The following is a 144,179-nucleotide window of genomic DNA, read 5'->3' as shown; positions in this document are numbered from 1 at the left end:
TGTTGGCAGTCTAGGAGAATAGCGGGGACATCTACTAACATGATGTGCTCATCTTTTCTCTGAGAACAGTGTCACAGTAGTATTTATCCCTCACAATTATTAAAAGTTAAATGCAAATTTCTTGATCTGGGTGCTAATTGTAGAGGTATGTTTACTTTGTAGAAATTTACCAAGTGCTTTTCAGAACATATTAATATGTACATTAATATGTAATATTCTAATAAAGAAAGACAATGAGAAAAGGTGATTGGGAGAATAGACTGCCTTTTAAAGATTTGTTTCAAATCCTTCCCTAGTGTTATCCATTTGAGTCACAACACTGGGAACCTATTTTCTTTCCCCTTTATATAGAAATATATAATTATTTAGCATATAAATATATTCATATTACTTTATTAGCATATATTGGAGAAGGAAATGGCAGCCCACTTCAGTATTCTTGCCTGGAGAATCCCAGGGACAGAGGAGCCTGGTGGGCTGCCATCTATGGGGTCGCACAGAGTCAGACACGACTGAAGCGACTTAGCAGCAGCTAACAACAAGCCGCGCAGCAGCATTATCATATATAAACACATAATAAAATTTATATATCTATTTATCAGGATTATTTCTGAGGCCCATGGATCTGCCTATAAAGCCTTGGTATTATACTACATTAACTATTCTGAATCTAGAAAAAATTTATAAAATAAAACCAAATTAACATCTGGAACTTTTCAATGAAATACTTTGTTTCACAATTTTATAACTTGCTTCCTCATCCTGCAGAAAATTCATGCAGAACCACTTCTGTCAATATCTATAACATCCTTGAAATTTTCCATATATCAGCAAGAGCAACCTTTCAAAGCACAAATCTGGCTCCCCAACTTTCCTGCCCAAAGCCAATCAATGGCTTGCCAATGTTTTAGGATAAAATTCCCAAGATTCTGCATGATATGGTCCCTGCTACCCCATAACGTCTTGTCTCCTGCCATGCTTTCTCTAGCTTTCCCAGACACACTGGTTTTCTCTCAGTCTGAATTTCAGGAATGACAAGCGTCTCCTGAATTATGGTTTTCTGAATTCAGTCTTGTATCTCTGGTGCTGATGCAAGGCGAGAGGAGGTAGGAATTAGGGCTGCGTCTCTATAGGTGCTGATCTAAGGAGAAGTCTGATAGTACCAATAACTGTGACTCTTCTTAGAAATTCATAAGAGGATGGGGTTGATTCTTCTCCAGCCTTACCTCTCCAGAGCCCTTACAAGAAATTGGAGAGGGATCATGGGCTGTTTTCAGAGTACCTCCTGCCTTTGTAGTTTTTCTCTTAAGGAGGACACCCCAGTCTACTATGCGTATATATATAAAGGTCTTTACTGAATTGTCCATGGGATCTCAAAGGCCTGGAGAACTCTAGTAGAAACAGTGGTCACAGGAATTTGCATATAAAGCAGAATGTCACAAGTCTGAAAGTGAAGCTGATTCACCTTGGTGGGGGAACCCTAAAAATTTACCTCCTAAATCTTGCTACCTAGATGTCAGTGTTTAGCTTTTCTCTTGATTCTTCAATTTACTCCAAAACACTTCAGCAAGATTCTCTCTCACCCTTTTGGTTGGGTATCTTGCATACAACCAGCTGATACATGAGTTACAGTTTCTGCCCTTTCAGTCCTTTCCCTCTTTTGCAAATACAAATGACCTGGCTTTGCCCTGATGTTGCTTGAAATTCTCCTTTGCTCAATCAAAGTTGATTTTGGAGTGGAGAAAAGTAAGCTCTAGTCTAAAGGATGAGGGAGAAAATGGGTTCATTCCATTCTGATTGAGTCTCTTTGTCAGTGAAATTTTGTAGCTGATTTTCTCACTAGTATTCTTACAAAATAAGTAGATATCAGTCATATTACAAAAATGAGATTTTTTTTTTCTCCCTGGGAGATCTTAGTTCTCTGACCCATTCTCCGTGCAGTAGAAGCTTAGAGTCCCAACCTCTGGACAGCCAGGGAAATCCCAGGAAAATGATTTTTCTCATTATCTGACCCAACTTTTGTGACATTAAAACCCCAGAATTATTGTGCTAAGGAACATCTGATTCTATGAGAACTGATTTGTTTTTCAAGAGCCTCCATCCAAGATGGCTTTCTATTTTCCACCTAGAAATATGGTGGTAGCTTATTTTAGATACCTTCTAATTCAGGCCTTTCCAACAACCAGGTTGACTTTTTTCTTCCAGAGCATCCCTGCTTCATGCTCCTTTCTTCCTTTTTGAAGTCTCCTCCACACAGTGTTCCTTCAGCTATCTAATGTTTACTCATTTTTCAGCCTCTGATACCAAAGGGAAGTTCTCTTGAACCCTCAAAACCAGACCCAACTTCCTGGTCTACATTTGCTCAACTCTTATAAGTTCATCTGTATAGAAGTTGTCATATCTGACTTCTGTTGCATTGTCACAATTGAAATTAAATTATGATTTTTACTTAGTGCTGTCTTCCAGAGTAGAATATAATCTGCCTGAAGATTAGGGATGTGTCTGTCTTTTTATGTGCTATATCAGGAAGGTGTTTGAATCATAGCAGCTGCTAAATAAATACACATAACCACTTTTTAAAATAGTCTGAACTTGATTGGTTGGGAGCTAACATCTAAGACTGAGTACTCTTTACATCAGAACTATGTCAAACTGCCTTCTGTCACTTAAGAATGTTTTAGAAAAATCCCTCAGTTTCATTTTTATCACTTCTAGTAACTTAACACTACAGTTCAATGTAAAACTCCCCTTTAACCTCTTCCTGTCACTCCAGCTCAGGCTTATCTCATGGTCCAAAAATCTGTAATAGGGAGGTGGATATGGTTTGAACTCCTCCACATCCCTGTTAGCTTACCTCATCCATTTCCAGCTTCTGACATGGTTTTAAGTCAAGGAAGAATGGACCAAACTATATTTTAGCTACTTGGCTTCTTCATTATTTCTGTTTCTCTGGTGGGGATGATGCTGAGGGCCTTGGGCAAAGGGACTGCGCTGTATAGTTTACCCAGCTGGAGCGTGGGAGGATGGGCAGAGCAGCTGGTGAGAGACGATAATGTTAATCCGCTATAGATGGCCTTTGTGACACACACCTGAGCACTGGCTCTTCCATGGAGCACGCGTTTGAGTGCCTTGGCAGTGGTGGGGGTGAGGAGCTCTCCACTGAAGAGTGCTGATGTGGGAGATGTCCTCTGGCATGGCTGCTTCCTGCCTTCTCCCAACTCAGCTCCCACTGATGATGTACTATACAACCTCTCGGGGCTGAGATCTGCCCTCCTGGTGGCCAAAATGGCAAGACAACCGAAACCAGGTCCTGTCTGCCAAACCCGTTGTGGAAACTCCTACGTATCAAGCCGTGAGTAACCAGGCTGCCTTTTCACCTAGCTCCAATCAGCCCACGTGCACTAGAGGCCGTGCTCCACAAGAGAAGCCCCTTGTGGGGGGCAGCGAGAAGCCCACACACTGCAGCCAGAGAGTAGTCCCCACTCTCCGCAACTAGAGAAGGCCCACATGCAATAACGAAGAACCAGCATAGCCAAAAATAAATAAAATTTAAAAAGAAGAGGGGTGAAGAGTGCTGGGGTGATTGCTGAGGCAGCAAACTCAGTTCAGTCATCCCTGACTAAGCCTAGACATTGTGCTATCCCTGACTTATTTATAGCTCTCTTCAGAATGCGAGGTCTCTTTCTCTTTCTAAATCTGAGACATTTGGAAAAATTCTGCCAGGAACCCCATTAAAGATATCTGTTGAGAGAATAAGCCAATGTGTTTGTGGTGCTGTCTGTTCCATCCTCTGCCTCAGCTGGTCTCCCAGGCACAGAGGTCACTGTGGTGGGAAGCATTTATGAGGGGATCACATTTCCTATTTCATTAAGGAGGAAAAGAATCCATCCAAGGCACTGCCTATCAGGAGATGTACAGACTCTCATCAGCAGATGGAAGGCAGAAATGTCTGGGTAAAAGGCAGGAGTGATGAAAGAAACAATCAGTAGGGCATGGTGGAACAGACGAATGAAAAATTAAGAGATGGGAAAACAGTGGGAATAGAAAATGAGGGTGACAGAAATTTGGAAAGAGAGAAGATAGTGGAGGAGAGAGGAGGGAAGACTAAGAGGTGGGGGAGATGCTGAGGGGCCCTGGGCAAAGGGACTGTGCTAAATTGCTTACCCAGCTGGAGCATGGGAGGATGGGCAGAGCAGCTGGTGAAAGACGATAAGGGCCTGTGGTTGCCACTTTCCAGCTGGTGCAGGTGATTATGGGCTAACTTAACCCCTCCCCCACCATGCAATCTGCTGAGAAGGTGCAGGGAGTAAGAGAGAATAGCAGGAGGTTGGGGGAGGGGAGAGCACACCTATCCAGATGGAGGGTCTGCCATCTTAACAAATGCACTTAAACATAACCCAGAGGCACTGGAGGAGGTTGATCCTGTTGTTCCTGGACAAGAAGTAAAGATAAAAGATGGAACCTTTCTAAGACTGCTTTGGTCTCAGCAAGAACCATGTAAGTACACATGGTCAAGTAAGTTATTTAAATCCAAAACCCAGTGAAGAATTTAGGAAAGACTTCTTCTCCCAACTCCCAGCACTGCCCCCTAAAGGAGAGTGTTCAAGAGAGGAGTGGCTCAGACAGTAAAGCCTCTACCTACAATGTGGGAGACCTGGGTTTGATCCCTGGGTCGGGAAGATCCCCTGGAGAAGGCAATGGCAACCCACTCTAATACCCTTGCCTGGAAAATCCCATGACAGAGGAGCCTGGTAGGCTACAGTCCACAGGGTCTCAAAGAGTCGGACACGACTGAGTGACTTCACTTTACTTCAGTTTAAGAGAAGAACTCACCACAGAGCTGGGCACATAGATGACCTCCATCAATGTTAGTTCTTATTAAGCAGCTCCCAACATGGAGCGTCAGCAACAAGCATGGCCAGGCACTCACTAAATATGAGCAGGGAATGAACGAACTCATTGATCCAAGAGTCCTGGTTTAGTTTGCCAGGTCTCACCTCCAGGGCCTTGTGCAAAGCCAGATATGAAAACTGTATCCTCTCAGTTCATAGGAGCTCTTGGCCTTGCAAACCTCCCTTGTACTGCCTGTTGGGACTAACTGGTCCCTGGTGGTATCGGTGATGCACCTGAAGACACTAGGAACCTAGGAGGGGCCACTGGAAAATTTAACTTGAGAAGGAAAGGAGTGTGGTGTCCAGGAGCAGAGCAGGGCAGGCAGTGGAAGAGAGAACAAGGTCCCGTGGACAGGCCTAGAACCATGAAGCTAAGCTCAAAACAATGAAGCTTATAGACATCTTCTTGCACCTTGTGGCTCAGAAAGTGGTCCATGAACAGCAACATTAGCATCCCATAGGGGTCTTGTTAGAAATACAGAATCTTGATCTCCGTCCTAGTCCTGCTGATCCAGAGTTTGCATTTTAACAAGATCCCTTGGTGATTTGCTACCGTTAAAGTAAAGGTTTGAGAAGTACTGATCTAATCCAAGGCTTTTTTACATTTAAACTTGCTGCAGTGGACTCACCAGATGGCAATGCTTGAGTTCACTGATAATCATCCCACTAAGTTCTGAAACATATGAGAGTCTGGGGAACACATGAGAATCTGGTTTGATCCCTGTGCTGAAACTATCAGAGAAGCAATCCCTTTGAGACAGGGTATCAGGCATCCTTGAGGCAAACTGAGCTTCATGGGCATGAAACCTAAGCAATCAAACAGGGCCCTGTGCTCAGAAGGGCACTGCACTTCATTTAGTATTCTGATGTCATCATCTTGAAATTATTTTTTCCTCCCTTTTTTAAATTTAATTTTTATTTTATATTAAAATATCCATTCATGCTAAGTCTGACTTAGCATGTCTGACTCTTTTTGACTCTGTGGACTATAGCCTGCCAGGCTCCTCTGTCCATGGGTTTCTCCAGGCAAGAAAACTGGAGTGGGTTGCCATTCCCTTCTTCAAGGGATCTTTCCAACCCAGAGACTGAACCCATAACTCCTAAGCCTCCTGCATTGGCTTTACCACTAGCCACCTGGGAAACCCATATTGGAGTATAGTTGATTTATAGTGTTGTGTTAGTTTCAGATGTACAGCTAAGTGATTCAATTATACCCATACACATATCTATTCTTTTTCAGATTCTTTTCCCACGTAGGTTGTTACAGAATACTGAATGGAGTTCCATGTGCTCTATGGTAGGTCCCTGTTGATTATCTATTTTATATATAGTAGTGTGTATATGTCATTCCCAAACTCCTAATTTATCCCTCCCCCTATACTTCCCTGCTAGCAACCACAAGTCTGCTTTCAAGGTCTGTTTCTGTTTTGCAAATAAGGTCATTTGTATCATTTTTTAAGATTCTACATGTAAGTAATATCCTGTGATATTTGGAGTTGAAATTCCTAATAATTTTATCTTTCAATTTGTATTGTAAGTGAAGTTCATTGGAACAAGGGGGCACACTCATGAGCAGATGTGTACAGTATGTGTCAATAACTGTTCCTTATGGCCTCATTCATGGTACCCCATGAGTATAGGAGTTAAGTGAGACTCAAATGAGTACAAAGGATACTCAAACTGAGTACTGGTGGAATGTGTGTGCATGTATAAGCTATGAAACATGAATTGAGTGGATTTCAATGATTCTACTTACAAATTAAATGTTCTTGTATTTCTTTCTAAGCTGACATTGCACAATATAAACCGTAAAACTCATAGTAATAATTTAAAATATTAATTTTCCTTTACTTAGAACAACATTAAATAGCAAATGAAAAAGTACCATCCCAAGAAGAGAGCCTAAGGAAGGAAAAGACTTTATTTTGTACATTTAATGGCTTAAAGCTCAATATTCAGAAAACTAAGATCTTGGCATCCAGTCCCATCACTTCATGGAAAATAGGTGGGGAAACGGTGGAAACAGTGGCTGACTTTATTATTTTGAGCTCCAAAATCACTGCAGATGGTGATTGTAGCCATGAAATTAAAAGATGCTCACTCCTTGGAAGGAAAGTTATGACCAACCTAGACAGCATATTAAAAAGCAGAGAGACATTGCTTTGTCAACAAAGGGCCATCCAGTCAAAGCTATGGTTTTTCCAATGGTCATGTATGGATGTGAGAGTTGGACCATAAAGAAAGCTGAGCACAGAAGAATTGATGCTTTTGAACTGTGGTGTTGGAGAAGACTTTTGAGAGTCCCTTGGACTGCAAGGAGATCCGATCAGTCCATCCTCAAGGAGATCAGTCCTGGATGTTCATTGGAAGGCAGGAGGAGAAGGGGATGACAGAGGATGAGATGGTTGGATGGCATCACCGACTCGATGGACATGGATTTGGGTGGACTCTGGGAGTTGGTGATGGACAGGGAGGCCTGGCGTGCTGCGATTCATGGGGTTGCAAAGAGCTGGACACGACTGAGTGACTGAGCTGAACTGAATGGCACTCTTCTGCTTTTTGATGGTTGAATGGCATCACCAACCCAATGGACATGAGTTTGAGCAAGCTCCAGGAGACAATGAAGAACAGGGAAGCCTGGCATGCTGCAGTTCATGGGGTTGCAAAGTCAAATACGACTTAGCAGCTGAACAACAATGGCACTCTTTTTCTACTTTTTGAACAAGTATTCCCAACTTTTCATTTTGCACTGAGCCCCACATATGTGTACCTGGCACTGTCTCAGAGATGGGAGAGGCAGAGAAGAGTTGCTGCCGGGTCACCTAAGCTATCTCAGGTGGGATTTGCTCCAAGTTTTAAGTAACTAGAATCAGTAGAAACATGATGCCTGTTCCTTAGCATCCCAGGAACATGCTGATTTACAATATAAAATGGCTTCTCTTTCTTTTTACCATTTCCCCCAGAATTGCTCTTTTATTCCATTCATGTATATGTATGCATGCATGCCCGTGAGTGTGTGTGTGTGTGTGTGTGTGTGTGTGTGTGTGTGTGTCTGTGTCTTTCTCCCAACAAAACTTCCTCCTCTGTCAAAATAATGGAAGGAAAAGGGGAGGACACTGCATACAGAAAGGAGATCTAGACAGTCTGACTGGAGGATGCAAGCTGATCAGAGGTGAGTTTGGGATGGGTGTGCAAGCTGGTCTGAGGGAAAGAGAGGGGTGTCTTAGGGAGCCCAGGCCATCTTCTTATAACAAACAAACCCAAGCTTTCTTACCATGCATGTCCAATGCAGATCAGCCAGCCAGCTTCCAAACAATTGCTTGGACCCAGGTTCATTACATTATGTGGTTCCACTTCTGAGTCCCTCACTTCTTGTTACAACAATTCCACCCACTTTCTATTGGCTAAAACCGGGCACATGGCCCCAGTTAGATGAAAAGGGAGCTTGGGAAAAATTTTCTATTGATTGATGTATTAGTCAGTGTTCTCCAGAAAAATGGAACCAATAACATACCACATACACACACAAATACATACACATGCACACACATATACAGAGATTTATTATGAGGAATTGGCTCATGCAATTATGGAGGTTTACAAGTCTCAAGACCCAAGTCAGCCAGCTGGAGACCCAGGAGAACTGATAGTGTCAGGAAAAACCAAATATCCTAGTTTGAACACAGTCAGGAGGAGTTCTAAACTTGTGGGAGGATAAGCCTTTTTGTTCTTTTTCCATACTGTTTTTTAAAAAAAATTTTGTTTAATTTTTAATTGGAGGATAATTACTTTAAATATTGTGTTGGTTTCTGCCATGCATCAACATGAATCAACCATAGGTATACATATATCCCCTCCGTCTTGAATCTCCCTCCCACCTCTCATCCCATCCAACTCTCTAGGTCACCACAAAGCACTGGATTTGGGTTCCTTGCGTCATACAGCAAATTCCCACTGGCTATCTATTTTACATATGGTAATATATATGTTTCAATGCTCTTGCAAATAATCCTACCCTCTCCTTCCCTCACTGTGTCCAAAAGTATGTTCTTTATGTCTATGACAAGTAGGATCATCAGTATCATCTTTCTAAATTCCATATATATGTGTTAATATGTGATAATTGTTTTTCTTTTTCTGACTTCATCTGTGTAATAGGTTCTAAGTGCATCCACTTCATGACTCAAATGTGTTCCTTTTTATAGCTGAGTAATATTCCATTGTTTATATGTACCACGTTTTCTTTATCTATTCATTTGTTGATGGACATCTAGGTTGTTTCCTTGTACTAGCTATTATAAACAGTGCTGCGATGACACTGGGATACACATTTGTTTGTTTTTTTAATTATGATTTCCATCAGATATATGTCCAGTAGTGGGACTGTTGAGTCACATGACAGTTTTATTTCTAGTTTTCTAAGGAATCTCCATACTGTTCTCCATAGTGGCTGTATCAGTTTGCATTCCCACCAACAATGCAAGAGGGTTCCATTTTCTCCACACCCTCTCCACCATTTATTGTTTGTAGATTTTTGAGAATGGCAATTCTGACTGGTGTGAGGTGATACCTCATTGTAGTTTTGATTTTCTTTTTGTTTTTCAGTTGCTAAGTCATGTCCGAATCTTTGTGACTCCATGGACTGCAGCACACCAGCCTCCTCTGTCCTTCACTATCTCCTGGAGTTTGCCCAAACACATGCCCATTGAGTCGGTGATGATATCTAACCACCCCATCCTCTGCCACCCTCTTCTCCTTTTGCCTTCACTCTTTTCCAGCATCAGAGTCCTTTCCAATGATCTGAAATCAGATCTTTACATCAGGCGACCATAGTATTGGAATTTCAGCAGTCCTTTGAATGATTAGTCAGGGTTGATTTCCTTTAGAATTGACTGGTTTGATCTCCTTGCTGTCAAAGGGGCTCTCGACAGTATTCTCAAGCACCTCATTTCAAAGGCATCAATTCTTCAGCACTCAGTCTTCTTTATGGTCCAAATCTCACATCCATACATGGCTACTGGAAAACCTTAGCTCTGACTATGCAAACTTTTGTTGACAAGGTGATGTCTTTGCTTTTTAATATGCTGTCTAAGTCTATCATAGCTTTCCTTTCAAGGAACAAGCATCTTTTAATTTCATGCATGCAGTCACTGTCCACAGTGATTTTGGAGCCCAAGAAAATAAAATCTGTCACTGTTTCTTTCCCCCCTTTTCCCTTCAATTTTCCATAAAGTGATGGGACAAGATGCCGTGATCTTAGTTTTTTGAATGTCGAATTTATGCCAGCTTTGAATTTCTCTAATAATGTGTGATTTTGAGCATATTTTCAGTCATCTGTATGTTTTCTTTAGAGAAATGTCTGTGTAGGTCTTCGGCCTACTTTTTGATTGAGCTGTTTGTTTTTCTGGTATTGAGCAGAATGAGCTGCTTGTATATTTTAGAAACTAATCCTTTGTCAGTTGTTTCATTTGCTATTATTTTCTCCCATTCTGAGGGTTGTCTTTTTACCTTGTTTATAGTTTTCTTCACTGTGCAAAAGTTTTTTAAGTTTAATTAGGTTACATTTGTTTATTTTTGTTTTTATTTACATTACTCTAGGAGGTGGGTCATAGAGGATCTTGCTGTAATTTGTGTCAAGTAGTGTTCTGCTTATATTTTCCTCTAAGAGTTTTATAGTTTCTGGTCTTTTACATCTTTAATCCATTTTGAGTTCACTTTTGTGTATGGTGTTAGGAATTGTTTTACTTTTATTCTTTTACACGTAGCTGACCAGTTTTCCCAGCACCACTTATTGAAGAGACTGTCTTTTTTCCATTTTGTTAATACATTTTTGCTAATATGTCACATGTAAGGTGCTCATAGGTGCATAGATTTATTTCCAGAGTTTCTATGTTGTTCTATTGGTCTGTGTTTCTGTCTTTGTGCCAGTACCATACTGCCTTGATGACTGTGGCTCTGTGGCATTGTCTGAAGTCAGCAGGGTTGATTCCTCCAGCTCCACTCTTCTTTCTCAAGATTGCTTTGGTGTCTTTTGGGTTCCCATACAAGTTGTGAAATTAATTGCTTTAGTTCTATGAAAAATATACCATTGGTAGTTTGATAGGGGGTGTCTTGAATCTATAGATTGCTTTGGCTAGTATTTTCACTTTCACAATATTGATTCTTCCAATCCAAGAACATGGTATATCTCTCTGTGTCATCTTTGACTTCTTTCATCAGTGTCTTACAATTTTCTGCATATAGGTCTTTTGCCTGTTTAGACAGATTTATTCCTAAGTATTTATTATTTTTGTTGCAGTGGTGAATGGGATTGTTTCTTTAATTTTTCTTTTTGATTTTTCATCATTAGTGTATAGGAATGCAAGAGATTTCTGTGTATTAATTTTATACCTTGAAACTTTACTGTATTCATTGATTAGCTCTAGTAATTTTCTGGTGGCATCTTTAGGGTTTTATATGTATAGTATCATGTCATCTGCAAACAGTGAGAATTTTAATTCTTCTTTTCCAATCTTTATTTCTTTTATTTCTTTTCCTTTTCTGATTGCTGTGGCTAGGATTTCTAAAACTCTGTTGAATAATAGTGGTCATAGTGGGTACCTTGTCTTGTTCCAGATTTTAGATGAGATGCTTTCAGTTTTTCACCATTGAGAATAATGTTTGCTGTAGGTTTGTCACATATGGCCTTTGTTCTGTTGAGGTATGCTCCATCTGTGCCTGTTTCTGGAGAATTTTTATCTTAAATGATTGTTGAAGTTTCTCAAAAGCTTTTCTCTGCATCTATTGAGATTATCATATAGTTTTTATCTTTCAATTTGTTAATATGGTATATCACATTGATTGAGTTCCATATATTGAAGAATCTTTGCATCCCTGGGATAAAGTTGACTTGATTATGATATGTAATTCTTTTTCTCTTGTGTTGGATTCTGATTCCTAAAATTCTGTTGGGGATTTTTGCATCTATGTTCATCAGTGATACTGTCCTGTAATTCTCTATTCTTGTGGCATCTTTGGTTTTGGTATCAGGGTGGTGGTGGCTTCATAGAATGGATTTGGGAGTTTTCCTTCCTCTGCAATTTTCCTGAAGAGTTTGAGCATGAAACCTGTTAGGGCTTCTCTAAACTTTCGGTAGAATTTGCCTGGAGCCATCTGGTCCTGGGCTATGTTTTTTGAAAGACGTTTTATTATAGTTTCAATTTCCATGTTTGTGATTGGTCTGTTCGTATTTTCTATTTCTTCCTGGTTCAGTTTTTGAAGGTTACACTTTCTAAGAATCTGTCCATTTCTGCCAGTTTGTCCATTTTATTAGTATATAGTTGCTCGTAAGAGTCTTATGATCTTTTATCTTTTGAATTTCTGTGTTGTTCATTGTAACTTCTCCTTTTTCATTTCTTGTCTTATTGATTTGAGTCTTACCCTTTTTTCCTTGATGAGTCTGGCTAATGCTTTGTCACTTTTGTTCATCTTTTCAAAGAACCATCTTTTAGTTTTATTTGTCTTTGTTATTGTCTCCTTCACTTCTTTTTCACTTATTTAAGCTCTGATCTTTATGATTTATTTCTTCTACTGACTTTGGGTTTTTTTTAATCGTTTTTACTAGTTGCTTTAGGTGTGAAGTTAGGTTCTTTAGTTGTTGTTTCTCTTGTTTCTTGAGGTAGGCTTGTATTACTGTTAACTTCCCTCTTAGCATTGCTTTTATTCATTCCACAGGTTTTGAGTTGTCATGTTTTCATTGTCATTTGTTTCTAGGCATATTTTCATTTCCTTTTTGATTTCTTCAGTGATCTGTTGGTTATTCAGAATTGGATTGTTTAGGCTCCATGTGTTTGTGTTTTTTACAGTTTTTTTTTTTTTTCCCTGTAGTTGATATCTAATTTTATAAATACCATTGTGGTCAGAAATGATGCTTGAAATGATTTAAATTTTTTAAAATTTACCAAGATGTGATCGATCCTGGAGAATGTTCCATGTGCACTTGAGAAAGAAAGGAAATCTATTATTTTGGGGTTAAATGTTCTGTAGACATCTACCAGGTCTAACTGGTTCAGTGTATCATTTAAAGCTTGTGCTTATTAATTTTCTGTCTGGCTGCTCTGTCCACTGGTATGAGTGGGGTGTTAAAGTCCCCTACTATTACTGTGCTACTATCAATTTCCATTTTAATAGTTGTTAGCATTTGCCTTACCTATTGAGGTGCTCCTATGTTGGGTGCATATATATTTATAATTGTTATATCTTCTTCTTGGATTGATCCCTTGATCATTTTGTAGTGTTCTCTGTTGTCTCCTGTATTGGTCTTTATTTTAAAGTCTATTTTATCTGATGTGAGTAGTCCTCCCATTTTCTTTTATTTTCCGTTTGGATGGAATATCTTTTTCCAACTGCTCACTTTCGGTTTGTATGTGTCCCTAGGTCCGAGGTGGGTCTCTTATTGACAGTATATATAGTTCAGTTCAGTTAAGTGCAGTCACTTATCTGTGTCCAACTCTGAGACCCCATGGACTGCAGCACACCAGGCTTCCCTGTCTTTCACCAACTCCCAGAGTTTGCTCAAACTCATGTCCATTGAGTTAGTGATGCCATCCAATCATCTCATCCTCTGTCATCCCCTTCTCCTCCTGCCTTCAATCTTTCCCAGCATCAGGGTCTTTTCCAGTGACTCAGTTCTTCACATCAGGTGGCCAAAGTATTGGCATTTCAGTTTCAGCATCAGTCCTTTCAATGTATAGTCAGGACTGATTTCCTTTTGGATTGATTGGTTGGTTCTCCTTGCTGTCCAAGGGACTCTCAAGAGTCCTCTCGAACACCACAGTTCAAAAGCATCAATTCTTTAGTACTCAGCCTTCTTTATAGTCCAACTCTCATATCCATACATGATGGAAAACCATACTTATAGTTTGGAAAAACCAAACCATGTTGGAAAAACCACAGTTTATAGTTTTTTCCCTTTCATCACTTTAATTATATCCTGCTACTCTCTTCTGGACTACAGAGTTTCTGTTGAAAAATCAGCTACTGGCCTTATGGGGATCCGCTTGTATGTTATTTGTTGCTTTTCACTTGCTGCTTTTAATATTTGCTGTTTGTGTTTAATTTTTGTTTATTTGATTAAAATGTGTTTAGGCATATTTCTCCTTGGGTTTATCCTGTGTGGCATTGTCTGGTCTTCCTGGACTTGGGTGGCTATTTCCTTCCCATTTTAGGGAAGTTTTTGACTATAATCTTCTCAAATATTTTCTCATACCTTTTCTTTTTGTCCTCTTCTTCTGGGACCCCTATGATTCAAATATTGGGCCACTTAATGTTGTCCCAGAGGTCTTTAAGACTGTCCTCATTTCTTTTTATTCTTTTTTCTTCATGCTGCTCTGCTTCAGTTATTTTTGCTATTCTATCTTCCAGCTCACTTCTCTATTCGGCTGCTTCTCTTATTCTGCCATTGGTTCCCTCTAATGTTTTTCATCTCAGTTATTTTGTTCATTGCTGATTGTCTGTCCTTTAAATCTTCTGGGTCCTTGGTAAACATTTCTTGTATCTTCTCAATCTGTGCCTCCAACCTGTTTATCTGTGCCTCTATTTTATTTCCAAGATTTTAGGTCATCTTTACTATCATTATTCTGGATTTATTTTCATGTAGACTGATTATTTCTTCATTTGTTTGGTCTTGTGAGATTTTACCATGTCCCTTCAGCTGCTGCATGCTTCTATGTCATTTCATTTTGCTTAATTTACTGTGTTTGGGGGTCTCCTGGCTACAGGTTGGAAGTTGTAGTACCTTTTAATTGTGATGTCTTCATCCTGCCCCTTGGTGGTAGCTGTGATTCCTGGGGTTGGTCCAATGCCTAATGAAGTTTTCCTGAGAGGGGTACTTGTGTCTGTGTTCTGGTGGATGGAGCTGGATCTGGTCTCTCTGAAAGGTAGTACTGTCTCTAGTAGTGTGTTTTGGGGTGTCTATGAGCTTGGTATGTTTTGGGGCAGCCTTTCTGCAAATGGGCAGGTTTGTCTTCCTACTTTGCTAAAGATTTGGCACAAGACATCTGGAACTAGAGCTTGCAGGCCTTTGAGTGGGGCTTGGTCTTAGTTTTGATACAAAGGCCTTTGAGAGGGCTCTCACCTATTAATATTCCGTAGTGTCGGAAGTTCTCTGGTGGCCCAAAGTTCAAAACCTGGGTATCCAACCTCTGGGGTTCAGGCCCAACCCCTTACTGTAGCACCAAGATTTCACAGGCCACACAGCACAGAAAACAAAATCCCAAGACTAATGGTGAAACAACAGTCAACAGCCAAGAACACCCAAAGAGACACACACTTACAAAGAGAGAAGAGAAAATAAAGGAAGTCAAAAATGAAGAGAGCAATCAAGCCAATAATCAAGCCCCTAAGTGAAAATGGATACTAAAAATTAGACTCTCAAAAATACAAAATCAAAAACATGGAAAAAAATTGCAGTGTAACTAAGCAGTACTAAGGAGTAGAAATAGGAAAAAATAAAATGAAGTTATTTAAAAATAATGTGTTTTTTAAAAAGGGAAAAGTAAGTTATAAAAAAACAAAAATTAAAGGAGTAATAAAGAACATTGTTAGAACAACATAAAAAAAGGGGGAGGGAGAATATATAGAATGGTAGTGATAAGAATGTCCATGTGATTCCTCTGTTTTCCTGCTCCAGTCAATTTGCCTACTGAGAAAGCCCTCCAGTATTTCTAGGAACATCTGTGGACCTGTTGTGGGCAGTGTGGGGTTAGTTCAGACTCAGATCTTGCCTTGCTCTAGCTTGTATTTGCTCTAAAATTCTGTGTGTGTATGCATGCTAAGTTGCTTCAGTTGTGTCTGACTCTTTGCAACCCTGTGTAACGTAGCCTACCAGGCTCCTCCGCCCATGGGATTCTCCAGGCAAGAATATTGGAGTGGGTTGCCATGCCCTCTATAGAGAACAAGCAAATGAGCCAAGATGGCATGGTCAGGCTTTCTTGCCCCACATTTTGTAAACAATGATTATGTAACAGCTGAGATCAATACAAGCTAGAGCAAGGCCAGATCGGAGTCTCAGCTAACATCTGTGTTGCATTAGTGCCGTCAGAGTATCTTCATGGCAGCCAACCCTGGTTCTCTCCCTGAGGTCCAACCCCCAAAACCTGAGCCTCTGCACCCAGCCCCCACTCTCCACAGCGGGTATGAGCATGTGAGCCTATTCTCAGCTGGGAACTGCTGCTCCGCATGATCTCTGTGGTGAGCTCTCTCCGTTTTGCCTTCTGAGCATGTGCTGTTTTGCTGCCCTCTGAGGTTCCAAAGCTGACCCGGCCTGTGAGGGTGTTTCCTAGTGTACGGGCTTTTCTCCTTCACTACTCACTCCCCGGGGGTGCAGGTCCCCAACCTGATATCCTTTGTCTCCCTTTTCGTCTTTATCTTTTCCCCTACCTCATTCTGAGGGGGCTGGTTTGCCTTTTTGGAAGTCTGGGATCCTCTGCCAGCATCCAGAAGATGTTCTGTAGGAGCTGTTTCACATGCACATGAGTTTTTGATGTATTTGTTGGGGGGAAGGTGGTCTCCCCGTTTTATTACTCCATTAACTTGAAAGTCTCCCCTGCCTTTTTGTGCTTTCAAGACTTCAACTGATAGGGTGACCCCCCCCCGCTCCCCCCAACCCCCAAATGTTAATCTCACCCAGAAACACCCTCAGGGACACCCAGAATAAGGTTTGACCAATGACTGGGTGCCTCTGTGGCCCAGTCAAATTTACATATAAAATTAACCATCAAAGTCTAGGAAGAAAATGAAAGGGTTTGATGAACACACAGTATTGTCTCTCCTGCAGAAGTGATAAGGGGAGGGAGAGGTAAGGTTGGTTTGGTGTAAAGAGGAAGTGATCTGTGGTAGGAGAGTTTGTTGAAAGGGAAAATTATCTTTTAGTGACCCTATCAGCTCCAAGCCCATGAAGAACCACAGAGGAGGCAAACAAAGAGCAAAAATTCCTGTTGTTGTGTTGGTGGTGGGCCTGGGAGCTCTTGCCATCCTGTAATGAAAGACCATGGTGAGAGAGCTTAGTTGATTTGATGGGTTTTTTGGATCCTAGAATTAAACAATCAATTTTGACAGTTATATCATTGTTTATTGAAACAAGAAAACATTGCAGAATACATTCTGTCCATTTTTGGTGGGAAAGCACATATGTATGCTAGAAAAACAATTAGAAAATATAAAAATAAAATATTACTGTGATTATAAAAAATTTATTTGAATGTTCTTTTAGACATCTCAGTCCTTTCCCCTATTCCATATAGATAGAGCTTCTGTCCTGGTTAACAGCTGATTACTAATGAGGGCAAGATCTTGCATTCTTGAAGTTTCACTCTAGTTAGCTCTTCTTAGGTCCATAGGAGATTGAGAAGAGTGGTTACCATGATCACTGGCCAAGTTGTCATCCAAGCTACTCCAGAGGAGGAGGCTGAAAGAGTAAGAAAATGCAAAACATTTAGGTGTCCTGATTAATTTGTTGAGAAGGGGAAGGGGTGCTGGACTTTAGCATGGGAGCTTCTGTAGCAAGGGAATGAGTTTCCTCTCTGAATCCAGACACAGTGTGCCCTGCACATCCTTTTTCCCAGATGAGCAAGAGCTCAATCTCCCAGATGTAAAGTATAAAGAATACAGAAACCCTTTAAATATTACTGGCTTAGCTGAGTCCTGTACATGAAGATTATCTTGGCATGTCTGTGGGTCTAGAAAAGAATCATTCTCCTACACTGGACAGCAGTTAAGTAGGGCAGACCTTCAAGTGCAGTAGTTCATATGATACTGTATGCTAAGTTTAGGGAAGAAAGGATTGCCTGTTTCTCCACACTACCAACCATTAGTACCAACTCGGTGGGGAAGGAAAAAAAGAAAGGGAAATTAAGAGATAGAGAAGTGCAGGGCAGGGGAGAGGAGGAGAGGAGAGTGATAAATTATGGAAGGGGAATTAAGGATGTTCTTCGAGGATAATTTAGGTAGCTGAAAAGTAACAAGATGGGCTTAGACCTTCAAAAAAGAGATGTATTATTGCTTTCATCCTCTCTGTGAATGGGCAGTCACTTTCATTCTATAAAGAACAAGGACTGTGTCTTTTCCTTTTTCTGGATCTCAGGATATGGTGTTGATATAAAGGTGATTTTAGAACCACCCAGCCAACTGGTGGTCTCATGGTCAGACACCAAAGTCTTGTATTGGGTCTTTGGTGGTGGAAAAGCAGGGCGTATCATGAAAGACTAGAAGAGACATGACCAGTTGGTTGGGAAGAACACAGAAGAACTTATAGTTTCTATAGTTCATGTGTGGGCGCAGAGGTAAAGAAATCAGCTTAGGTGAGCAGAGTAGACTGGGTCCAGGAAGACCATGAAAGAGCCATGTCCCCAGGAGCCACGATCCCAGGTGACTGGGCATGAAAAGGATCTCAGGTAAATGTTGGCACCACAGGTATGAGTTATTCTGGAGAGATTTATACACCAGGGCTTGGGGATGTGATTTCAGGGGTGTGGAGAGTACAGGGCCTAGAATGCTGAAGAGAGTGATTCAGATTTATCAAGTGGCCCCCCAAATCCCTAGTGTCTCTAGAATTAAAAGTACTTCGTGGGTCTAATTTAACTACTACTCATTGGAGGCTTTTTAGGTACTGTGCTAGGTAGTTACCTGTATTGTCTAACTTAATTCTCATAACAGTATGAGATAAGAACTATTACTTTGTCTTATTTAAGAAGGACATGACTTGGAGAAGCTAAGTCACTTGTTTAGCTAATGAATAATAGTCACAGGATTAATCCCAAGTGTGATTGATTCCAAAATCTATAATCGTAGCTACTCCACAATGGGACCTGTGTAGGCTTGAGAGAGAGCCAGGAGTGATGCTGTATTGAGTGGGGCCTCCTAAGAGATAGAGAAATATGAAACATGAAACTCAGAGTTTGCCTTTTCAACTTTATCAAGGGGCATACACTTGGGGAAGAGCAGAAAATCTCAGTCTTAGGGCCAGGCTCTCTTGCTCACCACTCATTCCCACTCACGTTCATCCACTTGGCCCTTCTTTCTTTTGCTCCTCACTCCTGCTCATCCACTTAGCCCTTCTTTCCTTTGCTGTCTACCAGCAACACATTTATGTTGCTGCACAACAGTATCTGGACTGGTCCTCTACTTGCCCTTTTCCTCCCTACTCACCTTTAAATCTCAGATTATCCTGCAAGGACCCTGCCCTCAGATTCCAGGACCATGAGCTTATTAAAGCAGGGCGGGAAAAGGGGACATGAGAGCCCTTTGCAGGTGAGGACCCTGAACTCCACAAAGGTGAGGGAAGCTTGCTGAGAGACCGTGTCAGAGACACAAGGAGAATCCAAGTCTACCACACCTCACTAGTGCCTTTGGGATTCTCCATCAAACTCTATGACAGGCGGCTGGAAAAGATCCCCACACTTGTCTTCACTCAAGGGCCCACCTCAGCTCCCTTGGCAGTGTCTCTTACCCCATACACAGAATGAAGTGAAGTTGATCGTGCTGTTTTGGCTGCTTACAGGGTTGCTGACTTGGCAGGTATAAGACTTGGAGTAGTTTTGTGGCGTGTGGACCTCTTCAAGCACACTGTTCTGTAGCTGTTTTGGAAAGGACCCCGATTCCCAATACCAAGTGTAGTTTACAGGTTGGTCCTGGATCACACAGGATAGGAGCAGGTGGCAGCTGTTCTCCTCTGTCTTATTGACTTTTATGACAGGCTTCGGTACAGGGTCTGAAGATGAAGATGTTATAAGATGAGACAATAGGTTTATGCATTTATGAAGCTTTTATGCTGGGAGGGTTTAGCCAACGAAGTGCGGAGGGAGGTCCTGAGGGGCAGCCATGGAGAAGAGGGCCCTGTAGAGGGAGCTAGTGAGCAGCTTTGACCTCTGTAGGCTTCAGAGCGAAAGAGCTACTCCTTGGCGTGAAGCTAAACTGCGTCCAGCAGGGGGAGCCAGTTACCCAGAAACAAAATGGAGTTAGGTCCATCTGTGGGCCAGAAAGAACAGCAGAGTTTTAGCACAGAGATCAGCTAGAGTTGAACTTGATATCCCAACTGTCTGAACTACTCAGGACCCCTTCTCTAGCAATGACCCACATTTGGCACCTTAGCCCATCAGTCAGTCCTTCAAGAGTTCTTGGGCTCAGATACAATGAGAATCCTGGGGTAAGAGATACCACTCTACACCTTTCCTGAGCTCTGGCAGAACTACAGAGAACCTCATGGATCTCCCAGCGCAAGCTGGTAGTGATGAATTGCATCTGTTAACTTTCGTATCTCAGTGCCTGCCACAGAGCAGATATTCTGATTAAAGGGAAAGGTGAATGGATGTAGGGATGGATGGATGTAGGGATGAAGCAGTTATGCAGTAGAAAAGACAAAATGCTCACTTTACAGTGAGACAAGCTTGGGTCCTGGACTTGGCTCTGAGAGGCAAGACAACTAACCCTCTGCACTCCTTCTCATGTGTAAAATGACCCTACCTCACAGCACAATGTTAGGAAGATACAGTGCCATCATCTATGAGTATGTGCTTCTGCTGAGTGTGATGTACGCATGTTGAAGGTCACAGCATCATCACTGCTTTCATCCTCCAGGCAAATGGATTGAGATATAATCCCATCATCTGCTCCTTCCTTGACTAGGACTGCTTTCCCTGAAATCCTCTGAGGTCTTTTCCTTCTGGTCAAGGGTAAAACACCTGCAGAAACAATGCAGCTCAGAAGTCATAGGATTAAACTGTAGCAGAGAATTGACCCAATCAGAGCTGACTTCTGGGTTGTATATCTATGAGGGGCAGTGGAAGCTCTACCAATCTGACCTCCTGAACTCTAGATCCATCTCCTCCATGAAACCTTATCACATTGCTGGACTCCTCTAGCATTCTTTACATGAGCAATCTTCATATGCTTATTCATTTCCTGTCGTCTGGCCTCAAGTCTTATGAACCTTCCACATTTCCCATAGTAAGCAGCTCAGCCCTGAGCACTCCAGAGCCAGATGGAACAGTCTGGTTCCAAGATGTCCCCTTTGAGCTTTAGAAATTCCTGGGCTGGACAGAAGGGTGATTCTTCCACTAATCACATCCTCAGAGCCTTATCCAGAGGCAAGTGCACTAAAGCCAAGTAGGCTTATGGCTTTTAGGATATTCAGAAATTTTGCAAGTTGGTTGTGAAATGAAACTGTTAGCAGTTTACAGTTGGCTGTGATGGGAATATTTGCCACAAAATCTGGTAAATGACAAATATTTCAGATCTTTTTTATTTTTTAAAAATCACTATAGGAATATTTGAATATTTCCTGTTGCTAGTACATCTTGCAATTTTAGGACATATGATATGGAGGAAGTGAGCAAGAAGGCAATTCTAGCCTCTTAGACCAGGGACCATCATGACCCATGTTGGTGGGACATGAATATATACAATATTCTTCATTCTTTGCAGCATTTTAGCATTTTTAAGGCTCCTCATCAGACACAAGATCTTCTGGCACATTTTCTGTTATAATTTTATTATTTTTGACTGCACCATGCAGCATGTGGGGTCTTTGTTCCCCAGCCAGGAATTGAATTCAACACGCCCCCTGCAGTGGAAGCATAGAGTCTAACCACTGGACCACTAGGGAAGTTCCAGCATTTTCAAAGTGTTTTCATTTTCATTATCTACTTTGATTCTCATAAAATCCTAAAAAGATATAATTATCCTCACAATATGATGAGGAACCCAAGGCTCTGAGGGGCACATCTCCCTTGGATGTCTGCCTAGCCCTCCTCCTCTAATAATTGACAGTCTCTCCAAGAATCAAGTTTCTGCCTTATAAGTTGAATCTTTGGACCATAAGTGTTTAAACCACATACCCAAACCAAGACGGGCTAGTCAGTTTCTCTTTTTTGAGAATTTAAACTAAGAGATATGAAAGCCTAGACTTTGAGAGAGATGGTCTGTACTGGCAGGGATCCACTTTCACAGTAAAGATTCCAGTGACTAGAGGCTCTGGACTGGGCCAGGGTCTCATTCTTCCTCCTCTTCAGTCCTTTCAACTCTTCTAAACTTCTTTCATTGCTTTAAGAAGTCATAGCATTAAAAAAAAATTCTCCTTTTTTCTAAAGGTATATCACGTTGGTCTCCATTACTTGCCATCAACAGAATCTTACTTAATGGGACAGAGGTGTCAAGATCTTTCTCCAAGGTCACATAGCCAGTAAGTGTGGTCCAGTGGTTAAGAATCTGCCTGCCAATGCAGGGGACACAGGTTCCATCCCTGGTCTGGAAAGATCCCACATACTGCAGAGCAACTAAGCCCATGCATTACAAATACTGAAGCCCACACATTCTAGAGCCAGCAAGCTGCAGCTACTAAAGCCCACATGCCTAGAACCCATGCTCCACAACAAGAGACACTGCCACAATGAGAAGCCCATGCACTGCAACAAACAGTAGCCCCCACTTGCCACAATTCAAGAAAGTCTGCATGGAGCAATGAAGACTCAGTACAACCAAAAAATCAATTAAAAAAGAAGAAGAACTCAAAACTTATTTGGATTGACCACAAGAGAACATGAAGAGAATAGAGAGAAAACCATCTTTATTGTCTCCTTCCCCTTCAAATCTTAGACTCTCTAATATCAGAAGAGGTTTTAAATGTCCCAAAGTTATCTACTTTGGGGTCTGCTGGCCCAGACTCACTTCCAAGTGGAACTGGCTCCAGGAGAAATGGATTATGCCTGTCCTGAGGTTTTTCTCTCCCCCTCCCATGGAGAGTCCCCAGAATCACCAGGAAGTTTCCCAGGGATCTGTCTGGGACCCCAGAGTAGGGACTAGCCCTTTGGTTCCCCTAACTCACCAAGCACCACCAGTGGAATCTTCCATTCGTCCTCGTCTTCAGTGTCCTTCTGCACCCTCAGGAGGTAAGTACTGCTGTCTTCCTTCTGGACCTTGCGGATGTGCAGTGTACCACTATTAAGATCAAGCGTGGCCCTGTCCTTAAATTTAGTATCGAAGTACTTAGGATCACCAGATTCCCACTCTACAATCTTCTGGTCAGTAGTATAAAACCAGATGAGTGATTTGTGGTTCTTAGGCAGATTGGAGATTTGTAGACTCACGTTGCCGCCGGGGATTGCATATTTTGTAGGGCCTGCCAATGAGAGTCAGAATGAGTGAGACCCATTTTAGAGAAGGCAGAGCTGCCCAGTGGCCCAAAGCCTGGGCTGGTGGAACAAGGAAGAAGGGAGAGATTTTTGCTTGGGAGCAGAGAGTATGATCTTTATCAGAGGGCCTGATCCCTGATCAGGATTTCAATGAAAGTTAGAGCTTGAGAAGTGGGCTTGGGGATAGGCAACGTGCTCATAATCCATCTAATTCTACCCTAGATGATAAAGAAAAGGGACGCTGAGCTGGCCCTGCCTCCCTCCCTTACTCTCATACCAGGACATTTTCAAATAAAATTATAAGTTACATTTCCCCTCTGTGCTTGTGATCTCTGTGGCTCAATTTAGTTCTCTAGCAGTGGCTTCCCAGTTGGCATTAGTGGCAGCTAGAATACACCTGCCAACGCAGCAGACACAAGAGACACAAGTTCGATCCCTGGGTTGGGAAGATCCCCTGGAGTAGGAAATGGCAAATCACTCCAGTATTCTTGTCCGGAAACTTCCATGGACAGAGGAGCCTGGCGGGTCCATGGGGCTGCAAAGAGTCAAACACGGCTGAGCAACTGAGCACACACAGCACTAGGCCAGAAGTAAAGGAGACACAAGGTTTGAAATGAAGGGGGACAAGAGTTACTCAGGGGCAAAGTATTATAGAAGAGTGAGCATTTTATTAATAAAAATATTGTGCTATTTTTCTGGCTTTTGTGATCTTTGTTATTCGCCAGCTTTTTAAAAACTTGTGATACATTGGGACTTCTTTTCTCATTCTAACTACATTTATTTTTGTTCCTATTTGTATTTACAGTTCTATTTTTTTCTCATGAGAGCACCCCTAATTGTATAAGCCTCAGTTCTAAAAGAGCTGGTTTCATGAAGGCAGGAAGAAAAGGATGATAGCCAGAAAATAAAGGTGAAGGGAGGTCTGCTGACTCTTTTGTGAATGAAAGAAATCTCTGTATAAATGTATAGACTGAGAAAGAGCAGTGAGTGCTCAGTCACTTCAGTCATGTCTGACTCTGCAACCCCTATGGACTGTAGCCCACCAGGCCCCTCTGTCCATGGGGATTCTCCAGGCAAGAATATTAGAGTTGACATGCCCTTCTTCAGGAGATCTTCCCAACCCAGGGATCGAACTCATGTCTCTTATGTCTCCTGCATTGAGAAATAGCGGTAAAAAGAAGCTAATAGTAGAGGAAAGAGGAAAATCTCTATCACTCTTACCTCATATACTGTTACACAAAACCTCATACCTTTCAGCATTGTATCTACACCTGTTTTTTGGGTTGGCCAAAAAGTTCATTTGGGTTTTCCCATAGGATGTTACTTTCCACATGTCAAAAACATTCTTTTGAATAAAGATTAAAAATACCTATGTTCCCAGGTCTTTCAAGTTCCTAGTCATTAATCCTTCCAACTATCCATTGAACAGTTAGTTATGGAGCATTTAACCTATGCCTGTTGCATTCACAGACACACGTAGGCATGAATTTCCACAGTGCTTCTGATTGGTCCATTCCATACTTTATAATCTCCGTGACATAATCAATTCAGTCCAAGCAACAATATTTGAGCAATGACTACATGCCAGGTCATGTGCTAGGCTCCAGCACCAGCAATGTAGACAGAGTCTCTCACCTCATAGACCATACAGCCTCTTCAGGAGCATACATTCTCTTTAGGATTTCAAAATTACTGGACACGTATTCTAGACTTGTTCTCATTCCATTGTTTGTTTCCAGGTGAATTAATAACAGTGGTGATAATAGACAGCCTAGGCCAGTGTTTTTCAGCTTTGGCACTATTGACATTTTGGGCCAGAGAATTCCTTGTACAGGGATGTCTTTGTGTATTATAAGATGTGTAGTAGCCTCCCTGGCCTCTGCTCACTAGATGCAGGTAAAATCATTCCAGTTATGATCTTCAAAAAATGTTTCCAGACAATGCCAAATGCTCCCAGGGAGGCAAAAATCTTACCACCTTCATTCTGGTTGAAAACTGTTGGCTTAGGCATCCTTGGTAGACTCTCCATAGAGTCTCAAAAATATGCTGAAGAATATAGCACAACCCACAATTAACCACTTTATTTCTAAGTAGGAAGTCACCGCCATCTACCAGGATGGCTTTTTTTAAATCATTACTCATACGTGGTAAAGGAAGGGGGAAGGAAAGCTGCAACATCCTATTCATGCCTATATCTTAAAACTCATATCATATTAAAGTGCTCCATTTAGTATCTATTACTTGCCTTTATCACCAGACTAGAAGCTTCCTAAGGACAGAAAATGAGTCTTATTAATTAAACTCATTTCCATTGTAGTATGGAGAAGGCAATGGCAACCCACTCCAGTACTCTTGCCTGGAAAATCCCATGGATGGAGGAGCTTGGTAGGCTACAGTCCATGGGTTCGCAAAGAGTCGGACACGACTGAGCGACTTCACTTTCACTTTTCACTTCCATGCATTGGAGAAGGAAGTGGCAACCCACTCCAGTGTTCTTGCCTGGAGAATCCCAGGGACGGGGGAGCCTGGTGGGCTGCCATCTATGGGGTCGCACAGAGTCAGACACAACTGAAGCCACTTAGCAGCAGCAGCCATTGTAGTATGATAGTTAAGAACATGGGCTCTGGAATTAGACTGTTCAAATCCTGACCCTGTCATTTATTAGCTGTGTAACTGTGAGAGTTTTACCTGACCTCTCTGCCTTTATTTTAGTTTATCTTACGGAGTTTGTGATGGTGAAGTTCATGTATCAAGTTTACTGAGTTAAAGGATGCCCAGATAGCTGGTGAAACACTCTTTCTGGATGGTCTGTAAGGTTTTTTTCTAGCAGAGATTAGCATTTGAATCAGTAGACTGGGTAAAGAAGATCACCCTCAACCAATGTGGGTGGGCATCATCCAACCTGCTAAGGCTCAGAATTGGACAAAAAGGAAAGAATAAAAGCAAATTTCTTTCTGCTGTGAGCTGGGGTATTCCATCTTCTCCTACCCTTGAACATCAGTGCCCCTGGTCCTTGGACCTTAGGACTTGGACTACAGCTTAGACCATTGGCTTCCCTGAAGCCTCTTTGTGGAAGGATGAATGAAGTTGAGTCTACTGAGAATGAAGATTACAGAGTGTATGAACTCAAATTGTGAGTCTATATATACTCAGATCTGTGGATTTCTACTGAATCTACACAAGTAATTTCTTGGCTTTCATCTTACAGATGGCAGATCATGGGACTTCTCCAGAGAAGTACAGAATATGGATTATGCTTCCATAACTATGTGTGTGTGCTAAGTCACTTCAGTGGTGTCTGACTCTGTGTGACCCCATGGACTCCTCCAGGCTCCTCTGTCCCTGTCTAGTCTCCAGGGAAGAATACTAGAGTGGATTGCCATTCCCTTCTCCAGGTATCTTCCCGACCCAGGGATCAAACTGACATCTTTTATGTCTAACCTGCTGTGGCAGGTGAGTTCTTTACCACTAGCACCACCTGGGAAGTTGCGTGAGACTCATTCTGTATATTTGTATATATCCCATTGATTCTTTTTTTCTAAAGAACCCTGACCCAGAGTTACACAAATAAAATGCTTTGAATATAATTTGATTAATTCAAATAGTCAGTATGCATAAAATACTTAGTATAATATTTGGAAAATTAGTAGATAATGAATGTCATGTATTGTTTATTATTATTACCTACATTATTTTTTGTATCCATAAATTCTATACTATGCATAAATTATTGAGATGTTTAACACATGCCGTTGAACTTACTTTATTGTGCCAAAACAGTGGTAAAATAAGGACTAGACTAATGATATATTTTTTAGGAACGAATGCCTATATGTGAATCTGAAAGTGTAGAATGTGGCGGAAGGGGGCCAAAAAAAAAAAAAAATTGCAGCACCTCTCATAGAGGTTTTCACCTATAAGCTAGATCTAGTAAAAGACATCAGCATGCACAAAAGGTAAACAAACCAGGTCTTTGGTTAGGACATGGGATGATAAGAAAGAGTCCCCAGCACCAGAGAACTTACCTGAAACTTTCTTGGGCAAAGAAAAATGAAGATGAACTCAATGAGGAATAAAGAATACAGAGCATATAGACTGAAGTTACGATTCAGATTCAGTTATAATATACATTGTTTCTCCATGTGAGAATTAAGTCTGCTTTATTATTATAAACATTTCATACAAAGATGGGGACAATAAAGGACAGAAATGGTATGAACCTAACAGAAGCAGAAGATATTGAGAAGAGGTGGCAAGAATACTCAGAAGAACTATACAAAAAAGATCTTAATGACCCATATAACCAAGATGGTGTGAACACTCATCTAGAGCCAGAATTCTGGAATGCGAAGTCAAGTGGGCTTAGGAAGCATGACTGCGAACAAAGCTAGTGGAGGCAATAGAATTCCAGCTGAGCTAAACCTAAAAGATGATGCTATGAAAGTGTTGCACTCAATACGCCAGCAAATTTGGAAAACTCAGCAGTGGTGACAGGACTGGAAAAGGTCAGTTTTCTTTCCAATCCCAAAGAAAGGCAATGCCAAAGAATGTTTGAACTACTACACCATTGTGCTCATCTCACATGACTTGCAAAGTAATGCTCAAAATTCTCCAAGGGAGGCTTCAACAACATGTGAAACAAGAATTTCCAGATATTCAAGCTGGATTTAGAAAAGGCAGAGGAACCAGACATCAAATTTCTAAGATCTATTGGATGATAGAAAAAACAAGAGAATTCCAGAAAAACATCTACTTCTGCTTTATTGACTACACCAAAGCCTTTGACTGTGGATCACAAACAGTGGAAAACTGTTAAAGAGATGGGAACACCAGACCACCTTACCTGCTTCCTGAGAAGCCTGTATGCAGGTCAAGAAGCAACAGTTAGAACTGGACATGAAGCAATGGACTGGTTCAAAATTGAGAAAGGAGTACATCAAGGCTATATATTGTCACCCTGCTTATTTAACTTATATGCAGAGTACATCATGAAAAATGCCGGGCTGGATGAAGCCCAAGTAGGAATCAAGATTGCCAGGAGAAATATCAATAACCTCAGATATGCAGATGACACCACCCTTATGGCAGAAAGCGAAGAGAAACTGAAGAGCCTCTTGATGAGAGTGAAAGAGGAGAGTGAAAAAGTTGGTTTAAAGCTCAACATTCAGAAAACTAAGATCATGGCATCTGATCCCATCACTTCATGGCAAATAGATGGGGAAAAAATGGAAATAGTGACAGACTTTATTTTCTTGGGCTCCAAAATCATTGCAGATGGTGATTGGAGCCATGAAATTAAAAGACGCTTGCTCCTTGGAAGAAAAGCTATGACAAACCTAGACAGCATATTAAAAAGCAGGGACATTACTTTGCTGACAGAGCTCCATCTAGTCAAGGCTATGGTTTTTCCAGTAGTCAAGTATGAATATGAGAGTTGGACCATAAAGAAGGCTGAGTGCCGAATAATTGATGCTTTTGAATGGTGGTGCTGGAGAAGACTCTTGAGAGTCCCTTGGACCACAAGGAGATCCAACCAGTCAATCCTAAGGGAAATCAAACCTGAATATTCATTGGAAGGACTGATGCTGAAGCTGAAGCTCCAATATTTTGGCCACCTGATGCAAAGAGCTGACTTGTTGGAAAAGACCTTAATGCTGGGAAAGATTGAAGGCAGGAAGAGAAGGGGATGACAGAGGATGAGGTGATTGGATGGCATCATTGTCTCAAAGGATATGAGTTTAAGCAAGCTCCATGTGTTGGTGAAGGACAGGGTGGCCTGGCATGCTGCAGTCCATGGGGTCACAAAGAGTCAGACATGACTGAGTGACTGAACTGAACTTAGAACATTAAGATCTTGTTTGTCCAGGGTATCCCCAACACGTTCCAAAGAACTTCAAACTAAAATGCGAGGAGGAGGGAGAAACTATAACAGATACAGAGTCACTGAGATTGTGAACATTTCAAAGGCAAACACCATGTCTTACTCAATTTTGAATCCCCAGAATACTTGGCTCACATTTATTGTTTAGTATAGGATGGATGGGGCAAAAATCCATACATAAGTGTTCCCATTCATCTCCTCATAACCTCCAAGTAGTCATATTTTTTATCCCACTTAGCTTCTTTTTGCTTGGTATGTGTGTGTGTTAGTTGCTCAGTCATGTCTGACTCTTTGCAGGCCCTTGGACTGTAGCCTGCTAGGCTTTTCTTTCCATGGGATTTTCCAGGCAAGAAAATCCATTTCCTCCTGGGGATCTTCTTGACCCAGACAGAGATCAAACCTGTGTCTCCTGCATTGCAGGTGGATTTTTTATCACTGGGCCATCTAGGAAGCCCTCCTCTTGCTTACTTCTTAAGATTTGTTTGACATTTACGAGGAACCACTCAGGTTGGTTTAGATAATAGAGGTTCTATATAATGTTATGGCTCAAGAGAATGAGAATCTCTGAGCTGCAGAGAAATGGAATAGTTTGAGAAGACTGAAGAGGGCAGATAAGTGCATGATAGGAAGTATTGCTATAGCTTACAAATTGGATTCCTTTTAACATCTTTTGAGAGACTTCAAGTAGAAATTGGAGTTACTTTTTAATTACTTATGACCAATGAGTTGTGTTTCTTAAGTATCGTAATGTGCCCACCTGGGCCAGTGTAACAGCCCTGTCTTATGGTCGTGTGTGTGAGTCACTTAGTTGTGTCCAACTCTCTGAAACTCAGTGGATTTTAGCCTGCCAAGCTCCTCTGTCCATGGTATTCCTAGGCAAGAATATTGGAGTCGGTAGACATTCCCTTCCTCAGGGGATCTTCCTGATCCAGGGATTGAACCTGGGTCTCCTGCATTGCAGGCAGATTCTTTACCATCTGAGCCACCAGGGAAGTCTTATGGTTGGGTCCTGGATAAAGGAATAAAAGATGACTATTATGACACATACAGCAGAGGAGCAGTGAAGAAACTGCCCAGCAAGTTGTTTCTCAAAAGAAACAACATAAACGAGTGCTGAGTATATCATTCATGGTTTCAGATATCTACAAATCAAAGAAAAGCAGCTAAGGGAAACCTTGAAATAAAAACCCAGCAGCCTCAAATGGGTTGAGACTCATGCTTGAGAATAGCAAAGGAAAAGTGAGTTTTGGGAAAAGGATATGAAAAAAGAAAGAATGTATGTATATGTATAGCTTCCCTTGTGGCTCAGCTGGTAAAGAATCCACCTGCAGTGTGGGAGACCTTGGCTTGATCACTGAGTTGGGAAAATTCCCTGGAGAAGGGAAAGGCTACCCACTCCAGTATTCTGGCCTAAAGAATTTCATGGATTATATAGTCCATGGGGTTGCAAAGAGTCAGACATGACTGAGCAACTTTCACTTTCACATGTGTAGTAGAATCACTTCACTGTACCCTGAAGCTAACACAATATTGTAAATCAACTACACTTCAATATAAAATAAAAATTAATTTAAAAAGGAAAAGTGAGTTTTTTTAAAATGAAATATCTAATGAAAGTGTGGCCTTAAAAAGCTACATAAAGATAGAAACAGTAGAAAGACTGCTTGATTAACCATAAAAAAAATGGAAAAAAATTCTACTTTTCTAAAAGGATCCTATAATCCAGTCACAAGTTGAATAAAGATGCATTAATATTACTATTATAATATAGATTGCAAAAATTAATGTACAGACATTGTAGTACAATTTGAGATATCAAAGTGGTGGTTTAGTCTGTTACAGAGGATTTTCTAATAAATTCAGATAAATTCATTGATATTTTCCTTTTATTGTTGTTATTGTCCAGTCACTCAGTCATGTCTGACTCTTTGCAACCCCAAGGACTGCAGCATGCCAGACTTCCCTGTTCTTCACCATCTCCCAGAGCTTCTTCAAACTCATGTCCATTGAGTTGGTGATGCCATCCAACCATATTGTCCTCTGTCATCCCCTTCTCCTCCTGCCTTCCATCTTTCCCAGCATCAGGGTCTTTTCAAATGAGTCAACTCTTCGCATCAGGTGGCCAAAGTATGGAATTTCAGCTTTAGCATCAGTCCTTCCAATGAATATTCAGGGTTGATTTCCTTTAGGAATGACTGGTTTGATCTCTTTGCAGTCCAAAGGACTCTCAAGAGTATTCACAAGCACCACAGTTCAAAAGCATCAATTCTTTGGTGCTCAGCTTTCTTTATGGTCCAACTCTCACATCCATACATGACTACTGGAAAAACCATAGCTTTGACTAGACGGACTTTTGTCGGCAAAGTAATGTCTCTGCTTTTTAATATACGCTGTCTAGGTTTGTCGTAGCTTTTCTTCCAAGGAGCAAGTATCTTTCAATTTCATGACTGCAGCTACTATCTTCAGTGATTTTGGAGCTCAAGAAGATAAAGTCTGTCACTGTTTCCATTTCTTCCCCATCTATTTGCCATGAAGTGATGGGACCAGATGCCATAATCTTAGTTTTTTGAATGCTGAGTTTTAAGTCAGTTTTTTCACTCTCCCCTTTTCCCTTCATCATGTGGCTCTTTAATTCCTCTTTGCTTTCTGCCATAAGGGTGGTGTCATCAGCATATCTGAGGTTATTGATGTTTCTCCCAGCAATCTTGATTCCTGCTTGTGCTTCATCCAGCCAAGATTTTCACGTGATGTACTCTGCATATAAGTTAAATAAGCAGGGTGACAGTATACAGTCTTGACTTATTGTTTTCTCAATTTTGAACCAGTTCATTGTTCCATGTCCAGTTCTAACTGTTGCTTTCTTGACCTGCAAACAGGTTTCTCAGGAAGCAGGTAAGGTAGTCTGGTGTTCCCATCTCTTTAACAGTTTCCCAAAGTTTGTTGTGATCCATATAGTCAAAGTCTGTGTCAATGAACCATAGTAAATGAAGCAGAAGTAGATGTTTTTCTGGAATTCTCCTCCTTTTTCTATGATCCAATTAATGTTGGCAATCTGATGTCTGGTTCCTCTGCCTTTTCTAAATCCAGCCTGAATATCTGGAAGTTCTTGGTTCACATACTGTTGAAGCCTCCCTTGGAGAATTTTGAGCATTACTTTGCAAGTCGTGTGAGATGAGCACAATGACATGGTAGTTCAAATATTCTTTGGCATTGCCTTTCTTTGGGACTGGAAGGAAAACACCTTTTCCAGTCCTGAGGCTACTGTTGAGTTTTCCAAATTTGCTGGCATATTGAGTGCAGCACTTTCACAGCATCATCTTTTAGGATTTGAAATAGCTCAGCTGGAATTCCATCCTTTCACTAGCTTTGTTTGTAGTGATGCTTCCTAACGTCCACTTGACTTCACACTCCAGGATGTTTGGCTCTTCGTGGTCACATCTTCATGGTTTTCTGAGTCATTAAGATCTTTTTTGTATAGTCCTTCTGTGTATTTTTTGCCACCTCTTCTTAATATCTTCTGCTTCTGTTAGGTCCATGCCATTTCTGTACTTTATTTTGGCCATCTTTGCATGAAATGTTCCCTTGGTATCTCTAATTTTCTTGAAAAGATCTCAATTCTCTCCCATTCTATTGTTTTCCTCTATTTCTTTACTTGATCACTTAGGAAGGCTTTCTTATCTCTCCTTGCTATTCTTTGGAACTCTGCATTCAGATGGGTATATCTTTCCTTTTCTCCTTTGCCTTTCACTTCTCTTCTTTTCTCAGCTATTTGTAAGGCCTCCTCAGACAACCATTTTGCATTGTTGCATTTCTTTTTCTTGGAGATGTTTTTGATCACCACCTCCTGTACAATGTTATGAACCTCCATCCATAGTTCTTCAGGCACTCTGTCTATCAGATCTAATCCCTTGAATATATTTGTCACTTCCACTGTACAATTGCAAGGGATTTGATTTAGAACATACTTGCATGGCCTAGTAATTTTCCCTATTTTCTTCAACTTATGTCTGAATTTTGCAATAAGGATTTTATGATCTAATCCACAGTCAGCTCCCGGTCTTGTTTTTGCTCATTGTATAGAGCTTCTTCATCTTCAGCTGAAAATAATAGAATCATTCTGATTTCAGTATTGACCATCTGGTGATGTCCATGTGTAGAGTTGTCTCTTGTGTTGTTGGAAGAGGATATTTGTTATGACCAGAGTGTTCACTTTGCAAAACTCTGTTAGACTTTTCCCTGCTTCATTTTGTACTCCAAAGCCTCTCCAGGTATCTCTTGACTTTCTACTTACTTTCATATATCTATATATATATATATCTATATATATATATATATATTTCTTTTTCTGATATATTTATGTTTTTTAAATTTTAAAGTACATTGAAAAATATTTTGATTTGCCTTTTAACAATTCCATATTTTATTAGATAGAAAACTACTTAAAGTACTACTTTGATTTAATTCTAACAAGAAGTAGTTGTTCATGTGTCTGAATGCTTAGGATAAAGTAACTGTATTTATGTGCAGTTTATAAATGAGGCAGACCTTTCCTATGCTTACCCATGTTTCTTGTCTGTAGAGAAGTAAAACTAAAATGGTGTGGGTGAGGGGAATCAAATCAAAGGAAGCAGTAATTTCATACAAAAGAGTCTACCCAGGAAGAAGAAAGAAGTGCTAAAAGGGAAATTCTGAATACTCTAAAGCAAGTCATGTGCTTTCTCATAAAATTTTAAGAACCAAAAGAGGTGTTTTAAAGATACTGACATGGGGTTACGTGCAGCTCTCTAGTGAGATAAACTGTTTAACAAACCTGTACAAACCTTTCACGGAAGTAATTTGGCAGTAGACATCGAATAGGCATCAATAGACATCAAAAGGCATCAAAAAAGATGCATGTCATGGGGGGCAAGATGAACAGAGTGCAGTGCCGTTTCCTGAGATGGGAAGTCTCATGAATTTAATCAGCCAGATGGCAGTGACTAAAGGCATGGTGAGGAAGCACCAGGTTTGTGGAGGCTTATTACACAGCAATAGATAGCTGGAACAAAGATGAGGAGTTAGATTTTGGAAATGTGTTTGAAGATGTTTAAAAAGCAGAGATTCAGTTCTGTGGCCAGGAGAGAGCACTGGGCTTTGGAATTTCCTTATGATATTCCTGGCTCTTATCTGTCTCAAATTGTATGTGGTCACAATCACAGAGCAATTTCACATTCTTTATTTCATTGATCTTAATAACAACCCCTTGAAAAAATGGGGAGCATATCATTATACCCATAATAGAGTTGAGAAAATTGAGACTCAGAAAGTTTTTGCGATTTATAGGAAACTCCATGGCTTAGAACTCAGAACATAGGTCTTAAAGCAATTATCCTCCAGTTAAAAGTAAAATTAAGAAAAAAGAACATAAGTCTTCTGATTCCCAGAACAAGCTATTTCTAGTGCACTTTGTTGTGCTAGAGGGAGACAGGGAAGATGCCTGCTAGTGAGGAGTGGGCCGAGAGATCAGAGAGCTGAGAAACTCAAGTCTGAGGAGGGCCAAAAGAGGAGATTTACAAAATACATCTCAAATTTCTCCACAAAAACATCCATTACTGGGAAAGAAAGAATAATGATACCCCCAGGAAGATCTGGACAGATAGCCTGAAAGGAAGTTCTTTGATGTCATTGATTCATAGGATTAACAATTATTTATTGAGCCCATGCCACGTGCTAGGCACTGTATTAGGTTCAGCAACGAACAAGGTCCCTGTGCTCCCAGAGCTCAAGGAAACAGACAACCAAGCAGTTCACCAACCGTAACCTGGAACCTGAGGTTTCTAGGAGGAAGTGACACAAAAATGGGAGGGGCTGGAGAAGCGGGAGTGAAGGACATTTTAGACAGAAGGAAAGGTATGTATATAGGCCTAGAGGTAAGACAGAAAGCACCTCTTTCAAGGCAAACAGCAAAGTTAAATTTAGACGAAATGTGGTTATGGGATGTTGTTTTATCACTCAGTCATGTCCGACTCTTTTGTGACCCATGAACTGTTGCCCACCAGGCTCCTCTGCCCTTGAGATTTCCCAGGCAAGAATACTGGAGTAGGTTTCCACTTCCTTCTCCAGGGGATCTTCCTGACCCAAGGATTGAACCCACATCTCCTGCATTGGCAGGTGGATTTTTTTTTTTAAAAACCACTGTGCCACCAGGTTATGGGGTGAAGGAGTCATAAATTGAAGATAAAAGAACTATTTGTAGGCATACTCTGGACATGAAGAGATTTAGACACAATGACCTCATGTCTTGAGAAAGAGCTGAAATAGTCCAGTTCTCTTGGCATTTCTATCTTTCCCAACAATTGGATGAATACTTCATACCAGCTCTACTCCCAAGGTCATATTAGTGACCTATGAGTTGACTAAGCCCCGTGGAGCTCACACAGCCATGAGAGGCCTGAAGACATCATGTCTCTTACTTAGTGTAGGGGAGCAGAATGTGCCACCCTAATATATGTCTCTTTGGCATATTAATTGTTTTAAGAGGGTTCTTATCTAAGGAAATAGCAGACATGGTAAACACTCTGAAAACGATGTACGAGTTACCCTTTTGTAAGAAACATTTATATTTGTAAGGGAAATCTCCATTAATAAAGGTGTCTCTCTCTCCTCTGTACCAGAAGAGGAAGATGACCAAATCTCTAGAAACTCTTATCAATGGCGAAGACACTAACTTAAATCTGCCTAACAACCTTAGCCTTATTTGCTGTGCTTTTCCTGATAACCTCCCAGAACTGTCACCCTCAACATTCTTTTTCATCTTTAGCAGAGGATGGTATTTAAGATGAGGGCTTCAGCCATTTTAGCGAGTTACTTGGTTTTTCTGGGTTTCACCCATGTACACAATATTAAACTCTGATTTTCTCTTGTTAGCTTATCTCATGTCAGTTTAATTCTTACACCAGTCAGAGATCCTAGAAGGGCAGAGAAAAATCTCTTCCTCCCCCAAAGCCAGTCATAAACCAGATCGAATGTCCTGCCACCCTGAGAGGCCTTGCATGGGTAGTCAACAGGATTTCCTCTAAGTATGGCTATCTCATCTGCCTCAGAGTCACATACTATCATAATTTTAAAATGTTATATTTGTTTCCCATTCCCAAACTCACTTTTACTCATTTTTTCCATAGTAGTACACCTTAAAGCACCTTTAATGAAAAAACTTAAGTATTTATTAGGGGGAATAGTGAGAAAGGCAATAGCTTAGCTCTCAGTTCTCAGCTGACCTAGAAAGACAGGTAGTAGAGGGCTGGACAACTGTAACAGGAAAAGGAAAGTTGCCACACAAGGGGATCAGAACACAACCATGGCAGAATGAACCTTAGCTCTTAATCAGATGTTCCAGGGTTTCCCTGCTACTGAGGCCTCTGCTCAGACTGTCACTCAGCGACCCTAGACAGAGCCATCCTTCCCCAGTTTCCTTTCCTGTCGGGAGCCACTATGGGAGATCCCACCCATGACAAGGTCATGAGGAGAAGACCTGAAACGCAAGGCTGTTCAGGCTACAAGGGACTCTCCAGGTTGACCCTGGCCTCTACCCCACCCTGTAGCCTCCCCCTCTTGCTGTTGTCCTTGTTCGTCCTGTTGCAGATCTTTGCATTGTCTGCCGAGAGCTCTCCTGCTCTTCTTTCACTAAATAAAGACCAACATAGAATCCTAATTAATAAATCTCCTGGAATGCTGGTTCCCTATGAAGGGGCCAGGAATGAAGGAAATGTTTCAAGTAAAAACCCATTTGCTGGCATTCTGGCTTGTTTGGCAGATGCGTACTAATGCACATGACTGCTCACAACACCTTAATCACGAACAGCGTAAAGAATCTGATCACAAAAGGCCCTGATAGGCACAGAGCCCTTTGGGGGGTGAGAAAGCCCTACTGGAGAACATAAAAAAATATTATTCTAAAAGTGGTTATTGGATCAACGTTTGATTGCTGTTATTGTGCTGAGGTTGTGCAGTAAAAACTACTGTAATATAGTTAAGGATTTAGAAAAATAAGAGTTTAGCCCTAGTGTGGAAACAATCAGATAATTGTTAATTTTAATCAAGAGTGCTAAAACAGAGGCTGCCTCATCAGAGCCACAGAGTCTTTGTGTGGTAAACTTTTTAGATAAATTTAGCTGGGACCTTTTGCAAAAAGGCTGACGTTTGTGTTAACAGGATTGTATTTCTATTATGTTGCAACCTGCTGTACCATGAGACTGCAACTTTTCTGTTTTCTGCTAAACTCAACGCAAAATAGAACAATAAAGAATAGACTATGGAAAACAGTTTTGCCTTCACCTAGACCATAAAATGTTAATAGGCCCCAAGGCCAGAAGACAATGTACAAAGGTCCACTATGAAAGAAGACTCTCATGAACAAAGAAATATGCAGAAAACACCCTGGTTTCATGAAGGACAAAACTGACATAATGTTAAACTAAACTTTGTATGCTTATCTTTCACCTCCCCTTAGAAATGTACTAACTTAGGGTATATAAGCTACGGTGAAAAATAAAACGCTGCCAGACTTTGCTGTACATCCCAGTCTGATCTCTTTCTTTCTCTCTCTCACACTCGCTGATGCTGTTCATCCTGAGGGTACCCCTGGATCCTGCTGGGGCTGGACCCCCGCACTTTCCCATTTTGATTTCTCTCTGGAGCAATGACAACATTATTTACTTTTGCTCATGACACAACTCCTTGCATAGACAGAGGTCTCAAAACATGCCCCAAGGAGCACAGCACCCCTGAGCCTAAAATGTGGCAGCTACCCATGCAGCGTTCGGGTATTTGTAATGCAAAGAAACTTCACAGATGAGAAACCATCGCAATAAGTGTGAGAGGACTACTTCTCCATCTCACCAAAGTTCTATTTTTGTTGCTTCCCCTTGAGAAAAGAGATTGAGCCTGATTTTCCAAAGCTTAAGGAAGACTCCCAAACTTATCACAACCCTGCTGCCAGGATGAAAATACTTGCTGCCTGGAGCCACTACTCCACTTCAGGTGGAGACACACCCCGTATTCCCTTTTCCATCTGACTGGGCCTCCAGTGCACAGTTACAGGCAGACAATTTGTGGAAAGTACCTTGTATGCTGATCGCCAGGAACAAATGAGGCAGCAGTAGAATTTCCAGAGTCAGAGACCACTCCCACCTTCTGGAGCACATGCTCCTCTTCTCCAGAACTTTACAGGAACTCTGGATACAGACCAGAGCCAAGCCAGAAAGAAACCAAAGGCACCTTTAATTCACAGCTTAAGGTTAGAACTCTCCACCCAGCAAGTCAGGGTGGGGCCTGGGGACCAAAAACAGGAAGCCCCATCTTTTTTTTTTTTTTTAAATTAAACCACTAAGAAGCTAAGAACAGACTTGCAGATATGGGGGCAGAGGGAGAGGGTGGGACGAATTGAGAAAGTAGCCCTGAAACATCCATTACCATATGTAAAACTAGACAGTTAGTGGAATTTTCAGTATGACGCAAGGAGCAAATGACAACCTAAACGGGTGGAATGGGGTGAGATGTGGGAGGGAGGGCCGCGAGGGAGGAAACATACATATACTAATAGCTGGTTCATTTTGATATATGGCAAAAATGAACACAATATTGTAAAGCAAATATCCTTCCATTGAAAATAAATACATTTAAATTAAAAAAAATTTTTTTTGTTTGAATGTGTGTTAGTTCTCTTTTCTGGTGAGAGGATCCATAGATTCTACCGGTTTTCAGAGGGATTGGTACTCAGAAAAGATTAAAGAAGTGAATATCTGCTTTTGGTTTCCCAGCCAGGAAACACGCTGATTAACCAGAGTACCCACCCAAGGGGATTTCTGACCTGAGCCAACTCTAAATCACGTGAGGAGTAGAAAGTAGATCATGTGTGGTGTAGGCTGAGATCACAAAATGTGGGAAATCAGTTTGAGTACTGGTCTCCCCCTCCCACCCTCCAAGCTCTTCCTCACTTATGGATAAGTTCACTATTTAAACCTTCACATTGGCCTACCCACTGAACATTAGTATTATTATTATTAACCTATATTCAAATATTGTATCACTAACCTATTATCAAATTACCAATTATTTGACCCAAATGAATGTATTCTGCACCCTTGTAATCTAAGAGTTTCGGGCCCATCCCTCTTGAATCTAAATGAATTATTCGCCCACCCAGGACACTTTGCAGACCTGTAAGGAAAGTCACAGTCCCTGATATACCATATTTGTATCACTTTCAGACTGGGGATGTTTCTGATTTTCAACATGGAGATGAGCAATAAAAACCCTGCTCTTCTCAATCTGTGAACTTCCATCTTGGAAGTAGTTACCCTCCCCGAAAGATCAGCATGGGGAAATGGAGTCAGCTCACTACCTGAAACTGAATATTACCCCCTATTTACCTGATCATATTGGAGCCCTGTGAGGTAAAGAAAACAGGTATTACTACTTGTATTTTATCACTGAAACTCAGGGTCAGATTTGCCTGAGGTCATTCGCAGCTCCAGTCAACCCCAGTCTTCTTCACTCAGCTCTTCCCCTCATGTGAGCTACAGTAAATCTTTGGACTAGAAGAAAAGATGAGACTGAAGTAGAATGGGCAAGATCAAAATGAGGTTAACTAAGGAAGACTTTAAAGCAAACCATGAAAAAGAAGCTGAGAAGGAGTATTCTTTACCACTAGTGCCTACCTGAGAAGTAGTAGGGCAAATGACAGAACAGGGTAAGGGACAGAAGAGAACTGTACGTGGGCTTTGCTCAGACTTTGACTCCTCTGGGGATTTTGCAAAAGGCTGTTGCCCAGTGTTTTGCTGAAGCATTTGAGATCTTAACCAGCAGAGAATAGCAAAATCTATTCCCAACCACCTAGGATGAATGGTGGAACCTCCCAGTTGGCACTAGTTGTAAAGAACCCACCTACCAATGCAGGAGACACAAGATACGTGGGTTTGATCCCTGGGTTGGGAAGATCCCCTGTAGGAGGGTATGGGAACTCAACTCCAGTATTCTTGCCTGGAGAATCCTATAGACAGAGGAGCCTGGCAGGCTACAGTTTGGGATCGCACAGGGTGGGACACGATTGAAGTGACTTAGCACACGCCCATGCAGGATGAAGGGTACTATTGCTGGCTGACTTCTTGCTGATTCCAGGAGGGGGCAGTACAACACTGCAGGTGTTTCTTCCTCACTATATCTATTGGATATTTCTAGAGCTATAAATGAGGATGTAGAAAAAAAGCTACTCTCTTGTCTACTCTTAAGCAGCTTGCAACTTCATGGAGGAACCAGATAAAGAAGAAAAGCATTAATGTGGTTGTGAAACCATGGGGTCACTTAGAAAGACTGCATAAAGACAAACTGGTACCATCAGGGTACACCAGGGCCATTCTCACCCTCCAGCAGATAGACACCAGCTCCAGGACCCTATGGCATTGGCCTTGACCTTGACCTTGTCCACCGGCAAGCCAAAACCAGCTCCAACATATCTTGGACCCCTCAATCAGCTGCCCTGGGGTCCAGTCCCACTGATCAGAGGGCCAACACCAGTTCTGAGACAACCTGGATGCCACAGCTAGTTGTGTCAGGAACTGGCCCTGCTTGCCAGTAGACTAACATCAAGTTTGGAACCCTTGGTGTCACAGCCAGCCATGCCAGAGCCTGGCTCTGCCTGACCATGGACCAGAACTAGAACTAAGTGGACCAGAACAAGACCGTCTTGGGGTCCTATAGCCAGCGGCCTCATAACTTAGCCCTGCCAACCAGGGGCCAGCAGCCGCTACACAAGGCAGGACCAACCAGCTGCACTGGGGGCCAGCCACATCTACCAGATCACCCACGTACTCAGCCTACCACAACAGAAGGACCAATACCAGCCCAAGTAGGGGCAATCCTCAAGCATAGAGCTCATAGAGGGGACTATACTGCTGGGAGGCATAGGAAAGCTCCTGCAAAAGCCACTTCTCCAAGAACAGGAAACATAACCAACCTGCTAATTAAATAGAAATAAAAAACGGTAAATTGGACAAAATGAGGCTACAGAGGGTTATCTTCCAAATGAAGGAAAAAGATAAAATTCCAGAAGAAGAACTAGTGAAGCAGAGATAGGCAATCTACCCTATAGAGAGTTCAAGTTAATAATCATAAAGATGTTCGAAGAACTCAGAAGAAGATTGGATGAACAGAGTGAGAAGTAGGAATTTTTTAACAGGGTTAGAAAATATAAAGAAGACCCAGAGATGAAGAATACAATAGCTTAAATGAAAAATACACTAGAAGTAATCAACAGTAGATTAGATGATACAGAGGAATAGATCAATAAGTTGGAATACAGAGTAAGGGAAATCAGTATAAAGGAACAGGAGAAAAAGAGAATAAAAAGAAATGAAGGCAGTTTAAGAGACCTCTGGGATAACATCAAGCATATCAACATTTACCTTAGAAGGATCTCGGAAGAAGAGAGAGAAAGGGGTAGAGAACACATTTAAAGTCATAATAGATGAAAACTTCCCTAATCTGAGAAAGGAAATAGACGTCTGTGTCCAGGAAGCCAGAGAGTCCCGAACAGGATCAGCTCAAAGAGGAACACAACAAGATGCACTGTAATTAAAATGTCAAAGATTAAAATAAAAAGAGAATGTTAAAAGCAGCAAGGGAAAAGCAACAAATTTCATACCAGGGAACTCCCATAAGGCTATCAGCTGACTTTTCAGCAGAAACTCTGTAGGCCAATATGGAGTGGCCCGACCTAGGTAGAGTGACAAAAGGGAAAACCCACAACCAAGAACAACCAAGAATACTTTAGTCAGCGAGGCTTTCAGTCAGATTTGATGCAAAATCAAAAGTGTTACAGACAAGTGAAAGCTAAAGAGTTCATACCGTACCAACTTTATAATAAATGTTAAAGGAAATTCTCTAAGTGAAAAAGGCCACAACGAGAAACATGAAAATTATGAAAGGAAAAAAATCTCATTAATAAAGGCAAATGTACAATAAAGGTAGTAAATTAGCTATGTGTAAAGTTAGGAGAGAGGGTAAAAGACAAAGGTAGTAAAATTGTGTATACCTGCAATAAGTAATTAAGGGACACACAAAACAAAAAGATATTAAGTTCTCCAGGCAAGAACAGTGGAGTGGGTAGTCATTCCCTTCTCCAGGAGATCTTCCCAACCCAGGGATCCAACCTGGGTCTGCTGAATTGCAGGCAGATTGTCTACTGTCTGAGCCACCAGGGAAGACCCAAAATATTAAACATGACATCAAAAACACTGCATTAGGGGTATAAAAATGCAGAGTTGTTAAAATGCATTTGAACTTAAGAGTACAGGAACTTAATGTGTGTGTGTATATATATACACACACATATACCAATGTATATGTATATATATATATATAGATAGATAGTTATGTACAATGGAGGGAATATAATAAATACCTAATATATTTGAATGATGACATCATAACCAGACTGATTGTGGTAATCATTTTTAAATGTAGAGAAATGCCAAACTGTTATGTTGTGGAACAGGAACTAACATAGTATTGTAGATCAATTGCACTTCAAAAGCAAACAAACAAGCTCATAGGAAAAGATCAGATTTGTGGCTACCAGAGGCTGGAACTGGGGGGAGGGGAATTGAATGAAGGTGGTCAAAAGCTACAAACTACCAGTTACAAGATAAATAAGTACTAGGAATGTAATGTACAATAAGACAAATATAATTAATGTTGCTGTATGTTAAATATGAAAGTTTCAAAGAGAGTAAATCGTATGAGTTCTCATCACTAGAAAATTTTTTTGTCTATTTCTTTATTTCTGTATCTATATGAGATGATAGGTGTTCCTTAAATTTGTGTAATAATCATTCATGATGTATAAAAGTCAAATTTATGGTGTACCCCTTAAACTTATACAATCAGTTCAGTTCAGTCACTCAGTCATGTCCAACTCTTTGTGATCCCATGAACCGCAGCACACCAGGCCTCCCTGTCCATCACCAACTCCCGGAGTCCACCCAAACTCATGTCCATTGAGTCAGTGATGCCATCCAACCATCTCATCCTCTGTTGTCCCCTTCTCCTCCTGCCTTCAATCTTTCCCAGCGACAGGGTCTTTTAAAATGAGTCAGCTCTTCGCATCACATGGCCAAAGTATTAGAGTTTCAGCTTCAGCATCAGTCCTTCCAATGAACACCCAGGACTGATCTCCTTTAGGATGGACTGGTTGGGTCTCCTTGCAGTCCAAGGGACTCTCAAGAGTCTTCTCCAACACCACAGTTCAAAAGCATCAATTCTTCGGTGCTCAGCTTTCTTTACAGTTCAACTCTCACATCCATACATGACCACTGGAAAAACCATAGCTTTGACTAGATGGACCTGTGTTGACAAAGTACTGTCTCTGCTTTTTAATATGCTGTCTAAATTGGTCATAACTTTCCTTCCAAGGAGTAAGCATCTTTTAATTTCATGGCTGCAGTTACCATCTGCAGCGATTTTGTAGCCCAGAAAAATAAAGTCAGCCACTGTTTCCACTGTCTCCCCATCTATTTGCCATGAAGGTAAAAAAGAGCACTAACCCCACTTTGAGGGCTCCACCCTCATGATCTAAACATCTGCCAAATGCCCCATCATCTAAGAGATTGTTGTTGTCCAGTCGCTCAGCCATGTCTGAGTCTTTGTGACCCCATGAACTGCAATACAAGGCTTCCCTGTCCTTCACTATCTCCCAGAGTGTGCTCAAACTCATGTCCATTGAGACAATGATGCCATCCAATCATCTCATCTTCTGCTGCCCCATTCTTCTCCTGTCCTCAATGTTTCCCAGCATCAGGGTCTATTCCGTGAGTTGGCTCTTCACATCAGGTGGCCAAGGTATTGGACCTTCAGCTTCAGCATCAGCTCTTCCAATGAGATTCAGGGTTGACTTCCTTTAGAATTGTTTAGTTTGATCTCCTTGCTGTCCAAGCGACTCTCAAGGGTCTTCTCTAGCACCACAGTTCAAAAGCATCAGTTCTCTGGTACTCAGCTTTCTTTATGGTCCAACTCTCACATCCATACACGACTACTGGAAAAACCATAGCTTTGACTATATGGACGTTTGTAGGCAAAGTTATGTCTCTGCATTTTATTTTATTTTATTTTTTGACCAGAGGAGTGACAAGTTTTATTTATTTATTTTTTCCCCTACCTTTTATTTTATTTATTTATTTATTTATTTTTTAGTTTTTTTATTTTTTTATTTTTATTTTTTTTATTAGTTGGAGGCTAATTACTTCATAACATTTCAGTGGGTTTTGTCATACATTGATATGAATCAGCCATAGAGTTACATGCATTCCCCATCCCGATCCCCCCTCCCACCTCCCTCTCCACCTGATTCCTTTGGGTCTTCCCAGTACACCAGGCCCGAGCACTTGTCTCATGCATCCCACCTGGGCTGGTGATCTGTTTCACCATAGATAATATACATGCTGTTCTTTCGAAACATCCCACCCTCACCTTCTCCCACAGAGTTCAAAAGTCTGTTCTGTACTTCTGTGTCTCTTTTTCTGCTTTGCATATAGGGTTATCGTTACCATCTTTCTAAATTCCATATATATGTGTTAGTATGCTGTAATGTTCTTTATCTTTCTGGCTAACTTCACTCTGTATAATGGGCTCCAGTTTCATCCATCTCATTAGAACTGATTCAAATGAATTCTTTTTAACGGCTGAGTAATATTGCATGGTGTATATGTACCACAGCTTCCTTATCCATTCATCTGCTGATGGGCATCTAGGTTGCTTCCATGTCCTGGCTATTATAAACAGTGCTGTGATGAACATTGGGGTGCACGTGTCTCTTTCAGATCTGGTTTCCTCAGTGTGTATGCCCAAGAGTGGGATTGCTGGGTCATATGGTAGTTCTATTTCCAATTTTTTAAGAAATCTCCACACTGTTTTCCATAGTGGCTGTACTAGTTTGCATTCCCACCAACAGTGTAAGAGGGTTCCCTTTTCTCCACACCCTCTCCAGCATTTATTGCTTGTAGACTTTTGGATAGCAGCCATCCTGACTGGCGTGTAATGGTACCTCATTGTGGTTTTGATTTGCATTTCTCTGATAATGAGTGATGTTGAGCATCTTTTCATGTGTTTGTTAGCCATCTGTATGTCTTCTTTGGAGAAATGTCTGTTTAGTTCCTTGGCCCATTTTTTGATTGGGTCATTTATTTTTCTGGAATTGAGCTGCAGGAGTTGCTTGTATATTTTTGAGATTAATCCTTTGTCTGTTTCTTCATTTGCTATTATTTTCTCCCAATCTGAGGGCTGTCTTTTCACCTTGCTTATAGTTTCCTTTGTTGTGCAAAAGCTTTTAAGTTTCATTAGGTCCCATTTGTTTAGTTTTGCTTTTATTTCCAATATTCTGGGAGGTGGGTCATAGAGGATCTTGCTGTGATTTATGTCGGAGAGGGTTTTGCCTATGTTCTCCTCTATGAGTTTTATAGTTTCTGGTCTTACATTTAGATCTTTAATCCATTTTGAGTTTATTTTAGTGTATGGTGTTAGAAAGTATTCTAGTTTCATTCTTTGACAAGTGGTTGACCAGTTTTCCCAGCACCACTTGTTAAGAGGTTGTCTTTTTTCCATTGTATATCTTTGCCTCCTTTGTCAAAGATAAGGTGTCCATAGGTTTGTGGCTTTATCTCTGGGCTTTCTATTCTGTTCCATTGATCTATATTTCTGTCTTTGTGCCAGTACCATACTGTCTTGATGACTGTGGCTTTGTAGTAGAGTCTGAAGTCAGGTAGGTTGATTCCTCCCATTCCATTCTTCTTTCTCAAGATTACTTTGGCTATTTGAGGTTTTTTGTATTTCCATACAAATTGTGAAATTATTTGTTCTAGTTCTGTGAAAAATACCGTTGGTAGCTTGATAGGGATTGCATTGAATCTATAGATTGCTTTGGGTAGAATAGCCATTTTTATAATATTGATTCTTCCAATCCATGAACACGGTATATTTCTCCATCTGTTTGTGTCCTCTTTGATTTCTTTCATCAGTGTTTTATAGTTTTCTATGTATAGGTCTTTTGTTTCTTTACGTAGATATACTCCTAAGTATTTTATTCTTTTTGTTGCAATGGTGAATGGTATTGTTTCCTTAATTTCTCTTTCTGTTTTCTCATTGTTAGTATATAGGAATGCAAGGGATTTCTGTGTGTTAATTTTATATCCTGCAACTTTACTATATTCATTGATTAGCTCTAGTAATTTTCTGGTAGAGTCTTTAGGGTTTTCTATGTAGAGGATCATGTCATCTGCAAACAGCGAGAGTTTCACTTCTTCTTTTCCTATCTGGATTCCTTTTACTTCTTTTTCTGCTCTGATTGCTGTGGCCAAAACTTCCAACACTATGTTGAATAGTAGTTGTGAGAGTGGGCACCCTTGTCTTGTTCCTGATTTCAGGGGAAATGCTTTCAATTTTTCACCATTGAGGGTGATGCTTGCTGTGGGTTTGTCATATATAGCTTTTATTATGTTGAGATATGTTCCTTCTATTCCTGCTTTCTGGAGAGTTTTAATCATAAATGAGTGTTGAATTTTGTCAAAGGCTTTCTCTGCATCTATTGAGATAATCATATGGTTTTTATCTTTCAGTTTGTTAATGTGGTGTATTACATTGATTGATTTGTGGATATTAAAGAATCCTTGCATTCCTGGGATAAAGCCCACTTGGTCATGGTGTATGATTTTTTTAATATGTTGTTGGATTCTGTTTGCTAGAATTTTGTTAAGGACTTTTGCATCTATGTTCATCAGTGATATTGGCCTGTAGTTTTCTTTTTTTGTGGCATCTTTCTCTGGTTTTGGAATTAGGGTGATGGTGGCCTCATAGAATGAGTTTGGAAGTTTACCTTCATCTACAATTTTCTGGAAGAGTTTGAGTAAGATAGGTGTTAGCTCTTCTCTAAATTTTTGGTAGAATTCAGCTGTGAAGCCATCTGGTCCTGGGCTTTTGTTTGCTGGAAGATTTTTGATTACAGTTTCGATTTCCTTGCTTGTGATGGGTCTGCTAAGATCTTCTATTTCTTCCTGGTTCAGTTTTGGAAAGTTATACTTTTCTAATAATTTTTCCATTTCTTCCAAGTTGTCCATTTTATTGGCATAGAGCTGCTGGTAGTAGTCTCTTATGATCCTTTGTATTTCAGTGTTGTCTGTTGTGATCTCTCCATTTTCATTTCTAATTTTGTTAATTTGGTTCTTCTCTCTTTGTTTGTTAATGAGTCTTGCTAATGGTTTGTCAATTTTGTTTATTTTTTCAAAAAACCAGCTTTTAGCTTTGTTGATTTTTGCTATGGTCTCTTTAGTTTCTTTTGCATTTATTTCTGCCCTAATTTTTAAGATTTCTTTCCTTCTGCTAACCCTGGGGTTCTTCATTTCTTCCTTCTCTAATTGCTTTAGGTGTAGAGTTAGGTTGTGTCTCTACATTTTAATACACTGTCTAGGTTTATCTAGGAGCAAGCATCTTTTAATTTCATGGCTGCAGTCACAGTCCACAGTGATTTTGGAGCCCAAGAAAATAAAGTCTGTCACTGTTTCAATTTTTCCCCCATCTATTAGTCATGAAGTGATGGGACAGGATGCCATAATCTTATTTTTTTGAATGTTGAGTTTTAAGTCAGCTTTTTCAGTCTCTTGTTTCACCTTCTTCAAGAGGCTCTTTAGTTCATCTTTGCTCTCTGCCATTAGGGTGGTATCATCTGCATATCTCAGGTTATTGATATTTCTCCCGGCAATCTTGATTCCAGCTTGTGCTTTATCTAGCCAGGCATTTCACATGATGTACTCTGCATATAAGTTCAATAAGCAGGGTGACAGTATACAGTCTTCATCTACTCCTTTCCCAATTTTGAACCAGTCCATTGTTCCATGTCTGAGTCTATTGCTTCTTGACCTGCATACAGGTTTCTCAGGAGGCAGGTAAGGTGGTCTGGTATTACCACCCCTTGAAGAACTTTCCACAGTTTGTTGCGATCCACATAGTCAAAGTCTTTAGCAATTAAAAGATTAAGATTAAACAAAAGACCTAAGGTGTAGGGAGGACACACAGACAACCAGTTTATAGCATGCTAGCAATACTAACATTGAAAGACTTGTAAAGGAAGAGACACACACAAAGGAGACTGACAGCAATTCCTTAGAAGAGTAGGAAAAAAATTTTAAGTTTTTAAAGGAGTTCAGAGAAGACAAGATGGCAGAGGAGTAGGTGGATGTGGAGTATATCTCTCTCCAAGGATGCATCATGAATACACCTTCAGACACAGAAGACCTCAGAGAACACCAGCTGAGTACTGGTCAGAAGTCACTGACCACTGGAAAGAAATATAAAGACTCATGCCAAACTTGTTAGGGTGAAGGTAGGAAGGGAAAAAGAGGAGGAGAGTGAGTAGGACTCACCCAGATAGTGGGGGAGCTGAAGCAAGGGTGAGATCCGCATATCCAGGGCAATTGTTTAGGACAGAAAGGAAGCATTAGAGGCTGTCAGAGAGTGAAGCAGCTAATCTGTGAAAGTCTGGTGTGAGAACTACACAGATAATCCGGACCACAGCCCTTTGTACATCACACAGGGATGCAAGTCCATGGGAAGGCATAGTGGCTGGGAGCTGGAGTGTGGGGATTGGAGAGCAATACCAGGGCAAGAACTGCTGTTGACTTTGGGGAGACAGCTGAGGGGCTGGGAGGAAGGAAATCCACATGGAGAATGCCCTTGGAGGAAAGCCGGGAGGCCACAGAGGTAGGGAACTACTACAGGGAATAGAGTCATCACTGTAGCCTCTCTCTCCCCACGTGCCAGTGCCAACAGCTGACTAATAGAGAAAGACCTCAGTGAGGGTGGCACATTGAACAACTGACATGTGGAGCAACAGAGAAGGACCCCAACCAGGATTGCCCTTTGAGCACCTCCTGTGCTGAGTGATAGAGAAGTACCGGTAAGGGAGGCCTTTTGAGCACCAGCTGCCAGAGTTTAGAAAAGAACTCTAATAGTGCCACATCTTCTGCGTCTGTGGCCTCCTGCTTCCCTGCACACCTGGCCCCGTTGGGGTCCATGTGATCCAAGCAGCAGTGCCACCTGCACGGCCAGACCTCCCTGGGGCAGACCCAAGTCAGCCAGGGCGACTTCAGCAGCAAACTTCTATGGATGACCCACATGCAGAGGTGGAGACAAAACCACAGCTGAGCTCCAGGAGTGGAGTGATTAAGAAAGAGGATCAAAAACTTTTCCACCAGCTATACAAGCTGCAGATTAAATCCACATAATCAGCTATGTAGACTCTATGTCTGTGGAATATATAAAAGGACAGTGAGTGTTCCCACAAAAGAAAATGCTCTATCTCTAACAGCTGTGGACATTGAAGGCAAGAACACACCAGAGTAGAGCCAGATCAGAGTCTGAACTGCCCCACAGCAGGTCTAGAGTGCAGCCCTCTCCAGTATTAGAGGGCTTCCCAGGAAGGTGGAGGTGGACTGTGGCTCACAGCAGGGGAAAGGACACTGACAGCTGAGAACCAAGAAAAGCATTCATTATTATTCCTTTATTTTGATTCATTCTGTAGTTGATTCTGGATTATTTTTCTCCTCTTTTTTTTTCTCTGTTGCTGTAGTTGTTGTTTTTATTATTATCACCATTTAAGCTTTTGAAACCTTTTTAAAAATCACACTTTGTATTTCTTTTATATATTTCTACTTCTGCTTTGGCTTTCTGCAATTCTCTGGGGGGTTTTGTTGTTGTTCTAGAGCTAATCAATGAATTTAGTAAACATGCAGGATACAAAATCAATACACAGAAACCTCTTTCATTCTTATACACTAACAACAAAAACTGGAGTGAGTAATTAATAGAGTCATTCCATTCAGCACTGCAACAAAAAGAATCAAATACCTATCAAATCACAGAACTAGAACAAAACATTTCACAATTTTTATGGAAACACAAAAGACTCTGAATATCCAAAGCAATAGCTCTCAACCTTCCTGACTTCAGACAAAACTACAAAGCTACAGTCATCAAGACAATATGGTACTGACACAAAAACAGAAATGTTTTCCAATGGAATAAAATAGAAAACCCAGAGATTAACCCACATACTTATGTGTACCTTATCTTTGACATGGGAAGCAAGAATATACAATGTAGTATAAACAGCCTCTTCAATAAGTGGTAATGGGAAAACTAGACAACTACCTGTAAAATAATGAAATTAGAACACTTTGTAACACCATGTACAAAATAAGCCCAAAATGGATTAAAGACTTAAATGTAAGGCCAGAAACTATAAAGCCCTTAGAAGAAAATATAGGCAGAACACTATGACACAAATCACAGCAAGATCCCCTTTGACTCACCTCCTAGAGTAATGGAATGAAAAAGAAACAAGTGGGACCTAATTAAACTTAAAATCTTTTGCACAACAAAAGAAATCATAAATAAGACAGACAGCCCTCAGAATGTGAGAAAATAATTGCTGACAACTGACAAAGGTTTAGTCTCCAAAATATATAAGCAGTGCATGAAGCTCAATACCAGAAAAACAATCAATCAAAAAATGGATGGGAAACCTAAGAGGACATTTCTCCAAAGACATACAGTTGGCCAACAAGCACATAAAAAGATGCTCAACATTGCTCATTATTGGAGAAATGCAATTCAAAACTACAGTGAAGCATCACATCACACCAGCCAGAATGGGCATCATCAAATATCTAAAAAGCAATAAATGATGCAGAGGGTGTGGAAAAAACGGAATCCCTCTTGCACCGTTGGTAAGAATATAAATTGATACAGTCACTCTGGAAAACAGTATGGAGACTCCTTTTAAAAGTCTGGGAATAAAACTATCGTATGACCCAACAATCCTACTCCTGGGCATACACTCTGAGAAAACCGTAACTGAAAAAGATGCACGTACTTCAGTCTTCAAAGCAGCACCATTTACAATAGCCAGAACATGGAAGCAACCTAGATATCTGTCGACAGTTGAATGGAAAAAGAAGTTGTGGTACATATATACAATGGAATATATACTCAGCTACTTTTATATATACTCAGCCACTTTTAAAAAATGAATTTGAGTCAGTGAGGGGGATGGGGCTTTCCTGGTGGTTCAGCAATAAAGCATCTGCCTGCAGGAGATGTGAGTTCAACCCCTGGGTTGGGAAGATCCCCTGGAGGAGGGCATGACAACCCACTTCAGTATTCTTTCCTAGAGAATCTCATGGACAGAGGAGCCTGTTGGGCTACAGTCCACAGGTTTGCAAAGAGTTGGACATGCTGAGGTAAATTAGCGTACATGCTCACACTGAGGTGGATGAACCCAGAGGCTATTATACAGAGTGAAGTAAGTCAGAAAGAGAAAAAATATTGTATATTAATGTATGTGCATATATAGAATCTAGGAAAATGGTACAGATGAACCTAACTGCAGGGAAAGAACAAAGATGTAGACATAGAGAACTGACTTGTGGACACAGTAGGGGAGGGAGAGGGTGGGATGAATTGAGAGAGTAGCACTGAAACATATACATTACCATATGTAAAATAGATAGCTAATGGGAAGCTGCTATAAAACACAGGGAGCTCATCTCCATACTCACACAACCTAGAGGGATGGAACGGGATGGGTTATGGGAAAGAGCTTCAAGAGGGAGGGGACAGATGTATACTCATGGCTGATTCGCTTTGCCGTATGGCAGAACGAACACAACGTTGTAAAGCAATTATCCTCCAATTAAGAATAAATTTTCAAAAAAGAATCCAAAGAACTTGGATGTTAACAATGTCAACTAATAAAAATAAATGAAAAAAAAAAGGAAAAAAAATGTCAAATGCTGCAGAAATGAAATGCTCTGTTACAGGGATGTGTCCACTGCAAAGTATATAAGCAGGCAGTTTATAGTATAAGAAGAAAATGTTTAATAAACATAAAAAATGCACATTCAAACTAGGAATCAGAGAAAACCAAATTAAAGAAATATTGATATTACCTTCAAGTTGGAAAAAATAATTTAATTGATCGATTCCAGTGATGATAAAATTAGAGGAAACCAGACAAATACACTATTCATGGGAGTATAAATTGATACAATCTTTTTGGAGGAAAATTTGGTGTTATCTATCAAAATTTTTACTGTATAATACCTTGGTATCATCCCCTTCATAGATCACTGCTTTGTTGAAGTGAAAGGGCTTGAGTAACTCAATAAAGCTATGAGCCATGACATGCATGGCCACCCAAGACAGACAGGGTCATAGTGGAGAGTTCTGATGAATGTGACCCACTGAAGAATGGCAAGCCACTCCAATATTGTGGCCACAAGAACTCCATGAACTATATAAAAAGGCAAAATGTATAACACCAAAGGATAAGCCCCCCCACCCCCGGTCCGAAGGCGTCCAACATGCTACTAGGGAAGAGCAGAGGACAATTACTAATAGTTACAGAAAGAATGAAGCAGTTTGGCCAAAGCAGATTTCTGCTCAGTTGTAGAGGTGTACTTTCATTCTGGCAATGAAAGTAAAATCTGATGCTGTAAAGAACAGTATTGCATGGGAATTTGAAATGTTAGGTTCATGAATCAAGGTAAATTTGATATGGTCAAGCAGGAGATGGCAAGAATAAGCATCAACATCTTAGGAATCAGTGAACTGAAATGGACGGGAATGGGTGAATTTAACTCAGATGACCATTATATCTGGGATTCCCTGGTGGCTCAGATAGTAAAGAATCCACCTGCAATGTAGGAGACCTGGGTCTGATCCCTGGCTTGGGACGATCCCCTGGAGGATGGCATGGCAACCCACTCCAGTATTCTTTGCCTGGAGAATCCTCACAGACAGAGGAGCCTGGTGGGCCACAGTCCATGGGGTCACAAAGTATTGGACACGACTGAGTGACTAAGCACAGCACAGCATTATATCTACTACTGTGGGCAGAAATCCCATAGAAGAAATGGAGTAGCCCTCATAATCAACAAAAGAGTCCGAAATGCAGTAGTTGTGTGCCACCTCAAAAATGGCAGAATGATCTCAGTTCGTTTCCAAGGAAAACCATTCAACATCACAGTAATCCAACTATCAGTTCTGAAGAAGCTGAAGTTAATCAGTTCTATGAAGACCTACAAGACCTACTAGAACTAATACCAAAAAAGATGTCCTATTCACCATAGGGGATTGGAATGCAAAAGTAGAAAGTCAAGAGATAACCTGGAGTAACTGGGAAGTTTAGTCTTGAGTACAAAATGAAGCAGGGCAAAGGCTAACAGATTCTGCCAAGGGAATGCACCAGTCATAGCAAAACCCTTTTTCAACAACACAAGAGACGACTTTACACATGGATATCACCAAATGGTCAATACTGAAATTGAATTGATTACATTCTTTGTAGCCAAAGATGGAGAAGCTTATATAGTCAGCAAAAACAAGACCTTGTGACTCAGACCATCAGCTCCTTATGGCAAAATTCACGCTTAAGCTAAAGAAAGTGGGTAAAAGCACTAGGTCAGTCAGGGAAAACCTAAATCAAATCCCCTATGATTATACAGTGGAGGTGAGGAATAGAGTTCAAGGTATTAGATCTAGCAAACAGTGTGCCTGAAGAGCTATGGACAGAAGTTCATCATATTGTATAGGAGGCAGTGAACAAAACCATCCCAAAGAAAAAGAAATGCAAGAAGGCAAAGTGTTACAAATACCTGAGGAAATAAGAGAAGTGAAGAGAAGTGGGGAGAAAGGGAAAGATATACCCAGCTGAATGCAGAGTTCCAGAGAATAGCAAGGAGAGACAAGGCCTTCTTCAATGCAAAGAAATAGAGGAAAACAACAAAAAGGGGAAGACTAGAGTTCTCTTCAAGAAAATTGGAGATATCAAAAGAATATTTCATGCAAAAATGGGCACAATAAGGACAGAAACAGTAAAGACCTAATAGAAGCGGAAGAGATCAAGAAGAGATGGCAAGAATACAGAGAGTAACTACACAAAAAAGATTTTTATGACCCAGATAACCATGATGGTGTGGCCACTCACCCAAGAGCCAGACATTCTGGAGGGTGAAGTCAAGTGAGCCTTAGGAAGCACTGCTGCCAATAAAGCTAGTTGAGATGATTGAATTCCAGCAGAATTATTTAAAATCCTAAAAGATGATGCTATTATAGTGCTGCACCAATACGTCAGCAAATTTGGAAAACCCAGCAGTGGCCACAGGACTGGAAAAGGTCAATCATCATCCCAATTCCTCAACAGGGCAGAACTAAAGAATGTTCAAACTCCCAGACAATTGCATTCACCCCTCACGATAGTAAGAGTATGCCCCAAATCCTTCAAGCTAGGTTTCAGCAGTACGTGAATCAAGAACTCCCAAATGTTCAAGCTGGGTTTAGAAGAGGCAAAGTTCAAATTGCCAACATTTGCTGAATCATAGAGAAAGCAAGGGAATTCTAGAAGAATATCTACTTCTGTTTCATTGACTACTCTAAAGTCTTTGACTGTATGGGTCATAACAAACTGTGGAAAACTCTTAAAGGGATGAGAATAACAGAATATCTCATCTGTCACAACTACCAGTTGAGACAACTGGTCAACCAGTCAGTCGTTTCATGTTAGATTCTAACTCTTCCTTCATACAGGTTTCTGAGGAAGAGTTAGAACCTTACACGAAACAACTGACTGGTTCAGGATTGAGAAAGAAGTTCGACAAGGCTTTTTGTTGTTGTTGTTATCCTGTTTATTTAACTTATATGCAGAGCACATCATGAAACATGCTGAGCTGGATGAGTTACAAGCTCGTATCAAGATTGCCAGGAGAAATATGAACAACCTCAGAAATGCAGATGGTACTACTCTAATGGCAGAAAGTGAAGAGGAACTAAAAAGCCTCTTGATGAGTGTGAAAGAGGAGAGTGAAAAAGCCGGCTTAAATTCAGTATTAAAAAACCAAGGTCATGGCATCTGTTCCCAATAATTCATGACAAATATAAGGGAGAAAGGTGGAAGTAGTGGTAGATTTCTTTTTTTTTTTTTGAACTCTAAATTCACCGTGGATACTTACTGCAGCCATGAAATTAGAAGGTGATTGCTTCTTGGCAGGAAAGCTATGACAAACCTAGACAGTGTATAAAAAGTAAAGACATCACTTTGCCGAAAAGGCCCATATAGTCAAGGCTATGGTCTTTCCAGTGGTCATGTACGGATGTGAGAGTTGGACCATAAAGCAGGCTGAGTGCCGAAGAATTGAGGCTTTAATACTGTGGTGTTGGAGAAGACTCTTGAGAATCGCTTGGACAGCAAGGAGATCAAACCAGACAATCCTAAAAGAAATCAACCCTGAATCTTATTGGAAGAACTGATGCTAAAGCTGAAGCTCCAATACTTTGGCCACCTGATGTGAAGAGCCAATTCATGGAAAAGACCCTGATGCTGGAAACATTGAGGACAGGAGGAGAATGGGGCAGCAGAAGATGAGATGATTGGATGGCATCACTGACTCAAATGGACTTGAGTTTGAGCATACCCCGGGAGATAGTGAAGGGCAGGGAAGCCTGGCGTACTGCAGTTCATGGGGTCACAAAAACTCAGACATGGCTGAGCAACTGAATAACAACAGTAATCTCTTAGATGGGGCCTTTGGCAGATGTTTAGATCATGAGAGTGGAACCCTCATTGTGGATTAGTGCTCTTTTTTACCTTCAAGTTTCATTGAGGTGTAACTGACATGTAGCACTGTATGATTTTAAGGAGTACACCATAAGTTTGACTTTTATACATCATGAATGATTATTACACAAATTTAGGGAACACCTCTCATCTCAGGTAGACACAGAAATAAAGAAATAGAATAAATCATGGTATTAATATGCTGTGGGACAATATGAGGCTATAATACAGAATGAAACAGAAAAGAACATATTGATCTAAAAGAAATTTTTTACATATTGTTGAGAAAAAATTGTAAACAAATACACACAAGAACTTTTTAAAAATTTATTTTATTGAAGTATAGTTAATTTACATGTTGTGTTATTTCTGTTGTAGAAAAAATGATTCAGCTATAAATAGATAGATATTATTTTTAATATTCTTTTTGAATTAAGTTTTATTTGGGGTAAAATGAGGACCTTATTCCAGGATTTATCACAGGATATTGAGTATAGTTGGGTTTCCTTTGTTGATCAGTTGTAAAAAGAAACCATATGCCAATGCAGGAGATGCAGATTCAATCCCTGGGCTGGGAAGATCCCTTGGAGAAGGGAATGGAAATCCACTCCAGTATTCTTTCCTGGGAAACCCCATGATCAGAAGAACCTGGTGGGCTATAGTTCATGGCATCACTAAAGAGTCAGACATGACTCCTCAACTAAACAACAATAATTGAGCATAGTTCTCTATGCTGGATAGTAGGACCTCATTGTTTATCCATTCTATATGTAACAGTTTACAGCTACTAATCCAAAATTCCCACTCCTGTTTTATTTCACCTCTCTGATTCTATTTCTTGTGTTCATTTTCATTATCGGTAGTTCCCAGAATTGTATCCTTCACCCTTTCTCTTCTCACAATGGCCCCTGAATGATTTATTCTTTTTCTGTGGCTTCGTCTACACCCTATTATGTTTATATTCATGATGGAATTTTTCTAATATCAAGATGCTAATGTTGGAATAGCACTGATGCAACAACCCACAAATTTATAGAATAAAATTATTAAAAGTAAAGAAGATACTGTTTATATCAGTATAGACAATTGGCAGACCAGTCTAAACATGCATTGAATCTAGCTCATTCAGTTACAACTTCACAAGAGTGGCATATTTTTCACGCATCCAAGAATGCTTCTCCTTTTCCCTTGTACTAAATGCTGACTTGAAATGGATACAGAGTTCTTCCTCTGTAATGGCACCTTCCTCAACTCTGTAGATGTTATTCAATTCTTTTATGACATTTTTGAGGCAGAAAGTAGACTTTTAGCCTTTGTGGTGCTCCCCTATCCAGCTGACTGTAGAAATCACCACCATTTACCTCCTGGATGTATAGTTCTTTCATAGGTGAGTGAATCTTAAGGCAGGCCTCACTGTACCCTCACTATTGTCTGGCTAACATAATTTTCTCTGTCTAACAAGCAAGCCCAATCAAAGATGGTTTTCCTTCAATTCTGAGAGGTAATCTCTAAACTCTTGGATGTTGTCAAGCATAATAGGAGTGTCTGGGGGCTTGCAGCTGCAGATAATAATAATATGATTTAGGGTTGGGGATTTGAGCCACATCAAAAATATGATTCAAGGTGGGGGCTTTGGATCATACATATCAACTTAATTTCCTGAAAGGCTGAAAATTGAAATCAGCCACATTGGAGCTCAAATGATGGAACCCCAACAGTACTGAGTGTACATTCCAAGACTGGAGTAAGCATCTCTGACTGACAATACCTCATATGTATTGTGATACATCATTGCCAGGAAGAGTTAACACTGTCCATGGCTCCAAGGCAAAGAACTATTGGAAGATCCATGTTTAAAATCCTTCTGGACACTGCCAGAAACATCTCTTCTTTTGGCTTATTTTAATCTGTATCCTTTCCCTATAATAAACTGTAATCATGAGTATAGAAGCTTTCAGGGAATTTTTTTAACAAATGGAGAGAGAGACCCAGAAAGATCAGCAGAGCAAGAAGCTCACACAGTGCCCGAGTGGGCAGAGGCAGAATTCAATACCAAGCCCTGCTGTGTGCACTAATTCCCTGAGTCCAGTTCTGTTCTTTTTAACAGGGGCCTGTGATGCTGAGGTTCATATCTGCTGCCTAGGTTTGAGTACAGAACCACTTGGAGAGTCTGGTATTTCCACCCGGTTACAAATCAAGAACCTTTCACGTGAATTCTAATGAGTTATCAAAATTCTAATGAGTTATCAATGGGAATTCTAATGAGTTCCCCAAATAGTTTTGGGAAACCCCTGAATTTGCAACTATTCAGGGGATAGTTGGAATTTCCCCTATATCAGAAGTAAGGAAGTTCTTAGGGACTGCCCCCTAACTTCACAGTTGGCTAACCTTCACAGAGACTCTCTGGAGGTTGAGAAAGTGTAGACTGAAGTCCCAACACCTTCTCCCCTATTGAATCTTTCAGAATTGCAGACAAGCTTATCATCGGTGTATAAATCATAACCATAGGGTTAAAACAAAGGTTTTCTACTTTTCTGTGAATATTCTGGAAGCTATTATATTCTATTCATTTACCACACCATTCTCTAGTCACTCTTCACTGCTCCCATTATTTGAGTAGAGTAGTTTATAATATTCTTGGGAGGTAAACTTCCTGTATGTTCCAGTAAGCGTGCCATCTTCCTTTAAGATTAGATAGACAAACCTTTATCTAGACTAAGGAAAAAAAGAAAGATGATTCAAATAAATAAAACAAATGAAGTAGTGGACATTACAACTGACACCACAGGAATACAAAACATCATAAGAGACTGCTATGAACTACTATACCAACATCTAGATAACCCAGAGGCAATCAATAAATTCCCAGAAACGTTCAACCTGTCAAGACTCAATAATGAAGAGGTAGAAAGTTTGAACTTCCCCTATATCTCAGGGAGGTTTCCCTGGTGGCTCAGACTAAAGAATCTGCCTGCAATGCAGGCAGAAGATGTAGATTCAATCCCTGGGTTGGGCAGGTTCCCTGGAGGAGGGCACGGCAACCCACTCCAGAATTCTTGCCTGGAGAATCCCCATGGACAGAGGAGCCTAGTGGGTTACAGTCTATGGGGTAGCAAAGAGTTGGATACAACTGAGTGATTAAATACAGAAAATTTGAACTGACCAATAACAAGAAAAGTGATTGAATCAGTAATCAAAAACTTCTCAACAAAGAAAAAGCCAAACAGACAGCTTCACTGGTGATTTCTACCAAACATCTAAAACAGAATTAACAGCAATTCTTCTCACACTCTTCCCCAAAAATTGAAGAGGAAGGAACATCCCTAAACTCATTTTTACTACACTAGCAGTACCCTGATACCAAAACCACATAAGAAACTAAAGGAAAAGAAAGCTATAAGCCCACATTCCTGATGAATATAGATGCAAAGCTTCTCAACAAAATACTATCATACCAAATTCAACAACATCTTAAAAGAATTATACACCATGATCAAGCAGAATTTATCCCTAGGATTTCAACACATGTGAATAAATAAATGTGTAAATTATATTAATAGAATGAAAGATGAAAATAATATAATCATCTTAATAGATGCAGAAAAAACTTTTGAAAAAATCAGCATTTTTTCATAACAACAAATGGGGTATAGAAGGAATACACTTCAACATAGGAAAGGCCATATGTAACAAAATCACAGCTAACATTACACTCAATGTTGAAAGGTTGAAAGCTTTCCTGAGAACACTAGAACAAAACAATGGTGCCCATACCAACCACTCTCATTCACCATAGAGCTGAAAGTCCTAGCCAGATCCATTAGGCAAAAAAAAGAAATAAATGTATCCAACTGGAAAGCAAGAAGTAAATTTGTCTGAATTGTCTTAAAGACTCCACCAAAAAATCTATTAGAACTAATAAAGGAATTTAGCTAAGTTGCAGTATACAAAATCAACATATAAAAACCAATTGCATTTTTTCACTAGCCATAAAACTTCATTGTACATCAATCTTTCTGAAGAATCATTTGAGCTATTCATTTGATGGTTATGAACATGTCAGGAGCTGTTTTATGAATATATTTTTGGTTTGTTTGGCAAGGGAAAATCATGAGTCATTTTTATATAACAATGAACTAACCAAAAAATAAAGAAAACAATCTTATTTGTGATAGAATCAAAAGTAATGAACTATTTAGGAGCAAATTTAACAAGGAGTAGAGTTGTATACTGGAAATTATAAGATTTTGATGAAAGAAATTGAAGACACAAAAAAATTCTGTGTTCATGAATTGGAAGATTTAATATTGTTAAAATATTCACATTATGCAAAACCACCTATAGATTCAGTACAATCCCTAACAAAATTCCAATAGCATTTTTCACAGAAATAGAAAAAATTTACATGAAACCACAAGACCATAGCAATCCTGAGAAAGTAACCATAGCAATCCTGAGAACGCAGAACAAAGTTGGAGACAACACATGTCTGATTTCAAACTTTATTACAAAGCCATAGTAAACAAAACACTGTACTACACTGTACAGGCATAAAAAACAAACATATAGACCAGTGGAACAAAATTGAGAATCCAAGAATAAATCCATGTAAATACATTCAACTAATATTTGACTAAGGAGCCAAGAATACTCAATGGGAGAAGCACAGTCCTCAATAAATGGTGCTGGGAAAACTGGTTATTCACATGCCAAAGTATGAAATGATATCCCTACTTTATAACACATAAACTGTGAAAATGGATTTAAAGATTTAAATACAGAACTGTGATACATATAAGAAAACATAGGGGTAAATCTCCTTGAAATTGCTTTGGTAATGATTTTTTTTTTTTAATATGACAGCAGTAGCACAAATAACAAAAGCAAAAATAAACAAGTGGGGCTGCATCAAACTAGAAAGCTTCTGTATAGCAAAAGAAACCATCAGCTAATTGAAAGGCAACCTACTGAATGGGAGTAAGTATTTGCATACCATCTATCTGATAAGGGATTAACACCTAAATATTTAAGAAATTTATGCAACCCACACACCATTTGTTCATTGCAGCAATATTTACAATAACCATGATATGGAAGCAACCTAAAAATCCATCAACAGAGGATTGGATAAAGAAGATGTAGTACATATATGCAATGGAATATTAGCCATAAAAAGAACAAAATCATGCTATTTGCAGCAACATGGATGGACCCAGAGGTTGTCATAGTGAGTAAAGTAAGTCAGACAGAGAAGATAGATATACTCCTATAAGAATCCATTGGGGATGTAAACAAAGTAGCCTCCAACTAATAAAAATAAATGAAAAAAAAAACAAAGAAAACATAGGGGAAAATCTCCTTAACGTTGGTGTTGATGATTTATTTTTAAACATGACAGCAATAGCATTAAAAACAAAAGCAAAAATAAACAATATCATATGATATCACTTATATGTGGAATCTAAAAAGTGATATGAATGAACTTACTTACAAAATAGAGTCACAGAAGTATAAAACAGTCTTGTGGTTACCGGGGAAGAGAGGAGGGGAAAAATAAATTGGGAAACTGGGATTGATGTAGATATACTACTATATATAAAATAGATAACTGATAAGGACCTGCTATACAGCACAGGGAACTCTACTCAATACTATGTAATGGCCTACAAGGAAAAAGAATTTAATAAAGAGTGGATATATGTATAATGTATTCACTTTGCTGTACAGCAGAAAGTACCACCATGTTGTTAATGCTACTCCTTGTCTCTTCTAAGACAGAACTTTTCTATACATTTGCTAATCCACAATACCTTTGTGTTCTTTTTGTGAGTTTTTACTAACTGTATTCATTTGCTCAGTTTAGCTGTGGAGTCAATGCCAACAACTTATATGAGATCAGAGCTGGTCACAGTTTGTCAGGGGCACGTGGTGGCAAGCTCTTCCAGTGTGCTTTCTAGTCTTGTATCAATTTGATGTGATAGTCATCTTAATGTGCTAACTTAGCCTGTCTTCTTTACTTCAAAATATAGTATTGTCAGGCGAGTGTATGCTTCTTGGTTCTGTCTCATCACAACAAAGATTTGGAATGACGGACATTAAAGCCCTCGGCGTGTCACAGCTCTCAGATCTTGAACAGACCATGTTATAGCTCTCAGGTCTCGAACGGACCGTGTTATAGCTCTTAGACAAATCAGTGTTACAGCTCCGTGTTACAGCTCTATTTTATTTAGATAATAGCAGGAAAATCCATCCTCGAGGTGTGAGGGCGTGTCAATCCAAAGACGCGAAGAAAAGAATGCCCCAACGCACGGGAGAAAGAGAGAGCAAGTGTTTGGCTCCTCCTTTTATATGTTTTTTCCTCCCCCTGGGCCTGCCCTATGCAAATTGGGTTAGCCAGGAGTGCTGTTTGTTCTACCTGAGGTCTTCACTCCTGTCTTGGGACCTTCCTCTGACTTTCCTCTGTTCTATTTTCACGGGCTTTTCCTTTCCTCATCTTTTAGCCACCGCCATTTTGGATTCCGGTTTCCTATTCTAACTACCTAACATTCCCCCCTCAAGAGATAGGAGGCCCAGTTCTTTGGGAATAGGGGCATCGAGGTCTTTCTGGCTACTTCGTGATGAATTGGGACAGCGAGGGGGTATTGGGCCTCCCCTTCTTGCTAGTCTCAGGCCTCAGAGTCCTCATAGCAGTGTCCATCTAAGGGTGAGTGATATTTTCCATGGTCGGCTGTAGTTTTGTATCTTTGTTGAACTGGCACCACATGTTGTAGCTGGTTGACCTAAGCAAAGACAAAACAGGTTAGATAATTGATAATGCATGGAACAATCATAAGCAGCATCAGTATGATATAACAAGGACTAGTAGGTGCATTAGCCAATTCTCAATTCCCATCACCAGGATGGCTCAAGTCCCTACTTGTTCAGGGATCAGAAGATTTATCTCCTGCCTGTTTTGGAGTACAGTCCCTACCAAGCTGTGTTGGCTCTTTAGAACTATCCTGAGAAATCTTATCCCCAGAAACCAGATTTTGGGGGTGTTCATTAAAATAGCACTCATTTGTAGTCCTGAATAGGTATCTGAGAGCTCCCAGGGGCTCACAGGTGTATTGAGTGTCCTCTTCTGTTTTATTCCACAGCTTGACTTGTGAGTAGTGAATCCGGGAGTCATGTCCTGATACATTGATGCTGTGGGGGTAGAAAGTATTACAGGGTAGGGGCCCTTCCATGTGGGCTGGAGTTGAGCCTTTGGGGACCCATCTTTCCAGACTTTAATTAGGACTTGAGTCCCTGGAGCATATAGTGGTGAGTCCTTAGAGTCTTTTGGGTCCTGGTTCATACCCCACAAGTGTATATCCTGTTAGAATTGCCCAATGGCCATGATATAAGACTGAAGGGTCTGAACCTCTGGATCTAGGAAGAGGTCATTGACATAAACAAAAGTTCTCCCATATAACAGCATAGCAGCATAAGGACTAAAAACAACCTGTTCCTTAGGGGCAATATGGGTGCAGAGGAGAGCTATTGGTAAAGCCTCAAGACTAATAGGTACTTATACCCTTGAGAAACTGGCATCTGGGTGAAGTCCATCTGCCAGTCCTCTCCTGGGTAGGTCCCACATCATTGGATGGGCTTGGCCAGCTGGGGTCTTTGAGCTCCTTGGGGGTTGTTTAATTGGCAAGTGGGACAAGAGAAGACCACTTGTCTTATAGTTGTTTGAAGGCCTGTTCCTCTGAAGGCTTTCTAATAATCTTTGGAGGGCCTTCTCCCCTAAATGAGTGGTGGCATGTAAGGAGTTAACCAACTTCCATTGGAGGTTCCCAGGCAGAAAAAGGAGTCCCTCCTTTTGGAACCACCCCATATGATCTTCTTGAAAGCCCTCACTCTTGGCATTAAGAGTCTCACCTTCAGTATATGAAGGACTTTCTGGCAAGTTAGTCTGTGGATCTAAGGTGGCAATCACTATTAGGTCATGGTTCTGTAACGCTGCTCTCTTAGCTGCCTGATCAGCTGCTTGGTTCCCTTGTGCCACTTCAGTGCTCCCTTTTTGGTGTCCTTTACAGTGGGAGACTGAAACCTCAGTGGGCAGATGGGCTGCCTGTAGGAGTCTAAGGATTTGATCACCATATTTGATTGAGGACCCTCGGGTGGTCAAGTGGCCCCTTTCTTTCCAAATAGCTGCATGTGCATGTAGCACCAGAAAGGCATACTTGGAGTCAGTGTAAATGGCTATTCTTTTTCCTTTTCCAGCTCTAAATCTCGAGTCAGGGCTATGAGCTCAGCTAATTGGGCTGAAGTACCTGGTGGAAAAGGCTTAGCTTCTATGGTCTCAAAATTGGAGACTACTGCATATCTGGCTCTTCTTTTTCCATCTAAGACAAAGCTGCTTCCATCAGTGTACCAAATCTCCTCAGGATTGGTCAGAGGATCTTCTGACAATCCCTCTCAGAGTTTTGTCCAGTGACCACTGGACAGGGTTTCTAGACAAGAGTGAAAGGGGAGAGAGCAGGAGGGTGGCTGGGTTAAGAACCTCACAAGGGGATATAGTGAGGCCTGGATTTTCCATCAGCATTACTTGATATCTGAGGATTCTTTGATCAGACGTCCATAAATGGCCTCTCCCATTTAGGATTTGTTTTACTTGGTGGCTGGTAAAAATAGTTAGTTTGCCCCCAAAGGAGAGTTTTAAAGCATTTTCTATCAGGATTGCAATAGATGCAAGATTTCGAAGGCAGGGGGGCCAGCCTTGGGCAGTTGGATTGAGCCTTTTGGATAAGTAAGCTACAGGCTGGGGCTCAGATTCCAACCTTTGAGTTAACACTCCCAAGGCTATTCCCTCTCTTTCATGGATATAGAGTTGGAATGCTTTTTCTGGGTCTGTCAACCTCAAGGCAGGTGCCTGAGTTAAGGCCTGTTTTAGTGTAGCCTCTGCCTTCTTTTGAGTTCCCTACATCAGTGGGATTGAATCAGCTCATTCCTTTAAGCTTTCATATAAGGGTTGGGCAATTAGACCATAGTTGGGTATCCAGATTCTACAGCACCTAGTTAGCCCTAGGAAAGCTCGCAATTGTTTTTAAGTCGTGGGGGAGGGCAACTAGAGGATTCCTTGTACCCGATCAGAGGACAGCCTCCTAGACCTGTGTGTAATATGAACTCCCAGGTAAGTGACTTTTGTCTCGACCATTTGTGCCTTAGCATGGGAGACTTTATATCCCCTTTCTGCCAAAAAGTTTAGAACCTGAATTGCATGTTGTTGGGCATTTTTCTCATCTGGAGAGCAGATTAGTAGGTCATCTACACATTGTAATATTTTCCCATTAGGTCCCAGGTCCAGATCTAGGAGATCCCGGCTAAGGCCCTGTCTAAACAGGTGGGGGCTATTTCTGAACCTTTGAGGTAATACTGTCCAAGTCATCTGTTGGCGTTTTTCTCCTGGGGCCTCCCAGTCGAAGGCAAAAAGATATTGGGATTCTTTAGCCAGTGGTGCGCAAAAAAAAAAAAAAAAAAAAAAAATGCGTCTTTGAGATCCAAGACTGTAAACCACTTGGCACTGGGTGGGATTTCTCCCAAGATTACATAGGGATTGGGTACTGTGGGATGGAGGGGGACTACAGTTTCATTTTTGATCCGCAGATCTTGAACCATTCGCCAGGTTCTGTTCTTTTTCTTTACTGAGAGGATTGGGGTGTTACATGGAGAATTGGTGGGAACCAATAGCCCACAAGCAAGGAATTTATTTATTAAAGGCTGTGGTCCCTCCTGAGCCTCTCTTTTGAGCGGATATTGTTTCCGGTTAGGAAACCGAGTGGGATCTTGGAGGACAATGATGACCGGTTCAGCTTGGTTGGCTCGTCCAGGAATTCCCTGGTCCCACACCTGGGGGTTAATTTTGTTCTCCCATAGTTTTTGGTCCCTCTCTATTGGAGAAGGTGTAATGGGCTCTTCAGTATTAACACAAAGCTGTAGGATTCTAGGGGCTGAAAAACTTCCCATCACAAGGGTGGTCCCCAGTTTAGTGAGTTTATCTCTTCCCAATAAGGGAGTAGGACACTCAGGGACCATCAGAAACTGGTGGGGAAATATTTGTCCATCCCACCAACAAAGAAGTGCTTGGGTGAATCTTTTACTAGTTTTTTTTTTTTTTTTTTTCTGTAGCACCCAAAATGGTACTGGTTTGGGAGGAGAAGGCTCCAGAGTAGGAGATCAAGACAGAGTAGGTAGCCCCTGTGTCAACCAAGAAATTCTCGAACCTACCTGCCACATCCAGTTGCACCCTTGGCTCCAACCCCATGATGGTTATCTGTGACAGGCGGGCTGGCTGTAGCAGGCTGCTTCAGTCCTGTTGAACCATCGTGAGGGAAGACTTGGCACTTGACCTTGAGGCTCTTGGGTCCCAAGGGCAGAGTGCCACCCAATGTCCCAGTTGATGACATTTGTAGCAAGTCATTTTAGGAGACTTGTCACAGCTTGGACACTCTTTGGCCCAATGCCCCGCCTGCCTACAGATTAGACATTTGCCTCGTGCCTTGTCCTTCAAGGACTTGGGTGTGCCATAGGGCTTCCCTGGAGGGCGGCCTGCATCTGGGCATGACTTGTCTCTTTCCTTCTCTCCCTCTTCTGGGCCTTGGCCTCCTTCTCCTGTTCTCTGTTATAAAAGGTATTGGTGGCTGTCTAGACCATCTCATCTAAAGGGGCAGCAGGGTCCTGCTGCTGTAACTGTTGTAACTTAATTCTGATATCTGATGCACATTGGGACAGGAATTTCTCCTTTAAAATCACCTGTCCCTCGTAAGAGTCTAAGTCCAGATTGGTAAACTTTGGAGGGCCTCTTTTAGCCTTTCCAGAAAGGCAATGGGGTTCTTGTTTGGCTCCTGAGTTGTTGCTGAGGCCTGGGCATAGCTGATTACTTTTTGCTGGGCTTCTTTCAGTCCTGGCTTCACACAGATTATAAAATGATCTCTTTTCCAGATGTGCTCAGGGTCATTATAATTCCAGTTAGGATCAGAGGAGGGGACTGCAGTTTCCCCTACTGGGTATCTATCACTTGACATGTGAAGCCCAGTTGCATACCTTTGGGCTTCCTTTAAGACCCTAGTATGTTCAGGGTCAGATAAAGTTTGACTAAATATGACCATGATGTCCCTCCATGTTAAGTCAAAGGCCAAGGTAATGTGTTGGAACATATCTATATATTTGCCTGGGTCATCTGTATAGCTTCCCAGGTCTTGTTTGATCTGTCTTATTTCTAAGAGGGAGAAGGGCTTATGGACCTGGGTTGGTCCGAATTCTCCTCCAGTTTCGACTAAGGGGCATACTCGAGCTGGCTTTTGTGAAGGGGGTGCTCCTGGATATGGGGGCACGTTTGGATACAAGGAAGAAGCACCAGACAACTCGGGAGCTGTGGGAGGCTCCAGTCTCTTTGGGGGCATGGGAGTGAGCTTTTTTGGGGTGGGGGGGGGTTTCTTCTCTTGGTTGCCTGTGACTAACACCATCTGCCTAGTAGGCTCACTTTTAGGGCATAGAACAATCCCATACTTAAGACATAGTTCCTTCATATCTCTTAGTCGAAAGAAAATTTGGACATAGGGGGTCTCTGTCCGTTTTCCTTGTCTTTTGCAGAATAATTCTAGCTGCAGGATGGTATTGTAATTTAAACTCCCATCCTCAGGCCGTGTTCCTCATCCCCCAGTGGATATTGTGGCCATGCAGTGGCACAAAAGAATTTTAAGCGACTCCTTCTCAGAGTTAGAGGATTGAACAGCTTCCAGTTATCAAGATGCATCTCAAGGGCGTCTGCCAGGAAGTGGATTGGTTATTTCCCATCTGAAAAACAGTCACGACAGGGAGGAAAAGAAAAAGAAAACTAATAGGCCTTCAATTTTCATGTGTGGACTTCCTTAGGGGTGAGTCTTTCTGAAGCTTATCCTACCCAGTACTGTTGCAACCTGAGAGCTAGGTGTCCCTGGTCAGGGTGCAGATCCCCAGGCAGGCTGAGACATGACAGCCTCCTAGAGATCGAATCCCCGGGCAGGTCGAGGCATGATAGCCTCCCGAGAATTGGGTCCCTGGGCAGGTCGAGGCATGACGACCTCTTGGGACCCCTGGAACTGGTGGATCCCCAAGCAGGTTGAGGCATGACAACATTTCGAGGACCAGATCCCTAGGCAGGTCAAGGCAGGTAAACCTCCTGGGACCCCCGGACTGGAGTTGGGCATCCCCAAGATCTCCAGCATGACCAGTGCTGGGTAGGATTAAAGGGTTGTAATCTTAACTCATTGCTGGTTTGTCCACCATGGATGGGAATAGATATCATGATGTAAAGCAATCCAAGCCTGTACCCTGAGACTGGGAAACAGTGAAACAGTCGTAAGCCTTATCCTCATACTGCTCTATGGGATTGTAAGTCATTGATTTCTTCCCCTAGTCCTGCATAAGAGCAGGTTAGGATGTTTCCAATGGTAAACATTTTGTGGTCATAGACCTACATTAGGTAATAACAGAAGTAGTGATAAAGGAGTGGATTATCTGGCTCTGTTAGGGGCATTAAGGTATTTTAATAGTAGACCAGGTGGAGCAATGTTGCCTACAAGGGGGCAGGGTCCTTATTGTAGGAGTTATTAATTGTCTTAAGAACAAATTTGTTTAGGGGCAACAGACCAAATGTTCCATAAAAGTGGAGTGGACATTTAATCCAAGGGTATGTTTGTAACTTTAGGAGAAGGGTGGTAAGGGTTTGAGCTGAAACAGCCTGCAGGGCTAACTCCCAAAGTTGCAAATGTTATCCCTGAAAGCCCAATTGCCTTTGAAGGGATGCCAGCTGATGGACTTCTAGCAGGCATCATGTGCCTGTCGCCCGCCGTAACGGGTTCACTAAGAGATGCTGGTGTTGCACATGTTGTAGGAAACATGGAAGATGAAGGCCTGAATATCTAAAGGGATTGGATATTATACAGTATTTCCCTCCCAAGGGCCAGCTATTTTCTGGTTGTCCCTCCAGAAGATTGTAGAGGCAATATTGTGGGCCCGGATGGGGCTGAGGGAAGGAGCATGAAATAGGAGGGAAGAAGGCAGAGCACGAACTTTGCAAGAATGACATAGCACAAGGGTAAACCGATTAAAATCAATTGGGCCCAACATGACAAGTCAAATTCAAGTAAACCTTAATCCCCAATCTGTAAACCAAAAGACACACCCAGAGGTGGCAGGACAGCTCTAAGCCACTGTCAAAAGACAGAGTGGGAAACAGTGAAACAGTACCCCCCCCCCCACCCCCCCCAGAGGAGGAGGAGGAGGCTATGCCCAGCAGGAGCCATTGGTTCCCCAATGGCTGGGATGATCCTCCCACTCATTAGCATATGAATTCACCCCACTCGCAAAACCTAGCCAGGCCACATTCCATGGCCTGAGCCCTTGCCCTCGGCAATGGCCCACACCCTAAAGAGTGGCTTCTCCCTGAATCCTAGCAAATCCACCTCTTATTGCTTTGTCTCTCACAAAATTTTTGCAATGAGACATCAGAGGCTGAGCTTCATTAGGCCCTGAAGCCAGGCATCCTGGGTTTTGGCCAGGCTCGAGCCCCAGGAGAGAGTTGAAGGACAGGAGGAAAAAGCAGTGGGAAAAACGTGCCAAGGAATCCCCTTCATAGTCTGCCAGAAAATCTGCTAAATACCTGACCTGTGCTCACAGGTTTCATTGGCCTAATTCTTGGCACAGAGAAGAGTAAGGACAGAAGAACCCCCACCGGCTTGGGTAACAGCTACTGGGGCCCAGCAGATAGTGTCTTTGGGACATACCGAAGAGTAACCTCTCCAGAGTTCTTTAATTGAGCCCATTGCCACCCGCCTGTTTGCAGGGGGTTCAAGGAAGCAAGAAACGAGAGATTGTAAAGGAATTAAGATTTTGTTAGGCATGTCCCTCCAGCCATAGGAGAGAGGACCTCCTACCTTAACTGGAGGTCTTCTGGAATCTGAGGCTGAGCCGCGTGAGCTTTCTGCTGAGTTCGTTTTCCCCCTCTCCTAGTCTCCAGCACGATGGGCCTCTTGTCAGTTCCCTTGCTCTGGGTTTTCTTCGCGTTCCGCTTCAACCACGGGAGCTTTTGCTGAGTTGGGCTCCTCCTGGGCATGGCCTCCTCCTCACGGTGGCTGCACGGAAGTTGTTTCAGCCAGGTTAAATTTGAGTCACGGCACCATAGATGTCAGGCGAGTGTATGCTCCTCGGTTCTGTCTTGTCACAACAAAGATTTGGAGCAATGGACATTAAAGACCTCGGCGCGTCACAGCTCTTGGGTCTTGGGCAGACCGTGTTATAGCTCTCAGGTCTCAAACGGACCGTGTTATAGCTCTTAGACAAATCAGTGTTACAGCTCTATTTTATTTAGATAACAGCAGGAAAATCCATCCTTGAGGCGTGAGGGCATGTTGACCCAAAGACGCAAAGAGAACACCCCAGCATGCGGGAGAGAGAAGGCCGCGCGAGCACTTGGCCCCTCCTTTTATATGTTTTTCCTCCCCCTGGGCCTGCCTTATGTAAAGTGGGTTAGCCAGGAGCGCTGTTTGTTCTGTCTGAGGTCTTCACTCTGGTCCTGGGACCTTCCTTTGACCTTCTTTTTTTGCAGGCTTTCCCCTTCCTTGTCTTTTAGCCACTGCATTTTGGATTCTGGTTTCCTATTCTAACTACCTAACAGTATTTTATATTAAAAAAAAATCACCCTTAATTTCCACAAAATGGCTCCCAAAGTGATTTGTAAGTCTCTTTATACTAATTTGCACAGCTAAGCAACTGACAAATGTTGACCTTCTAATAAGTTCCCCCTGACTCCCTACCTTTTTTGAAAAATATTTATATTACAATCAGCCTTCCATATCTGTAATTCCAGAACATACAGATACCAAGCGTGATTAAGGGACTTGAGAAACCAGGGTATTTTGGTATGAGGTGGGCAGTCCTAGACCCAGCCCCCCATGATACCAAGGGACAGCTGTATATGAATATAGTGTCAGAATTTATAATTGGTGGCATGAGCTATGTGAAAACAGAGACTAGGTATAGCACACATCTCCACGTTTGTCACCTTACACACACCTTCAGTCTCCCACCTACTTCCCCCATCCTCTTACGTAAGCCTGGCACATGGCACACACATCTGTGCCAGCAGAGAGCAGCAGAGTCAGGGAATTGAAGATGAGGTATCTATCTATGGCCTGTCTGAAGGGGTCAGGTGGCTTTTCTGCAGTGGGGAGGAAGTTGGAACACCAACACAGAACAGAGGGCAAGTGGAGATGCACAGTTGGCATATGGCTCACCAGCATTCCTCACAAAAAGACTGAGACTTCACCTATTTATGTTTAAGGCTCAAGGCCTGGCTCTCTGTAACTGATTAGAAGATATTTTAAATAACTTAATTAACATAATAGCTAATGTTTACTAAGGTCTTACTAGGAGGTAGTCTCTATGCCACTTCAGTATCTATTATCTCTTTTTTTCTAACACATTTATTTTTATTTTTATTTATTTTTTAAAATATTTGTTTATTTATGTGGTTGCACCAGGTCTTAGGTGCAGCATGCAGGATCTTCGTTGTGGTTGTGAGATCTTTAGTTGCAGCAAGCAAACTCAGTTGCTGCATTTCAGATCTAGTTACCTGACCAGAATTGAACCCAGGCCTTTTGCATTGGAAGCATAGAGTCTTAGCCACAAGACCACAAGTGAAGTCCCTCATTATCTCTTTTAATATTTACAATCTTGTGGACTAAGAACTATAGCTATCCCCATTTCTCATGTGAGTAAACTGAGGCATAAAGCATTAAAGTCATCGTGGCCAAGACTAAACAGGGAGAAGGGACATAATCAAGACTCAAGTCTAAGAACTGTCGCTGGAGCATCTGTGTGCTCATTCACTCACTGGGTAATACTTCCAGAGTGAGAGAGAGAGAGGAAGGAGTTTTACCAGGGGAAGTGAGAAGGAGGGCTGTACTGTGAGTAACAAGGAATGTGGACAATCTCTGGGTAAATGGACTGACAAAGAGCACATTGAGCATTTCTTACATCACTTCCCCTCCTATGTCCCATTTTCTCAAAGGGATTGAATGGAAAGATAACAGAGAAAACTTGTAATTGTTTTGTCTTCCAACAGTATCTGGAAATTACCATCCATTAAAGCAGGAACAATGTCTTGCAGTCACAATAGTATTGCCCTTTAGAGTTACAAAGTGCTTTCACATCCATTCTACAATTTTGACCCTACAACAACCCATGAGGTCATTAAGAGGAGCCAGTTTTTACTAGAACTACTCTGTACTCCAAAAACCCCTTAGACTTTATCCATTGCAGTCCTTGCCGTCTGCTTTGTAATTGTTGCCTTATGTGTAGATTTCCCCAATAAAGCATGGTTTATTTGAAAGAAGAAAAGTCTTTCAACTGTATTTTCAACAGATAATACAGTGAGTTACACAAGTTATGTTAATGACAAATGAGGAGCACCAGGGTTTTGGTTCAGGACCCTTCACCACAGTACTTGCTGTAGGTCATTGGGTGTTTGGGGTCAGCCTGTGGGGGTGGAGTGGTCTGGCCATGGTAATTGGCACAAAAAGGGGTTACCTTCATTCCCAGAGGCCCCTTCCCCAAAGGACATGCCATGTGATTGGTGGGACCCAGAAAGAGAATGTAAGTTAAGAAGTGTGAAGACTGGAATGCACAATAGAGATGTGAGATCTAATAATGATTCTCTCACCTCTGCCCACTTGTAGAAAATGGGGGCAATTCCAGGAAAGTACAGTCACAGGTTCATATCCAACTAATCTGCACAGGACATGACAATAAGCAGAGTCCAAACCTGGCCGAGTAGGCAGGAGGAGATCAAGGGCACACAGAGGAATGTGGGTGTGCTTCCATCTTTAGGCTTTGGACTTGAAGATTTCCTTGTGTAGCTCTGCCAATAGAAGTACACTCTGTGGTGGTGTAACAAGAGAGCCAATGACCAGTGAAAACATGATACTCTCACTGCAGCTGGTTTCTATGAAGTCTCAAAGCACTACATTATTAAAATTATGTGCATTCCCAGAGACATTTTTTTTCCTTTATTTTTATTAGTTGGAGGCTAATTACTTTACAATATTGTAGTGGTTTTTGTCATACATTGACATGAATTAGCCATGGATTTACATGTATTCCCCATCTCGATCCCCTCTCCCACCTCCCTCTCTGCCCACTCCCTCTGGGTCTTCCCAGTGCACCAGGCCCGAACACTTGTCTCATGCATCCAACCTGGGCTGGTGATCTGTTTCACCCTAGATAATATACATGTTTCGATGCTGTTCTCTCAAAACATCCCACCCTCGCCTTCTCCCACAGAGTCCAAAAGTCTGTTCTGTACTTCTGTGTCTCTTTTTCTGTTTTGCATGTAGGGTTATCATTACCATCTTTCTAAATTCCATATATATGTATTAGTATACTGTATTGGTCTTTATCTTTCTGGCTTACTTCACTCTGTATAATGAGCTCCAGTTTCATCCATCTCATTAGAACTGATTCAAATGAATTCTTTTTGATGGCTGAGTAATATTCCATGGTGTATATGTACCACAGCTTCCTTATCCATTCATCTGCTGATGGGCATCTAGGTTGCTTCTATGTCCTGGCTATTATAAACAGTGCTGTGATGAACATTGGGGTGCACGTGTCTCCCAGAGACATTTTAACACTAATGCAAACATTTCAGAGTGAGTTCAAAGAATCATTCTTATGAAAATGTTCAGAATTTTGGTCAAATTGTGATTAACAAGTTAGTGATAAAGGTATCAAGATGTTCTTGCATTTTCTAACTTGAAATTTTAGGTTCTCTGTTTCACATTTTAGTATCATGCTTAGTTATTTTAGGATGAAAAAATTTAATGACAACTGAATGAAAAATCACACCATAAGAAATGTGACTTCTGTGCTTTCTTTGTGGCTGCCTTTGCACAATATATTCTAATTGTTGAGATTTTGAAAATATAATACTATTGAAAGCCAATTTTTAAAATAAGTGAGTCATAACAATACAGTCATTGTTTAAAGCAATAACCGTTTCTCACTTTCAGATGACAAAGATTTCCTTTTGGAAATATACAAGCATTCTATTTTTTAATAAATTTTCTCTCACCTCTCTAGGTTGAGGCAATCCTCCCTTCACATTCTTCTCTGCCACTGTACCAGTCTTCACAGAAGGCTGAGTCCTGAGGTCCTAAGGAATTCCATACCTTTTCTGCTTTCAATTTTACTTTCCAAATAGAAAGAGGGAAATTTTGGGTATCACTCATAATTACTCAACTCTTAATGCTCAGGACACTCATTCATTTATTCAACTATGTGTTGAAGATCTACTGCGTACAAGGCACTATTCCAGTTCTGAGGTTAGAGTTCTGAGCAAGCAGAGAAAGTCGCTCTTCTTAGAACCCTTAAATTTTAGCATGGTAGATCCTATAGAATGTTGACCTGAAATAGATAGACTGCCTAATATTTCTCTAGCAAAGATGGGTTTATTTTGAAATTAGTAGAAAATTGAAATTTGGGTTCTGCAATCATGGCAAGCCATGTGCAAATCCTCACACAGCCGAAGAAGGAGAATGCTTTTAAGAAGAGTAAAGATAATTTGGTAGGGTTGCTCTAAACAAAGTTCATGTCTTTTCACTGGCTGATCCTTGCCAGGGAAGGAAATCTTTATTTTCCCTTTTGGGCTCTGTTTTCATCTCAGGACATGAGAGCTCCCCCTTCCGGTATCTCAACTCTAATTGAGATTTCTATTTATTAATTTTTTGTAAGAAAAAGTAATAAAGCAGGATAAAGAGATAGAGAGTAAAAGATCAAGGAGTGTTGTTATATCAAGGGGATCAGGAGGCTCTCTTTAATAGGTAACACTGAGTGAATCTTAAGGAAGAGATAGCCACATGGGCATCTGGGAGAAGAGCTTTCTTCTACTGCAAAGACCTTGAGGTGGGAGTGTGGTGGAGCATTTTAGGAACAATGAGGTGGTGAGTGTGATAGATGTGAAATAAGTTGGGGAAAGAGCTAGGAAATTGTATCAGAAGGTAGCCAAGGGCTATCATGCTACATAATATGAAGCCCTGAAAGGGAGTTTGAACTTTATCCCAAGTAATACAGGAAACAACTGGCAAGCAGAGAAATGAGATGATCTGATTTATATGTTATAAATATCACTCTAGTGATCTAGAATATCACTGTAGTCTGTGAAGAGTAGATTACAGAGAGCCAAGGTACAAGTAGGGAGATTTGTTAGGTAGCTGCAGCAGTAGTGTTGGAAGAGATGGTGTTGGCAAAGGTTGGTAAAGGTGATAAGAAGTGATTAGGTTCTGGGTATTTTTCAAGGTAGAGCCAATAGAATTTTTTGATAAATGGACATAGCATATGAGAAAGTGGAGTCAAGAATAATTAAAATTTTTGGTTTGAAAACTTGAAGAATGGGTGACAATTTACTGAGATGAAGATAGATGGAGAAAGAAATAGAAGATAGGGAAACAACAGTTTGATTTGTTATTTAGATACCTGTTAGACATTCAGATGGAGATGCTGAGTAAGTGGCTGAATATACAAGACAAGAATTAAGGGAAAAGTCAAGACTGGAAATGAAATTGGGCATTTCAAATCAGGAGACTGAATGAGATGGACTAAGGAATTGGGATAGATAAAGAAATGAGTAAGTCTAAGGACTGAGGGCTTCCCAGGTGGCTCAGTGGTAAAGAATCTGCCTGCCAAGGAGGAGACGTGGGTTCATTCCTTAGGTCGGGAAGACTCCCTGAAGAAGGAAATAATAACCCACTCCAGTATTCTTGCCTGGGAAATCCCATGGACAGAGGAGCCCTTACAGTTCATGGGGTTGCAATGAGTCAGACATGACTTAGCAACTAAACAACAATAACAACAAGGACTGAACTCAGAGACTTCTCAATATTTATAGATGGGAGAAATTTGAAACATTGAACAAAGGATAATAAGAGAAGCCTGGGGAAGGAGAAAACCAAGAGAGAACAAAATTCCATGAGCAAAAATATCTCACGAATATTTGAGAGAGTGACTACTGAATAATAAGTTTCTGCTGCTAAGTTTCACTTTTGAAAGGTAATTACTTTCTGTTTTTAAAAGCATAAACTTTTTTTAGTTCCTCTTTTCAGTTATGTCCTAATGGGGCATCCCTAGGATTTTTTTTACTGATCTCATTTCACCCCATCCATGCCCTTTCCCATTTCAAAAATATTTTCTCTTCATATTTTCCCAGAAACCTTAGCATGGTCATTTCTAAGACAAGAAAAGCCATAATATCCTGATTCTGCTAATAAAATGCTGTGTTACCACGGGGAAAATACCTCTTTGTCTCTTAACTGAACTAGGTCAAGATTAGTAAACAAGTGAGCGCCAAGTTAGAAGAATATCTTCTATACAATATGGTTGTTTGCTTGAGTTCTGTTCACTGCCTTACTAATTCTCATACTTTGTCTACAGGTTCCTTTGGATTTTCTACATCAGCAGTAACATGATCTGAAAATATGATAATTTGTCTCTCCTCTTATAATCCACACATATTTTTATTTTTCTTGTCTCAAGAAAAAATATTCAAAGAAACATTGAAATTTCTCCAGATTTGGCAAAAGGCACAAACCTACAGATTCAATAAACTGAATAAACCCCAAACAGGAGAAACTCAAAGAGATATAAACCAAAACACACTAATATCAACAAGCTGAAAATAAACAAAAAAGAAAAAAAAAATCTTCACAACAGAGAGAAACGACACATAAACTACAGGGGAAAGTAATTTAAAGGACTGCTGATTTCTCATCAGAAACAAATATGGGCAAGAGAAGTAGCATAATATTTTTCAAGTGCTGAAAGAAAAGAACTGTCAATCTAGAATTTTTTTTTTAATGAGGTATTCTTTATTTACAATATTGTTTTGGTTTCAGGTATACAGCAAAGTGATTCATTTATACATACACATATATCTACTTCTTTTCAGATGATTTTCTGTTATAAGTTATTACAAAATATTGAGTATAGTTCTCTGTGCTATACAGTAGCTCCCTTTTGGTTACCAATTTTGTTTTATTTATTTTTTATTTTTTAATTTTTTTTCATTTATTTTTATTAGTTGGAGGCTAATTACTTTACAATATTGTAGTGGTTTTTGTCATACATTGACATGAATCAGCCATGGATTTACATGTATTCCCCATCCCGATCCCCCCTCCCACCTCCCTCTCCACCTGATTCCTCTGGGTCTTCCCAGTGCACCAGGCTCGAGCACTTGTCTCATGCATCCAGCCTGGACTGGTGATCTGTTTCACCCTAGATAATATACATGTTTCGATGCTGTTCTCTCGAAATGTCCCACCCTCGCCTTCTCCCACAGAGTCCAAAAGTCTGTTCTGTACATCTGTGTCTCTTTTTCTGTTTTGCATGTAGGGCTATCATTACCATCTTTCTAAATTCCATATATATGTATTAGTATACTGTATTGGTCTTTATCTTTCTGGCTTACTTCACTCTGTATAATGGGCTCCAGTTTCATCCATCTCATTAGAACTGATTCAAATGAATTCTTTTTGATGGCTGAGTAATATTCCATGGTGTATATGTACCACAGCTTCCTTATCCATTCATCTGCTGATGGGCATCTAGGTTGCTTCTATGTCCTGGCTATTATAAACAGTGCTGTGATGAACATTGGGGTGCACGTGTCTCTTTCAGATCTGGTTTCCTCAGTGTGTATGCCCAGGAGTGGGATTGCTGGGTCATATGGCAGTTCCATTTCCAGTTTTTTAAGAAATCTCCATACTGTTCTCCATAGCGGCTGTACTAGTTTGCATTCCCACCAACAATATAAGAAGGTTCCCTTTTCTCCACACCTTCTCCAGTATTTATTGCTTGTAGACTTTTGGATAGCAGCCATCCTGACTGGCGTGTAATGGTACCTCATTGTGGTTTTGATTTGCATTTCTCTGATAATGAGTGATGTTGAGCATCTTTTCATGTGTTTGTTAGCCATCTGTATGTCTTCTTTGGAGAAATGTCTGTTTAGTTCTTTGGCCCATTTTTTGATTGGGTCATTTATTTTTCTGGAATTGGGCTGGAGGAGTTGCTTGTATATCTTTGAGATTAATCCTTTGATTGTTTCTTCGTTTGCTATTATTTTCTCCCAATCTGAGGGCTGTCTTTTCACCTTACTTATAGTTTCCTTTGTTGTGCAAAAGCTTTGAAGTTTAATTAGGTCCCATTTGTTTATTTTTGCTTTTATTTCCAATTTTCTGGGAGGTGGGTCATAGAGGATCTTGCTGTGATTTATGTCGGAGAGTGTTTTGCCTATGTTCTCCTCTAGGAGTTTTCTAGTTTCTGGTCTTACATTTAGATCTTTAATCCATTTTGAGTTTATTTTTGTGTATGGTGTTAGAAAGTATTCTAGTTTCATTCTTTGACAAGAGGTTGACCAGTTTTCCCAGCACCACTTGTTAAAGAGGTTTTCTTTTTTCCATTGTATATTCTTGCCTCCTTTGTCAAAGGTAAGGTGTCCAAAGGTACATGGATTTATCTCTGGTCTTTGTATTCTGTTCCATTGATCTATATTTCTGTCTTTGTGCCAGTACCATACTGTCTTGATGACTGTGGCTTTGTAGTATAGTCTGAAGTCAGGCAGGTTGATTCCTCCAGTTCCATTCTTCTTTCTCAAGATTACTTTGGCTACTCGAGGTTTTTTGTATTTCCATACAAATTGTGAAACTATTTGTTCTAGTTCTGTGAAAAATACCGTTGGTAGCCTGATAGAGATTACATTGAATCTATAGATTGCTTTGGGCAGTATAGCCATTTTGACAATATTGATTCTTCCAATCCATGAACATGTATGTTTCTCCATCTGTTTGTGTCCTCTTTGATTTCTTTCATCAGTGTTTTATAGTTTTCTATGTATAGGTCTTTTGTTTCTTTAGGTAGATATACTTTAGCATTTGTTGAAGAGCTGATTTGGTCGTGCTAAATTCTCTCAGCTTTTGCTTGTCTGTAAAGCTTTTGAACTCTCCTTCATATCTGAATGAGATCGTTGCTGGGTACAGTAATCTAGGTTGTAGGTTATTCTCTTTCATTACTTTAAGTATTTCCTGCCATTCCCTCTGGCCTGAAGGGTTTCTATTGATAGATCAGCTGTTATCCTTATGGGAATCCCTTTGTGTGTTATTTGTTGTTTCTCCCTTGCTGCTTTTAATATTTGTTCTTTGTTTTTGATCTTTGTTAATTTGATTAATATGTGTCTTGGGGTGTTTTGCCTTGGGTTTATCCTGTTTGGGACTCTCTAGGTTTCTTAGACTTGGGTGGCTATTTCCTTCCCCATTTTAGGGAAGTTTTCAGCTATTATCTCTTTGAGTATTTTCTCATGGCCTTTCTTTTTGTCTTCTTCTTCTGGGACTCCTATGACTCGAATGTTGGGGTGTTTCACATTGTCCCAGCGGTCCCTGAGGTTGTCCTCATTTCTTTTGATTCTTTTTTCTTTTTTCCTCTCTGCTTCATTTATTTCCACCATTTTATCTTCTACCTCACTTATTCTATCTTCTCCCTCGTTACTCTACTCTTGGTTCCCTCCAGAGTGTTTTTGATCTCTTTTATTGCATTATTCATTTTTAACTGACTCTTTTTTATTTCTTCTAGGTCCTTATTAAACATTTCTTGCATCTTTTCAATCTTTGTCTCCAGGCTATTTATCTGTAACTCCGTTTTGTTTTCAAGAGTTTGGATTATTTTTATTATAATTATTCTAAACTCTTTTTCAGGTAGATTCCCTATCTCATCCTCTTTTGTTTGACTTGGTGGGCATTTTTCATGTTCCTTTACCTGTTGGGTATTTCTCTGCCTTTTCATCTTGTTTAGATTGCTGTGTCTGGAGTGGGCTTTCTGTACTCTGGTGGTCTGTGGTTCCTTTTTAATGTAGAGGTTTCACCCAGTGGGTGGGGTTGGATGATTGGCTTGTCAAGGTTTCCTGGTTAGGGAAGCTTGTGTCGGTGTTCTGGTGTGTGGAACTGGATTTCTTCTCTCTGGAGTGCAGTGGAGTGTCCAGTAATGAGTTTTGAGATGGGTCTATGTGTTAGGTGTAACTTTGGGCAGCCTCTCTGTTGACCCTCAGGGCTATGTTCCTGCGTTGCTGGAGAATTGGCGTGGTATGACTTGCTCTGGAACTTATTGGCTCTTGGGTGGTGTTTGGGTTCAGTGTAGGTATGAAGGCTTTTGGATGCTCTCTTTTTACTTAATGTTCCATGTAGTCAGGAGTTTTCTGGTGTTCTCAGGTTTTGAGCTTAAGTCTCCTGCCTCTGGATTTCAGTTTTATTCATCCAGTAGTCTCAAGACTTCTCCAACTATACAGCACTGATAATAAAACTTCTAGGTTAATGGTGAAAAGATTCTCCACCATGAGGGACACCCAGAGAGGTTCACAGAGTTACATGAAGAAGAGGAGAGGGAGGAGGGAGATAGAGATGAGCAGGAGGAGAAAAAGGGGGACTCAAGAGGAAAGAGACAGATCTATGCAGTTCTCTGTTCCCAAAGTGTTCTCTGTAGCCCAGACACTCACAGAGATTCACAGAAGTGGATTGGGAAGAGAAGGGGAAGGGAGGAAATAGAGGCGTTCTGAGGTAGAAAACGGAGAGTCAAAAGTGGGAGAGAGTAATCAACACACTCCTGAGTAAAAATGGGTCCTGAATATTGGATTCTTAAATGTCCAAAATTGATATCAAATACTGAAAAACAAAGATTAAAAATCTAGAGTAGAGGTTAGACTCTTAAAAATACAATATTAAAAACAAAAACAAAAACTTTTAGAAATATATATGAAGTTCAGTTTAGAAATAGGGCTTCTTTTTTTTTTTTTTTTTTGCAAGGTTATAGTGAAATGAAAATGAAAATTAAGGAGTAATAGTGGAGTAATAGAGGACTTTAAAAGAAAATAAGAGAAAAAATATAACAGGAAAAAAAATTTTTTTCCTTATTATAAAAATAGTAAAATATATGAAAATGAAAATGAAAATTAAGGAGTAATGGGGGAGTAATAGGGAATTTTAGAAGAAAATAAAAGAGAAAAAATAAAAAAGAAAAGAAAAGGAAAAAAATTTTTTTAATTAAAGAAAAGTAAAAATATATCTAGGAATTTCTCTGGAGCTGTTGCGGTCAGTGTGGGTTTGGCTCAGTTTCAGATAGCTCCTCGTTCCAGCTTACACTTCTCGATATCTATAGGCCCCTTCCGGTGTAGTCGGTGTTACCTACAGGGATTTTAATCTGTTGCACCGGTCCCTTCTGAACCGGTTCCCTTTGTTTATTTGGCTTCTGTTTGCAGGTCTCTTCAGTGTCTAATTTCCGCCCTGACACAGGCGTGCGGAGGTGGTCTCTTGTTTAGGTTCTCTTGTTTAGGTTCGCTTGTTCAGTCGTGCTGCGGGGAGGGAGCAACGCTGCAGACAGATATTGCTGTGTGTGGGGAGCTCTCACGGTGTTCCGGCCACACTGGGTTTGACCTCGCTCACAGGTGTGTGCTGTCCCCATCTACACTGTTCAGGCTCCCGGCTGCTCTATATGGAGCGGGCCCTGCGTTGCGTGCGGTTCCAGTTTTGGGGTACTACACAAAAGCGCAGATTCAGTTGGGCCTGCGTTTTGTGCCTTCCCCGGCCGGAACAGCTCAGGCAGCCAGGAGCTTGACAGGCACACTCTCCCCGGGTGCGCTGCGCCTTCTCCCCTCCGCGGTCCCAGCCTCAGTTTCCACACACCAGTCGGGTGCATGCGGCTTGTGTCTATTCTTGGAAGCTGGCCTCTAGCCGCGACCCTCCCTGTGGATGTCGACCATCCAGAATCTCAGGAAGTCTTTGGTTAGAAACTGGAGGGCCTTTTGCAGTTTGGTAGGGGTGCCATCTCTGGGGCTGAGTTTGCCCCTTTCCCATCCCCCCTGCCTCCTGCTTCCAGCAGGGATGGGCCGGTCTGCCACCGGCTAGCTCTTCTCTGGAATTGCTTAGTCCCTTTGTTCTGCGAATGGCCGGCAGGTTAATTTTCTCTTTCTCTCTTACTATCCCACAGTTTAAGTTGCTATCTCACGTTAGCTCCCTCTGATTGCCCTCAGGGCATTTGGGCCCGGTCCTTACCCTCAGCAATGCCGCCTGCTCCTCTCCGTTCTGCCCCCACTTGCCGGTGCCAGATGTGGGTGTCTGGGGTACTTTTCTGCTGGGAGTTGCTTTTAGGCATGTAATCTGTGGGTTTTATTTATTTTTCCTCCCAGTTAGGTTGCCCTTCGAGATTAAAAAACTCCCCCCAGACCCGCCCGTGAGAGGGTTTCCTTGTGTTTGGAAACTTCCTCTATTATGACTCCCTTCCTGGGACGGGTCTCAGTCCCTAGCTCTTTTGTCTCTCTATCTTTTATATTTTGTCCTACCTCCTTTTGAAGACGATGGTCTGCTTTTCTGGGTGCCTAATGTCTCCTGCTAGTGGTCAGAAGTTGTTTTGTGAAGTTTGCTCAGCGTTCAAATATTCTTTTGATGAATTTGTAGGGGAGAAAGTGGTCTCCCCGTCATAACCCTCTGCCATCTTGGCTCCTCCCCCCTCAATCTAGAATTCTATACCCAGGAAATGAAAGTGAAATCAAGACATCCTCAATGTGAGGGAAAACTAACAGAATTTGTCACCAACAGACATACCCTAGAAAAATGGCCAAAGTAATATCTAGAAACAGAAAGAAAAAAGAAAGAAACTTGTAACATCAAGCATAAAGAAAAAGTAATGGGAAGAGTAAAAATATATGAGAAAATATAATGGCCTATCTTTCTCTTTTCTTTCTTTCTTTTTTTTTTTTTTTCCTCTTTTTTTGCCACTCCATGCAGCTTGCAGGATCTTAGTTCCTAACTATGGATTGAACCCAGACCTTGCAGTTTAAGCACTGAGTCCTAACCACTGGACAAACAGGAAATTTCCTATCCTTCTCTGGAGTTTTCTAAATTATGTCTGATAATTGAAGCGAAAATTATAACTTTACCTGACATGATTCTCAATGTATGTAGAGGTTTTATTTAAGATAAGATATTAAGGAGTGATGGTAAAAGAATCTAGTACAGATAATATTTCTACACATTAGTTGAACTGGTAAATGGATCATAAAGAAAGAAAGGGAATTCCAGAAAAACATCTACTTCTGCTTCATTGACTACACTAAAGCCTTTGACTGTGTGGATCATGACAAATTGTGGAAAATTGTTAAAGAGATGGGAATACCAGACCACCTTACCTGCCTACTGAGAAACCTGTATGCAAGTCAAGAAGCAACAGTTAGAACCAGACATGAAATGATGGACTGGCTCAAAATTGGGGAAGGAGTACATCAAGGCTGTATATTGTCATCCTGCTTACTTAACTTACATGCAGAGTACATCATGTGAAATGCCGGGCTGGATGAATCACAAGATTCCCAGGAGAAACATTAACAACCTCAGATAATAAAATGATACCACTCTAATGTCAGGAAGCAAATAGGAACTGAAGAGCCTCTTGACGAGGGTGAAAGAAGAAAGTGAAAAAGCTGGCTTAAAACTTCAATGGGAGGAGGTAAGAATATACAATGGAAAAAAGAAAATCTCTTTAACAAGTGGTGCTGGGAAAACTGGTCAACCACTTGTAAAAGAATGAAACTAGAACACTTTCTAACACCATACACAAAAATAAACTCAAAATGGATTAAAGATCTAAATGTAAGACCAGAAACTATAAAACTCCTAGAGGAGAACATAGGCAAAACCCTCTCCGACATAAATCACAGCAGGATCCTCCATGACTCACCTCCCAGAATATTGGAAATAAAGGCAAAAATAAACAAATGGGACCTAATGAAACTTAAAAGCTTTTGCACAACAAAGGAAACTATAAGTAAGGTGAAAAGACAGCCCTCAGATTGGGAGAAAATAATAGCAAACGAAGAAACAAAGGATTAATCTCAAAGATATACAAGCAACTCCTCCAGCCCAATTCCAGAAAAATAAATGATCCAATCAAAAAATGGGCCAAAGAACTAAACAGACATTTCTCCAAAGAAGACATACAGATGGCTAACAAACACATGAAAAGATGCTCAACATCACTCATTATCAGAGAAATGCAAATCAAAACCACAATGAGGTACCATTACACGCCAGTCAGGATGGCTGCTATCCAAAAGTGTACAAGCAATAAATGCTGGAGAGGGTGTGGAGAAAAGGGAACCTTCTTACACTGTTGGTGGGAATGCAAACTAGTACAGCCGCTATGGAGAACAGTATGGAGATTTCTTAAAAAACTGGAAATGGAACTGCCATATGACCCAGCAATCCCACTCCTGGGCATACACACTGAGGAAACCAGATCTGAAAGAGACACGTGCACCCCAATGTTCATCACAGCACTGTTTATAATAGCCAGGACATAGAAGCAACCTAGATGCCCATCAGCAGATGAATGGATAAGGAAGCTGTGGTACATATACACCATGGAATATTACTCAGCCATCAAAAAGAATTCATTTGAATCAGTTCTAATGAGATGGATGAAACTGGAGCCCATTATACAGAGTGAAGTAAGCCAGAAAGATAAAGACCAATACAGTATACTAACACATATATATGGAATTTAGAAAGATGGTAATGATAGCCCTACATGCAAAACAGAAAAAGAGACACAGATGTACAGAACAGACTTTTGGACTCTGTGGGAGAAGGCGAGGGTGGGACATTTCGAGAGAACAGCATCGAAACATGTATATTATCTAGGGTGAAACAGATCACCAGCCCAGGTTGGATGCATGAGACAAGTGCTCGGGCCTGGTGCACTGGGAAGACCCAGAGGGATCGGGTAGAGAGGGAAGTGGGAGGGGGGATCGGGATGGGGAATACATGTAAATCCATGGCTGATTCATGTCAATGTATGACAAAAACCACTACAACATTGTAAAGTAATTAGCCTCCAACTAATAAAAATAATGAAAAAAAAAAAAAAAAAACTTCAATAGGGAAAAAGTGAAAACAGTGACAGATTTTATTTTCTTGGGCTCTAAAATCACTGGATGGTGACTGCAGCCATGAAATTAAAAGAAAAGCTATGACAAATCTAGACAGTGTATTAAAAAGCAGAGACACTTTCAGACAAAGGTTCATATAGTTAAAGCTATGGTTTTTCCAGAAGTCATGGACAGATGTGAGAGTTGGACAGAAGGCTGAGCACCAAAGAAGTGATGCTTTTGAACTGTGGTGCTGGAGAAGCCTATTGAGAATCCCTTGGACAGCAAGGAGATTAAAACATTCAATCCTAAAGGAAATCAGCCATGAATATTCGTTGGAAGAACTGATGCTGAAGCTGAAGCTCCAATACTTTGGCCACCTGATGTGAAGAGTTGACTCAGTGGAAAAGACCCTGATGCTGGGAAAAATTGAAGGCGGGAGGAGAAGGGGATAACAGAGATTGAGTTGGCTGGATGGCATCACCGACTCAATGGACATGAGTTTGAGTAAGCTCCGGGAGTTGGTGATGGACAGGGAAGCCTGAAGTGCCACACTCCGTGGGGTCACAAAGAGTTGGACATGACTTAGCAACTGAAAAACAACAACAACAATGTAGTACTTTAAGCAGTCATTTAAAAATCTATTGAGATACATTCAAGACACACCAGAGACAAATCAAAATGGAATTACTTTTTTGTTAATTTTAGTATCCTATAGAATGGCCAGGAAAACAAAACAGAAGAACAAAAAAATCAGAAGAAACCAGAAGCAAACAGTAAAATCGCAAACTTAAGCCATGAAAAATCAATAATTACATTATATAAACCAATGGAATGGAATAGTGAACCTTAAAATATACACACACAAGTATGATTAACTGCTTTTTGAAACAGGTATAAAAGCAATTCAATACAGAAAGGACAGTCTTTTCAATAAATGGTGCTGGAACAGTGGGACAACCATGTTTTATGGATACAAGACCCTTGTAGAATAAATGGATTATAATACAAATATCTTCTCCCACCACATGGCTTTTTTTTTTTTTTTACTATTATAATGATTTCTTTTGATTAAAGAACTACCTAATTTTGCTGTAATATACTCTAAGCCTTCACTTTCTCATCTGTAAAACTAGGGATTATGGAAGTATTTTACTCACAAGATTGTTGTGAGGAATACATAAAAAAATTTGGGTACTCCTGGAACTCTGAAAAGCTCAAGAGATTATCTCCAGTGCAACTCCTTCATTCTCCATATAACCTTCTATTTCCTTCCATGTTCTCTCTTCTGACTCTCTGAGAGGTCCTATGGTATAGCAAAAAGAACTGACCTTATAGCTTCAGTCATTAGTCGTTTAGTCGTTACTTGTAAACATGAGGGCAAAAAGTCACTGACTCATTAACTCATGACCCCGCCTTCCAACTGGGGAAGAGATATAAGCACTACAGAAGGGAAGTGAGTTTATTTCAGTGACTGACATCCAGAGAGCAATATGATTGGCACCCCAGCATGCGTCATCTTTCTCCTCTGCCAGCTCACAGGTGAGTGCAACCAAATCTCTTATTTTCCTGACTGTCTACCTCATCCTGGGTGTAGCTCCAGGCTTCTGGCTCCAGTCTGGACCTCTGGCTCAACTCAGCAGGCTCTATCTCTCATGTAATATTGCTTTTTGTTTCCTGTGGTATCTGAATCACAGAGGGCAGAAAGAGACTGGAGGGACAGGAGAAGGAATGACTTTGGGGGTTGACTGCTCTTCTGACTGTCCCAGGCGAGGAAGGGCTGAAAGAAGTGGTGTTTGGTATCAGGAAGACCTGTGTTCTAATCTGGAGTCTGCCATGAATTAGATGAAGAATGTCATCTTCTCCAGGCCTCAGCTCTCCCTCATTTTGAGAGTAATTTTTAAAACAAAATGAGATGGTGAGATGGTACAAGTGTATATCTATTTACTTAGAAATATGTATTTTAAATGTTTTAATTTAAATATATTTATAACATTTATACATATATTTCTATGTTTTATATTTTCATTGTAGTTTAGTTGCTAAGTTGTGTCCAACTCTTTTGTGATCACGTGGGCTGTAGCCTGCCATGCTCCTCTCTCCATGGTAATTCCCAGGCAAGAATACTGGAGTAGGCTGCCATTTCTGTCTCCAAGGTGTCTTCCCGACCCAGGGATCAAACCTGCATCTGCTGCACTAGCAGGCAGTTTCTTTACCACTGAGCCACCAGAGAAGCCCATATTTTATATTAACATCAATATAAATATATGTTATTTAGAAAAAATATTTTAAATGATTATGCATTTAACAACCATTTTAATGGCAGAGAACATTTGAATTTTCTCTCTTAAGCTAAGCAATCCAACCAGTCTCTGCTTAGAAAACCAATCCTTTCCTCCCCAGCACCAGACCTCTTGAAGTGTTCAGCATCAACAGACTCTCACCCTCTTTGAGTTCGTTAGAAGTTTCCATTTTTAGGAAGCACCTGGTCCTGGTATAGACCCCCACTTTAAAAACCACTCCTGAACAGAAATGGTGATCAGAAGTGGAACTTGGGGATAGTGAGGTGGGGGGAAACATGACAGGACTTTTCAAAACCCAAGTGCTCCCCTGAAACCTGACCAGGGGCAGCAGGTTGCAAGCGTGTGCCCTACTCCAAGAGACTGTGGCAGCCTGCATGCTACACCTCCTGTGATTGAAAGGACAATCCAAGATTGTTCTAGAGCTTCCAGGAAGTAGGACCATGGAAGGGGTGCTGCCCCTAGACAAGAAGTCCTGAGTTTGATAGTAACTATATTATTGTGAATAGGTTTCTTTCTTTTTTTTTTAATTTATTTTTATTAGTTGGAGGCTAATTACTTTGCAATATTGTAGTGGTTTTTGCCATACATTGACATGAATCAGCCATGGATTTACATGTGTTCCCCATCCTGAACCCCTCTCCCACCTCCCTCCCTACCCCATCCCTCTGGGTCATCCCAGTGCACCAGCCCTGAGCATGAATAGGTTTTTTAAAGCCTCTGAAACTTCTTGCTTAAAAATAAGTAACAGAAAATGAAACCGAACTTGCAAATTATTGTGATGTTTTAAATGAGATACCAAATGCAAAACAATATAATAATAATTCACCATTTATTAAGCTCCTATTACACGAGGCACTTTTCATACAATTTCCTAACAAGTTTACAAAATAGGTATTATTATCCCCAAAACATAGGCTCTGAGAGGTCAAATGTCTTAGGCAAGATCATACAGCTATTCGGAGGTAGAGCAGAGACTGAGTTTCCAGCGCCAGTGCTCATTTCAGCACAGCAAACTAACTGGCTAATACTGTACTCCCAGGAAAAGTGCCTGATAAATGTGTACTTGAGCTGAAACTTCCCCAGGGATTCCTTCCCTCTCCAGGTACATGAAGCCAAGATAGGCACTGGAAATGCCCAAGAAGAATAGGTAACTCCATTGTCAGAATGTGGATGCACCAACCAAGGATCACTCTAGCCAAATTCAGAAGGGCTAAGGAGTAACTCTTGCAACCTCAGTATTCTCATCTGAAAAATGGGCACAATTTAATGGTGATTCTATTATACAATAGTGTTGAGGAGAAAGTTAATAAAATGAAATTAGAAACAGTGGGTGAGACGGTATCGAGGTGTTGAAAAAGACAGAAGAAGGAAGGTTTGGGAGGTGACAACCCAAAGGAAAGGCATGTGGCAAAGGGCAGGAGCTGTGGTCCCTTCTTGTTATGAAGAGCATCTTAGGGTTGACTCTCCTTGTGCCAAAAATATCTGAGACTTGGCCAGGGCAGAAAGCAAAGGGTCTTCTTCCCCAGCTCCCTCCACTTCCAAGAATAGGTGGGAATGCTCACTGTAGGAGCTATCTCTTTGTGCAGTGACTGGACATTCTCTTTTGTTGTTCATTAGCCAGTGACTGATGTGTATGCATTAGGTTCCAGACCACCTTCTAAAAAGCTTACCTTGCTGAGAACCCACCCAAAAGAGGTTTTGGGAAATCTCACTTTTAGCCATTCTTGTAGAAATGAGACCAAAAAATAGGAAGCTTTCTCAAAGCCTGTCTCTTATATCACTACTACCTGCTTCCCCTGTGCCCCCCACCATGGTTCAGAGTGCTCTGTGCTTCTCAAAAAAAGGTTTCACATCTGTATTCACCCTTCATCCTCACCCAAATTCTGGTGAATAAAGGTTATTCCTTTTCTCCTGTGAGACTTTAGAATACTGAAACTCAAAGCAGTAGTGGGAGGTAGAAGTGGAAAGAATGAGGGTGTTTAGAGGAGGCCGAGGAACAAAATATCTCCTCTTGTCACATCTGCCACTTTCCAGTTTGGGGTCTTGGGAAAGTCACTAAGCATCTTGGAGCCCCAATTTATTTATCTATAAAGTGTAGCTTAACCTCTATCACACAGAGTTGCTTTGAGGATCAAGAAAGGAAATACTCATTACCAAGGATTCATTGCTGGAGTTGTTATTACAGAGAAACCAGAATGGAACCCAAGTCTCCTGACACCCAGTTAGCCCAGAGTTCTAACTGTTTTACACTGCCCCAAGCTGCCTGAGAAGAGAGGTCATCTCCACTCATCCCTGGATGAGATCCCAGACCCCATCACCACGGGATCTGGAACCTAATGCATGTAGATCAGTCATCTGCTAACTCACAGAAAAATGATATGTCTAGTCACCTGCCAGGGCAGTAGCTCCTTCTAGGGAATTTAAAGTGGAAAATAAAATGACAATCATGGTGGAATTTCAAGGGGTTAAGTGTGAGAAAGAGTTGAAGACTTTCTCAGGGAAGGGCTTTGAAATAGGCTTTATGAGTATTAAATATGATTTTGATGGGCAGAGAAAAGGATAAAGCACCAACAAAAGCGTGAGTTAGGACATAAACTGGGGATCAGCTGAGGGGGGAGTCCTGATTGCTTGTCTGGTGGTTAAGTGAGTAGCCATCCAAGGCTTCATATCATCCCACAGCATCAACTTCTGCTTGCCTAGGAGCAAAAATCCTGGGCTTCTCTAGACACAGTCAACCTGGGACATGTGATACCCCTGAACTAATGCCAGAGGAAGGCTACTACTTGAGTTGAGTGCCTGTCAGTCTCTTCCAAACCATTTGACGGCTACAAAATGAGGAAGGAGTGAAATGGATGCAGAGGAGGCAAGTTACAATATTCACTGCATTGATCCAGGTGGGAATCTCATGAGGCCCAAACCTCCAGGCCTTGTAGATAAATGTGAATAGCCACCCATTCTCTAGGCTCTTCTGATCACACATGTTACATACCCTATCCCCCACTGTGTGTACCCTAAGTACCTGTCACTTCCTCTTTCACATGTTATTACTGATTTAATGACTCTCTTCCAATTCCATGAGTGCAAGGATCATGATTATTTTGCTCCCCACTTATACCCTCCAATTCCTAAACAGTATTTGGCCAAAATATGGAGCTAAACAAACACTTTTTAAAAGAAGGAATGACTGAGTGAGCAGAGCATGACCTAGCTAGATGTGCTAAAATCGTAGAGAGGGCCACACCCTGCAGGTGGGGAAGCCATCCAAGAAAGGGAAGCTTTAGTTCAGTCTTAACAACTGAGAAGAGAAGTGTCTTGTTTCTGGATCGAGAAACAGTCAACTGGGAAGAGGAAGCAAAATTGGTTAGGATTCACCAGTCCAGCCCCTTAACCTCTGAGCTCACATAACGGAATGGCGTGGAACCACTTTCCTCTTTTATGATAGTTCTTTTCATCCTGAAGATACAATAAAGACAGAACAATATCCTGCATCTAGGTTCCTGTTGGCAGTTTGCACTGTATTGTCTTCCAGTTTAATTCTAACAAGGAACAATGAATTTGAAGACATTTTTTATGTCTTCACAAAATTCACATTTCTTAAAATGTACCCTGGGGAGATAGAACTACATATGTAGAGATGTAAAAAGAACAATTATTTACCTGTGGCTTAAGTGCTGCATGAGTGCTAAAACACTAAAGTCACATTCTTACAGTTTTATCACCTCCCGAACTTAAACATCCCCCCAACACCTCAAGTGAAAAAAAAATATACTGAAATGTGCCCTAACCCAGGAAATTCACCTACTTAGGGGCAAGTCATAGCCAGTCTTTACTTGATTTCAAAATATTCACCCCTTCCATCTTGTGATTGAAGTAAAAGAACGAATGCATTAGTTGATAAATCAAAAATTCAAAATAAAATTAATTTTTGTCTGTAACATTTACTGGGACTATTCTGACACCTCATGAGATGACCAAAGAGAGAGCAATGAAAAATCATCTTTCCCTTAGTATGAGCGAAGCAAGGAGGGCAGTTTAAAAAAAAAAAAAAAAATCTGCTTACTTAACAGGGTGATTTGACAAAGGCTTGAGTGATCCAGAGTATATATGCACTGACTGGTAAATTATAGAGAGGAAAATGTTTAAAAGCAAAAACCAACTCCTGAAAAGCATTCACCCAGGAAGAGGAACCAGTTCTTGCACAGATAAATTTAGCAAATAAGATGGTCAAGATCCAAGACCTGTGATCAGAGGACTAGGTCAACATTTGGTAGCAACAGATTCCCTTACTCCGGGGCATTTGTAGAACTGCTTTCACCTGAAGGAAGGTCAAGAAAGGACTTGAATGAGAAATCAAGATTCAATGAGGCCCCTGGGCTTCAGAGTGGACACCTAAACCCTTGAGGGAACTGAGGATGGGGAGTAATGGAAAGGGCTGGAGCTGTAACAAATGCCAAGGGACCTTCAAATTGAGCTGTAGTGTAAAGAGTTCAGGCTCCAGCACTGGAATGACATTGGGTTAAACCCTCAAATTATTACCTGCTAGCTTTGTGCTCTTGGACAATTTACTTGAGTTTTTGCTTTTTTAAAATCAAATCCAGTTAACAAACTTTTGCTATGAAGGGCCACATAGTAAACATTTTAAGTTTTGCAGGCAATATGATTTTTATCACAACTATCAAATTCAACCTTTGTAGTGGGAAAGCAGTCATAGACTGCTGCTATGGAAAGAATATGGCTGTGTTCCAATAAAACTTTATTTTCAAAACAGGGGCAAACCAGATTTGGCCCATGGCATATAAAGTTGCTGATCCTTGAGAGAAGGATCAAAACTAATTTTCAGGATTGCTCTAAGTCACAGGTGTAATATTTACAAAAAAATATTTGACACAGAATAAACCCTTAGTAACAGCAACATAGTTATTTGGGAATAATACTTTCTAGGGTAGTTGAATGTTAATAGGAATTATGATTTTAGATTAAAAAAAAAAAACTTATTCTGGCATCTCAGATGGTAAAGAATTTGCCTGCAATATGGGAGACCTGGGTTTGATCCTTGTGTTGGGAAGATCTCCTGGATAAGGGAATGGCTACCCACTCCAGTATTCTTGCCTGGAGAATCTCATGGACAGAGGAACCTGGCGGGCTGTAGTCCATGGGGTGGCAAAGAGTCAGACATGACAGAGCGACTAACACTTTCACTTTCAGGCTCTCATGATTTTAGATATCTGGATAAGCCAGTTGCAAGAATTTGTGTTTTACTAGAAGGGTTATGAGTTACATGAGTGCTGGGGTGGTAGAAAATACTATGGTACGAGATCTAGCTGTGAAACAAAAAAGAGCCTGAATGCTTGGTCAATCAGTTCAGTTCAGTTCAGTCGCTTAGTTGTGTCCAACTCTTTGTGACCCCATGAATCGCAGCACGCCAGGCCTCCCTGTCTATCACCAACTCCCGGAGTTTACTCAGACTCATGCCCATCGAGTCGGTGATGCCATCCAGCCATCTGATCCTCTGTCGTCCCCTTCTCCTGCCCCCAATCCCTCCCAGCATCAGGGTCTTTTCCAACGAGTCAGCTCTTCCCATGAGGTGGCCAAAGTACTGGAGTTTCAGCTTCAGCATCAGTCCTTCTAATGAACACTCAGGACTGATCTCCTTTATGATGGACTGGTTGGATCTCCTTGCAGTCCAAGGGACTCTCAAGAGTCTTCTCCAACACCACAGTTCAAAAGCATCCATTTTTCAGTGCTCAGCTTCCTTCACAGTCCAACTCTCACATCCATTCAAGACCACTGGAAAAACCATAGCCTTGACCAGATGGACCTTTGTTGGCAAAGTCTCTGCTTTTTAATATGCTATCTAGGTTGGTCATAACTTTCCTTCCAAGGTGTAAGCATCTTTTAATTTCATGGCTGCAGTCACCACCTGCAGTGATTTTGGAGCCCCCAAAAATAAAGTCTGACACTGTTTCCACTGTCTCCCCATCTATTTCCCATGAGGTGATGGGACCAGATGCCATGATCTTAGTTTTCTGACTATTGAGCTTTAAGCCAACTTTTTCACTCTCCTCTTTCACTTTCATCAAGAGGCTTTTTAGTTCCTCTTCAATCTCTGCCATAAGGGTGGTGTCACCTGCATATCTGAGTTTATTGATATTGCTCCTGGCAATCTTGATTCCAGCTTGTGCTTCTTCCAGCCCAGCATCTCTCATGATGGACTCTGCATAGAAGTTAAATAAACAGGGTGACAATATACAGCCTTGACGTACTCCTTTTCCTATTTGGAACCAGTCTGTTGGTCCATGTCCAGTTCTAACTGTTGCTTCTTGACCTGCATACAGGTTTATGAAGAGGCAAGTCAGGTGGTCTGGTATTCCCATCTCTTTCAGAATTTTCCACAGTTTATTGTGATCCACACAGTCGAAGGCTTTGTCGTAGTCAATAAAGCAAAAATAGATGTTTTTCTGGAACTCTCTTGCTTTTTTGATGATCCAGCAGATATTGGCAATTTGGTTCCTCTGGTTCCTCTGGTTCCTCTGCCTTTTCTAAAACCAGCTTGAACATCCGGAAGTTCACGGTTCACATATTGCTGAAGCCTGGCTTGGAGAATTTTGAGTACTACTTTACTAGTGTGTGAGATGAGTGCAATTGTGCGGTAGTTTGAGCACTCTTTGAGATTGCCTTTCTTTGGGATTGGAATGAAAACTGACCTTTTCCAGTCCTGTGGTCACTGCTGAGTTTTCCAAATTTGCTGGCATATTGAGTGCAGCACTTTCACAGCATCATCTTTCAGGATTTGAAATAGCTCAACTGGAATTCCATCACATCCACTAGTTTTGTTCATAGCAATGCTTTCTAAGGCCCACTTGACTTCACATTCCAGGATGTCTGGCTCTAGGTGAGTGATCACACCATCGTGATTATCTGGATTGTGAAGATCTTTTTTGTACAGTTCTTCTGTGTATTCTTGCCACCTCTTCTTAATATTTTCTGCTTCTGTTAGGTCCATACCATTTCTGTCCTTTATCAAACCCATCTTTGCATGAAATGGTATCTCTTGCTACCTTGGTATCTCTAATTTTCTTGAAGAGATAGCTAGTCTTTCCCATTCTGTTGTTTTCCTCTATTTCTTTGCATTGATCGCTGAGGAAGGCTTTCTTATCTCTCCTGGCTATTCTTTGGAACTCTGCATTCAAATGGGAATATCTTTCCTTTTCACTTCTCTTCATTTCACAGCTATTTGTAAGGTCTCCTCAGACAACCATTTTGCCGTTTTGCATTTCCTTTCCATGGGGATGGTCTTGATCCCTGTCTCCTGTACAATGTCACAAACCTCCATCCATAGTTCATCAGGCTCTCTGTCTATCAGATCTAGTCCCTTAAATCTATTCACACAGGCCCATAGTGTATATAGACCACAACTTCTCTATCCATTCATCTGTCGATGGACATCTAGGTTGCTTCCGTGTTCCAGCTATTGCAAATAATGCTTCAGTGAACAATAGGATACATGTGTCTCTTTCAATTTTGGTTTCCTCAAGGTTTATGTCAAGAAGTGGGATTTCTGGATCATACCATATTCTGGTATGGAGATAGAATCTCCATACCCTCTTCCATAGTGGCTATATCAGTTTATGTTCCCAACAGTGCAGGAGCGTTCCCTTTTCTCCACACCTTCTCCAGCATTTATTGTTTGTAGGCTTCTTGGTGATGGCCATTCTGACTGGTGTGAGGTGATATTACCATATGTAAAATAGACAGCCAACGGGAATTTGCTGTGTGGCTCAGGAAACTCAAACAGGGGCTCTGTATCAACCTACACGGGTAGGATGGGGAGGGAGATGGGACTATGGTTGATTCATGTTGAGGTTTGACAGAAAACAGCAAAATTCTGTAAAGCATTTATCCTTCAGTACAAAATAAATTAATTTAAAAACATAGAAAAATAAATCATCCTCAAACTTCTGTGTTACCATTGTCTTTAAGAACTTATAGCTTTCTTCTCAATGCTCTGGCTTGTGCTTGAGAACCTCTGCCCCAGGTCACATAGACTGCTACCGTCTTCATCTACATCAAAATCGGCTCTCCCATTCACAGCCTGGAAGTCCTAAGTGGAGCTCGAACAGTAACCTCCCTACTGTCCCTCTATGGAAACTTTTCAAGGCTGGAGTTGGGTTTCACGGTGTACCTCAGAGCTTGGTCTTTTCAACCAGAGGTCTCTGGAAATGGGGTGGGTTTACCTGCCAACACTCCTTTCAGGCAGAGAATTCTGACCTCATTGTCTTTGTGTAAGGAAGTCCCAAAGGGTTTCCTGGGACTGGTTAGGTTAGGCTGAAAGGGTTTCTTGGAACCTTTCCAAGACCCAAAGGGAGTGAGGAATTGGTGGCAAGGGCAGGGACTCAGGTTTATGGTTCTCTGTTTCTGCAGGGCCAGCAGCCTCTGGAATCCCAAAGAAGCTGGTTGGTGCCATTGGTGGGTCTGTGATTTTCCCTCTGAATCTCTCAGTAAATCTAGTTGACAGCATTATCTGGGTCTTCAATTCAACCACTCTCATCACCATACAGCCAAAAACGGGAGACAAAAAAGCCCTCATCATAGTGACCCAAAAGCGTAACAAGGAAAGAGTGAGTTTCCCACATGAAGGCTATTCCCTGAAGCTCAGCAGACTGAAGAAGAATGACTCAGGTATCTACCGTGTGGAGATACACAGCTCAACGCTCCAGGATCCCCTCACCCAGGAGTATGAGCTGCGTGTCTATGGTGAGCAGAATCAGGTCCTAAGGTGGATGACTGCCTTCATAAAGTGGTGAACTCCCTGATATTGAAGCTGTTCAAAGAAAGGCTGGATGTCTATTCGGTTGTCTATTTCTCTTACAGAGTACCTGTCAAAGCCCAAAGTCGTCATAGGTCTGCAGGACAATAAGAATGGCACCTGTGTAACCAATCTCACATGTTCCATGGAACATGGAGAAAAGGATGTAACTTACAGCTGGAAGTCTCTGGACCAGGCAACCAATGAATCCCACAGTGGCTCCATCCTCCCCATATCCTGGAGGTGGGAGAAAAGTGACATGATCTTCATCTGCATGGCCAGTAACCCCATCAGCAGCAACTCCTCAAACCCTATCTTTGCCCAGAATCTCTGTGAAGGTGACTGTCTCTCCTCTTTCTCCAGGAGCCCCTGTTCTTAAGATCTATATCTTTTTCTCCTGGTTCCCATGCAAACAAATCTTTTGTGAAAACTAGAAGCCCTGGGGAAATCATGAGATATGGGAGGAAGGTTGCAATTGCTCCAAAAATCGGGCCATTTTCCCTAGCTGACTCTTCTCCCTGCCCTGTGCCTCCACCCATTCTTTTTAAAGGTGCTGCTGGGGACCTGGCTCTCTACGTGATCCTCTATGTCCTATTGTCATTCATCCTGTTCTGTTCCCTTGCACTGGTGTTAATTATTTTGATCAGAAGAAGAACAAGAAAAAAAGGTAGAGTATGTACTGTTTACCTCAATCTTGCATCTTCTCCCTCATTCATTCAACAAGCATATGTTGAACTGTGTGCCAAGCTTTGTGCCTGGCACTAAGGATGCAGAAATGAAGAAGCCACAGTCTGTCTTAAAGGACAGCACCATCCATTGGCACTCCTTAGTTCTGTAGTGGAGAGAATACTTTAATTTCTATCCAAAGGCCAAGGTCGTCTCAGTTCCTTTTCCAGTGCCTGCCTTCTCCTTCCCCCCAGAGGGACTTACTAGTGTAGCCCTCCTGCTGACACAGGCCCCACACAGCTGACTCTGCTCCCCTGACTGGGAGGCCATGAACTCCAACACTGAGGTCCACAGAGCAGCACCCTCCTGTCAGCCGATCCCTGTCAGAGACGCCAGCCCATCCCAATTCTCTCCATTGGATCAACTGCAGAGATTTCCCTTTACTCCACACCTCAGTCTAGATACATTCTTCCTGGAGAAGGCATTGTCTGTCTTTCTCCATGCCATACCCCATGTCCCTAAACCCTGCTGATTTGTCTTCTTAGGTTCCCCCTGATACCGTCCACTCAGGGTATCAGGGAGAGACCTAAGCATCAGTTAGGAATGAACTGCAGACACTGAGATCTTCTTTCCCTCCTGGAGACACCGAGGAAGCATTTCTGATCTCCTCTGCTTCCTATGTAGAGTTTGGGAAGCAAAGTGATGAGGGTCACCAGTCCAACTTGGAGTTTTCCTGGGTTTAGCATTGAAAGTCTCATGTTCTGGGAAACCCTTCAGTTACAGGAAAGTCAGGATGGTGGGTCACCCTAAGTAGGTTATTCAAATGGGATGGTGGACCAATAGGGATGGCCAGTGGAAGGAGGATCAGCTCTGATTCTCTCTCAACTTGGTTTCAGAGCTCATTGAAGAGAAGAAGGAAACAGACACTCATCAGGAAACTCTTTCCCTCCCTCCCGTTTCTGAAGAGGTATCCGAGTATGATACAATCTCGTATTGTAATGTGAGTTTTTTCCCATTTTTTCTGGGGCCTGATTCTCCTCTCTGAGTCCCTCCTTTGTTTAGTTGAGCTTTTTCCAAGGATTTGGGCAACATGAGAAATGAGAGTGTAGAACCCTTGAAACCCAATGCACCTGTATCTCTTCCATCTTTATGGATTCTTTCCTGTGCAGGAATTGATAGCCTTTGGTTCTGACCCAGCTGGGAGTGCTAACACTGTGATCCATGGAATCACTACTTCCCTCCCTGACACAATGGCCACTCAACAGACCTGATTCCTTTTGTATAGGACGGTAGAAACAGAAATATGATTCTGACATGATATTTGAATTATGGTGTCAGAAGATGGGCTTCAGAGATGCTTTTTCCTCTGAGGCAATTCAAGGAACCAGCAGGAAGGGTCTCAGATGTTCCACACCCAAGACTTCCCACGTGTAGGTCATCAAGCTTCAGTGACCACAAGGTTAATTTAAAGAAAACTCTTTGAAAAGAAAATCCCAAGATAAAGTTGAAAGAAATCCAAATAACAAGAGACAAGTTGGGGATTTCACTGGTGGTCCAGTGGTTAAGACTTCACACTCCCAATGCAGAAAGTCCAGGTTCAATCCCTGGACAGGGAGCTGGATCCCACATGCTGCAACTAAGAGAGCCTGCACTCGGCAATGAAGATCCTGTGTGCCACAACTAAGATCCAGCGGAGCCAAATTGATTAATTGCTTATAGAAAAAAGAGAGAGGCAGTTTTGAGACAAGAACTAGGTAGACAGCTTCAAAAGGTCCCCTGGGAACAATCATTGTAGCCAAGGCTGGGCTTGCTCCTTTGGGGTCATAGTGCTCTTTCCACATTGGTCCACTTAATGAAAAAATTAAAGCACTTTGAAACCCCCAAAGTCTTAGTGTTACTCCAGCTGTCAATGCCTCCAGATCAGGATGCATCTTCTTACACTTATCTACAACTTTTCCAAGAGGAGTCATCACGTTTCCTCTTCCAAATTGTTGATGTCCTGAGAGCTCCTTCCTTCCTCACAGGAGAGACCTCTCTGTGCTCCATTCAGCCTGACTTTTGTCAAAATTGATCACTTTCTCAACATCCCCCTCTTCTCCTGCTCAAGACACATTCCCTGGAGACCACAGTACTGTCCTTGATGTTCAGGAACAAACTTTACTGACCCAGGATATCTTTCTCTGGCCTGGAAGGAGCTGTTGTTATTGTTGTCATCACTGTTTTATCCCTTTCTGATTTGAGTTTGTTTGCAACATTAACAGTATTATTTCAAATTATTCTTTAATCACTTGGGAGATTCATTGCTCACGGGACTTATTTATCTTACATATTTATTAAGTGATTTAAACAGAACACAGTTTAAAAATAATGCAATTGCTTCTTGAAAAAAGTCATTAATAATTGCAATGGCAGTCACGGTCAAGAATACTTCTTACTCCCTGTTCCTGCTCCAGAACCCTCTCTTCCCTCTCACCATCTCCTCCCACCTCTGCTTTCCCTTCTCCAGATTCTGGATGTCTCTTTAGCCTTGTCTATGTGACCCAGGGTGTTCAGTTCAGTTCAGTTCAGCTGTTCAGTCATGTCCAACTCTTTGTGACCCCAGGGACTACAGCATTCCAGCCCTCCATGTCCATCACCAACTCCCGGAGTTTACTCAAACTCATGTCCATTGTGTCAGTGATGCCATCCAACCATGTCATCCTCTGTTGTCCCCTTCTCCTCCCACCTTCAATCTTTCCCAGCATCAGGGTCTTTTCAAATGAGTCAGTTCTTTGCACCAGATGGCCAAAGCATTGGAGTTTCAGCTTTAGCATCAGTCCTTCCAATGAATATTCAGGACTGATTTCCTTTAGGATGGACTGGTTGGATCTCCTTGGAGTCCAAGGGACTCTCAAGAGTCTTCTCCAACACCACAGTTCAAAAGCATCAATTTTTCAGTGCTCAGCTTTCTTTATGGTCCAACTCTCACATCCATACATGACTACTAGAAAAACCATAGCTTTGACTAGACAGACCTTTGTTGGCAAAGTAATGTTTCTGCTTTTTAATATGCTGTCTAGGTTGGTCATAACTTTTCTTCCAAGGGCCCAGGGTGTAGGTGATGATTTCTTTTGTTTGTTCTTTGTTTTCTAACAGAGGACTATTTCAGAGGAAAACCCGGCAAATACCGTTTATTCCACTGTGCACATATCCCCAAAGGTAAGAACCCTCAGGGATGAGTTTCATCTTAGGTGTCCCATCCTCTTTTCTTATTCAAGATTACCTAGAATTTCTTGGGCCCCAGGGATCTCATTTTCCCTGGTACTAAAAGGCACCCAGTATATCCCATTCCCTTTGCTTAAGTTTACACAGTATGTGGGGAAAAGGAGAGAATTGTTTTAGGAGTTGAAATGGGGATAAAGTGGAACAAATAGAGTAGCAGAGAGGTTCCAGGTAGGAGTGATAGGGAAAATCAGCAGGATCCTGACTGAGGGCATGGGAAAAGGTCCACGGCTTAGGCTGTGCCTAGGAGAAAGGGATGGCTGGGGAGACAACTCCAGCTTATTTCAAGTCACTTGTAAACTGGAGGCAGGAGAACATTCCTCTTTTTTTCCATGGTCTAGCTATGTTACATCTAGTTTGCACCTCCCCCCACAGTCAAATTACTACCAACACAGTAAGTTTGTAAAGCTTATTCCTTCAGAGATCATGCTTGGTGGAAGCAAGGATGCCTTCGTTACTCCCCTTCAAACCAGATCAGAAAATTGAGGATGGGGCAAGCACTGTGCTTAGTAATAGGAAAGATTTGTTTGGATAGATTGTTAGAAGGAAAGTTCAGTCCATTAAGCATTCAAGATAAATGTGGGTTAAGCTTGAGGGATAGTTTTTCTAAGATCAAAATGATTACACAAGGGAGCAAGCACAGTGGGGAGGTTTGGGTTGGGTACCCTGGGCAGTGAATTGTCTGGGATAGTGGTGTCTCTTGGGGGGATCCAGAGTCCTGCTCCCTTACAGTGTTCTGCATCTTTGTGTCTGCCCGACAGGTAACAGAACCCCACTCCCTGCCCATGGCATCAGATACACCAGGGTCATCTACTTATAAGAATGTCGTCTAAACAGACATGTGCTCCAAAGAATATGGTCAGAAGAATTCACTGACTTGACCAGAAACATGAAGGAAGAGTGAAGAACACTGACTTCCCTCCACAATAAACAATCCTTTATGCTCCTTCAGAGTTAAGAGTTCCTAATCTGGGAATTCCCATGTGGTCCAGTGGTTAGGACTCTGCTCTCACTGCTGAGGGCCCAGGTTCAATTCTTGGTTAGGGTACTAAGATTCCACAAGCCGTGAGGTGAAGCAAGAAAAAAAAAAAGAGTCCCACATCCTATCCTGACAAATCTCCTCAAACCCCAAATCCCTCCTGGAAATTTGACTGGGAATTTATTGGCCAACTCAAAGCAAGGGGCTTAGAAGCATCTCTGTTGAAATGTTAACACAGATTTACACCTTTGAATAACAGCTCCCTTTCCAGGACTTGGAAATGAGGAATACACCAAGTGTTTGGTTGCCAAGAGGGCAAGAACTTCAGGGTGGCCAGCCGACCTTAGCAGCAGAAGCAGAAGACAGCAGTCAGAAGGTGACTGAGTTACTGACTCATCAGTGACATGCTGAGCTCACAAATGTTGTGCTGAGCTCACACTGATTTTGGTCAGATGCGCTCTCTGCTATCCTGAAACTGACCTTTCAGGAACTGTTTCCCTGGGCAGTGGCAGCAGGCCTGAACACAGATTTCTGAAACCCAAGGGGTCAAGTGTGGATACACAAGACTTGGGAGTCAAAGTGCACAAGGAAAGAGAAGCCAGGTGGAAGACAGTTTACCTGACTGGAAACTCAAATGAGGAACATGCAGAGAGAGAAGGTTGCTTTTGGATGTCTTTCTGGATACACAACTTCAATGGAAATGTTGGGAACAGATCTGAGGTCCCCGGTCTGGGGGTGTGAAACGTCTCCTTTATTTAAAGGAAAACAACATCTGCATTGGGGAAGTGTAAAAATAAATGTCACTTACAAAAGAGGAAGGTCTATTCATTTTCAGAGCTTTTGCTACTTCTGTAAAAACAATCAGCACAAAATAATCGCTATGCCAAAGAGACACATTTTTGAGGTGACAAATTCTGCTCCTCTTCATAGATGTGTCCTTTCTGAGACACCACACCCAATGGAGCAATATTCACATGGTAAATATTGTAAGTGATTGCATTTATTACTATAATTACTTTTTTTTCAGAGTTCTAGGACTTTTAATTTATCCCAAAATTGCTGAAGCAAAAATCATGATAAACCATCCTGCTTTCCTTTACACCCCCCAACACACACACACACACACACACACACACACACACACATACACACACACAAACTTTGTAGGGAAAAAATGGTTTTGTACAATGGAAGAAACAATATAAATTCCAAACTTACAGATAAGGGTTAGCTCTATCACTCATCTCTTTAAAAAGTTTATACAAATATCCAGTCAACACCAACAGGGTTACCTCCCTTGAAATGTTGTCTATACGGATTTCCAAGTAGACCACAGGGCTGTATACTGTCTTGGAATGTCCTCAGAATGCTCTGTCATTGATCAGGTAACAGAGTAAAAACCCCAGAGTCCTTTCTTTCAAATGGAGGAGGGAGAGACAGGGATAGAAGAAACTAGTCAAACTTTGTCTTCTTTCCTTGTGGCTTGTGGTCTCCTCCTCCTCCTCTGCCTCCTCGGAAGCCTCCTCACCCTCCAAATCCTCCTCGGCCTCTGCCACCAAATCCACCTCGGCCACCTCTGCCACCACCTCGGCCTCCAAAGCCACCTCGGCCTCCTCCTCGGCCACCAAAGCCCCCTTCACCCTTAGGTTTGGCCCAAAGTGACTTTGTTCCCATCGATTTCACCATCTTCCATGGCCTCCTTGGCAGCTTTGGCATCTTCCTCGCTATTGAAGTCTACAAAACCAAACCCTTCGGAGGACCCAGTCTCCCGGTTAGTGACTATCCTTGCTCGGATAGAGCCATCAAACGACTCCCTTAACGTTTCTTCTGTTTTTATCCTCAGAGAGACCTTTGACAAACAGTTTTGGATGGCTGGCTTCTTGCATTAGGTGATCCCCTGGGTCCTCGCAACTCCAGGCTGATGACCCTGCCCTCAACTTTCCTTTTATTACATGAATTTAAAGCTTCTTTAGCATCTTCAAATGAAGCAAATTCTATAAATGCATACCCTTTAGATTTGCCATTTTGGTTCTGGGGCACCTTGACATGAGTTGCCTTCTCAAATATTTCCTGAAGAGTGTCTTCCATTGCACTATAGGAGAGGTTGCTTAAAACCAGGGTTTTTGATTCACCACTCCAAGTGCTATTCTTTCCACATCTTTGGTCTTTCTTTCTGGTGTAGTACAGAGAAATGGATCACCCATCTATCTCTGTTCCCTGCTTTTCTTCCAAGGTTTTTCTGCATCAGCTTCTGTCTTAAATTCAATATAAGCAATCCCTTTACTCTTTCCATCCTTGCTGACTAATCTGATCTCCACAGCATCTTCAAACACTTCATTTAATTCATCCTGAGTAACTTTGTAAGGCAGATTTTTAGTCAAAAGTGTTCTTGCATCTCGATCTTTCTTACTGTCTTTTCCCTTTGGTTTTTCTAGTTTAATTTCATTGCCAAAGACTTTTAAACCAGTGAGTTCCAAGGCTTTTCCCAGGTCTTCAGCACATAGCCAAACTTCCTAGACACACCAATTCTGACATCAACAACAGCAAGATCATTTTTAGCAAAAAGGTCACTGATACCCGTTTTCAACTCAGGAGCAAATTTATTGAAGTTCAGGTTTCCAACAAAGAGATTGAAAGACGTAGCTGGTTCTGTGCCTTCCACTTTTTGTTTCTTGGTTTCAGGAGCTGCTTTTTGTTTGGCCATTTCCTTCTTTCCTTTTCCAGCTGCTTCTTTGACAGGCTCTTCTTCCTCTTCCTCCTCCTCCTCCTCCTCTTCCTCCTCATCCTCCTCCTCCTCTTCATCATCATCATCCTCTTCATCTGCATCTTCAGCAGCGCTCTTAATCTTCACAGGAACAGCTTTTACTGGAACTTTCTTTCCTTTGGCTGGTACAATCTCCATAGGTTCTTCTTCAGAGTCATCTTTGTCTTCCTTATCCTCCTCATCCTCCTCCTCTGCCTCATCATCATCGTCATCTTCATCCTCGTTATCCTCATCACCTGTGGCAGGAGCAACACCAAAAGCAGCAGCTGCCTTCCTCACTGCTGGCTTATCCTCCTCTTCATCATCGTCATCTTCCTCTTCACTGTCATCTTCATCTTCTTCATCACGGTCTTCCTTCTTGGCATTCTTGCCGTTCTTTGCCCCCTTGCCTGGGGCGGCTGCTCCCTTCTTACCAGAGGAGCTACCAATGCTTTGCCTGGGGTGGCTCCATTTTTGCCAGGTGTTACCACTGCTTCGGCAGCTGTAACTGTCTTCTTGGCTGGTGTAGCTGCTGCCTTTTTGCCAGGGGTGACAACTGCTTTCTTTGCCGGTGTGGCAACTGCAACCTTTTTTGTTGGGGAAACCATTATCTTCTTTGCTGGAGTTGTGATAGCTTTCTTGCCTTTTTTCTGAGGGATAACAACCTCTTCTCCACTGCTCTTATCGTCTTCATCTTCTGACATTTCCTCATCTTCACTATCTTCTTCTACCTCCTTTGGGGGAGGAGCCATTTTCTTGGAGTCACCTTGATTTTTACCAGCCTTTGCTTTGGATAAAAAGGTTACTTTCTTCTTGCTACGTTCTTTAAGCACACCCGTTTTAAAAATGACACCTCCAGCCAGAATGGAACCTTGCTTCACCACACCGTTTCTCAATGCGGACTACAACTGGACCACTGTAACTGCCAACAATTCAATGCCCTTCACGTGAGGAAAACCACCTTGAAAAAGCCTTTGTGGTAAATTGTGGCACCAAATTCCACCACCCTCGTCTGAATTTAAATTAAGGCAGCTTAAAAACAAACAAACAAACAAAAAAACACCTCTTAACTCATAGTCTTCTATTAAGATTTCCTTTCCCAGGTTACCAACCCCGCCCCCTTCAGCCCTGAAAAGGCCAAGTGGGATAAGTCGCAGTCCTCCACGTGCGCGCAGCCCAGCGCAGAAAGCGTGCGGCAGGGCCTCCTTCCGGAGCCCCCTTCCCTTCCGCCCACCCGGCTGGACCGCAGATTAGGTGCACTGCCGCCCTACCCCCCAGGGCCAGGTCCCTCCGCAGGCTGCAGGCCCCACAAGGCGCAGCCCACGTGGCAGGCCCCGCCACTATATAATTACTTTTTAAAGATAAAATCAGCAAGTCTTGAGGAAGAGGTTTTTTTCTAATTCTCAGAAAGATTGAGGGTGCGGAAACTTCCTGGACAGGCCTCCTATCTTAAATTCTTTTAGGCATCAGTGTTGTTCCTGAGTCACCAAGATTTGCAATAGAGGAAAAGTTTATTCATAAGACAGCCAAGTGAGGAGACAGGAGAACAAATCTCGAATCTACTTCCCCAAAGGTGAAGGGCTCAGGTAAGAATGCAGGTGGTCTGAGGCATGAGGAATGTGGGGAAAGGTAATTAGAAATAAGAAAAAAAGTGAGATAATAATCATTGTGCACGACAACTGAGCTACAGGCTTCTTCATTGGATGCATGTTCTGAAAATGGCTGCATTAGCATGTTCCAAGGGTGGACTTTTGGACCCTCTAATGTTAAAATGTCATCAAGAGGACACTCATGCATGCCCAGTTGGAGAACCAGAGATCTTAACCAGTCTTAACTGGGTCAATCTCCAACTGAACAGCTGACTCCAAGTTCCTGAAAAACAATTAGGGCAAACATCTTATTTAGGCTGCATGATGTTTGAAGGACACCGAAGTTTTTGTAAAAAGAACTAAAGCAAGTTTGATCAGAAGGCAGGTTACAGTTTAATAGACCTAACTGATGACTAATTTTCAGCTTAAAATAATCTGCTCTACACAGTTGCACATCTTGAGGTGGCTTGGTCTCAGTCCCATCACCGTGATGGAGAAAATTTTTAATAAATGCATGCCTTGCCAAGGCAGATCGTAGACCAAAGGAAAAGGAAAGATTAGTAATATTGATTCTGTCTTTAGCTAAAATTTTGATACTTTACTCTCTGAGCTGCACTGTTCTCTCTCCTTCAGTCCAAAGTCAGGTGGGTCTTTAGGCAAGAGTGTGACTCCCCCATTATTCTAACTGGAAAAAACTACTACTTTACAGTATTCCTTAGACTGAGATGACAACCTCTCCGGGTGTTTGCCTGACTCCACTGGAGAAAATGTGTCACTGAGATTCCATTAGCATTTTACACCTACCTAAACCTCTCAACAAATGAGTCTTCTTAGACACCCCATTCTCCCCACACTTCCTCATCCAACAATTCCTCACTAGCAGCCAGTTACTTTCACGTAAATTTTTGCCTCGCTCCTATGAGGCAAGCTATTCTGGGGTGTGTATGTTCAGTTTGCAGATGTTGAAGCTGAAACCAAGACAAACTAGGAGACTTGCTAAAGTTCCACACTTCAGTATGCAACCAAGGCTAGAACAAAAGCAAAACCCTCTCCACCACCTATTAGCCTCTGCAGAGGAAGATGTGCCTCAAAGCTTGAGAAGGGTGAATCCCCCTCTTTCCAATTGTAGATGGAGGAAAGGACATAGCTTTGGAGACAGGCAGGCCTGGGGTTGAGAACACTTACTAGCAGAGCAACTCTCACCAAAGACCTGGGTTCCATGAACCTCTAGTTTCTTATCTCTAAAACCCTTATAGGGCTTCCAACGGTGGGGATTATATGAAACAAGCTCTTGGTCTATAGTCAGACTCATATATGGTACTGATGCTTAGCAAAGACAATAGTACTTAAAAAAAATGGTTAACTTCCCAAAAGTCAACTCAGGATAAGATAACAGAAGCATTAAAGTGAATACTCAGCCCTTAAAAGAGAGATGTCTATTGTAGCAGAGAAAAAATTTCCTCTTGTTATCTTCTCAGTTTATTGGCTGGGATAATTAGATCAATGGAAGACAGAGTTATAAGACAAAAACAAATTTAATTTTATATGTACGGGAGACATACAGTAATATGAGACTCAAAGGAAGTCAGGCAATTAAGGCTTATGTACCATCCCAAGCTAATAAAAGAAATGGGGAGCTAGGACTTCATAGGGGTAGAAGACAGCTCACAGGATGATGAGAAAAGCAAATATTTGGTTAACAGATATTTGCCTGCCGTATGGATAAGTGTCTCAGATGAAAAAGCTGTCTCTGGTAATAACTCTCTTTCTGGTACAGACCACATTTCTAAATTATTTTAGGCAACTTTAAGGGGTGGTAAAAAGTTTTTCCTGGATGGCTGGATCTTAGTTGACTTCAGCGCAAAATAATTTGCCTGCCAAAGTGGCACATTCTAGTGTGGCATATTCTAGTCCCGTTTACTGGAATTAAAAAATGAACAGCTTAGGTGATACAAACAAACTTAAACACTTCATGAAGTGTACAGTCTCCATTTGGAGAACTGCAAATTGGGCAGGAGATGGGACACTTTTACAGGATAAAGAATAAAGAACAAGGAAAAAGAAAACAGAAAACATCTGATTGGCTGGAGCCACATCATCAACCTTGTTTGGGGTGAGAAGACCCAAAGTTGGCTTGGCCTTTGGGGACTGGCTGACCAGATACACTGCTTTTATGATCAAGGGAAACATTTGGAGAGTCACAGGTTATCTGAATTTCACTTTGCTCACTTGACACCCTGGGCTAAAGCAGCTCTGTCTTGGACCAAGAAATTTATTTTAACTGTGACTTACAGCAAAAATGGCAGGAAGAGAGGGAGGGAATGGGAATTGATCTCTCCCCCTACCAAGTGTTAAAAGAACTTAATGCTTCTTGAAGAAGTTGGATTGAGGATTTTCTCATCTCAAAAGGAATGTGAGGCTTACCTACAGAAACATGTGTTATTTTGCCATGTGTGATGGTGAAGTTCTGGAAAACACCTAAGAGTCTGACCACAAGGGAAAGATACATGAATGTTTAGATTAGGAATTAAAGATTATAAACTAGAGCAAGAAGAACAAACAAAACCCAAAGTTAATAGAAGGAAAAGAAATCATAAAGATCAGAGCAGAAATAAATAACATATAGACTAAAACACAATAGAAAAAAAATCAATGAAATTAAAAGCTGGTTCTTTCAAATAATTTCACAATTCATATGGAATTATATAAAACCTCAAATAGCCTAAGCAATCTTGAGAAAGAAGAATGGAACTTGAGGAGTCAGCCTGCCTGACTTCAGGCTATACTACAAAGCCACAATCATCAAGACAGTAGGGTACTGGCACAAAGACAGAAACATAGATCAATGGAACAAAATAGAAAGCCCAGAGATAAATCCACGCACCTATGGACACCTTATCTTTGACAAAGGAGGCAAGAATATACAATGGAGAAAAGACAATCTCTTTAACCAGTGGTGCTGGGAAAACTGGTCAACCACTTGTAAAAGAATGAAACTAGAACACTTTCTAACACCATACACAAAAATAAACTCAAAATGGATTAAAGATCTAAATGTAAGACCAGAAACCATAAAACTCCTAGAGGAAAACATAAGCAAAATACTCTCTGCCATAAGTCATAACAGGATCCTCTATGACCCACCTCCCAGAGTAATGGAAATAAAAGCAAAAATAAACAAATGGAACCTAATGAAACTTAAAAGCTTTTGCACAACAAAGGAAACTATAAGCAAGGTGAAAAGACAGCCAGCAGAACGGAAGAAAATAATAGCAAAGGAAGCAATTGACAAAGAACTAATCTCAAAAATATACAAGCAGCTCATGCAGCTCAATTCCAGAAAAACAAGTGATCCAATCAAAAAATGGGTCAAATAACTAAACAGACATTTCTCCAAAGAAGACATACAGATGGCTAACAAACACATGAAAAGATGCTCAACATCACTCATTATCAGAGAAATGCAAATCAAAACCACAGTGAGGTACTATCTCATGCCTGTCAGAATGACTGCTATCAAAAAGTCTACAAACAATAAATGCTGGAAAGGGTGCAGAGAAAAAAGAACCCTCTTACACTGTTGGTGGGAATGCAAACTAATTCAGCCACTATGGAGAACAGTGTGGAGATTCCTTAAAAAACTGGAAATGGAACTGCCATATGACCCAGCAATCCCACTCCTGGGCATACACACTGAGGAAACCAGATCTGAAAGAGACACGTGCAACCCAATGTTCATCGCAGCACTATTTATAATAGCCAGGACATGGAAACAACCTAGATGCCCATCAGCAGACGAATGGATAAGGAAGCTGTGGTACATAGACACCATGGAATATTACTCAGCCATTAAAAAGAATTCATTTGAATCAGTTCTAATGAGATGGATGAAACTGGAGCCCATCATACAGAGTGAAGTAAACCAGAAAGATAAAGACCAATACAGTATACTAACGCATATATATGGAATTTAGAAAGATGGTAATGATAACCCTATATGTAAAGCAGAAAAAGAGACACAGATGTACAGAACAGACTTTTGGACTCTGTGGAAGAAGGTGAGGGTGGGATGTTTTGAGAGAACAACATCGAAACATGTATATTATCCAGGGTGAAACAGATCACCAGCCCAGGTTGGATGAATGAGACAAGTGCTTGGGGTTGGTGCACTGGGAAGACCCAGTGGAATGGGGTGGGGAGGGAGGTGGGAGGGGGAATCAGGATGGAGAATACTTGTAAATCCATGGCTGATTCATGTCAATGTATGGCAAAGACCACTACAATATTGTAAAGTAATTAGCCTCCAACTAATAAAAATAAATGGAAAAAAAAAAAAAAAACAAAACCCCAGAGCCTGGACTTTCTCTGAACAGGGCCACCCATGGGCATGTGACAGACGAGCAAACAACAAATACCAGTACACCTCTCTGTCCAATAAAAGAACATGTTACTCATAGTTGATTTTTTAATTTTTTTTAAACTTTTTATTTTGGACTAGAGTATAGCCGATTAATACACAAAGTTGTGATAGTTTCAGGTGAACAGTGAAGGGACACAGCCACACATATACATGTATCCATTGTCCCCCAAACTCCCCTCCCATCCAGGCAAGAAGGCAGTGATCTAAAATTGCATAACAACCATGCATTACTGTGCTTTGCCCAAACCTCCCATTACTGCCCTTCACGTTTTCTTTTCTCTTTAGCTAGAGGTGGAAATGGAAGGGGCCATGTCGGGGGTGGGGGGTGTTATTTCGTTTTCCTGGGTATCTCACATGTATATAGGAGGTATACTTGTTATTACACTTCTGTCTATTTTTTCTCTTGATAATCTTTGATTAAGGGGAGGGTCTCAGTTACAGAACCTAGAAAGAGAGAGGGCAGAAGATTGGGTTTCCTCCCCTATAGCATCACAAGCATAAAAAGTAGAATGCAAATTTTAATATGTTGTATGATTACAGTTGTGGTTTTTAAAGGCCTATGCAAAAAAAATTGTATCACTGAAAAAATTAATCATTAGTTGATCTAAGAAAGAAATAGAAAATTTTATTCATGCCAACTTAAGGATTATAACCTAGGAGATGCTCTTTAAGAAAGTTCTGAGGACTGTTCATCCCTTGTAGGAGTCAAACCACAGTTATATATGATTTTGAGACAGGTGGTTATAGTCAAATAATGGCTTATTGACAGTTTACACAATCCAGATTTATGCATACAAAGCAAGTAAGTGAGTCATAGGTACTGACTCCTTACAAGATTAAGAAGGAAGATTATCTCCTAAAGAGTTAAGATGTGTTATAATATTAAAAAGAAGTGTTATTCCTTAGGAGGTCTGGTTATGCAGATGCATAATACACAGTAAGGGGGAGGGAGGAACCCCAAGTGGGCAAAGAAAAATTTTATGTTTAAGTTATTTTTTTTGTCTTGCCATAAAATATTAATTTGTTTCATCAGAAAAAAACCATCAAAATATTAACTGTCTTTTTGGGGGAGAGGTGGTAGATAGCATCATTTTCTTCTGCTTGTCTTCATTTTTCAAATGTTCTTTAATGATCAGGCACATATTACATAATGGGGTGGAAGAAATTTTAAATACACATTGAGTGAGGAAAAACAGAAGTGTTACCCACTGTGAGGGGCAAGGGAAAATCTGAGACCCATCTGTTGGGGGTGAGATGGCGGAAAATGGAAAGTGCCTTCTCCGAAGGAGGTTGGGTGGGGAGAAGACCCTCCACAATCATCAGAGGAAAAGGTTATGAGAGGGCGGCTTGAGGTTGGAGGAGCCTCAGAAGGGTGACAATTAGGAGGGGGAGAATTGTAACTGCATCCGTTCCCCCACCCCCTCTCTCCTCTAAGCCAGTTGACAAGCTAAAACAGTTAGAATTGTTCTCCCCACTTCTTTTTCTTTCCCACCAGAGCTGAAATTGGGCCCAGGGATGCCAATAGATCTGGAATCCCGACATGCAAGATCTTTCCCAAAGCCAGATGCAGAAGGACACCTCACCTCAAGAGTTAAACCAGCAGGCAAAGGAAATCACTAGCTGGTAAGGACAGGAAATTACATTTTACATCAAGGTCCAACACTTGCAGCCTCCAAAGCTGTGTGGTTTAGGGCTTGTGAGCTGTGGATTCCAGATGCTTAAATGGATATAGAAATACAGGAAATGTGTCTATACCATTTCAGGCAGATATTTATTCAGTCACGCATGCCTTCATTATTTACTCTTTCAGCAGGACTTATTGAGCATCACACAGTGCCAGGAACTGTGCTGAACACAAAATAAAGCAGTGAGGCCAAAACAGAGGTCTCTGCCATCAGAATGCTTATATTCTAATGTGAGAAGCTGTGATATTGTGATATAATAAAAAATATGTGTTGGTCTTCTCCCACATTCCTTACACACAGCTCCAAAAACCCTTGAAATCTTCAAAGCGATGTGGTGTGTGTGTGTGTAATAAGATGACTGATCTTATTACAGTCATATGACTGAAGTTCCTGGATAATCTCAGGATTTTAACTGGTCAACAGGGGAACCAACCACATGATTAGAGGGTTGGAATTTCAGCCCTATCATCTCCCAGTTCTCCTACCCACTCACCTCCAATCTCCAGGGATGGGAGAGGGGCTAGAGACAGGGTTCTGTCACCAATGTTCAATGATTTAATCATTCATGCCTACATAATGAAGCCTCTATTTTAAAAAATTGCCAACTAAGAAGGTACAGAGAGCCTCCAGGTCAGTGAACACATGGAGGTTCTGGGAGGGTGGTGAGCCTGGAGAGGACATGGAAGCTTCACACTCTTTCTTACATACTTTGCTCTATCCATCTCTTCCATTTGTCTGTTCCTGAATTGTGTCTTTTATAATAAACCAGTAATGAAATAAAAGTTCACATTTTAAAGCAAGACAAGAAGAAAACTAAGCATACACTTTTTCTCTGTCCTTTGACCTCCTTGTCCCCTCACCCCCCCGCATCTAGTGTGCCTTGTGAAGCTGCATTATGTGTTAACCAGATCTCATCAATGGCAGAAATATCTACTCAACCATAAAGATAAATTTTTCTCCTTCTGGGGCCAGCCATGTAACTCCTTAGAAGATAATATTCCTTTCTAAATCCTGTAAGGAGTCACAATAACCCACCACTCGCCTTGTCTATGCATATGTCTTTGGAGATGCATCCTTCTTATGTATATAGATTATATGCATATGCAATATGTAGTTTTCCATAAAAGTAGTAGTGGTACAGAACAGAATGGTCAGACAACCTGAGGGGATACTGGGCCACAATTAATGAAAGTTATTAGCTTAAATATTAACTTAAGACCACATTAGTTTTACTAGTTATCATACCTATATTCTGCCTATTTTATAAGATTATTGTTTCTTGAATTACCATATGTATATCTGAGCCTCAGATAAAGTTTATGTTGACTCCTGACTTGAAATGATTGACCAAATATATACTACTATAAGATCAGGGATTGTAATGATGTTGCTCTAGATATGGAAATATGGGAATGAGCAGTCCTAGTGCCAGGGGACAAATTGGTCACAAAATGCCTCCCAAATCTTGGTCAAAATTAAGACTAAAAGAGAAGTGATTGTAAAGAATGCTGTCCATCATCCAGTTCTATAAGAGTCATAGTCATAGTCTATAAGTTCCATAATAGCCATAGTCACTGACCCACAATATATCCTGAAAAGAATTCAGGATGATGATCAGGATGAGGTACTCTATACTCTGGTAAAACTGACAGAACTGGCCTTCAGATGGTGAGATATTCTCAGGAGAAACTTTTTATGAACCTGAATCCTTGCATCTTCCCATACTTAGAAAAGAACTAAAACCAGTAACTGAGGTGTCTGTTCCTAGTGACTAACAGCAAGGAGATGCATGCTTAATTGCCTATATTACCTTTGCCAAAATCCATATGTATTAGTCTCGTCCTTCACCTCTTAGAATAATCCTCAGAACTTTCAGATAGACTATCCTTTCAGTTGCATCCTCAGTTTGGCTTGAATAAAATTTTCCATTTCTTTTTCAGATTGACTATTGATTAAAATTTTTGTTGACACCAGTAATCCAGTAAGTAAACTGTTTTCCTGAATTCTGTGAGCCATTCTAACAAATTATTGGGGGAAAAAAAGAGGTTATGCTCCATTCATAACGGGTTGGTCAGAAGTACAAGAAGCCCAGACTTGAGACTGACCTCAGAAGTGGGGCAGTCTTTTGGGTCTGAGTACTTAACTTGTGGGATATGACACTAACTCTAGGTATAAATAGTGTCAGAATTGAAATGACACCAAGCTTGTGTCAAGAATTGGTTCAGTTCAGTTCAGTCGCTCAGTCATGTCTGACTCTTTGAGACCCCATGGACTGCAGCACACTAGGCCTGCCTGTCCATCACCAACTCCCAGAATTTACTCAAACTCAAGTCTATTGAATTGGTGATGCTATCCAACCATCTCATCCTCTGTCATCCCCTTCTCCTCCCACCTTGAATTGTTCCCAGCATCAGGGTCTTTTCAAATGAGTTAGTATTTCTCATCAGATGGCCAAAGTATTGGAGTTTCAGCTTCAGCATCAGTCCTTCCAATGAACATTCAGGACTGATTTCCTTTAGGATAGCCTGGTTTGATCTCTCAAAAGTCTTCTCCAACACCACAGTTCAAAAGCATCAATTCTTCAGTGCTCAGCTTTCTTTATAAGCCAACAGTCACATTCATACATGACTACTGGAAAAACCATAGCCTTGACTAGATGAAACTTTTTTGGCAAAGTAATGTCTCTGCTTTTTAATATGCGGTCATAACTTTTCTTCCAAGGAGTAAGTGTCTTTTAATTTCATGGCTGCGGTCACCATCTGCAGTGATTTTGGAGCCCCCAAAAATAAAGTCAGCCACTGTTTCCACTGTTTCCCCATCTATTTGCCAGTGATGAGACCAGATGGCATGATCTTAGTTTTCTGAATGTTGAGCTTTAAGCCAATTTTTTGGTGTGTGGAAAAAAGCCCACACATTTGGTGTCAGATGTATTGGTTGTCAATAAAAGGAAACAGAGAAGTTTCCCTTTCACTGGTGCAACAGAGAGATAAAAGGGACTTCACTTTTTAGAGGCCAACAATCAAATTATTCCTCAAATAATATTGTAGCAGTGATGACTACTATGAAAGAAAGGTGCATGGGACTATGACAACCTTATAAAGGGGGATTTTGCAAGGGTCTAGGAAGTCTTCTCCATTGCAGTGAGTTGAGATCTCAGTGGTAAGAGAGACACAATCACAATAAAATAAAATCTCATACCTGCTCTATTTGTGACCCACAAACTCAGCACAATTATACCACAGAGGTTCTTCCAATGTTATGAAGATTCTGAGCCCCAAGAAAGGCCAGCAATGAGAGTAGTAGTCCACAGAGAATCTGACTTCGAAGACCAGCAAGATTTGATTGCAAGACTTCCACAAGAGAGGGGAAAAAAGAGACTCTTGGAGGGCACACACAAAATCTTGTGCAGACTGAGACCCAGGGGGAAAGAGCAGGGACTCCATAGAAGACTTGAACCAAACCTACATACTAGTATTGGAAGGTACCCTGTAGAGGCATGGGGTGGCAGGGACTCACCATGGGGACTAGGGCACTAGCAGTAACACAATAATAGTGGGAGACTTTAATACCCCATTAATACCAATGGACAGATCATCCAGAGAGAAAATTAATATGGAAACACAAGCTTTAAATAATATACATTTGACCAGTTGGACCAAATTGTTATCTAAAGGGCATTTCATCCAAAAACAGCAAAATTCACATTTTCTCAAGTGCGCGTGGAACTTTCGTTCTTCAGGGGAAATCACATCTTGGATACTAAATCAAGCCTTGGCAAATTTTTAAGAATTTGTCCCTTCAGGCCGGGGAGAGGGGTGGGTATGGCAGCCACAATCAGGATGTACCGGGGAGTGCCTGGGGTGGCAAAGACACGCCAGATGTTACAGTCTAAAGCGGGTTGTATGCTCTCCCAGAGGAATTGGCCCCAGGTCGCGGGTCTCAGTGTGTGTGTGTGCTCAGTCACTTCAGTCCTGTCTGACTCTCTGTGACCCCGTAGACTGTAGCCCCCCAGGTTCCTCTGTCCATGGGATTCTCCAGGCAAGAATATCAGAGTGGGTTGCCAATCTCTTCTCCAGGGGATCTTCCTAACCTAGAGATTAAACCTGCATCACCTGCATTGCAGGCAGTTTCATCACTGCTGAGCCACCATGAAAGCCTGGTGGACACAGGCTGGTGGAAAGAGGACACATACCTCAAAGTAATAAAGACCATATATGACAAAACTGGGGCTTCCCTGGTGGCTCAGTAATAAAGAATCTGCTTGCAATGTAGGAGCTGTGGTTTCAATCCCCGAGTCAGGAAGATCCCCTGGGGAAGGAAATTGCAGCCCACCCTAGTAATTTTGTCTAGGAAACTTCATGGACAGAGGAGCCTGGTGAGCCAGGGTCCATGGGGTCATCAAAGAGTCGGACATGACTTAGCAACAAACAACAACAGTGTTTCCTCTCTGCCTGATTTCTGGAGAGTTTATTTTATAACTGGGTGCTGAATTTTGTTGAAAGCTTTTCCTGAATCTATTGAGATGATCATACGGTTTTCATGCTTCAATTTGTAGATGTGGTGTATTACACTGATTGATTGGCAAATACTGAAAAATCATTGCATCCCTGGGATAAATCCTACTTGATCATGGTATATGATTCTTTTCTTAAATTTATTTATTTATTTATTTTAATTGGAGGATAATTACTTTACAATATTGTGATGGTTTTTGCCATACATCAATATCAATCGGCAATAGGTATGCACGGGTCCCCTCCATCCTGAACACCCCTTCCACCTCCTCCCTCACCCTATCCCTTCAGATAATCACAGAGTACCAGCTTTGGGTGCCCTGCATCATACATCAAACACTCACTGGTCATCTATTTTACATATGGCAATGTATCATGTTTCAATGCTCTTCTCTCAAATCATCCCACCTTCTCCTTTTCCTGAGTCCAAAAGTCTGTTCTTTATGTCTGTGTCTCTTTTGCTGCCCTGCACGTAACATTGTTGGTACCATCTTTCTAGATTCCATATACATGCATTAAAGTATGGCATTTGTCTTTCTTTTTTTTTACTTACTTCACTCTGCATAATAAATTTTGGGCTCATCCATCTCAGTAGAACTGACTTAAATGCATTCCTTTTTACAGTGAGCAATATTCCATTGTGTATATGTACCACAACTTCCTTATCCATTCATCTGCTGATGAACATTTAGGTTGCTTCCATGTCCAAGCTATTGTAAATAGTGCTGCAATGAACATTGGGGTAAATGTGTCTTTTTCAGTTCTGATTTCCTCAGGGTATATTCCCAGTTGTGGGATTGCTGGGTCATATAGTAGTTTTATTCCAGTTTTTTAAGGAATATCCATACTGTTTTCCACAGTGGTTGTATCAATTTGCATTCCCACCAACAGTGTAAGAGGTTTCCCTTTTCTCCACACTCTCTCCAGCATTTATTGTTTGTAGATTTTTTGATCTTGTGGTGTGAGATGATACCTCATCGTGGTTTTGATTTTCATTTCTCTAATAATGAGCAATGTTGACCATCTTCTCATGTGTTTATTATCCATCTGTATGCCCTCTTTGGAGAAATGTCTGTTTAGGTCTTCTGCCCACTTTTTAAATTGGGTTGTTTGTTTTTCTGGTATTGACCTGCATGAGTTGCTTGTATAGTTTGGAGATTAATTCCTTGTGAGGTGTTTCATTTGCTGTTATTTTCTCTCATTCTGAGGGCTGTCTTTTCACCTTGCTTATAGTTTCCTTAGTTGTGCAAAAGCTTTTAAGTTTAATTAGGTCCCATTTATTTATTTTTATTTTTATTTCCATTACTCTAGGAGATGGGTCATAGATGATCATGCTGTGATTTATGTCAGAGAGTGTTCTGCCTATGTTTTCCTCTAAGAGTTTTATAGTTTCTGGCCTTACACTTACATTTTTAATCAATTTTACATTTATTTTTGTGCATAGTGTTAGAAACTGTTCTAATTTCATTCTTTTACATGTAGTTGACCAGTTTTCCCAGCACCATTTGCTGAAGAAACCGTCTTTTCTCCATTGTATATTTTTGCCTCCTTTGTCAAAGGTAAGGTTTCCATAGGTATGAGGATCTATCTCAAGGCCTTCTATTTTGTTCCATTGGTCTATATTTTTGTTTTTGTGCCAGTACCATACTGTCTTCATGACTGTAGCTTTGTAGTATAGTCCGAAGTTGGGAAGGTTGATTCCTCCAGTTCCATTCTTCTTTCTGAATATTGCTTTGGCTATTTGGGATCTTTTGTGTTTCCACACAAATTGTGGAATTCCTTGCTTTAGTTCTGTGAAAAATACCGTTGGTAGTTTGATAGTGAGTGCATTGAATCTGTAGATTGCTTTGGGTAATATAGTAATCTTCACAGTATTGATACTTCCAATCCAAGAACATGGTATACCTCTCCATCTGTTTGTGTTAACTTTGATTTCTTTCATCAATGTCTTATAGTTTTCTGCATACAGGTCTTTTCTCTTTAGGTAGATTTATTCCTAGGTATTTTATTCCTTTTGTTGCAGTAGTGAGTGGGATTGTTTTCTTAATTTCTCTTTCTAATTTTTCACTGTTAGTGTATAGAAATGCAAGCAATTTCTGTGTATTAATTTTATATCCTGCAACTTTATTATATTCATTGATTAGCTCTAGTAATTTCCTGGTGGCTTCTATGTATATTATCATGTCATCTCCAAACAGTGACAGTTTTACTTCTTCTTTTCCAATTTGGAGTCCTTTCATTTCTTTTTCTTCTCTGATTGCTGTAGCTAGGATTTCAAAAATTATGTTGAATAAAAGTGGGAAAAAAAGTGGTGAGAGTGGACAAGACAACCCTTGTCTTGTTCCTGATCTTAGAGGAAATGCTTTCAGTGAGCAAGTGAGCCTGAGTGAGCAAGTGAGCCCTAATAAACTGAATAGCCAAAACAATCTTGAGAAATAAAAATTGTTCTGGAGGAATTAATCTTCCTGACTTCAGACTATAACACAAAGCTACAGTAATCACAATAGAGTGGTACTGACACAAAATCAGAACTATAGACCAATGGAAAATGATAGAAAGCACAGAGTTAGACCCATGGGTACCTTATCTTTGACACAAGAAGCAAGAATATACAATGGAAAAAAGAAGGCATCTTCAATAAGTGGTTCTGGGAAAACTGGACAGCTACATGTAAAAGAATGAAACTAGAATACCTCATAACACATACAAAAAAATAAACTCATAGTGGATTAAAGACTTAAATAGAAGACCAAAATCTATAAAGCTCCTAGAGGGTAACATAAGCAGCGCACTCCTTGACATAAATCACAGGAAGATCCTCTGTGACCCACTTTCTAGAGTAATGGAGATAAAAGAAAAATAAACAAAGGGGACCTAATTAAACTCAAAAGTGTTTGCACAGCAATGGAAACTGTAAATACAGTGAAAAGACAACCCTCAGAATAGGAGACTATAATAGCAAATGAATCAATTGACAAAATATTAATCTCCAAAACATACAAGCAGTTCATACAGCTGAATATCAGAAAAAAACAAACAACCAATCAAAAAGTGGGCAGAACCTGAGACTGAATCTCCTTGAAGGAGGACAAGTCCTTGTTTTACAGACATGGGGACACTCGGCCTATAGGGTGTTACTGAATCATCTTAGCACTGAGACTTGAGGCCTGGTAGCTGGCCATGTAAAGACCATCTGTGGTCCTGGGCTCTTATCCTAGTAGGGCTTTTACTGCCCTGTCAGATCCCCAAATAGGGACCCTGCTCCCAGGAGAGAGTTGCCGAGCCAAGGCCAGAAGTGGTGGGATGCACTAGGGCTGATTTTGCCCAAGCAGTGTCCTCCGTCTGTAGGATGGAGGCTGTGGAGACAGCTCAAGGCTCCAAGAACCTGGCCCAAATGAGACACAGTTCTCCCACTGCCTAGGGCGCCTGATTAGGGTCAGGAGGAGGGAGAGGCCAGATCTCTGCTCTTCCTGGCCTGCAGCATCCTGGTTTAGGTCCACCTGCCCTAGTATGTTGGCTGGCTGACTTTGGAAGCTGTTCTCTTGCAATTTGTGTCTGAGTCTGTTGTCTCTGTGCACACACACACCCCCACCCCACCCCCAGTCTTCCTGGAGCACAGGGCCCCTCAGGCTGGGCACTCCACATACCTGCTTGCCTCACGTGCTAACTTATTGCTGCTGTGTGAAGGCTGGTGCACCTCAGAAGTGGTTGTGTCCTTGGCTGTACGGCTGGAGCTGTGGGGTTTCCATGCCAAATACTCCAATAAAGTCTTTGCTTTGTGAGGCAAAAAAAAAAGGGGGGGGGCAGAAGACCTAAACAGATATTTCTCCAAAGAAGACATTCAGATAGCTAGTAAACACATGAAAAGATGCTCAACATCCCTCATTTAGAGAAATGAAAATCAAAACTACAATGAGTTATCATCTCACACCAGTCACAAAATCTACAAACAATAAATGCTGGAGAGGGTGTTGAGAAAAGGTAAAACTCTTGCACTCGTGGTGGGAATGTATTGAATAATTTGATACAGCCACTATGGAGAACAGTATGGAGATTCCTTTAAAACTTTAAAAACTAGGAATAAAACTACCTTATGATCCAACAGTCATGCTACTGGACACACACCCTGAGGAAACCAGAATTGAAAAAGACACATGTACCCCAATATTCATTGCAGCACTATTTACAATAGCTAGGGCATGGAAGTCACCTAGAAGTCCATCAGCAGATGAATGGATGAAGACGTTGTACATATATACAATGGAATATTATTTAGCCATAAAAAGGAATGCATTTGAGTCAGTTCTAAAGAGGTGAATGAATCTAGAGCCTACTATACAGAGTGAAGTAAGTCAGAAAGAGAAAAACAAATATCTTACATTACACATATATATGGAATCTAGAAGGATGGCACTGAGGAACTTATCTGCCGAGCAGCATTGGAGACACAGACACATAGAACAGACTTGTAGATACAGTAGGGAAAGGAGAGAGTGGGACAAATTGAAAGAGTAATATTGAAACCTACACATTACCATATGTAAAATAGACAGCAAGTGGGAATTTACTCTATGATGTACGGAGCTCAAACCTGGTGATATGTGACCACCTAGAGAGGTGGGATGGGGTGGGGGGCGGAGATGGGATGGAGGTTCAAGAGGGAGAGAACATATACATACCTATGGTGGATTCACGTTGATATGTAGCAGAAACTAACAAAATTTTGTAAACCAATTATCTTCTGATTAAAATAAATAAGTAAATAAGAAAAAAAAAAGTGTGGTACATATATACAATGGAATATTACTCAGCTGTTAAGAAGAATGAAATAACACCATTTGCAGCAACATGGATGGATCTGGAGACTGTCATACTAAGTGAAATCACAGAGAGAAAGAGAAATATAATGTGATGTCCCTCATACATGGAATATAAAAAGAAATTATACAAGTGAACTTATTTACAGAAAAAGAAATAAATTCACAGACTTAGAGAACAAAGTTATGATTACTGGGTGAAAGTATAGTTAGGGAGTTTGGGGTTGACTTGTACATGTACATACTGCTATGTTTAAAATGGATAACCAACAAGTACCTATTGTATAGCACAGGGAACTCTGCTTGGTGTTATGTAGCAGCCGGGATTGGAGGGTAGTTTGGGGAAGAATGGATACTTGCATACATATGGCTGAGTCCCTTTGCTGTCCACCTGAACATTGTTAATCAGCAATACTGCAATACAAAATAAAAAGCTAAAAAAAAAAAAAAGATGAGTAGGAGCTTAAATTGGATTTAGGTGCTTGCAGTATTAAAACTGTTAGTGTTCATGAGTACTTGACAGAAGCAAGTAAGACTATCTCTAGAAGAAAATATATTTTTAGACCTCAAACTTTTTCTAAAAATAATTCTTCATAAACAGTGTGCTTCACACAACCGGAGATAACCAAGCATCCTAGAAGACAAGACATCATGAACAAGAACTTCCTGGTGGGGACAGCCTGTCACAGACTAGTCCACAGTGGAGCATGACCCCTTTCTCTATTCTTTCATCCTGAGGAGGAAGACAGAACACTACAAGACATGTCCATTCATGTATTTATAAAAAATTTTAAAGATACTTTGGGTTCAGTCTGGCTATAATTCTAAGCATGCCCTTTATTTATTTGTTTATTTTAACAGCCAACTCTGTGGCAGAGGTGGGGGTGGGCAGTTGGGCTCCACCGTTTGGAAGGAGGAATGTCAAAGACTCTGCAGACAAGTTTTTGTTGCACTAGTCTTTGTGGTTGCACACAGGCTTTCTCTAGTTACAGTGAGCAGGAGCTACTCTTCGTTACAGAGCACGGGCTTCTCACTGAGGTGGTTTCTATTGCTCTGGAGCACAGGCTCTAGACACACAGGCTTCAGTAACTGCAGCACATGGGTTTGTAGTTGTGGCGCACAGGTTTGTAGTTGCTCCGTGGCATGTTGAATCTTCCAGGACCAGGGCTCAAAACTGTGTCCTTGCATTGGCAGGCAGATCCTTGTCCACTGTGCCACCAAGGAAGTCCTAAGTGTTACCTTTATTACAATTTGCCAAGAAGAGAGAAGAGTTCACCAACCATAAAATAATAATCTATAATATTGAACATTCACTGAGTATTGACTGTATGGAAACATCATTCTAAACATTTAAAATATTGGTATATGCATATACACAAACATGTATAGGTGTATATGTATATACTTATATACATACATATCTATACACTTATTTAATCCTCATAATAAATATAACCATTTTACACAAGAGGTAATAGGCCTAAAATTATCTTTTACCTTACTGACCTGGTTTGGTTTTGATTTTTGGCTTACAAATAATTCTGCTTTGGACATTCTTTTAAAATGGAACCTGCTATTGTTCATCTTTTCCAGTTATTAAATCTTTTATTCTTGCAACTGATATCTATTATGCACCATCAATGTGCTCACCACACTTTCAGTTGCTGACAATAAAAATTAGAGACAAAGGTATAAGCACTAAGAAAAGAGATGGCAGGTAAGAACTGAAAGGTGTGTACCAAGGGCTAAGAATTGCTTCCTCTTTGCAAGGTAGTTCTTCCTGTGAGGTTGGCACAGCCTCACTGGATCAGCTTCCGAAAGGAATGATCCTGGAGTGGAGTCAGTCTGGGAAGGAGGCAACTTACCAAAGTCCAGGCTAAGAAGTGAAGATGAGTTCAAAGGGGAGCAGAGATTAACAGCTGAGGCTTACCCTTCAGAGACTGTGGACAGCCAGGTGAGTGATGGGGAAGTGGAGGGAGACCAAAGACCAGGAAATTAAGAGGAGACAGTGTGTTGTACTGCAGAAACCAACACAACACTGTAAGCAATTATCCTACCATTAAAAATAATAACAATATAAAAAAGAAGACAGTTGTGGGGACCAGGATTCCCCAGGGCTAGGGAAATACAGTTTTTGCTCTTGCTTTTCCACACCATTTCCACCCCAAACTAGTGATAAAGGAAAATAAAAATGGAATTGGTATTGCTAGGAGAGCTCTTTAAAATGGAGCCAGGAAGCCATTAACAAAATGTGACTTACATATGTCTCAGGTAGGAGGGAATATGTCCTTCTGAGCACTTATTGTCCTAATGGAGTCATCCAGAACATCCACCAGGAGCTCAGGATACTTATTGGGAGAACTCAAGATTACACTTATTGGACCCTTACCCTGCAATAATTCATGAGAGTCCCCTGGACTGCAAGGAGATCAAATCAGTCATTCTTAAAGGAAATTAACCCTGAATGTTCATTGGAAGGACTGATACTGAATTGGAGCTGATGCAAAAAAACTGACTTATTGGAAAAATTATCCCAATGCTGGGAAAGATTGAGGGCAGGAGAAGGTGGGGCAGACGATGAGATGGTTGGATGGCATTGTCGACTCAAAAGGTGTGAGTTAAAGCAAACTCCAGAGACAGTGAAGGACAGGAAAGCTTGGTGTGCTGCAGCCCTGGTGGTTTGGAGCAATGAACAAAATAAAAAAAAAGCCCTGGGTCAGCTTGCTGCTGCCCCCTCATGGAGTTAGCTGGAAAACCATGAGCAAATTCCTCCAACGTACTAGTCCGGTTTGGGCTTTTGTTTGCTTTTTACAATTTAAAAATTCTATTTAGGAAAAGTCTTTTACTGAGTGCTCAGTCTCTCAGTCATGCTGGACTCTCTGCAACCCCATAGACTGTAGCCCACCAGGCTCATCTGTCTATGGAATTTTCCAGGAGAGAATACTGGAGTAGGTTGCCAGTTCCTGCTCCAGAGAATCTTCCTCACGCAGGGATCAAAACCAGCTCTCTTGTGTCTCCTATACTGGCAGGCGAATTCCTTACCATTGCACCACGTGGGAAGCCCCATCTCTTATTTAAAAACACAATAAAAAGACATTGACATATTTAGATACTAGGATTGTAAGTTCAACATTCATAAAACTAAGATCATGGCATCCGGTCCCATCACTTCATGGCAAATAGATGGGGAAACAGTGGAAACAGTGGCTGACTTTATTTTTTGGGCTCCAAAATCACTGCAGATTGTGATTACAGCCATGAAATTAAAAGACTCTTACTCCTTGAAAGGAAAGTTATGACCAACCTAGACAGCATATTAAAAAGCAGAGACATTACTTTGTCAACAAAGGTCCATTTGGTCAAGGCTATGGTTCTTCCAGTGGTCATGTATGAGTGTGAGATTTGGACTATAAAGAAAGCTGAGTGAAGAAGAATTGATGCTTTTGAACTCTGGTGTTGGAGAAGACGCTTGAGAGTCCCTTGAACTGCAAGGAGATCCAACCAGTCCATCCTAAAGGAGATCAGTCCTGAGTGTTCATTGGAAGGACTGATGTTGAAGCTGAAACTCCAATACTTTGGCCACCTGATGCGAAGAGCTGACTCATTTGAAAAGACCCTGGTGCTGGGAAAGATTGAGGGCAGGAGGAGAAGGGGACGACAGAGGATGAGATGGTTGGATGGCATCACTGACTCAATGGACATGGGTTTGGGTGGACTCTGGGAGTTGGTGATGGACAGGGAGGCCTGGTGTGCTGTGGTTCATGGGGTTGCAAAGAGTTGGACACAACTGGGCGACTGAACTGAACTGAATTGAACTGAGGATTGTATTTATGTGAACTACAAACATATTAATAGATTCCTGATCATAGATTCTTATTATAGTCAGTTGTTTTTATATTTTCTCTTTGAATGAAATATAAAACCATATGAAAAATATATGCACATTAAGCTTCATGAGAACTGGGAAACAACATACAGTGTTTTCATGGAGTAAAACTGCCAAATTGTATCTACTTAATCCTTCTGAGGGAAGAATATTGAGGTAACATAATCAGGAAAGAAGTCTAAAAAGAACACAGAGAAAAGAAGGCAGAATGTAATTGTTATAGAAGACACATAATTGCCATAGAAGACTGATAAAAATTGTGGGATAGAGGATTTAGATACTCTGGAATTTCATGTCTATTTCTGAACTTTCTTATTGCTTCAAAATTTAAAATAAACATCTGTTAAATTGTGGCTACTGCCACTAGACTCTACCCTCTGTAGTGTAGACAAACAGAAATTATTGTGTTCCTTCTTCTGCAGAGATTTTATTAATAATTCACTCATTCATTTTTTTAATTCACTCACTCAAGAAGCATTTAATGACTACCTATTGTGTTCTATGGGCTTCCCTGGTGGTAAAGAATCTGCCTGTCAATGTAAGAGACGTGGGTTCAATCCCTGGGTTAGGAAGATCCCTTGGAGATGGAAATAGTAACCCACTCCAATATTCTTTAGTAGGAAACCGCATGGACAGAGAAGCCCTGTGTGCTACAGCCTATGGGATCACAAAAGGGTGGGACATGACTTAACAACTAAAGAACAACAACAGCACTGTGTGCTGTGGCTAAGAAACAGAGATAAATAAGGCGTGACTCCTAACCTCAAAGAGCTCTCATCTGATGAGAAAAATACATGAGTCAAGAAGCAGCTAGACAGATTTGAGTTTGGATAAAGAATTATGGGAACAGAGAAAAGAGAAGCCAGCCAGATGGAGCAAGGGCAGCCAGCCCTCTGGGCAAATGGAGAAGCAGGTATGATAGCACAGAGGCACCATAGCAGCCACGGGGCGTTCATGGCTGTACTTTGGAGTGCAGAGAGAGAACAGGTGGGGAAAGTTGTGCAGAAGCCACACTGTGGAAACCTGTTTGCTTTTCAATGGAAAAAATCTAAGGAGGCTTTCCCAACAATTTGTTGCTCCATAGTCTAGACTGTCAATTTACTTTTTCATGCCAATCATGGAACAATGGACTGGTTCAAAATTGGGAAAGGATTATGTCAAAGCTGTATATTGTCACCTTGCTTATTTAACTTATATGCAGAATGTATCATGAGAAATGCCGGGCTGGATGAAACACAAGCTGGAATCAAGATTACTGGGAGAAATATCAATAACCTCAGATATGCAGATGACACCACCATTATAGCAGAAAGCGAAGAGGAACTAAAGAGCCTCTTGAGGAAGATGAATGAGGAGAGTGAAAAAGCTGGCCTAAAACTCAACATTCAAAAAAACTAAGATCATAGCATCTGGTCCCATCACTTCATGGCAAATAGATGGGGGAAAAAATGGAAACAGTGACAGGCTTTATTTTCTTGGGTTCCAAAATCAATGCAAATGGTGACTGCAGCCATGAAATTAAAAGACACTTGCTCCTTGGAAGAAAAGCTATGACCAAACTAGACAGTGTATTAAAAAGCAGAGCGATCACTTCACCTACAAAGGTCCATATGGTCAAAGCTATGATTTTTCCAGTAGTCACATATGGGTGTGAGAGTTGGACCATAAAGATAGCTGAGCACCAAAGAATTGATACTTTTGAACTGTGGTGTTGGAGAAGACTCTTGAGAGTCCCTTGGACAGCAAGGAGATCAAATCAGTCAATCCTAAAGGAAATCAATCCTGAATATTCATTGGAAGGACTGATATTGAATTGGAGCTGAAGCTCCAATACTTTGGCCACCTGATGTGAAGAGTCAACTCATTGGAAAAGACCTTGATGCTGGGAAAGACTGAAGGCAGGAGGAGAAGGGGATGAAAGAGGACAAGATGGTTGGACGGCATTACCAACTCAATAGACATGAATTTGAGCAAGCTCCAGAAGTTGGTGATGGACAGAGAAGCCTCGCGTGCTGCAGTCCATGGGGTTGCAAAGAGTCAGACCCGACTAGGCAATTGAACAACAATAATACAACTGTAACTAACTTGCTTCTGAGGGTCAGTCATTCCTTCCTGTTCTCACCTCTTCTTGCAACACAGGAAGTGCTTCTGGCTGTACCTAACACTCAGACACACTCAGGTCACACTTCACACCTTAAATACCATGTAATAAACACCCACTTTCCTCACCTTTCTGTGGGTAAAGACCAGGGTTTGAGCCTCTTCTCCTCTAGATTTCTGAGGACTATAGTAACTCAGGATCTTTATATATAAATATAAATATAAATACACACACACACACACGATCTGTGTTGAGTCTTCTTTTGCCACTTGCAGGATTTGTCTAGTTGCAGCAAGTGGGGATTACTCTTTGTTGTGGTGTGCAGGCTTCTCTGCTGTGGCTTCTCTTGTTGCAGAGCACAGACTATAGGTGCAAGAGTTTCAGTGGCTGCAACACACATGCTCAGTAATTGTGGCTTGTGGGCCCTACAGCACCTGGGCTTCAGTAGCTGTGACGCATGCTCTGCGGTATGTGTACACTGACAGGCAAGCTGATTCCCATCCACTGCACCACCACAAGGGAAGTCCCTCAGGATCGTTTCTATCAGGAATAAGCCTCCCATGTTGCTACCCAGCTGCAGTTATTTATGAAGGACTCCACTCCCACAAAGACTGGTGACTTCTGCAAGATCTCTAAAACAGACCCTGAACAAATTCTTCCTTCTCCACCATGTTCCAGTGTCAGCCTACAGCCCATGAGTGAAGGGTGCTGGTTCTCTTCAGATGCAGAGAGTGAACAGTGCCTTGTGACCTAGGTTTACATTTCCAGTCTGTGCCTTCAATCACTATGTATTTCCTGTCACAGAGCATGCTGTGTGGGGTGCCTGATAGACACACTGTGTGGAACAGTACACAAGATCACTGACAGCCCCAGAATGACTTCCTCAGTTAGGATATTTTATTATCTTTTTAATAAGCACAAATATTAACTAGTTAATAATGTTGAATTATGCTGAATGCATAATTGAAGCTGGATTTACTGAAAAGATATCCAACAGTGATTACATTTATTTGTTTTGACTAAAGCTTCACTGGTTAATCCCTGCACCTTTGTTTAAACTGTTCTGAGGAACTCCCATCTCTGATCTAAGTCTTCCCATCCCCAGTCAATTTCCTAGAACTTTCAGTTGTCTTCTTGTTGTTGTTGTTGTTCCTTATCTCTTTATGTTTTTTAGTATTTTAATTTTTTAAAGTATTTTGTATATACATACATATGGCCCTTAAAGTTCAATTTAGTAACATAAAACATAGCAAAAAATAGCCAACCTCTGCCACATGCCAGACCTTCTCTCTCTCATGGGTAACTATCATCAGTTCTATAATTTGTTTCTTCTATTCCCTTGATATATAGAAATAATATATCCAGCCCTGCTATTTCTTGAGTTTAGGCACTATTTATTGACTTCATGCTATGGGAATGGGTATTTGGCTGTATTGTACCCTACCCTTCTTCACCTTGCTCACTGCCACCCCACATCCCCCCATAGCCCTTAACAACACAAAAAACTTTCCACAAATTCTACCAGGATAGTTGTGACATACCTTTTCGTTAAATGAATATTCAATATTTAAGATAACATATGATCCTCTACATAGAAAACCCTAAAGACTCTACCAGAAAATTATTAGTGCTAATCAATGAATATAGTAAAGTTGCAGGATATAAAATTAACACACAGAAATCCCTTACATTCCTATACACTAACAATGAGAAAACAGAAAGAAATTAAGGAAACAATACCATTCACCATTGCAACAAAAAGAATAAAATGCTTAGGAGTATATCTATCTAAAGAAACAAAAGACCTATACACAGAAAACTATAAAACACTGATGAAAGAAATCAAAGAGGACACAAATAGATGGAGAAATATAATATACCTCATTCATGGATTGGAAGAATCAATATTGTGAAACTCAGTATACTACCCAAAGCAATCTATAGATTCAATGCAATCCCTATCAAGCTACCAACGGTATTCTTCACAGAACTAGAACAAATAATTTCACAATTTGTATGGAAATACAGAAAACCTCGAATAGCCAAAGCAATCTTGAGAAAGAAGAACGGAACTGGAGGAATCAACCTGCCTGACTTCAGACTATACTACAAAGCCACAGTCATCAAGACAGTAGGGTACTGGCACAAAGACCGACATATAGATCAATGGAACAGAATAGAAAGCCCAGAGATAAATCCACGAATCTATGAACACCTTATCTTCGACAAAGGAGGCGAGAATATACAATGGAAAAAAGACAACCTCTTTAACAAGTGGTGCTGGGAAAACTGGTCAACCACTTGGAAAAGAATGAAGCTAGAATACTTTCTAACACCATACACAAAAATAAACTCAAAATGGATTAAAGATCTAAATGTAAGACCAGAAACTATAAAACTCCTAGAGGAGAACATAGGCAAAACACTCTCCGACATAAATCGCAGCAAGATCCTCTATGACCCACCTCCCAGAATATTGGAAATAAAAGCAAAAATAAACAAATGGGACCTAATGAAACTTAAAAGCTTTTGCACAACAAAGGAAACTATAAGCAAGGTGAAAAGACAGCCTGCAGAATGGGAGAAAATAATAACAAATGAAGAAACAGACAAAGGATTAATCTCAAAAATATACAAGCAACTCCTGCAGCTCAATTCCAGAAAAATAAATGACCCAATCAAAAAATGGGCCAAAGAACTAAACAGACATTTCTCCAAAGAAGACATACAGATGGCTAACAAACACATGAAAAGATGCTCAACATCACTCATTATTAGAGAAATGCAAATCAAAACCACAATGAGGTACCATTACACGCCAGTCAGGATGGCTGCTATCCAAAAGTCTACAAGCAATAAATGCTGGAGAGGGTGTGGAGAAAAGGGAACCCTCTTACACTGTTGGTGGGAAGGCAAACTAGTACAGCCGCTATGGAAAACAGTGTGGAGATTTCTTAAAAAACTGGAAATGGAACTGCCATATGACCCAGCAATCCCACTTCTGGGCATACACACTGAGGAAACCAGATCTGAAAGAGACACGTGCACCCCAATGTTCATCGCAGCACTGTTTATAATAGCCAGGACATGGAAGCAACCTAGATGCCCATCAGCAGATGAATGGATAAGGAAGCTGTGGTACATATACACCATGGAATATTACTCAGCCATTAAAAAGAATTCATTTGAACCAGTCCTAATGAGATGGATGAAGCTGGAGCCCATTATACAGAGTGAAGTAAGCCAGAAAGATAAAGAACATTACAGCATACTGACACATGTATATGGAATTTAGAAAGGTGATAACGATAACCCTATATGCAGAACAGAAAAAGAGACACAGAAATACAGAACAGACTTTTGAACTTTGTGGGAGAATGTGAGGGTGGGATATTTCAAAAGAAGAGCATGTATGCTATCTATGGTGAAACAGATCACCAGCCCAGGTGGGATGCACGAGACAAGTGCTCCAGCCTGGTGCACTGGGAAGACCCAGAGGAATCGGGTGGAGAGGGAGGTGGGAGGGGGGATCGGGATTGGGAATACATGTAAATCCATGGCTGATTCATATCAATGTATGACAAAACCCACTGGAAAAATAAAAATAATTAAAAATAAAATAAAATAAAATAAAATATCTACCATAAGCCAAGAACCCTCAATGGCTGAATGTCTTGTGGGGGAGACAGACAAAAAACAAGTAAACTAACAAGTTAATATATACTTACAAATTGTGATAATTTGACAAAACCAACTGGGTACAATGACCCAGGTGGAAATTTCCTCAGGGAGATTTGCTTAAATAAGGTGGTGAAAGAATGCTCCAAGGAGACAAAATTTAAGTTGAATCTGGGCCCTCTGAGCCCATTTACATAAATTTTAACAAAAAATAATATCTATGCACAATTTTTAACAATTTTATTATCATTATATATTATATTTCAAATCATTCAATTTTTCTTAAATTGAATAAGCCTCTTTTCTTTTTGAACATGTTAAAACACAATTAAACAAAACATAAGCAGATGGTTTTCAACAGAAAATATGTAGCTGTTTCTTCATTGCTTTGAACTCAGTTTGCAAACAAAACCGGTTTCATGCTTTAATCAGCACAAGTGTTTCTCTCTCACACCTGGAGATTCGGGTGTCAGGTCACACTCTTTCTTTCTCTGTGTAGACTTCCTTATCTGTGTTTCACAGAGTGACCTTCTTTTCGCTTCCTATTCTTGGCTTTTCCACATGTCAAGTTCAAATCTATTTAATCTGCAAAGCTCCCAGGATCAAAAAGAGAAGAAACTCTTTCCTCAGGCAGCAGGGTAGGAAGGAACCTGAATTAACAATGATCACAGGTTAGGAGTTGGGTAAAAGGAAGAGAAGGAAAGAAATAGGAAGACAGAGAAACAGGGGGAGGAGTTTTCCAGGAAGAAAAGTCAGAGGTGCAGGGCCGGGCTAGAAGCCCCTTGAGGAAGCTTATCTGGGGATGGAGTTGCAATATCCTCCAGGCCCCACAGGGAGGGAGAATGCTAATGTCTGAAACCAATTATCCTTTTTTCTTGTGTCCCATTACACCCAGCACAGACTGCCCTTAAATACTTGTCAAATTCACAATTTAAACATCCATTACAAACTGAGTATTGGAGGTGCAGAGAAAGATAAGCATGGGCTTTGTCATGATTCAATTGAGGAGACAGACACATGCACAAAGGCCATTTTACAGCATGTTCAGTTTTCTTCTAAAGTCATTTACTAGAGTTAGCTAAAGGTGGTGATGACTGTGAGTTCCCCAAGGGGTGGAAATTTATCCAGATCTCTTCTTCACTGTATCTTCAATGACTAGAACAACATAGGCCGTAAAAATACTCTGTAAATGTGTGTTGCTTATGACCAAAGAGGTGCTAAAATATTTATACTTTACATACTGGGCAGATACCATAGTGTTTTAAGCAGAAAAGAAACACAAGCATTTCTTTCATTTAGAATTCCCCTAGCAGCACAATCAGGAGAGTGATTGGGAAGGGAGAGACGTTAGGAGACCAGCTGAAGAATATGTGAAGCAAGGAAGGTGTGGGCAAGGGCAGGTAGCATGGGGAAGATAAGAGTTATAAATAATGCCAGGGAGGCCTGGCATGCTGCGACTCCTGAGGTCTCAAAGAGTTGGACACAACTGAGCAACTGAACTGACTGACTGACTGACTTCTCCCTTTGGCAACAGGAAGCAAAGAAGAGATGCAGGAAGAGGCCTGGGCAAAGGACAGCATCAGTCCTGAAAAGGACAGTGACTGGAGAGAAAAAGTCCAGGAGAGAGCTGCCCAGTGGCTAAAGAAAGCAGGTCAGGGATAACAATTGAGGAGTAACCCACGAGCTCAGCCATCAGGATGCCACTGGGACAAACCAGCCACAGGAAGTTGAAGAGTGGATGGTTGGTGAGGAACCAGAGACAGGAAGCAGAGACAACAGCTTCAGAAGTCATTGGAGAAGACGAGAGGGACAGGTGTGTTGGGACTCAGGTGGTTTCCTGCCATGGCCTGTGGAGGCCAGGAGAAGCCACCCTTGCCCACCAGAGGAACACAGCCCTATTGCCCTCTCAGAGCAGTTACAGGCAAGAAGAAGGGCAGCTTTGCAAGCAAAGAGGACACAGGCAAGGAGGTCTGGGGCCCCTCCTCCAGGGGCTCTGCAGGACTGAATGTGGTGAGTGAAGCAACTTTCCTCGGGGAGTCCCAGGAATGAGCCATTACCCAGCTGAGCCTGCCGCTTGCCTAGGCACAGGGCCGACAGAAGGTGGGCAGAGCTCCAGAGTTCTCACCTCCTGCCACCCCAGAGATATTCCCTGTTGCAAACTAATCCAGCCCTCCTTTTCTTCAGTCATTCCCAGAACCCCGAGGAAGGCAGGCAGGCATGCTGAGAATCTGGATTGGGAGAGAAGGGTTCTCAGAAGCAAGCGGTTACCTGAGCAGAGGGGCCTGACAGGGATGGAGCTGGAGCTCTGGCTGATGGGGTTCTTCACTGTACAGTGATAGCTGTCGCTGACCCCAGATCTCCAGGAGATGCTGAGAGTGGTGCCCCCGTGTGACACAACTGCCCCATGGCCTTGGGGGTCCCAGCTGTACTGAACATCCTCTCCAGGCTGGTCCAGCGAACAGATGAGGGTGATGAAGCAGGTCCCATCCTCCATGATCTGAGAGCTGGCTGTGATTTTGGGTTCCTGCAGTCTCTCTGTGCCAAGAAGGGAAGGTTCAAGCTATGAGAAGGCTCCAGCCTGGCCAAGCAGCAGAGAGGGAAGGTCAAGTTCAAACATAAGCCCTCTCACCCCCTCACCATAGACATGCAGGATGAAATCCTTGGTGATGTTGATTGGGGGACTATGCAGAGTTATCCAGGCTCGATAGGGGCCGGAGTCCTGCAGCCTCAGGGAGCTGATCTGAAGAGAGTAGTTGTGGCGGGGGATGCTCAATCGCTGATTGTAGGGTCCCTGAGTCCCAGCAACCAGGATTGGTTCCCCTGCAGGTCCTGGTCGCAAAATAGCAACAAGGCCTCGAGAGCTCCAGGTAACCTTTTCTATCTCTTGCCCCACTGGGACCTCCAGGGGCAGAGTGGCTGACTTCCCAAGGGTGCCGATCACTGTCTCCCCTACTGATTCCTCACTGCCCAAGATTCCTGGCCCTGCAGATGGAGACAGAAAACCACAGCTTCTGCATCAGGGCCTCCCTGCCTGCTCAGGGCAGCCACAGGTCCCAGCCAGCCCCTCCTGCCCAGATCCCTCCAGGCTCCCCCTCAACTCCAGTGGGTCTCCTCCCTCTCCCCGACCACTCGGACACACCCTGGCCCACCCACTGTCTCTTGACTGTTTGCTTTTCTCCTCGGGGCCTGAAGGGGACCAGACTCCTTCCTCCACCTTCCATTTCAGAGCTATCAAGCAGGGTACATGCTTGGATTCCAGGTACCTGTGCATGAAGGCAGCACCAAGATGGGAAGGGAGCTACTGTTACTGACTGGGTTCTTGACCATGCAGGTAAAGTTCAGAGCACTGTCCCCAGGCCTCAAGGTGACACTGAGGACAGACCCTCCATGGGACACAGCAGTCTGGGGTCCCAGAGGTGTCCAGCTGTAGGTCACAGCGCCTCCTCTACTCTCTGCCACGCATGTCAGGATGATGAGACAGTGTCCATTCCCACTAATCCTGGTGCTCACTGTGACACGGGGCTGGGCCAGTGGCTCTGTGTGTCAAAAAAAGAACCAACTGAGCACTGGGAAACTGCTCTGGACCTTCCCTTCATGGGGCAGAAGTAGAAAGTGCTGCCACCAAGACCCTGCACCACCCTGAATACATGTAAGAAACAACAGAGGTAGAATCTGCCCACATCTATTCTAGAGCTTGGGGCTTTATAAGACATGTCACTTAATATCTCCTCTGATTCTTGGAACAATAGTATGAAGTAGAAGCTTCATTGATGGGTTTGATCTCCTTGCAGCCCAAGGGAACCTCGAGGGTCTTCTCCAACACCACAGTTCAGAAGCATCAATTCTTTGCTGCTCAGCTTTCTTTATGGTCCAACTCTCACATCCTTACATGACTACTGTAAAAACTGTAGCTTTGACTAGATAGACTTTTGTTGGCAAGGTAATGTCACTGATTTTTAATACACTGTCTATCTTCTTAGCCTAGAAATACAAACACTTTTTCCTACCTGGGCTTCCCTGCTGGCTCAGCTGGTAAAGAATCCGCCTGCCATGCGGGAGACCTGGGTTCCACCCCTGGGTTGGGAAGATCCCCTGGAGAAGGGAAAGGTTATGCACTCCAGTATTCTGGCCTGGAGAATTCCATGGACTGTACAGTCCATGGGGTCACAAAGAGTTGGACATGACTGAGCCACTTGCACGTTCCTACCTGCCAGCAAAGCTGTCATGGGACAACAGTGACTTGGGAAATGCCCTGTGAAGCATGAAAATCTGGGCTTTTATCATCACTGTTGCCCCAGAAACCGTCTCTGGAAGACCCCAACGCTGATCCATTAGCACAGCCTTATATCCTGCTCAGAATCCACACTGAGCTCATCCTACCAGAACGGCCATCAGCACAGTGAGAGGTGCTCTCCCACCATCTCTGGGTGAACAGCCCTACCCCAGGTCCCAACAGCCATCCACCCAGTGTTCCCTTGCTCTGTCTGAGGAGTGGGCCACAGTCACTCCAAGCCAATTTATGACAGAAATGCTTTCACCCCAATCATGTGAACCTGACCGGGGCAATTCTGTCAACCCAAGTTCTATTAATAATAGGAATATTCTCTGTTTCATAACCCAGGAAATTGTATGAGAAGGTTCTCCACTTTCCTGCAATCACTCATATTCCTGTGTCCATCCTCACTTTTCATTGGTACCTTCTGGCCACGGCATCCTGGTGACCTTGCCTGGTGAACTTGCCATCCACGGCAACCTTGTCCCTCAGGCAAAGACTTCGAAGCACAGCTAATCCAAGTCTTGCAAAGGCCTTGTGATCCTCCCAGAACATGAGAGGTGGGTGGCCTGTGAGGCATTTCCTTGAAGCCATCTCCCACAGGCCTCCCACTGGTTCCTCCTGGGAGGCTGTCATGAGACTGTTTTTGTCTTGAGGTCCCAGGCTTTCTGCTCCATCCCCACAGAACAGAGCTGCTGACTATGAAACTTATCTGCAGTCTAGAATTGGCTTCTCAGCAACTCCCATTATGGTCATCTGGCCCCTTTAGCCTTGGTGTCATCCTTTCTGGGCTGTGGGATGAGGACCCAGGGATCTGAGACCTTCGGCCCCTCTCCCTCTCTACATAAGCAGGCTAAATCTAAAAGTACCTGACTGTGTCTCCACTGGCCAATATTGCTGCTGTGTGTGCCTGGCACCCCTGCCCAACTGTCTCTTTTGTAGTTTCCCCTGCTAAAACAATCACTGACATTTCCTTGAGGAATATGATAGTAGTGTTCGCCTACATCTGCACAGAGCTTTACAAAGCTCTTTGCCGTGAATTTTATTCTCACAAAAGGTAATGTTCTATTTTAGTAAGGAGGAAGCTCGAGACCTCACAAGTCAGTTGTGGCAGAAATCCCATTCTCTGCCCAAACACAGGGATTCTACTTCAGTTGGTCTGGGACACATCCCAGCCATCAACATTTTTTAGGATATTCTCCCAGGCAACTCTACTTTCCATGTTTTTCTCAGTTAAGCACATGTTAGTCTCATAATTAGAAAGAAAATTATAATTGTTTCTAAAAGGGAAGTGGGAAAGGCTATAAAAGTGACTGAAAGACAGGCTCCACACACACACACACCTGTTGCCATACCTCGGACACTCACCATAGACATGCAGGCTGTACTCCCTGGTGTGGGTGACGCGGGAGCTCCGAAGATTAATGTGGGCTCGGTAGGACCCCGCATCTGCCCAACTCAGGTGGCTGATCTGCAGGGAGCATTCTGGGCCCACCACACTCAAACGACCCCAGTACCGTGATTCCGCCTGGTGAAAGGTGTCTGGTCCTCCAGCTTCTACCAAGGTCACCGTGGCTATTGCCCCGGGGACCGAGCGACATACCCAGGAGATGCTCTCCACCTGCTGTCCATCCTGCAGCTGCAGGGGCAGAGTGACAGAGCCCCCCAGGGTCCCAGTTACCACCATGGGGGCTCTGGAAGCCCCTGGTCCTGCAGACAGAGAACAGCCTGTTACATTGAAGGCTCACAACAGGCCTGAGGGAGAGTCAGGGTCATGATCAGTATTCCTATTTTATAGGTGAGAAAACAGAGACCCACAGAATTTAGGTGCCTTGCTCAAGACATTGCTAGTTATAGACATAACTCGAACTCAAGAGGGATTGATGCAGAAGCTGAAGCTCCAATACCTTGGCCACCTGATGCGAAGAGCCAGCTCATTGGAAAAGGCCCTGATGGTGGGAAGGATTGAGGGCAAAAGGAGAGGGTATGTAAGAGGATGAAAAGTCCATCACTGACTCAATAGACATGAGTTTGAGCAAATTCTGGGAGGTAGTAGAAGACAGGGAAGCCTGGTGTGCTGAAGTCCTTGGGGTTGCAAAGAGTCGGATATGGCAGTGACTGAAAAACAACCACCACCACACCACAATGGTTTCCTTCCACATTTATATCAATTAATTAACATATAAGGAAATAATCAATGAAGGCTGTCCTAAAGGTTGCAGGTACTAAGTGTCCTGGAGAGTAAGCAAAATCCTTGGGGGGGGGGGGGGGCCTGGTGTTGGGGGAGGGAGGTGGATAATCTCTACTGTTTCTGTGAGTCCATCTCTTGCCAATTCAGGGAAAAGGAACAGAAATCACCCAGCCCAGTTGCATCCAGGCAAGAATTGCCTTGCAGCATCCCCCATAATTGCTTATTTGGCCACTTCTGAGACAAAAGCCAGCTCCTCTCAGGCACAGTGAGAATCTGGGAACATATCTTTCTAGAGCAGGAGGGCTAGTGTTGTGCTGGCCAGCCCACATTAAGCATGGTGAGAGGGACAAACATTTGGATACCAGCCTATAATGCACTTGAGAGAAGAGTGTAACTCCAGGGTGCTAGTCAGACTGCCTGAGTTCAAACCCTTGCTCTACCAAGTGCTAGCTTTGCCCTCTTAGGCAAGTTACTTAAGCTCTCTGAGTCCAAGTTTTCTAACCTGTGAAACAGGGTTGCCATCTACCAGGGTTTTGTGTTAAATGAGATAATCATGTAAATACCTCACTGTGGTATTAGTCAAGACACTTAATGTCACTGAGGGCTTCCCTGGTGCCTCAGATGGTAAAGAATCTGCCTGCAATGCAGGAGACCTGTGTTTGCTCTTTGGGTCAGGAAGATCCCCCGGAGAAGGGAATGGCAACCCACTCTTGCCTAGAGAGTTCCCTGGGCAGAGGAACCCAGCGGTCTATAGTCCGCAGGGTCAAAAAGAGTCAGACACGACTGAGCAACTAACACTCACTCACTCTTTCAATGTCACTGAAGTAAGTTGGTGCCTTCATCTTTTTGCATCCTTACCAAAACTAGTTAGCACTCTTATAGAGAAATATGTATATTTTGAAAAAGAATCCACTCCAAGTAGTGCAACCCATCTCCATTTTTATAACACTGGCATGCAGTCCCAGGAGGCAGAAAGTCTGAAACTGACTCAGGTCTGCTGCATAGCTGTTTAAAGAGAAAACGATGCCTGGCCCATTGAGGGATGCAGGTCCTGATTCAAACTGGAATCCAGAAGTACTGGCTACATCACCAATTCTGAACCATGTGGTGAGGTTTTTGTGCTGAAAGTTGAACTGAGAAGTCCTGTGACAGTAATTGTGGTGATGAGGAGTACGAGAGAGCTTGTTGTGCTGTGAGAGTGGGCACTCCACCCTGGGGGACATGCAGTGTCCTAGGTGCTCACCACAGAATCAACCCTATAACCTGGTGCTCCTTCTTCCCATGCAGCTCTTCTGGTTCCACTTGGAAGAATGTGCAAGTTGACTGGAAGCATGCCAAGGGAGTGCTGACACCAGATGGATCTTCCTGTCCCAAGTTGGCCCAGAACCTGCAGTCCAGCCTGGAAGAATTCCACCCTTGATCAAGGAGCTATGCTCACCCTTGAGTACCATGATTCCTTAAGCTTAGTTCAAGTGCTGCTTCCTTTCTGGGGCCTTAGCTGAGCTCCATACTTCTAGTCCAGCCATGCCTTCCTCCCAGTTTCCTTCAGCCTATGGAAGCATCACTAGGAACAAAGCTAGGGGAGGTGATGGAATTCCAGCTGAGCTATTTCAAATCCTAAAAGATGATGCTGTTAAAGTGCTTCACTCAATATGCCAGCAAATTTGTAAAACTCAGCAGTGACCACAGGACTGGAAAAGGTCAGTTTTCAGTCCAATTCCAAAGAAAAGCAATGCCAAAGAATGTTCAAACTACAATACAATTGCACTCATTTCACATGTTAGCAAAGTAATGCTCAAATTTCTCCAAGCCAGGCTTCAATAGTACATGAACCGAGAACTTCCAGAAGTTCAAGCTGGATTTAGAAAAGGCAGAGGAACCAGAGATCAAATTGCCAACATCCACTGGCTCATCAAAAAAGCTAGTGAATTCCAGGAAAATATCTACTTCTGCTTTATTAACCACGCCAAAGCCTTTGACTGTGTGTATCACAACAAACCGTGGAAAATTCTTCAAGAGATGGGAATACCAGACCACCTGATCTGCCTCTTGAGAAATCTGTATGCAGGTCAAGAAGCAACAGTTAGAACTGGACATTGAACAACAGACTGGCTCCAAATTGGGAAAGGCTGTATATTGTCACCCTACTTATTTAACTTATATGCAGAGTACATCATGTGAAATGCCAGGCTGGATGAAGCACAAGCTGGAATCAAGATTTCCGGGAAAAATATCAATAACCCCAGACACACAGATGACACCACCCTTATGGCAGAAAGCAAAGAAGAACTAAAGGGCCTCTTGTTGAAAGTGAAGAGGAGCGTGGAAAAACTGGCTAAAAACTCAACATTCAAAAAACTAAGATCATGGCATCCAGTCCCATCACTTCATGGCAAATAGATAGGGGGGAAATGGAAATAGTGACAGACTTTATTTTCTTGGGCTCCAAAAGCACTGCAGAAGGTGACTGAAGCCATGAAATTAAAAGACGCTTGCTCCTTGGAAGAAAAGCTATGACCAACCTAGATAGCAGATGAAAAAGCAGAGACATTACTTTGCCGACAGAAGTCCATCTAGTCAAAGCTGTGGTTTTTTCAGTAGACATGTATGGATGTGAGAGTTGGACTATAAAGAAAGCTGAGCGCTGAAGAATTGATGCTTTTGAACTGTGGTGTTGGAGAAGACTCTTGAGAGTCCCTTGGACTGCAAGGAGATTCAACCAGTCCATCCTAAAGGAGATCACTCCTGGGTGTTCATTGGAAGGACTGATGCTGAAGCTGAAACTCCAATACTTAGGCCACCTGATGTGAAGAACTGACTCATTGGAAAAGACCCTAACGCTGGGAAAGATTGAAGGTGGGAGGAGAAGGGGACGACAGAGGATGAGATGGCTGGGTGGCATCACTGACTCAATGGACATGAGTTTGAGCAGGCTCTGGGGGTTGGTGATGGACAGGGATGCCTGGCGTGCTGTGGTTCATGGGATCAGAAAGATTCGGACATGACTGAGCGACTGAACTGAACTGAACTGTGCTTTTTGTTGGCTTGTTTGTTGGCTTACTTCATTCTGCTTCACACAAGTAGCTGTGCTGTTTGTCTTTCCCCATAGCTCATGAGTTCCCCAAGGAGAGGAGAAGGTAGAAGGGAATTAGTTATCTGAACATTAGAGTAAGGCTGATGGTTTAGCCGAGTGGCTAGGTGCAGTGGGATGTGTGCAGAGCTTCCTTTTCTGAATCCTGTATCTGGATTCAAGTGAGGGAAAGAGACAGAAAGGGATCAGCTCAGGACATGAATCCTCGGTGCCAGACACTGTGCCAAGTACATTAAGCACATTATTTTATTTAACCTTCACAGCAGTCTAGTAAGGTCCATATTCTTATTCCCACTTCACAGATGAAGGCCATGAGACTCAAAGAGCTTAAAAAGCCTACTTGCCCAGAGTCACTGGCTATTGGAAGCAGCAGAGTCCACATGAAACCCAAGTTCGCCTGCCCCCAAAGCTCTGTCAGCTACCCTGTGCTACCAACAGCAGGACTGTATGTACCCCACCTCATTCCCCGCTGTGTACCACTCACCTCTACCCCATCACACACAGCACAGGGCCAACACAAGAGAGGCCTCAATAGATATTTCTGGAACTGAGCCCAAGAAATACGAACATTTCTTTTTTAAGGCAAGATCTGTCTCACCCATTTCTTTGTCATGTGCCCAAAGGATGCCCCCATGGACAATGATCTCCAAGGGCCTGACCTGGACACCATGGAGGAAGGGACGCTCATTCATTCATTTACTCTGTGGGAGGACAGGAAAGTGGCAGCAAAGGGAACCTGACAGGAATCTGTTGTCTGAGTTTCAATTCTGTGAATTTGGTTGGAGACAGTATGGTTCTGAGTTTCCTTGTTGCTTCTGCATTCCCACAGGTGCACTGACTTTCATTCTCACAGATCACCAGCTGTGTGCCAGAAGGTGTCACCTCATGTCTCAGTTCATCTTCTGTAAAGTGAGCTTAATACTCTCTGCCTTATCTATACCACAAGATTGTTGGGGGAATCACACTATTTTAAATTTGAGTAAAAGTTCTTTATAAACTTCCAAGTTTTAAACACCTCTAAGGGATTCTATGGCAGGCTTAGGGCACAGACTAAAGACTAGGGTGGGGGCAACCCTGAAGCCAGGTGACCCCGATAACTAAACAAGCTGCTTTCCTCCTGAAGGAGAATGAAAGTGAAAGACTGAAACTCGGATGACTAAAAAGCAGAGCCTTTTGAACTCTGTAGGAGAAGGTGAGGGTGGGATGTTTCGAAAGAACAGCATGTATATTATCTATGGTGAAACAGATCACCAGCCCAGGTGGAATGCATGAGACAAGTGCTCGGGCCTGGTGCACGGGGAAGACCCAGAGGAATCGGGTAGAGAGGGAGGTGGGAGGGGGGATCGGGATGGGGAATACGTGTAACTCTATGGCTGATTCATATCAATGTATGACAAAACCCACTGAAATGTTGTGAAGTAATTAGCCTCCAACTAATAAAATGAAATAAAATAAAAATTAAAAATAAATAAATAAAAATAAAGCAGAGCCTGGCCCCTCGCTGTGGGTTTCTCAGGAGCTCTGTTTCCCTGGCCTCCAGTTCCCCAGCCTGTCTTCTGCCAGCACTCAGGTCTTTGGGGGCAGGGGAAGGAGCAGTAAGAACTCAGAAGGACCGGGCCTGTCACAAGGTGCTAGGTTCGAGATCACCTACTGATATCATTTGTGGGACAGGAAAGCCCAATTCACAGTGAAGGTGACTCACAGGGGCAGAAGGGAAGAGAGGCATGAGACGATCATGCTTGAGATGGCAAGATACAGACGAGCTCCCAGAACTGACTGTGGCAGATCCTCTATCTCAAGTCCCCAGCTTCAGTCTGTCTGGGGATGTCCAGGCTCCCTGTGACTCACTAGCAGTGTGAGAGTGACAAGACACAATCAGAATTTGCATGATCTGGGATGATAGTACACACACCTCACACACACTATCCCCCCCCCCCCAAACACATACACAAGCACATACACACAGTCTGGCTCCCAGTAAAGCAACATCTTCAGTGAAAATGACCTATTGCTAGAGAAACTCAATGTGCAAGGAGGTAGAGGTGCCTGGGAGGTAGTGGCAGGGACAGACTCACCAGTGAGAAGACCAAGGAGGAGCAAGGACCATAGGAGAAAAATACCCATCCTATTCAGCAGACTGGCCCGCCTCAGGACGGCCAATGGGCCATGTGCATGTAAATGTCAGCCCACAGACACTTCCCGTTTTTATTTATTTTATTTTTTCATTTCCTGTTTTTAGAGCTCACTTTAATCACATGTAGCTTTTGAGTCACAGGATGTAAAAATAAACGGACGTGAAAGAAAGAAGCATGAGAAGCAGCAGAGTGAGCTATTTAAAAGCCAAAGCTGACAATGTCTCAGCCTTGCTTTAAACCCTTCCAAGGTCCCCCACCCTTTATATGCTAAAGTCTAATTGAGGTCACAGTCCTGGAGGACAAAATCCTTCAGGATCTGCTGGCTTCCCGTCTTGAGCTTGGTCTCATGTTCCATCACCAAGTCTACCATCTAAGACTCCCCACACACAATTTCTTACTGCTGGAAATGGTTGCTGCAACTTGGTTTACTGGACTACCCTAGTCCCTGCCACCTAGCTCACCTTTCTCCAACACCCTCCCATTCCCCCATTAAAGTTGTGCCCACCTCGGGAAAGACTTCCCTGAAACCCCAGGCTAGAACAGGTGCCCACTTCAGGGCCTCTCAGTTTCCTCCTATTCACCTCTATGGTTATATCCACCTTGCTTACCATAAGAGTCTGCTTACTTGAATACTCTTTCCCCAGTATACTGTCAGCTCCTTGAAGGTAGGGTCTACCTTTTTCATCCTTTAGTTCCTAGTGACTAGCTCAGTATCAGCATATAATATGAATTTAGTTCCTACATACTGTACCTTCTTTAGCACACAAAGAAGGCTGGAAGGATCCAGGAGAAAAGACTTTTAGGCCCACCTCTACCTCCAACCATGAAGGACTACCAGATATTATCTTGCTCTCTTGACCTGTTGGTGGTATGATTGAGGGAGTTGTCTTAAAAGTCCTGATCCGTGGATGGATGGAGGGAAAAGGTAGAACTGGGGCAGGTATAGAGATCTCTCCCCTCTTCTCCACACCTAAGAGTCCTGATGGCTCTGTGAGGCTATGCAAACTCCACTGACATCTCCGGGAGGATGTGATTTGACTAATGTCCCCCGTTGGCTCCCTTACTTCTCAAATTTTGACAAGCATCTCCCTAGTAGTCAGTGTATGGTGGCTATATGTCCTGACAAGACTTGAAGAGAATCCATGCTGTTTTTAAGAAGGTCACAAGTGGTCTCCCATTGGTCACATGCTATAGACCCTTTGGCCCTTATCTTATGTGACTGCTTGGTGGAATTCGATATTGCCACCCTCCCTGCTTGAAACCCGCTCTTGGGGGTGCTCCAGGATGCTACTCTCACTGGATTCTCCTCACTCATTTTTTCAAGGCATTGCACTAAGACTGCTGATTCAAAGACGAAAAGAAGTCTCTGCAAGCATGTTGCTCATAGGCCAGTGGGAAAGAAAGTCACATCAATAGAAAAATAAAGTGATGTGGATGACTTAGCCTGGGGATTGGGTGCAGTGGGATAGGTGGGAAACTTTATGATATGAGTCCTGCCTCTGCTGCTTGCTAGCCCTGTGATCTTAGCAAACTACTTTCCAATCAATAAGATTCCCCCATTACCATTTATTTCCCTAAAGATGGTTTTAGTGCATAGAAAATCATTCATAGGCTATATTGTTTTTAAGAATTAATATTCAGTTTATTAAAAACAAATTAAAAACCTTGGTCAGCCTTAAGGCCAGTTCAGCTTACAAGTCATGTTGGTCTATTTACAAATCAAGAAACTTTTAACAAACCTTTTTAGTGACTTTTGATAATATTTGACTGATTTTACAAATGTATAAATTGATTCTCTTAAGGACTTCATTCCATTCACAGATCACTGCCTTGTCATGGCAAAGGGGCTTCCATAACTCAGTGAAGCTATGAGCCATGTCATGCAGCGCCACCCTAGGTGGATGGGTCATAGTGGGGAATTCTGACATAACATGATCTACTGGAGGAGGGAATGGCAAACCACTCCAGTATACTTGCCATGAGAACTTCATGAACTGTATAAAAAGACAAAAGAATACGACACCAAAAGATGAGTCTCCCGGGTGTGAAGGTGTCCAATATGCTAAAGGGGAAGAGCAGAGGACAGTTACTAAGCCCCAGAAAGAATGAAGCAGCTGGGCCAAAGCAGAAATAATGCTCAGTTGTGGATGTGTCTGATGATGAAAGTAAAATCCGATGTTACAAAGAACAGTATTGCATAGGAACCTGGAATGCTAGGTTCATGAATGCAGGTAAATTGGATGTGGTCAAACAGCAGATGCTAAGAAAAAACATCAACATCTTAGGAATCAGTGAGCTAAAATGGACAGGAATGGGCAAATTTAATTCAGATGACCATTATATCTACTATTTCGGGCAAGAATCCCAAAGAAAAAAAGGAGTAGCCCTCATA

The 144,179-nt window shown here is 41.7% G+C and overlaps 3 protein-coding genes and 1 pseudogene across 7 annotated transcripts; 1 reads left to right on the top strand and 3 right to left on the bottom strand.

The window, feature by feature from the left end:
- Positions 1-16,979: 16,979 nt before the first annotated feature.
- CD48 (CD48 molecule) lies at positions 16,980-38,233 on the bottom strand. 2 transcript variants are annotated; one of them, XM_061120367.1, is made up of 4 exons: positions 38,038-38,233; positions 22,750-23,043; positions 19,427-19,638; positions 16,980-17,337 (listed from the first exon to the last, which is right to left on the bottom strand). In XM_061120367.1, exons 1-4 carry the CDS (start codon positions 38,117-38,119, stop codon positions 17,320-17,322), a joined length of 606 nt encoding a protein of 201 aa, XP_060976350.1. In that variant the 5' UTR covers positions 38,120-38,233; the 3' UTR covers positions 16,980-17,319. The 2 variants fall into 2 exon arrangements, with proteins under 2 accessions (XP_060976350.1, XP_060976349.1); XM_061120366.1 differs by having other exon boundaries at positions 19,378-19,638; positions 38,038-38,231.
- Positions 38,234-86,069: 47,836 nt separating this feature from the next.
- On the top strand, positions 86,070-101,478 carry SLAMF7 (SLAM family member 7). The gene is made up of 7 exons (XM_061120365.1): positions 86,070-86,191; positions 95,374-95,706; positions 95,824-96,096; positions 96,309-96,425; positions 97,321-97,424; positions 99,560-99,622; positions 100,447-101,478. The coding sequence occupies exons 1-7, from the start codon at positions 86,143-86,145 to the stop codon at positions 100,516-100,518; spliced, it is 1,011 nt and encodes a 336-aa protein (XP_060976348.1). The 5' UTR covers positions 86,070-86,142; the 3' UTR covers positions 100,519-101,478.
- Positions 101,479-102,116: 638 nt separating this feature from the next.
- On the bottom strand, positions 102,117-105,858 carry LOC133074439 (nucleolin-like; annotated as a pseudogene).
- Positions 105,859-130,322: 24,464 nt separating this feature from the next.
- Positions 130,323-141,846, bottom strand: LOC133040537 (SLAM family member 9-like). 4 transcript variants are annotated; one of them, XM_061120361.1, is made up of 6 exons: positions 141,728-141,846; positions 135,739-136,080; positions 133,361-133,633; positions 132,735-133,079; positions 132,366-132,632; positions 130,323-130,747 (listed from the first exon to the last, which is right to left on the bottom strand). In XM_061120361.1, the coding sequence occupies exons 1-6, from the start codon at positions 141,774-141,776 to the stop codon at positions 130,674-130,676; spliced, it is 1,350 nt and encodes a 449-aa protein (XP_060976344.1). In that variant the 5' UTR covers positions 141,777-141,846; the 3' UTR covers positions 130,323-130,673. The 4 variants fall into 4 exon arrangements, with proteins under 4 accessions (XP_060976344.1, XP_060976345.1, XP_060976346.1 ...); XM_061120362.1 differs by having other exon boundaries at positions 132,735-132,926; XM_061120363.1 differs by lacking the exon at positions 141,728-141,846 and adding an exon at positions 134,105-134,189 and having other exon boundaries at positions 135,739-135,951.
- Positions 141,847-144,179: the final 2,333 nt, after the last annotated feature.

This window comes from Dama dama, chromosome 20 (genome assembly GCF_033118175.1).
Source record: "Dama dama isolate Ldn47 chromosome 20, ASM3311817v1, whole genome shotgun sequence".
Taxonomy (NCBI): domain Eukaryota; kingdom Metazoa; phylum Chordata; class Mammalia; order Artiodactyla; family Cervidae; genus Dama; species Dama dama.
Note: the sequence above shows the minus strand (reverse complement) of the source record. Positions and strands in the feature narration are given on the sequence as shown.

Coding starts and splice junctions, on each gene's coding strand:
- LOC133040537 (XM_061120361.1), bottom strand. CDS start 141,776: ATGGGTATTTTTCTCCTATGGTCCTTGCTCCTCCTTGGTCTTCTCACT. Junction 133,634..135,738: donor GTACAGCCTGCATGTCTATG/GTGAGTGTCCGA, acceptor TTTGACACACAG/AGCCACTGGCCCAGCCCCGT. Junction 133,080..133,360: donor GGTGCTGCCTTCATGCACAG/GTACCTGGAATC, acceptor CTCCATCTGCAG/GGCCAGGAATCTTGGGCAGT.
- SLAMF7 (XM_061120365.1), top strand. CDS start 86,143: ATGATTGGCACCCCAGCATGCGTCATCTTTCTCCTCTGCCAGCTCACA. Junction 86,192..95,373: donor TCTCCTCTGCCAGCTCACAG/GTGAGTGCAACC, acceptor CTGTTTCTGCAG/GGCCAGCAGCCTCTGGAATC. Junction 97,425..99,559: donor ATACAATCTCGTATTGTAAT/GTGAGTTTTTTC, acceptor GTTTTCTAACAG/AGGACTATTTCAGAGGAAAA.
- CD48 (XM_061120366.1), bottom strand. CDS start 38,119: ATGTGCTCCAGAAGGTGGGAGTGGTCTCTGACTCTGGAAATTCTACTG. Junction 23,044..38,037: donor CCTGGCGATCAGCATACAAG/GTACTTTCCACA, acceptor TCTCATTGGCAG/GCCCTACAAAATATGCAATC. Junction 17,338..19,377: donor CACTTCATTCTGTGTATGGG/GTAAGAGACACT, acceptor TTACTCTTTCAG/CCTCCTCCTCTGGAGTAGCT.